The following is a 144,179-nucleotide window of genomic DNA, read 5'->3' on the forward strand; positions in this document are numbered from 1 at the left end:
GTCTACATGGCTCCGCTGTTTCCACTTTTTGCTCTACTATATGAACATACTCTTTCTTCTATAGGACTCTGCTGTTCTAAAGTGTTGTTCTCACATTTGACTCTGATGTATAAAAGTATCTGACCACATACACTACCCTTATGCATTGTGGTGCTTTTCACACTTTGGGCTCTGCTATTCCAGGTAGCCTGTCTGCATATCTAGCTCTGCTGTCTGTGTGTCATCCAACCAATCCAACTCCTCTGCCTCCGGCCCGTGCTGCTCATTCTCACCTACAGTTAAGATTACTTTCACACTAGCGTCAGAATCTCCCCGTCGCAATGCGTCTGGCAGAGATTCCGACGCTATCGTTTGACGCACTGCACAACGGCTGCAGTGGATGCATTTCTCCGGCGCATCCACTGCCCCATTGTGAGGTCCGGGAAGGTGGGGGCGAAGTTCCGCCCACGCATGCGCTGTCGGAAAAAGCGGTCCGTCACGAGCAAAAAACGTTACATTTAACGTTTTTTGCTCCCGGCGGTCCGCCACAACACGGCGCAACCGTCGCACGACGGTTGCGACGTGTGGCAAAGCGACGCTAATGTTAATCTATGGGGCAAAAACACATCCTGCAAACAACTTTGCAGGATGCGTTTTTTGCCATAAACGACGCATTGCGACGTCTGGCAAAAAACGCCAGTGTGAAAGTAGTCTTAGCTGAACCACCTCCCCAGGTGAGCCATAACCCAGATGTACCCAGAGATTCAGCTAGGATGCCCTCACAGGGTCTACCACTAAGGCTACACTCACCTTTATGCTTTTAGTTCTGCTTTTCTCTTATGTTCTACAAACAAATACAACCCAAATCGCCCTCCTAATCATCAATAGGGGCCTTCTGCTTTGGTTTGCATCAGTTATGTAGTGAATCTGTTTTTACATTAATTTTGTCTGTTCTTCTAAATAGAAGAAAAATAAAAAATATTTGTAGGACGTGAGTCCAGGCGCCACCAGAAAGAGGATGGGGATGTCAGAAGAGACGCTGTGGATGTCAGAAGAGACGCTGGGGATGTCAGAAGAGACGCTGGGGATGTCAGAAGAGACGCCGGGGATGTCAGAAGAGACGCCGGGGATGTCAGGAGAGACGCTGGGGATGTCAGAAGAGAGGCTGGGGATGTCAGAAGAGACGCCGGGGATGTCAGGAGAGACGCTGGGGATGTCAGAAGAGAGGCTGGGGATGTCAGAAGAGACGCTGGGGATGTCAGAAGAGACGCCGGGGATGTCAGAAGAGACGCTGGGGATGTCAGAAGAGACGCTGGGATGTCAGAAGAGACGCTGGGGATGTCAGAAGAGACGCTGGGGATGTCAGAAGAGACGCTGGGGATGTCAGAAGAGACGCTGGGGATGTCAGAAGAGACGCTGGGGATGTCAGAAGAGACGCTGGGGATGTCAGGAGAGACGCTGGGGATGTCAGAAGAGACGCTGGGGATGTTAGAAGAGACGCTGGGGATGTCAGAAGAGACACTGGGATGTCAGAAGAGACACTGCGATGTCAGAAGAGACGCTGGGGATGTCAGAAGAGACGCTGGGGATGTCAGAAGAGACGCTGGGGATGTCAGAAGGGACACTGGGGATGTCAGAAGGGACGCTGAGGATGTCAGAAGAGACGCTGGAGATGTCAGAAGGGACGCCGGGGATGTCAGAAGAGACACTGGGGATGTCAGAAGAGAAGCTGGGATATCAGAAGAGACGCTGGGGATGTCAGAAGAGAAGCTGGGGATATCAGAAGAGACGCTGGGGATGTCAGAAGGGACGCTGGAGATGTCAGAAGAGACACTGGAGATGTCAGAAGAGACACTGGGGATGTCAGAAGAGACGCTGGAGATGTCAGAAGAGACACTGGGGATGTCAGAGGAGACGCTGGGGATGTCAGAAGAGACGCTGGGGATGTCAGAAGAGACGCTGGGGATGTCAGAAGAGATGCTGGAGATGTCAGAAGAGACACTGGGGATGTCAGAGGAGACGCCGGGGATGTCAGAAGAGACGCTGGAGATGTCAGAAGGGACGCTGTGGGTGTCAGAAGAGACGCTGGGGATGTCAGAAGAGACGCTGGGGATGTCAGAAGAGACGCTGGGGATGTCAGAAGAGAAGCTGGGGATGTCAGAAGAGATGCTGGAGATGTCAGAAGAGACACTGGGGATGTCAGAGGAGACGCCGGGGATGTCAGAAGAGACGCTGGAGATGTCAGAAGGGACGCTGGGGATGTCAGGAGAGATGCTGGGGATGTCAGAAGAGATGCTGGGAATGTCAGAAGAGACGCTGGGGATGTCAGAGGAGACGCCGGGGATGTGAGAAGAGACGCTGGAGATGTCAGAAGGGACGCTGGGGATGTCAGGAGAGACGCTAGGGATGTCAGAAGAGAGGCTGGGGATGTCACAAGGGACGCTGGGGATGTCAGAAGAGACGCTGGGGATGTCAGAAGAGACGCTGGGGATGTCAGAAGAGAAGCTGGACCAGAAGGGATGCTGGGGATGTCAGAAGAGACGCTGTGGGTGTCAGAAGAGACGCTGGAGATGTCAGAAGAGAAGCTGGGATATCAGAAGAGACGCTGGGGATGTCAGAAGGGACGCTGGGGATGTCAGGAGAGATGCTGGGGATGTCAGAGAAGAGGCTGGGGATGTCACAAGGGACACTGGGGATGTCAGAATAGATGCTGGGAATGTCAGAAGAGACGCTGGGGATGTCAGAGGAGACGCCGGGGATGTCAGAAGAGACGCTGTGGGTGTCAGAAGAGACGCTGGGGATGTCAGAAGAGACGCTGTGGGTGTCAGAAGAGACGCTGGGGATGTCAGAAGAGACGCTGGGGATGTCAGAAGAGACGCTGGGGATGTCAGGAGAGATGCTGGGGATGTCAGAGAAGAGGCTGGGGATGTCACAAGGGACACTGGGGATGTCAGAATAGATGCTGGGAATGTCAGAAGAGACGCTGGGGATGTCAGAGGAGACGCCGGGGATGTCAGAAGAGACGCTGTGGGTGTCAGAAGAGACGCTGGGGATGTCAGAAGAGACACTGGGGATGTCAGGAGAGATGCTGGGGATGTCAGAGAAGAGGCTGGGGATGTCACAAGGGACACTGGGGATGTCAGAATAGATGCTGGGAATGTCAGAAGAGACGCTGGGGATGTCAGAGGAGACGCCGGGGATGTCAGAAGAGACGCTGTGGGTGTCAGAAGAGACGCTGGGGATGTCAGAAGAGACGCTGTGGGTGTCAGAAGAGACGCTGGGGATGTCAGAAGAGACGCTGGGGATGTCAGAAGAGACGCTGGGGATGTCAGAAGAGACGCTGGGGATGTCAGAAGAGACGCTGGGGATGTCAGAGGAGACGATGGGGATGTCAGAAGAGATGCTGGAGATGTCAGAAGAGACTCTGGGGATGTCAGAGGAGACGCTGGGGATGTCAGAAGAGACGCTGGGGATGTCAGAAGAGACGCTGGGGATGTCAGAAGAGACGCTGGGGATGTCAGAAGAGACGCTGGGGATGTCAGAAGAGACGCTGGGGATGTCAGAGGAGACGCTGGGGATGTCAGAAGAGATGCTGGAGATGTCAGAAGAGACACTGGGGATGTCAGAGGAGACGCTGGGGATGTCAGAAGAGACGCTGGGGATGTCAGAAGAGACGCTGTGGGTGTCAGAAGAGACGCTGGGGATGTCAGAAGAGACGCTGGAGATGTCAGAAGAGAAGCTGGGATATCAGAAGAGACGCTGGGAATGTCAGAAGAGACGCTGGGGATGTCAGAGGAGACGCCGGGGATGTCAGAAGAGACGCTGGAGATGTCAGAAGGGACGCTGGGGATGTCAGGAGAGATGCTGGGGATGTCAGAAGAGAGGCTGGGGATGTCACAAGGGACGCTGGGGATGTCAGAAGAGATGCTGGGGATGTCAGAAGAGACGCTGGGGGTGTCAGAAGAGACGCTGGGGATGTCAGAAGAGACGCTGGGGATGTCAGAAGAGAAGCTGGGGATCTCAGAAGAGACGCTGGGGATGTCAGAAGAGAAGCTGGGGATATCAGAAGAGACGCTGGGGATGTCAGAAGGGACGCTGGAGATGTCAGAAGGGACACTGGGAATGTCAAAAGGGACACTGGGAATGTCAGAAGGGACACTGGGAATGTCAGAAGGGACACTGGGAATGTCAGAAGAGACGCTGGGGATGTCAGAAGAGACGCTGGGGATGTCAGAAGAGACGCTGGGGATGTCAGAGGAGACGCTGGGGATGTCAGAAGAGACGCTGGAGATGTCAGAAGGGACGCTGGGGATGTCAGGAGAGATGCTGGGGATGTCAGAAGAGAGGCTGGGGATGTCACAAGGGACGCTGTGGGTGTCAGAAGAGACGCTGGGGATGTCAGAAGAGACGCTGGGGATGTCAGAAGAGAAGCTGGGGATATCAGAAGAGACGCTGGGGATGTCAGAAGAGAAGCTGGGGATATCAGAAGAGACGCTGGAGATGTCAGAAGGGACACTGGGAATGTCAGAAGAGACGCTGGGGATGTCAGAAGAGACGCTGGGGATGTCAGAGGAGACGCTGGGGATGTCAGAAGAGATGCTGGAGATGTCAGAAGAGACACTGGGGATGTCAGAGGAGACGCTGGGGATGTCAGAAGAGACGCTGGGGATGTCAGAAGAGACGCTGGGGATGTCAGAAGAGACGCTGGGGATGTCAGAAGAGACGCTGGGGATGTCAGAAGGGACACTGGGAATGTCAGAAGGGACACTGGGAATGTCAGAAGAGACGCTGGGGATGTCAGAAGAGACGCTGGGGATGTCAGAGGAGACGCTGGGGATGTCAGAAGAGATGCTGGAGATGTCAGAAGAGACACTGGGGATGTCAGAGGAGACGCTGGGGATGTCAGAAGAGACGCTGGGGATGTCAGAAGAGACGCTGGGGATGTCAGAAGAGACGCTGGGGATGTCAGAAGAGAAGCTGGACCAGAAGGGACGCTGGGGATGTCAGAAGGGACGCTGGGGATGTCAGAAGAGAAGCTGGACCAGAAGGGACGCTGGGGATGTCAGAGGAGACGCTGGGGATGTCAGAAGAGACACTGGGGATGTCAGAGGAGACGCTGGGGATGTCAGAAGAGACGCTGGAGATGTCAGAAGAGACGCTGCGGATGTCAGAAGAGACGCTGGGGATGTCAGAAGAGAAGCTGGACCAGAAGGGACGCTGGGGATGTCAGAAGGGACGCTGAGGATGTCAGAAGAGACGCTGGGGATGTCAGAAGGGACACTGGGAATGTCAGAAGAGACGCTGGGGATGTCAGAAGAGACGATGGAGATGTCAGAAGGGACGCTGGGGATGTCACAAGGGACGCTGGGGATGTCAGAAGAGACACTGGGGATGTCAGAAGGGACGCTGGAGATGTCAGAAGGGACACTGGGAATGTCAGAAGGGACACTGGGAATGTCAGAAGAGACGCTGGGAATGTCAGAAGAGACGCTGGGGATGTCAGAAGAGACGCTGGGGATGTCAGAAGAGACACTGCGATGTCAGAAGAGACGCTGGGGATGTCAGAAGAGACGCTGGGGATGTCAGAAGAGACGCTGGGGATGTCAGAAGGGACACTGGGGATGTCAGAAGGGACGCTGAGGATGTCAGAAGAGACGCTGGAGATGTCAGAAGGGACGCCGGGGATGTCAGAAGAGACACTGGGGATGTCAGAAGAGAAGCTGGGATATCAGAAGAGACGCTGGGGATGTCAGAAGAGAAGCTGGGGATATCAGAAGAGACGCTGGGGATGTCAGAAGGGACGCTGGAGATGTCAGAAGAGACACTGGAGATGTCAGAAGAGACACTGGGGATGTCAGAAGAGACGCTGGAGATGTCAGAAGAGACACTGGGGATGTCAGAGGAGACGCTGGGGATGTCAGAAGAGACGCTGGGGATGTCAGAAGAGACGCTGGGGATGTCAGAAGAGATGCTGGAGATGTCAGAAGAGACACTGGGGATGTCAGAGGAGACGCCGGGGATGTCAGAAGAGACGCTGGAGATGTCAGAAGGGACGCTGTGGGTGTCAGAAGAGACGCTGGGGATGTCAGAAGAGACGCTGGGGATGTCAGAAGAGACGCTGGGGATGTCAGAAGAGAAGCTGGGGATGTCAGAAGAGATGCTGGAGATGTCAGAAGAGACACTGGGGATGTCAGAGGAGACGCCGGGGATGTCAGAAGAGACGCTGGAGATGTCAGAAGAGACGCTGTGGGTGTCAGAAGAGACGCTGGGGATGTCAGAAGAGACGCTGGGGATGTCAGAAGAGACGCTGGGGATGTCAGAAGAGAAGCTGGGGATGTCAGAAGAGATGCTGGAGATGTCAGAAGAGACACTGGGGATGTCAGAGGAGACGCCGGGGATGTCAGAAGAGACGCTGGAGATGTCAGAAGGGACGCTGGGGATGTCAGGAGAGATGCTGGGGATGTCAGAAGAGATGCTGGGAATGTCAGAAGAGACGCTGGGGATGTCAGAGGAGACGCCGGGGATGTGAGAAGAGACGCTGGAGATGTCAGAAGGGACGCTGGGGATGTCAGGAGAGACGCTGGGGATGTCAGAAGAGAGGCTGGGGATGTCACAAGGGACGCTGGGGATGTCAGAAGAGACGCTGGGGATGTCAGAAGAGACGCTGGGGATGTCAGAAGAGAAGCTGGACCAGAAGGGATGCTGGGGATGTCAGAAGAGACGCTGTGGGTGTCAGAAGAGACGCTGGAGATGTCAGAAGAGAAGCTGGGATATCAGAAGAGACGCTGGGGATGTCAGAAGGGACGCTGGGGATGTCAGGAGAGATGCTGGGGATGTCAGAGAAGAGGCTGGGGATGTCACAAGGGACACTGGGGATGTCAGAATAGATGCTGGGAATGTCAGAAGAGACGCTGGGGATGTCAGAGGAGACGCCGGGGATGTCAGAAGAGACGCTGTGGGTGTCAGAAGAGACGCTGGGGATGTCAGAAGAGACGCTGTGGGTGTCAGAAGAGACGCTGGGGATGTCAGAAGAGACGCTGGGGATGTCAGAAGAGACGCTGGGGATGTCAGGAGAGATGCTGGGGATGTCAGAGAAGAGGCTGGGGATGTCACAAGGGACACTGGGGATGTCAGAATAGATGCTGGGAATGTCAGAAGAGACGCTGGGGATGTCAGAGGAGACGCCGGGGATGTCAGAAGAGACGCTGTGGGTGTCAGAAGAGACGCTGGGGATGTCAGAAGAGACGCTGGGGATGTCAGAGGAGACGCCGGGGATGTCAGAAGAGACGCTGTGGGTGTCAGAAGAGACGCTGGGGATGTCAGAAGAGACGCTGGGGATGTCAGAAGAGACGCTGGGGATGTCAGAAGAGACGCTGTGGGTGTCAGAAGAGACGCTGGGGATGTCAGAAGAGACGCTGGGGATGTCAGAAGAGACGCTGGGGATGTCAGAAGAGACGCTGGGGATGTCAGAAGAGACGCTGGGGATGTCAGAGGAGACGCTGGGGATGTCAGAAGAGATGCTGGAGATGTCAGAAGAGACTCTGGGGATGTCAGAGGAGACGCTGGGGATGTCAGAAGAGACGCTGGGGATGTCAGAAGAGACGCTGGGGATGTCAGAAGAGACGCTGGGGATGTCAGAAGAGACGCTGGGGATGTCAGAAGAGACGCTGGGGATGTCAGAGGAGACGCTGGGGATGTCAGAAGAGATGCTGGAGATGTCAGAAGAGACACTGGGGATGTCAGAGGAGACGCTGGGGATGTCAGAAGAGACGCTGGGGATGTCAGAAGAGACGCTGTGGGTGTCAGAAGAGACGCTGGGGATGTCAGAAGAGACGCTGGAGATGTCAGAAGAGAAGCTGGGATATCAGAAGAGACGCTGGGAATGTCAGAAGAGACGCTGGGGATGTCAGAGGAGACGCCGGGGATGTCAGAAGAGACGCTGGAGATGTCAGAAGGGACGCTGGGGATGTCAGGAGAGATGCTGGGGATGTCAGAAGAGAGGCTGGGGATGTCACAAGGGACGCTGGGGATGTCAGAAGAGATGCTGGGGATGTCAGAAGAGACGCTGGGGGTGTCAGAAGAGACGCTGGGGATGTCAGAAGAGACGCTGGGGATGTCAGAAGAGAAGCTGGGGATCTCAGAAGAGACGCTGGGGATGTCAGAAGAGAAGCTGGGGATATCAGAAGAGACGCTGGGGATGTCAGAAGGGACGCTGGAGATGTCAGAAGGGACACTGGGAATGTCAAAAGGGACACTGGGAATGTCAGAAGGGACACTGGGAATGTCAGAAGGGACACTGGGAATGTCAGAAGAGACGCTGGGGATGTCAGAAGAGAAGCTGGGGATCTCAGAAGAGACGCTGGGGATGTCAGAAGAGAAGCTGGGGATATCAGAAGAGACGCTGGGGATGTCAGAAGGGACGCTGGAGATGTCAGAAGGGACACTGGGAATGTCAAAAGGGACACTGGGAATGTCAGAAGGGACACTGGGAATGTCAGAAGAGACGCTGGGGATGTCAGAAGAGACGCTGGGGATGTCAGAAGAGACGCTGGGGATGTCAGAGGAGACGCTGGGGATGTCAGAAGAGACGCTGGAGATGTCAGAAGGGACGCTGGGGATGTCAGGAGAGATGCTGGGGATGTCAGAAGAGAGGCTGGGGATGTCACAAGGGACGCTGTGGGTGTCAGAAGAGACGCTGGGGATGTCAGAAGAGACGCTGGGGATGTCAGAAGAGAAGCTGGGGATATCAGAAGAGACGCTGGGGATGTCAGAAGAGAAGCTGGGGATATCAGAAGAGACGCTGGAGATGTCAGAAGGGACACTGGGAATGTCAGAAGAGACGCTGGGGATGTCAGAAGAGACGCTGGGGATGTCAGAGGAGACGCTGGGGATGTCAGAAGAGATGCTGGAGATGTCAGAAGAGACACTGGGGATGTCAGAGGAGACGCTGGGGATGTCAGAAGAGACGCTGGGGATGTCAGAAGAGACGCTGGGGATGTCAGAAGAGACGCTGGGGATGTCAGAAGAGACGCTGGGGATGTCAGAAGGGACACTGGGAATGTCAGAAGGGACACTGGGAATGTCAGAAGAGACGCTGGGGATGTCAGAAGAGACGCTGGGGATGTCAGAGGAGACGCTGGGGATGTCAGAAGAGATGCTGGAGATGTCAGAAGAGACACTGGGGATGTCAGAGGAGACGCTGGGGATGTCAGAAGAGACGCTGGGGATGTCAGAAGAGACGCTGGGGATGTCAGAAGAGACGCTGGGGATGTCAGAAGAGAAGCTGGACCAGAAGGGACGCTGGGGATGTCAGAAGGGACGCTGGGGATGTCAGAAGAGAAGCTGGACCAGAAGGGACGCTGGGGATGTCAGAGGAGACGCTGGGGATGTCAGAAGAGACACTGGGGATGTCAGAGGAGACGCTGGGGATGTCAGAAGAGACGCTGGAGATGTCAGAAGAGACGCTGCGGATGTCAGAAGAGACGCTGGGGATGTCAGAAGAGAAGCTGGACCAGAAGGGACGCTGGGGATGTCAGAAGGGACGCTGAGGATGTCAGAAGAGACGCTGGGGATGTCAGAAGGGACACTGGGAATGTCAGAAGAGACGCTGGGGATGTCAGAAGAGACGATGGAGATGTCAGAAGGGACGCTGGGGATGTCACAAGGGACGCTGGGGATGTCAGAAGAGACACTGGGGATGTCAGAAGGGACGCTGGAGATGTCAGAAGGGACACTGGGAATGTCAGAAGGGACACTGGGAATGTCAGAAGAGACGCTGGGAATGTCAGAAGAGACGCTGGGGATGTCAGAAGAGACGCTGGGGATGTCAGAAGAGACGCTGGGGATGTCAGAAGAGAGGCTGGGGATGTCAGAGGAGACGCTGGGGATGTCAGAAGAGACGCTGGAGATGTCAGAAGAGACGCTGGGGATGTCAGAAGAGACGCTGGGGATGTCAGAAGAGAGGCTGGGGATGTCAGAAGAGACGATGGAGATGTCAGAAGGGACGCTGGGGATGTCACAAGGGACGCTGGGGATGTCAGAAGAGACACTGGGGATGTCAGAAGGGACGCTGGAGATGTCAGAAGGGACACTGGGAATGTCAGAAGGGACACTGGGAATGTCAGAAGAGACGCTGGGAATGTCAGAAGAGACGCTGGGGATGTCAGAAGAGACGCTGGGGATGTCAGAAGAGAAGCTGGGGATGTCAGAAGAGACGCTGGGGATGTCAGAAGAGACGCTGGGGATGTCAGAGGAGACGCTGGGGATGTCAGAAGAGACGCTGGAGATGTCAGAAGAGACGCTGGGGATGTCAGAAGAGACGCTGGGGATGTCAGAAGAGACGCTGGGGATGTCAGAAGGGACGCTGAGGATGTCAGAAGGGACGCTGAGGATGTCAGAAGGGACGCTGAGGATGTCAGAAGGGACGCTGAGGATGTCAGAAGGGACGCTGGGGGTGTCAGAAGGGACGCTGGGGATGCCGCAGGTAGGTTCGCAGGGTTGTGGTCCAGCGTCCATGTGTAAGGGTATGTGCATACAATCAGTAAACACTGGAGGTTGGACGCTGCGCAGCATCCAGATGTTACAGCATAGTGTATGGGATGTGAAGAAATCCCATCCCCACTATGTGTGCAGTGCCACAGGCGCCCGCGGCTCACCTGCAGAGACGGACATGAGGTGCGTCTTTCCAGACTGCAGCAGGTCTATTTATCTTGTGGAGATGCGAGTCTCCGTAAGATTACTGTCACCGAACAAGGTATTGGGCGCGGTAAATCCTCACGGTTCAGTGGACACATGCGGATTCACCTGCGTTCAATAGACAGCAGCGCTTTGGACACAGTGAACATGCTCTGCGTAAACAAGCGCTGCCGATTCCTGACCGTCTGCACAGACCCTTAGGGTATGTGTCCACGTGCAGGAAACGCTGCGTGTCTGACGCTGCATAGAGCCGCAGCGTCAGACACGCAGCGTCCAGATGTTACAGCATAGTGGAGGGGATTTAATGAAATCCCATCTCCACTATGCGTGGTAACACGCACGCGGCGGCCCTGCGACTCCGGACATGCTGCGCGTCTTTTCAGATCGCAGCATGTCCGTATATCTTGCGGCGACGCTGCGTCGCCGCAAGATATAGCACAGGGCCCTATGGTGGGGAGCGATGATGCCGGATGTGTGCGGTGAACACATCCGGCATCATCGCGTCCCAGAAAGGGGGCGGGGTTTACCGCAGAGCGGCAAAGCCGCTCCGGCGATACCGCCGGCCATCCTGAAAGTGGACACATACCATGCTGCCTAAGGCTACGTTCACACTAGCGTTCGGCTAGTGTGCGTCGCGCTAGCGTCGGGCGACGCAGCGGCGACGCACGCGTCATGCGCCCCTATGTTTAACATGGGGGACGCATGCGTTTTTGCTTGTTGCGTTTTCCGACACGTGCATCTTTTTTGACGCTAGCGTCGGACCAAGAAAACGCAACAAGTTGCATTTTTCTTGCGTCCGATTTTCGTCAAAAAACGACGCACGCGTCGAAAAATGCAGCGTTTTTGCGTGCGTTTGCACGCGTTTTTCGGTGCGTTGTGCGTCGCCGACGCAGCGGCGCACAATGCTAGTGTGAACGTAGCCTAAAATGTATTGCTTTATTAAGTGTTTTATTACAGAAAAAATGCAAAATCTTTTCTTTTGGCACGCGACCATGCGGAACAATGTAGCTGCCATCTCCGGGGGGCACAGTAAGGGGCTCCGGACCAAACAGTTGGGAAACACCGCTCTAACGGCCGAGTCCTGTGCTGTATATGTCGGCCGTGTGACACGCCATGACGCTTCATGTTAGGGCCTCAGTACACGGTCCCAATGAGCAAAGGAGGTAAAGAACCAACCCGTATATAGCGCGCACACAGCGGCACTGACGTCACACCTCTACCGCAGACAGCACGACACCTTGCTGCAGAGCGCAGCGCGCCCTCTTTATACAAACTGCGCATGCCCCAAACACTTCCGCCCGTAGTCCTCTCATCCGTCTTCCGCCCTTAGTTTGGTTACGTCATTCACCAGGTAACAACTTCCGCTGCTTCCTGTGCGTGTGCGGTAAAGTATACGGACTGATGCACCATGGCGGCCGGCTCACTGGAGACAGGTATGTGTGAGACACGGAGGAGATACGGCAGTGCGGGGCGTGTGATCACTATAATCCATGGCTGTGGCGTTATTTACCCCCCAGTGTGACTGACGCTGCCCACCATGTAGTACAGTACAATGTCCACGTCTGTGTGGGGGCGCAGGCCTTCCACATCTCCCACCTGTGATGTCCGAGCATAGCCGGATAGTGATACGTGGGGCAGGACAGGGATACACAGGCAGAGAAACGTGGGGGCCATGGAGGGGAGGGGTGTCCTCTGCGTCCCCCGGGGAGGGGTGGTCCCTGCGTCCCCCGGGGAGGGGTGGTCCCTGCGTCCCCCGGGGAGGGGTGGTCCCTGCGTCCCCCGGGGAGGGATGGTCCCTGCGTCCCCCGGGGAGGGGTGGTCCCTGCGTCCCCTGCGTCCCCCGGGGAGGGGTGGTCCCTGCGTCCCCCGGGGAGGGGTGGTCCCTGCGTCCCCCGGGGAGGGGTGGTCCCTGCGTCCCCCGGGGAGGGGTGGTCCCTGCGTCCCCCGGGGAGGGATGGTCCCTGCGTCCCCCGGGGAGGGGTGGTCCCTGCGTCCCCTGCGTCCCCCGGGGAGGGGTGGTCCCTGCGTCCCCCGGGGAGGGGTGGTCCCTGCGTCCCCCGGGGAGGGGTGGTCCCTGCGTCCCCCGGGGAGGGGTGGTCCCTGCGTCCCCCGGGGAGGGGTGGTCCCTGCGTCCCCCATGGAGGGGTGGTCCCTGCGTCCCCCGGGGAGGGGTGGTCCCTGCGTCCCCCGGGGAGGGGTGGTCCCTGTCGCACACCGCTGTATTCCCCACACAATCCCTCTCAGGCCCCCATATACACTAACGTGGCCAGTGTTAGCAGTTGTGGCAGGAGCGGCCCCCCCTCTGATGTGCTCGGGGGTCTGTAGAGGAGGGGGCTGCATTAGCCCCAGTCCTTTCTGGTCAGGGGAGAGGAGCTGCTCCTGGAGTTGTCGGATTTGCTTTTCTCCTCTCTCCCAGCTGGCGATTCTGAACATTCGGGTCCTGTTCTGCCCTCATCTACCTGATTGGGGTACCCCTTGTCACGGTGGGATGGCTGTTACCTTTTTTTTAAATTAATGAAAACCATAGTAACAACGCACCCTGTTATTGACATGTACTCTTACTATTTATTTCCTTACTACGGGGTATTTGCTCTTTTTTTGTTTCTACCCTCCAGTCCCTTAGAAGTGAATGCGGTTGAACATGCAGACCACCTTTACAGTCACACATTAGACGGCGTCATATATGCCTGTGAGGCTGTACGTTCAGGTCAGGAGACCCCCAATTACTCTGGGGTCAATATACCGACTGTGAGATACAACAGGATGAATCTGGCTGTAAGGTTATGTTCTCACACCACAGATTGGCTGCAGACGTTCTTACCTTGTGTATCTGAATGGGGGTTGTAGAAACCTTCACATGTCGCATAAAGGACCCCATTGACTTGGGATGAATTTCTTAGTTGCTGACATTCATGCGACCAGTCTGCCACACGTCCATATCCCCGCATCTGTTCTAGGAATAAGCAAATATCACTTTTTTTTTTTTTGCTGTTTATGTGATTGCACTTTATCCAAACGTGTCTTTGTCTTTTCAGATGAGCAATCAAGAATTCGATTCCAGTTGGAGTTGGAATTTGTTCAGTGTCTGGCAAATCCTAATTACCTTAATTGTAAGTGTCCTGAAGGTTATTAAAGGCGGTGACCGTGCCCTTTAAATATTGGTTAAAGGGTTATCCAGGACTATATTAATTTTTTTTTTTTTTTTACTATGGGCTAAGAACTAGCAGGCAGGTAATTGCTAACTGCTAGTGATGAGCGAGTGTACTCGTTGCTCGGGTCTTCCAGAGCACGCTCAGGTGGTCTCCAAGTATTTTTTTTATTGCTCAGAGATTTAGTTTTTGTTGACTCGGCTGCATGATTTAGTTACTAGCCAGCCTGAGTACATGTGGGGGTTGCCTGGTTGCTAGGGAATCCCCACATGTAATCAAGCTGGCTAGTAGCTGTAAATCATTCAGCTGTAGCGATGAAAATGAACTCTGCAAACACTAAAAAAAAAACTCTTGAGATCACCCGAGCAACGAATATACTCGCTCATCACTACTAACTTCCTGCCTGTTCTGCCCTACGCCAATCTCTGCCTGCACAGATCAGTCACAGGTGATTCTGTGGCTTCTGCTGACATGGCATCAACAGAGCAGCAGCTTCTCTTCCACTCTGCCCAGTTCACTGGGCACAACTACCACTGTCATGCTGATTGACCACTGCCTAACTGCAGGGAGTCGGCTGTCAATCAGCATGACGCTGGAAGCTATTCCCCATCCACAGAGCAGCCTGGGAGAGGAAGAGCTGCCCTGCTGACAGAGCATCTGAATCACCGGCATCGGCTAGTGTGTCAGGAGATAAATCTGTCTGCCAGCTATCTCGTGAATGTGTGTGACATGGCCCAATCTTTGTATGGATGTTAAAAAAAAAAAAGTCCTTTGATTGTTATTTGATAAAATGTTACAACCGTGCAGGATGCAGTCAGGCCAGTGTGGTTTATGGTGGGTGTGAATGACGCCCCCTCACACACAAGGCTTGTATGTGGACACATCGGTGGCACTCGTGCTATCGGATCAGGCGGCCGCCCAGCACTGTAAGATCTGCTGAGGTCTATTGTAGCTCCTGGATACAACCTGCCACATTGTTCTGCCCTATAGAGGCACAACTTGTGCTCTTGTCTTATTTGTATAATGTTAGTGAATGGCCGCAGATTGCAGCTCTCCTGTGTATTATCAGATTTACTCCCACTAATGTGATTACTGCCATAACCGATATCTGAATACATCACATCCTGTGGTCAGTAGAATATATGTGTTTTTTTTTTTTTTTTTGTTCAGTCTTGGCACAAAGAGGATATTTCAAGGAGAAACCATTTGTGAGCTACCTGAAGTATCTCCTGTACTGGAAGGATGCCGAATATGCCAAATATTTAAAGTAAGTCTGAGATTTGGCTGCCGTGGAGTTACTGTGCGTTTCAATCTGATCATTACATGTGAGACATATATATGTCATATTTGTTAGGATCCAGTGCTAGTCACATTGTACGCATGCTAGAGCAAAATACATTAACACCTTCCTGTCAGAGCCAATTTTCGTGCCCCCTTCCTTTAACCCCACTAGGGACTGTGCACACCATGCAGATTTGTTGCCTTTTTATTATGCACAGATTTGTCACAAACATGAAGGGTTTCCTGATACCAGTAAAAGAATCCTGAAGTCGCATGCACACGTGGCTTATTTTTTGACTTGCAGATATAAATCTGCAGCACGTCAAAGCTTTTAGTGTTTTTGCTGCAGATTTCACTAATGCTAATGAGTGGGGAAAAATCTGCACCAAAAACGCATGTAAAAAATGTGTCAAACGCGCCTATTTTACGCAGCATTTTTTTAAAAATTATTTTTCCCTCTAAGGTAATCATGGGTTTATTTTTGTGGCATGCTGTAGTTTTTATTGGTACCATTTTTGGTTACATGCATTGTTTTGAGGGACGGAAGATGACTGGAGAAATGAAATTCAGGCATTTTTATTTAACTTTTTCTTTACGACAGCTTACTATAAAGTGTAATTAATTTCAGATTTTCAAAGAAAAGAATTTTACAGACTGATCTGTGAATTGGATTAGGAAAGTGGGGCGGGTAAAAGTTGTTTTATTAAAATATGTTTAAAAACTTTCACGGACTGGCCCCATAACATGGTAATATGTAACTGCGCCATGCCTGGACGTCCTCTAACATCTGCACCTTGCTGCCCCCAGGTACCCGCAGTGCTTGCACATGCTGGAGCTGCTGCAGTATGAACACTTCCGGAAGGAGCTGGTGAACGCTCAGTGCGCCAAGTTTATTGATGAGCAGCAAATCTTACATTGGCAGCACTACTCCCGCAAGAGGATGAGGCTACAACAAGCCCTGGCCGAGCAGCAGCCGCAGAACAACGCCATTGGGAAATGAGAGCGTATTCCCTGCCACGTCGGCCCAGGGCCCGTCTACTGTACTGTGAAATGGGCAAACTCTGCACTCCAGCACTGGGGACCTGTATTTTGGGCTCATTTTAGGTTGTACCTGGAATTACCCCTCACTCTAATGGGAATAATACAAGTGTATCTTCCTGCAGACCAACTGGGGAACAGACTACCGGCTCTGGATTAGCTGATAGTGATTATTGACCTGAACGTTTTCTCCAATGGTGTTCCCACGATACGAAAACACAGCAGATTTTCCATTACAAATTTGTAGAAAGTCCGCAGTCATTTACAGTGCGGAACGTATCCTCAGCATAAACCAGCGAGCTGCAGGTGTGAGATCAATCTGTGCTGCAGACATAGGCGCGAGCTTCACGATTTGCAATACAAAAGATGAATTCTGCGACTTCTTCACGCCATTTTCGCAGTGACGGCTACAGCAGCAAACACCACTGAGGGTATTCTTGTGGGAGACCCACAGGAACGTGAAAAAAAGGAAAACCAGTGAGTGATGGTGTTCTTACCACTTTCCGAAGTATGAGAGGTCCTTTTTTGTTTTAGGCTATGTGCACACGTTGCAGAATGGGGTGCCGAATTTTCTGCACAAAATCCCCATCAGGCAGAAACCGCAGGTGCAGATTTGCCGCGGATTTCTATAATGGAAGGGTGCAGAAACGCTGCAGATCTGCACAAAAGTGACATGCACTTCTTTTAAATCCGCAGCATTTCCGTGTGGAATTTTCCGCACCATTAGCACAGCTTTTTTTTTTTTTTTTCACTGTTGATTTACATTGTACTGTAAATCACAGTGCAGATCTGCGTGGAAAAATCTGCTGCGGATCCGCACTAAATCCGCATCGTGTGCACACAGCCTAAGAGATTCCTAAACCTTTACCAGGAGTAGTCAGTACATCCCCATATGATTTATAATCTACATATAGGTTTGGTAACGCTGAAAATATATTGCATCTGTAGTATAATGCAGAGCCGCAGCTGTTCCTGGAAACAGTCAGTAAGCTTCTCTCCTTCTTATGGCTGAGCATCTATAGTGGAGCAAGATCTCGTCTAATTTATTACTTGCCGATTGGACATACCCTTTTATAGTAGAACTCCAGTAATATTTTTCAGTGCCCCCATAGCCATAGATGTTTGCACAATGCATGTATTAGAATACTTGCTGATCGCTGCCTCCTTCCCTTCTGCGTCACACACCACAGTTCAGACTGAGCAGCTTTTTCATCGTCTGCGCTGTCGCCTGGGAGTCACATTTACTGTAAATGGATGAGAGCCATGATGTGAGCGTCTTAGACACATGTCACTTGTGGTCCACGTGTAAATCGCTGTGTAAGCCCCCCGGTCAGAAGAAGGTAGTGATCAGTAAGTAGGGAGTAGATAGGTGTACCTTCAGTCCTATAGAAAAACCATTATAGTACAGGAGGGTGCAGTTCTTATACATTGCAGTCTACCACCATGGCGCGGCCACGATCAGCGCAGCTCAGATCTGAGCACTGGGTGACAGCGGCCTGATCTGTGACTAGTAAGGAAGCCGCTGCTGCCGTGACGCCTTACGCTTCGGAAGCCTTGTGCATAGAGCCGAGCAATATTGTCCATGGTAGATACCCATTGTCCCGGCTGTGGCTCGTGCTCCTCCGCAATGTAGAGAAGTGACCATTGTGCACAGTCCTTCCTACAGAGCGGCACGGTCACCATTGGATTCCACAGCTCTGGGCTCTAATTCTTCTCTACAATCTTGGATCCTGATTCTTTTTTTTTTTTTTTTTTTCTGTTTTCCGCATTTAGTCTTCAAAAAAAAATTTCAATAAAATATTTTGCAAGAAACCTTGACATTAATTTATTTTTCTACTTCATACAAGAGTGACCAGTAGCTCCACTTTATTTCCAGACCGCTGATTATCATCTCTTACATCCGCAGTCTTGCTATGTATGGAAGGGCTGGATAAATGACAGCAGGCAAGGAGTTAACACATCTGGAATACTGCTATTATTTGGGCTGTTTGATATCAAAGTATTAATTACCAGACTTTAAAGGGACACTGTCACCTGAATTTGGAGGGAACAATCTTCAGCCATGGAGGCGGGGTTTTTGATTCACCCTTTCCTTACCCGCTGGCTGCAATATTGGATTGAAGTTCATTCGCTGTCATTCATAGTACACACCTGCACAAGGCAAGATTGCCTTGTGCGGGCATGTACTACAGAGGACAGAGAATGAACTTCAATCCAATATTGCAGCCAGCATGCAGCCAGCGGGTAAGGAAAGGGTGAATCAAAAACCCCAAAACCCCGCCTCCATGGCTGAAGATTGTTCCCTCCAAATTCAGGTGACAGTGTCCCTTTAAATATATCCAAATAAAATAAACTGGAAAATCTTCAGAATGCCCTAAAACCCAGATACTCTTTTTTTTTTTTAACCACCACTTGTCAGTGTTCTGTAAACCTCCTTTAGGCCATGTTCACATGTTCAATATTTTACATCAGTATTTGTAAGCCAAAACCAGGAAGGGTGGGGTACAGAAGTGGTGACTGGTTTCCGTTATACTTTTCCTTTGATTGTTCCACCCCTGGTTTTGGCTTATAAATACTGATAGTGAATGTTCCCTTCAAAGGAAGCCGGTCAGTAAGCGCTATAGGTATTCGCTCATCCCTAGTGGTGATAGATGGAACCCAAGCAGGAGGGAAGGAGGATATAAATGGTTAGATGCCTGGAGTTGGTCTGAACAGTCATTCTGTACTGATGGTATTAAACTACAAGTGACTGCAAACTTGTGAATCCTCACATCGTGCACACCATACACTGTGAGGATTCTCTGTCAGCAGTCATGACCGCAAATAGGCGATAAGCATACTCCTGGCCACAATCCGACTAGATGGATGTGGCCTTGTCAATGCAAGTGTATGCTGGTCTAAGGCTGTGTGCACACGTTGCAGATTTTTTTCGCTTTTTTTTTTCTAAAAAAATGCATACATCATGCATCCCATCATTTAGAATGCATTCTGCAATTTTTGTGCACATGATGCGTTTTTCCGTGAAAAAACGCATCGCGGTAAAAAATGCAGCAGGTTCATTAATTTTGTAGATTTTTTGCGGATTTCCCACTATATTATTGCATTGGGAACCTCCGGAAAAATCCACAAAAAAACGCACCAAAAACGTGGTAAAATCGAGGTAAAAATGCATGCGGATTTATTACAGAAGATGTCCGATTTTGCACAGGAAATTTCTGCAAGAAATCCTGAATGTGTGCACATAGCCTAATAGTGGCCAGGAGTATGCATATCACATAGCTGTGATTGCAGGACCTTTGCTCCTGGTGCTGGGGAATGCTCACAGTGCGCAGGGCATGCAATGTAAGGGTATGTGCACACGATGCAGATTTTGCTGTGGATCCGCAGCAGTTTCCCATGAGTTTACAGTACAATGTAAACCTATGGGAAATGAAATCCGCAGTGCACATGCTGTGGAAAAAACCGCGCGGAGACGCAGGGTTTTATTTTCCGCAGCATGTACCTGCTCCAATAGAAAACTGCAGATGTAAAACCGCAGCGGAATCCGCAATAGAAACTGCGATAAATCCGCAGGAAATACCGCAGCGGTTTTGCACTGCGGATTTATCAAATCCGCTGTGGAAAAATCCACAGAAGAGCTTTCTACGTGTGCACATACCCTAAGGATTCGCATTACATAGTGACTGCAGATTTGTAGCTCAAGGCTGAACAACCCCTTTAAAGAAGCTCTCCCATGAAACGTTATACCCTACACCTGTGGGTATATAATGTGGTGCGAGTGTTAATATACGCACTGATCGGCAACTCCCTGCATCACACTGTGGTTTACATGTGAGCAGGAAGTCCCTTTTTTTTTCTTTTTTCGGATGTGCCATAGCGTTTATATTGTAGAAAGCGACTTCCGGATCGCACACAAACCCCAGTGTGATCAGAGAGTTGGAAACCGGGGAGGACTGATCCGTAGATATAGTAAAGGTACCGTCACACATAGCGACGCTGCAGCGATACCGACAATGATCCGGATCGCTGCAGCGTCGCTGGAGAGCTGTCACACAGACAGCTCTCCAGCGACCAACGATCCCGAGGTCCCCGGTAACCAGGGTAAACATCGGGTAACTAAGCGCAGGGCCGCGCTTAGTAACCCGATGTTTACCCTGGTTACCATCCTAAAAAGTAAAAAAACAAACGCTACATACTTACCTTCTGCTGTCTGTCCTCGGCGCTCTGCTTCTCTGGTCTGGCTGTGAGCGCCGGGCAGCCAGAAAGCAGAGCGGTGACGTCACCGCTCTGCTTTCCGGCTGACCGACGCTCACAGCCAGAGCAGGAGGAGAGCAGAGCGCAGCGCTGGAGGACAGACGGCTGTAGGTAAGTATGTAGTGTTTGTTTTTTTACTTTTAGGATGGTAACCAGGGTAAACATCGGGTTACTAAGCGCGGCCCTGCGCTTAGTTACCCGATGTTTACCCTGGTTACCAGTGAAGACATCGCTGAATCGGTGTCACACACGCCGATTCAGCGATGTCTACGGGGAGTCCGGCGATGAAATAAAGTTCTGGACTTTCTTCCCCAACCAGCGACAGCACAGCAGGGGCCTGATCGCTGCTGCCTGTCACACTGGACGATATCGCTAGCCAGGACGCTGCAACGTCACGGATCGCTAGCGATATCGTCTAGTGTGACAGTACCTTTACACACTACATATACACTTACACAGAGTTAGGGCATACAATGTTTCATCTGTTTGTTTTTATTTTTTTTTAAACTCTCTAATGAAGGGCAACAAGTGTTTAAAACATGAATGTGGCACAAAGCAAGAATTCCTGCATATTTTGATTAGTAAATCTGCACTGTAGTTTTGAAAGGAGATTGGCAAATGAAGTGTCCGCTGGTCGGCGTCCCTCTTGGCTCAATAAGTCACATCCTGCACAGCTAGTGAGAGAAGGGAGCCCCCGACAGACACTTCTCCCCGGTACTTTTTGAAAAGTTTGGGGCAGATTTACTAATAGCATCCTAAATTTAGGCAGGTTTTAAAATGGATGAACTTGGCATATTTAGGCTACATGCACACGTTCAAGGATTTTTCGCATTTTTTTTGGCTGGAAAAAAAGCTAACAAGCATCCCATCATTTATAATGCATTCTGCAAGTTTTGTGCACATGCTGCGTTTTTTTTCAGCAAAAAAAACGCAGCACGTTTATTAATTTTGCTGATTTTTAGCGTTTTTGTCGCTATATTATTTCATTGGGAAGCTCTGGAAAAAAACAGATTTCTTGCAGGAAAAGGTCCGGTTTTGTTCAGGAAAATTCTGCAGACATTCCTGAACGTGTGCTCATAGCCTTTATCATCATAATGGCTCATTTTTAGTGATATACTAAAATCTAACCTCTTGGTCAGCACATCCTAAACTGCACCCCCCCTCCATTGGATGAGGTGTAAAATGTGCTGAAAATGTCAAATGGGGTGTGCACCTGATTCCTGTATGGTTTTAAATAATCTTTTATATATTTGTAAGTTAAAACCAATCAGAGGAACAATCAGAGGAAAAGTATAATAGAAACACATCACCACTTTTGTATTTATCACCCACTCCTGGTCTTGGCTTATAAATACTGAGGTAAAATACTGACCGTGACCTTAGACTGAATTCTGACGTCCAAGAACGGTCCGCAATGCACGGACTGGTCGTGTGTCTACTGACCCGAGCTCATCAGCCTCATCTGTCTGATGTCAAGTTCAGGAATGGAGACCTGCAGGAAGTCAGTGTATCATGGTCCGCACTCTGGTATTTGACTTTGACCTAAAAACTATATTTTTTGTAATAAAGGAGCCCTTATTAGCATTGCGAGTAACTCAAATATGCCATTTTCAGGTGTCGTTCCAATGACAGTGTTTTCCCCTCAAGCTTTAAACATGCCTCAATCACTCCTATCCTCAAAAAGCCCTCTCTTGACCCATCCTCTGTATCTAGCTATCGCCCTATATCACTTCTCCCCTTTGCCTCAAAACTACTGGAACAACACGTCCATTTTGAACTGTCCTCCTACCTCTCTTCTTGCTCCCTCTTTGACCGCTTACAATCAGGCTTCCGGTCACACCACTCCACTGAAACTGCCCTAACTAAGGTCACCAATGACCTATTAACTGCCAAGAGCAAGCAACACTATCCTCCTTCTCCTGGACCTGTCCTCTGCCTTTGACACAGTGGACCATTCCCTATTACTACAGACCCTCTCATCCCTTGGCATCACAGACTTGGCCCTATCCTGGATCTCGTCATACCTAACTGACCGAATATTCAGCGTCTCCCACTCACACACCACCTCCTCACCTCCTATCTGTCGAAGTCCTGCAAGGTTCAGTTCTAGGGCCCATGCTCTTCTCCATTTACACTTTTGGCCTGGGACAGCTCATAGAATCTCACGGTTTTCAGTATCATCTCTATGCTGACGACACACAGATCTACATCTCTGGACCAGATATCACCTCCCTACTAACCAGAATCCCTCAATGTCTATCCGCTATTTCATCCTTCTTCTCTGCTAGATTTCTAAAACTTAACATGGACAAAACAGAATTCATGGTCTTTCCCCATCTCACTTGACCCCCTCCAACGAACCTATCCATTACACTAAACGGCTGCCCCCTCTCCCCAGTCCCACAAGCTCGCTGCCTCGGGATAATCCTTGACACTGATCTCTCCTTCAAACCTCATATCCAAGCCCTTTCCACTTCCTGCCACCTTCAACTCAAAAATATTTCACGGATCCGTACATTCCTCAACCAAGAATCTGCAAAAACCCTAGTCCATGCCCTCATCTACCTTCTCGACTACTGTAACCTCCTGCTCTGTGGCCTCCCCTCGAACACTCTCGCACCCCTCCAATCTATTCTAAACTCAGCTGCCCGATTAATCCACCTGTCCCCCCGCTATTCCCCGGCCTCTTCCCTCTGTCAATCCCTTCACTGGCTCCCCATTACCCAGAGACTCCAGTACAAAAGCCTAACCATGACATACAAAGCCATCCACAACCTGTCTCCTCCATATATCTGTGACCTCGTCTCCCGGTACTTTCCTGTACGCAACCTCCGATCCTCACAAGATCTCCTTCTCTACTCCCCTCTTATCTCCTCTTCCCACAATCGCATACAAGATTTCTCTCACGCATCACCCCTACTCTGGAACTCTCTACCACAACATATCAGACTCTCGCCTACCATCGAAACCTTCGAAAAGAACCTGAAGACCTACCTCTTTTGGCAAGCCTACAACCTGCAGTAATCACCGGTCGACCAAACCGCTGCACGACCAGCTCTATCCTCACCTACTATATCCTTACCCATCCCTTGTAGATTGTGAGCCTTCGCGGGCAGGGTCCTCTCTCCTCCTGTACCAGTTGTGACTTGTATTGTTCAAGATTATTGTACCTGTTTTTACTATGTATACCCCTCCTCACATGTAAAGCACCATGGAATAAATGGCGCTATAATAAATAATAATAATAATGAGATTTCTTCCCATGAATCCTACAGATGGACCATGGCCATATGCCAGCACTAAACGTCCAAATAAAAGGCCTAGAAAACCAGAAGTCATATGTAGAAATCTGTTTAATTGGATCTGATAGTGTCTTGAGGACCTACAACCAGGAGCCGTCTCGGAATGTGTTGATCTTGGCGCTGTCCATCTTCAGCCCGAGCCTCGATAGATTTGGATGAATACTCATGGCCCTCCATGTGTACGGAGGATATATAGAAGGCACTATCCGAGGATGGTTTAATCTTCGCAGAACAGCATCTGGACTAGATCAGACTTCAGGCACTCGTCTTCTGTCAGTTTCTGCGGCTGTTAATAAAGTACATAAAACTAATTTTTTCATAGGCTTACCATACATTGCCCTTGCAGACACCCAGCTGGTGTAAAGGGACTTATAAGCAATGTGCCCAGGGTAAACAGAAGGGTTGTAAACTAGCTCTCATCCAGAAGGAGGAAAAAAAACAGGATTTTTGGTTGCTTACCGTAAAATCTGTTTCTCGGAGCCTTCATTGGGGGACACAGGAACCATGGGTGTATGCTGCTGCCACTAGGAGGCTGACACTATGCACAAAAAAGTTAGCTCCTCCTCTGCAGTGTACATCCCACCGACTGGCATTATGAACTTCAGTTAGTGAGAAAGCAGTAGGAGAAAAACGATAAGATTGAAATAACCATCACAAACATGAGAACTGTAAACATGAGAACAGTCATAGAACCACAGAAACTGAACAACATGGGAGGGTGCTGTGCCCCCAATGAAGGCTCTGAGAAACAGATTTTACGGTAAGCAACCAGAAATCCTGTTTTCTCTATCGCCTCATTGGGGGACACAGGAAACCATGGGACGTCCCAAAGCAGTCCCTGGAGAGAGAAAAACAGACTTCCATCAGGGCAGAGGACTCACCACTGCCGCCTGCAGGATACTTCTGCCTAGGCTGGCGTCTGCCGAAGTGTAGGTATGTAAAAAATGTGTAAAATTTGGCGAACGTGTGGATGGAAGACCAGGTCGCCGTTTTGCAAAGCTGTAGTGTGAAAGCCCTGTAGTGCACCGTCCAGGAGGCGCCGACCGCCCGGGTAGAGTGAGCCTCAATCCAAGGAGGGGGCACTCTGTTCTTGACCCGGTAAGCCTCCAGAACGCCGTTCTGATCCAGCGAGCAATAGTCGCCTTGGAAGCCGGTAAACCTCTACGCGTGCTATCTGGAATGACGAAAAGGGAATCCGTCTTCCAGAAAGAGGCCGTTCTGGCCAGGTTAAACCTTACCACCCTGAGGAGGTCCAACTTGTTCAACGATCGCTCCGGAGGATGAGCTGGACAAAAGAAAGGGAGAACGATGTTCTCGTTGAGGTGGGAGGTGGAAACCACCTTAGGAAGGCGGAGGCCTCCGGACCACCTCGTTCTGGTAGATAACTAGGAAAGGAGGTCGGCAAGAAAGGGCCACCAACACGGAAAGCGACGGACTGAGGCGATGACCATAAGAAAAGACATGTTCCAAGATAGGACTGACAGGGAGACCTCCCTGAGAGGCTCAAGGAGGGAACCCCTCAGAACCTCCAGACAAGATTAAGATCCCATGAATCCACAGGAGTCCTGTACGGAGGAATGGTATGAGCTACTTCCTGAAGGAGGGCCTTGACCTGTGGACGAGAAGATAACGTCTTCTGTAAGAGGATCGAGAGCACAGAAACCTGGCCCTTTAGAGAACTAAGGGCAAGGCCCGCATCCAGTCCTGCCTGCAGGAAGGCCAAAATGGAAGGAAGAGAAAAGGACATAAGTGAAATGCGGTTGGACTCGCACCAACGGGGGTAAGCCTTCCAGGTACGATAGTAGATCCTGGAAGATGAAAGTTTCCTAGTCTGGATCAAAATATGAATCACCTGATTCGAAAGGCTGGACGCTCTTAGAACTGCGGTCTCAACAGCCACGCCGTTAAACTGAGCAACCGAGAATTTGGGTGGCAGATCGGACCCTGAAACAGCAGATCGGGTCCGTCTGGAAGCCGCCAGGAGCATCCTCGAGAAGATTGACGATGTCTGCAAAACAAGATCTCCTGGGCCAATCCGGATTAGAAAGACCGGCACCCCTTCCGCCTTGATCTTTTCATCAGCTTGGGAAACAAAGGCAGGGGCGGAAACAGATAGGGGAGCATGAACTGCGACCAAGGAATGGCCAGAGCGTCGACGCCACTGCGAGAGTATCGCGGGCCCTCGGGATGACCCGAAGGACCTTCCTGTTCATTCAGGACGCCGTGAGGTCCACTTCTGGAATCCCCCATCGAGGAAAAATCTGATGGAAAACCTCCTGAGGCAAGGACCATTCCCCTGCCGCGAGGCCCTCGCGGCTGAGGAAAATGGCGGTCCAATTGTCCACGCTGGGGATATGCACAGCGGATATCATCAGGACCGTTGCCTCTGCCCAAAGGAGGATCTTGGAAACCTCGGCCGAGAACTCTGAGTCCCCCCCTGGTGGTTGACATATGCCACTGCTGTGGCATTGTCCGTCTGGATTCGAATTGGCAGAACCCTGAGAATCCTTACCCAGTGAAGAAGAGACAGAAAGATGGCCCGGAACTGGAGGACACTGATCGGCAGAGAGGACTCCTGCGCCGACCAACGACCCTGAACAGACAGGTGACAAAGCCCCGCACCCCAGCCGAGCAGGCTGGCGTCCGTCGTCACCACTTGCTAGGGAACTGGAAGGAAGGATCTGCCCTGGGATATGAGAGGTGACATCGGCCACCAGTTGAGGAACAGTTTGACCCGGGGAGAAAGCCGGATCGGACGATCCAGGGAGAAGACAGACCTCTCCCACTGTGATAGAATAGCCTGCTGAAGAGGTCTTGGAGAGAAATGGGCAAAGGGAATCGCTTCCAATGTTGCAACAATCCTCCCCAGGACCTTCATGGCCAATCGGAAAGGAGGGAAGCCGAGAACCCTGGAAAAAGCGAACTTCCCGACGAAGGAGGGATATCTTGTCTTCGGGAAGGAAGACTCTGGTCCGACGAGTGTCGAAGAGCATGCCCAGAAATATGAGGCGCTGAGAAGGAACAAGACAGGACTTCTTCCTGTTGACGAACCACCGGAAACGGGCTAGAGTGTCGAGGAGGATGGATAGAGTTTCGGAAGCCTGAGACAGAAATTCCTGAGCCTCCATGGAAGCGATTACTGAACGAAAGGATTCCATCCTGAAGTGTCTCAGACGAACCGTCTTATTCAGCAATTTGAGTTCCAGAGTGGGACGAATCTTGTCGTCCTTTTTCGATACCACAAAGATTCGAACAGAAGCCTATGAACCGTTCCTTTTCTGGGACGGGAACGATTACCCCAGATTTGAGGAGGGAAGCAATGGCTGTAAAGAAACCCGGGACTAGAGCGGGGTCTCTTGGAGGTCGGGATTCGAAGAAACGATCCCGAAGCTGTGAAAAGAATCTATTTTGTATCCAGAATATACAGGTTCCCTGACCCATGCGTCCTCTACTGAGGAGACCCAGACGTCCCTGAAGAAGAGGAGACATCTGCTGGGGTCCAGTCGTGAGTCATGCCGAGGTGGATCTTCCAGTCCTAGACCTGGAGGATCTAGCCTGGGAGTAGCGGGAATGCCAGAAAGGAGTGGGTCTGAAAGATACCTTCTTCTCTTAACGTGCCTGTGGCCTCTGCTGTTGGGAAAAATAATCTGATGCCGCGAAATGACGAAAAAGGCAGAAATGACCGAAGTTGCTGCCTAGAGGGAGGTCAGCGAGGTCTGGACTGGGCAAGAAGGGAACTGGTGCCCCAGTGGCGTCCTTAATTATTTGGTCCAGCTTGGAACCGAAATACGTGGTCCTTGAAAAGGCAGGCTGGTAAGGGACTTCTTTGATGACAAATCCGCCTGCCAGGCCTTGAGCCAAACGGTGGGACGGCTGGCAACAACATTACTGGATGCCTGAGTGGCACAACACGTGGTGTCCAGGGAAGCGGAAAGCAAATATTCCCCGGCGTGGGTAATCCGGGTGGCAAGTTCCGCCAGCTGTTCTGGTGGAGCTCCGGCTTGAATGCCCCAACGGATTTGTTAGCCCATTCGGATACAGACTTCGACACCCAGGTGGAAGCAAAGGCCGGGCATAGGGAAGACGCGGCCGCTTCGAAAGCTGACTTCGCGAAGGATTCAATGATCCTATCGATGGGATCTTTCAGAGACACCCCACCGGACAGCGTGAAGACTGTGTAGGTGGATGGTCTAGAAACCGGCGGATCCACAGAGGGCGTCCAGTTGGCGATGAGATCCGGAAGAAAGGGATATAAGACGCCAAGGCGCTTACCTCTTTGAAAGCGTCTGGTCTAATTCTCTCTTTCTCTGGCCAGAAACCCATCGAATTCAGGATGAGGAGCGAATACCTTGAGAGATAGTTTAGACAGTCTAAACGAAACCATCTGATCTGCGAGTTCCGTAGAGGAATCTTTGATGCCACAGGTCTGATTGATCGCTCCAATGAGGCTTTGAACCATATCCCTCATCTGGCGATTTGGTTCGAATCCGGCTCCCAATTATCCTCCGAAGGCACATCAGAGAAAGCCTCGCCTAACTTCGGGTAGGAGGACCCGGGGAAAGTCGACTACAGAGAAGGACCGTGGACTCAGACCGGCGTTCCTGCCTAGATCTTTGCGGCCTATATTGGAAGTCTCAGACGGAGCTTCCTGCGACCTGCTGGCTACTACGGAAGTTTGCAGGGGCAACTGATCGATCACGGACACAAGGGTCTGGGACACCCATGTGAGATCCGCTACCGATAGAGACAGAGAGGAGGCCCAGCCTGGGGTGGGAACTTCACTCTCAGGCGCAACGGCAGGAGGGTCCAGTGCCTAACAGAGGAGCTTGCAGTTACAAGACAAACACGCAAAGTGTATCAATAAGGCACACGAAGTAGGGGAAAAAGTAGGAGGCCGGGAGCGACCTCCCTGAGGATTAGACATGCCGAGCGGGCTCCTGAGGAGAATACCAGAAGGTTAGGGGGCAGGGGAGAGTGTCAGTCTGCAGTGCAGAGGTACTCACGGCAGACGCTGCGGTTTCCAGATGGAAGGCTGCACGGCTTGGAAGATGCTCCTCAGGAACAATAGCAGGCAGTCACATCTGGGACACTTGTCCGGGACTTGCTGCAGGCCTACAGAATAAAGAAAGGCATTCCTGACGCTGAAGTTAGTACCTGCAGCGGCACGGGGAGTGGTGGGCGGAGCTAAGAGCCGGGCCAGAAGCACCAAGATGGCGCCGGTGGGCGGAGCTCACCGATGATAGTCGGGCGGGAAAAAAGCCCACCAGAGGAAAAGGAAGTGGTGGAGGCGCGGCGCCGGAAGTAGGCCCCGGCCGGGGCCCAAATTTGAGGACGGCAGCCGCCGGGGAAAGTGCGGACGCCGGGAAAGGTGGCACGGTTGCCTGCAAGACCGCCGCACCATGTCAAAAAGGCACAGTGTGGCCGCAGGAGAAAGCAGCGCGGTTGTCTGCAAGGTCGCCGCGCCGGAACAGAAAACAGTGCGGCCGCAGGAGGGTCGCGCCGTGTCGGAAAATAATAGTGCGGCCGCAAGAGGAAAGCGACCGGAACAGAAAAAACAGTGCGGCCGCAGGAGGGAGCGACGCGCCGGGTCAGCCGGAGGAAAAAAGGCAGCGCGGTCACCTGTAAGACACCTGGCGCCGGACTCAGGAAACATTGCGGCCGCCGAAGGAAGTAGCGCGGCCACGCGAACAGAGCGACCAACCCCCGCCCCATGTATCTCCTGCGGCCAATAGGGAGCAAAACGCCGACCAGACCAAGGCAACCTGGAAGAAAATCCCAAGCGACCCTCAAATGACTACCCCGGATCTGAGGAGGGACTCTGGTCGAATTCTCTCTTAGAGGTACCTTGAGGGTAAAGTATGTGGAATACTCACCTAAACATCCCACGCCGTCCTTACTAACCTCAGTCCGGGGAAGATATCAGACGTCCAGGGAGCTGATGGACGTCCTCGTCTCCGCAACTGACAGGCTCTGGTGGGCGAGTGTGTGGGGGACGGAGCTGGGACCGAACTTCTAAGCACGCTTGTGTGCTAGGATCATGGTCCTGCTGAGGGATCTATGAGCATACAGGGCGGCAGTACACAACGTACTCATAGTCTGTATTGTGGTATTACAGGTGTGACTGTTCACCCTGTATCCCTCTGGAAAATCTGAAAAGGAACGACGCATAATGAGGTAGATAAGGGTCTAATGAAAGACCTGTGTCCACCTCCTACTGACACTAAAGGCCCCTTCATATTAAGCGACGCTGCAGCGATACCGACAACGATCCGGATCGCTGCAGCGTCGCTGTTTGGTCGCTGGAGAGCTGTCACACAGACAGCTCTCCAGCGACCAACGATGCCGGTAACCAGGGTAAACATCGGGTTACTAAGCGCAGGGCCGCGCTTAGTAACCCGATGTTTACCCTGGTTACCAGCGTAAAAGTAAAAAAAACAAACAGTACATACTTACCTACCGCTGTCTGTCCCCGGCGCTCCGCTTCTCTGCACTCCTCCTGTACTGGCTGTGAGCACAGCGGCCGGAAAGCAGAGCGGTGACGTCACCGCTCTGCTTTCCGGCTGACCGACGCTCACAGCCAGTACAGGAGGAGTGCAGAGCAGAGCGCCGGGGACAGACAGCGGTAGGTAAGTATGTACTGTTTTTTTTTTTTTTACTTTTACGCTGGTAACCAGGGTAAACATCGGGTTACTAAGCGCGGCCCTGCGCTTAGTTACCCGATGTTTACCCTGGTTACCAGTGAAGACATCGCTGGATCGGTGTCACACACGCCGATCCAGCGATGTCCACGGGAGATCCAGCGACGAAATAAAGATCTGGACTTTGTTCAGCGACCAACGATCTCCCAGCAGGGGCCTGATCGTTGGTCGCTGTCACACATAACGATTTCCTTAACGATATCGTTGCTACGTCACAAAAAGCAACAATATCGTTACCGATATCGTTATGTGTGAAGGTACCTTAAGCTAAACTGAAGTTCATAATGCCAGTCGGTAGGGTGTACACTGCAGAGGAGGAGCTAACTTTTTTTGTGCATAGTGTCAGCCTCCGAGTGGCAGCAGCATACACCCATGGTTCCTGTGTCCCCCAATGAGGCGATAGAGAAAGTCTCTTTAGTGCCAATTAAACTTTGTCAATGGCTACCCGTAGAACTGCTCTCACAATTTCCTTCCTTCTAGGGTAGAGCTAATTTGCATATCTTTTCCCAGGAAGCATTGCCTATAAAAACTTTCTTTAAACAGCAGAATTTCCCCTACTCCATTGCTGCATCGAATACCATTTACCCAGCTAACCAATAACCTGTGCTTTACTGGCACGGAGGAAAAACCCCTGAAACAGACGCCTGCCGATGGTGTTGTTGCCTTTTGAGAGCTTGGCTAAAATCGCTAGTCATATTAAAAGGGAAACTGTCATCAGGGTACTACAACTCTACCGAATGCCTCTAATCCTTATTAAACCCATACCTTGCTTGTAGAATTTACTCTGACATCTTGGTGAAATTCAGTGTTGAAGTTTTAGTTGACCAGTGGGGTGGTGGGACTCGTACAGCCTCTCTCCCTATGTCTGCACCCCTCGGTCTCTGACGGACAGGTCACTCTTCTCTCAGTGACCTGCCTACACCACTCATGATTTTGTGCAGGCACAGTCAATGCCCTATGGTCGTCTCGTTAGAGGGGGCGGCACATGCCCAGATCAATAGTCCGGCTCTCGTGACGTTACCGGGAGCTTACTGCGATTGTGCTGCCACGACTCAAGGGCAATGACAGCACCTGTACAAAATCTCAGGCAGTGCAGACAGGTCAAGACCATTTTGGGGCACATACATGTTTAATACTTTTTAGCTCTGCTAAGTGACTTGTGAAATCTCACAGCGCGCAATGTGCCTGCGAGGATTCTCCTGGTGGTGGGAAGTCTTGTGACTGCAAGTGAGCGATATGCATACTTCCGGCCACAATCCGACTAGACTTGCCCGGCTTTGCTCAATTCACTTGTACTGAGCGAAGCTGCGCATGTCTGGTAAGCACGTGACTGCACGTATGGTGTTTTTAAGATCTTGCATTCACTTCCAGGATATGTAACTATACAGCTGGCACTGGAGAAGGAAAGGTAATCTAGATATCACACAGTGAGGGGCCCCAAATTCACTTAAAGGAGTGTTTTCAAGTTTGAAAGTTCTCTCATCCATGGGAAGGGTTAACTTTTCAATCGCTGGGGGTCCAACTGTCATGGCCCCAAGTGATCCCGAGAACCAGGACACGGACGAGCTCCAGCTGAATGCAGTGGTGGATCACGCCTGAGATTACCAAGTGCAGCACTGAGCTAATCTTTGGTGGTCTCTTGAGAATGATTGGAGTGCCAGTGCTCCATGCAGCCGGGGTTCTTCACAGCCTGGGCTCTCAGGATCGTTTGGGGCCATGGCGGTCAGACCCCAGAGACTGGAAAGTTGTCTACTATCTTGTTGATAATTCAAACTTAAAAAGCCATTTAAAGGAGTGTCATCATCACACCACAACCCCTCAAAAAATCCTCACCCAATTTGTCACGAGTTTGATCGTATTCTCAGACTACCTCCATGATGGATTACAGATTTGCCGCACAGCAAACAAAAGGCGAAATCCACGATGGAATCCGACAAACAAGAGATTTTATGTATCTCTATGCAGAGTGTGATGTACATTTTAGAAAAGCTCCTCCATAATGGTGCCACTATATTTAGTCCATATATCTGCAGGATGTATGACCCCTGGGCAATTACCCCGACCTCCTGCTGTTGGGTCGTATTCAAAGTCTCATCAATTCCTGACCGACATTTCCCGGCATGTAGCTGCTCTGCACGGATTGGATTTTTCTAGCATGTACTTACTCCATGCGTATATACCCTCAATGTGTAAGCAATGTCTTGGGAAATACAGTTACATTATAGGACGGTTGACGACTGGTGATCTGGTAGGATCTTGCTCATCTACAGTCCTCAATAGTTATCATGTGAAGACTGTGCATAGGTAGAAGTCTTACCGTTCCGACCTTGAGAAGGGTGGGCACACCTTTCAGCTTTAGGATTCTTTTAAACTCATTGTTGGGGTCTTTCCAGCTGCAAAACGAAATGCAAAATCCGTAGTCAGATGAGAAAGATAAACCCAGTGCCCATCATCACCTCCTGTACAGACCTTATGCCACAGCTGCTGGTCGGAGACCACTGGACACTAGTTCTTAACAACTGAGATTGAACTGTTTCTGTATATAAAAAAAATGTACAGGCACCTGATAACGGTGGTCTGCAGTACTCGGCAGCGGCTGCCACATTGAGCGGAGCTGAACTTCACACCTCCATTCAATGCTTACATCCGGCTAATACTAGAAATAATAATAGCTGATCGCTGGGGGGAGATGGACCCCGAACTACTGATCTGGTCATACACATAATCTGACTAGACATCCCTTTTACCTAAGAAATCTATTATTTTAATATGTAAAACACTATAGAATATATCTCAATAGTTTGAGTTTTGTTCCAAGCATATTCACAGTTTTCTTCCTAAATACAGACAATTATCTAAGAACAAAGACCGCTGTACACGGACCACATTTATCTGTGGTGGGGCTTTAATTCCTTTATATCCAGAGACAGAACTACATTTTCAATAGAATTTTGTGTGTTCATCTGAAAGGGGTTGCACAGTAATATAAACCATGAACAAAAGCAGCAACCCCACTATGTGATGCCGCTGCCACAAAGGGCAGGATGGGGGACCTAAATGTCCTGAAAGGGAACGTACAGCCGGTTTATGGGCAGCAGGAATGTGACACTGCCGCTAGGAGGACTAGTCCAAGAGGCTGCTCCCCTGCGGGAACCATGCCACTCGGAGGACTAGTCCAAGAGGCTACTCACCTGCGGGAACCATGCTACTCGGATGACTAGTCCAAGAGGCTGCTCCCCTGCAGGAACCATGCTACTCGGAGGACTAGTCCAGGAGGCTGCTCCCCTGCGGGAACCATGCTACTCAGAGGACTAGTCCAGGAGGCTGCTCCCCTGCGGGAACCATGCTACTCGGAGGACTAGTCCAGGAGGCTGCTCCCCTGCGGGAACCATGCTACTCGGAGGACTAGTCCAGGAGGCTGCTCCCCTGCAGGAACCATGCTACTCGGAGGACTAGTCCAGGAGGCTGGTCCCCTGCAGGAACCATGCTACTCGGAGGACTAGTCCAAGAGGCTGCTCCCCAGCGGGAACCATTCCACTCGGATGACTAGTCCAAGAGGCTGCTCCCCAGCGGGAACCACTCCACTCGGATGACTAGTCCAAGAGGCTGCTCCCCTGTGGGAACCTGCCACTCGGAGGGCTAGTCCAGGAGGCTGCTCCCCTGCGGGAACCATGCTACTCGGAGGACTAGTCCAAGAGGCTGCTCCCCTGCGGGAACCATGCCACTCGGATGACTAGTCCAAGAGGCTGCTCCTCTGCGGGAACCATGCTACTCGGAGGACTAGTCCAGAAGGCTGCTCCCCTGCGGGAACCTGCCACTCGGAGGGCTAGTCCAGGAGGCTGCTCCCCTGCAGGAACCATGCTACTCGGATGATTAGTCCAAGAGGCTGCTCCTATGCGAGAACCATGCCAAAGTATGTAGACATTCTGTTGGGACAAGTACTTGGTTTTCTGAGGTCACAGTGATCAGGAAAATGGAAAATCTGTATTTCTTGGCAATTTTTATCTTAGGTGGCAAGTACATATCTGACAATCAATGTGGTTTCAGAGAAATGTAGATAAAGCAAATGTGTTCAATTTGTATAAATTATATCACCATTTTTCTTTAAAGGGACTCTGTCACCTGAATTTGGAGGGAACAATCTTCAGCCATGGAGGCGGGGTTTTTGGGTGTTTGATTCACCCTTTCCTTACCCGCTGGCTGCAATATTGGATTGAAGTTCATTCTCTGTCCTCCGTAGAACACGCCTGCACAAGGCAATCTTGCCGGTCATGTCATGTGCACACGCGTAGCCGGTCATGTCATGTGCACACGCGTGGCCGGTCATGTCATGTGCACACTTGTGGCTGGTCATGTCATGTGCACACGTGTGGCTGGTCATGTCATGTGCACACGCGCCGGCAGCATTCAAACAAGAAGTGCCCCAATATGCAAATGAGGAGGGGTAACCGTGCACCACACTCTTGGCCATGCCAAGGGGGCACCAAAACCACCTCATTTGCATAGAAAGTTAAATGTTATTTTCTCAGGCCCTGTACAAGTAACAGGCACAGTGCCAGTAGGGATATAGGAGGTGGGGTCCCTACAACACTGTATTCCCCATTTACAATGCACTTTTGGGGGGGTGATGGACCCTCTGTAAGCACACAGGACAAAAAACTATGGATTACATGAATCAGTGTTATGAAAGTTACTTACTATGCCCGCTCTCCAACTAGACAGTAAATAAACACGGAACCTTCAGGAAGATGCGTCAGCTCCTTGCGCACAACCGGCTCAGCTAGAAAACAAAGTATATGGCATAAATTTACCAGAGCATAGGAACACAGAGCCCAGATCTCACTGAATAATTGGTTCATCTGGGACCCAAATATCAGTTGTTTTATGGACGAGTTCGATGCATGTTGTCCACAGCCAAAATAAAAATATGGTTTCTTCACGATTTTGTGATCCAGACCAGCCCAAGCAATGATGCCTTAGATGACTGAGCACGATCCTACAGTTATCTATGGGATCAGTCCTGACATAAGATTTCAGAAGCCGATCCCAGCTCTTTCCTAGGGAAGATTCCCATCGCCCAGTATGGCTGCAGCACACAACAGGACGGCGCGCACCTTCACTTGTGACAGAAGACGGCCACAGCTCGCAATGTAACGGGCACTCATCTGACTCTCAGAAAGCCCAGACGGCATCGCACGCCAAGTCCCGATTTATCATTTGGGGTTTTTTCCTTGTGATTTTTCTTTGTCTTGTGCTAGCAGTCACTGATTTATGTATCAAATTCTTCAAATATGTGCAAGCGAGTAGATGAATATTGTGCAAATCAATAGATGCTATTTCCTTTGTCTTTAACCTTATATTAAAAAAAGTATCATAATCCTTTAAAATGATGCATGTTAGTGATGAGCGAATGTGCTTGAAAGCTATGTTCGAGTCCCCGCAGCTGCATGTTTCTTGGCTGTCGCAACACATACAGGGACTCTCTGTTTGTTAGGCAATTCCTGCATGTGTTGCGGCTGAAAAAAGAAAAAAAAAGTGTATCTAAGGATATGTGCCGACGATCCGGAACTGACAGCGCTTTGGATACAGGTGACTCCTCTGTGATCACTGAACTGTGCAGATTCACCCCATCCAATACATTGTACGGGTGACATTTTTCTTGCATCGCTGCAAGATAAATAGACATGCTGCAGTCTGGAGAGACGCGCCACATGTCCGTCTCTGCGGGTGATCTGCGGGCGTCTGTGGACGCATAGTGGGCATGGGATTTCAAGAAATCCCATCCACGATGCTGTAACATGTACAAGTATGCCGCGTCCAAACCGTGGCATTTACCGATTGTCTGAACATACCCAGTATGATACCCGCACATCCACTCATGCACTAAGAACTGGTCAAACAGTAAGCAGCAAATGGATTGACAGGGGTGTACTCTCCAACACAAATAAAGCCTGCACCACGACCTGTAGGAGACCAGAGAGAGAAACAAATCTAAAAACCTCAATATTCCCGCCTTGTGCGCTTCAGCTTTTTCCTTTTGGGTGACAGGATGCTGATCCAAAAAAGAAAAATCTGTATTCAGCGCTGACAATCCACTAATGATTAATGTTAATGACGTGAGCTCGGGCAGGCGATGGGAACTTTGACACATTCTTCAGCTGCAAAATATTATGCAATAGCTCGGAGACAAAAAAGAGTTACTTATTTTAAAGTGGTTTTCCTCTTTCCGGCACGAGCAACAATGATTGGCTGCAGCGCTGTCATGCTGTATGTACAGGTCCTTCTCAAAAAATTAGCATATAGTGTTAAATTTCATTATTTACCATAATGTAATGATTACAATTAAACTTTCATACATTATAGATTCATTATCCACCAACTGAAATTTGTCAGGTCTTTTATTGTTTTAATACTGATGATTTTGGCATACAACTCCTGATAACCCAAAAAACCTGTCTCAATAAATTAGCATATCAAGAAAAGGTTCTCTAAACGACCTATTACCCTAATCTTCTGAATCAACTAATTAACTCTAAACACATGCAAAAGATACCTGAGGCTTTTATAAACTCCCTGCCTGGTTCATTACTCAAAACCCCCATCATGGGTAAGACTAGCGACCTGACAGATGTCAAGAAGGCCATCATTGACACCCTCAAGCAAGAGGGTAAGACCCAGAAAGAAATTTCTCAACAAATAGGCTGTTCCCAGAGTGCTGTATCAAGGCACCTCAATGGTAAGTCTGTTGGAAGGAAACAATGTGGCAGAAAACGCTGTACAACGAGAAGAGGAGACCGGACCCTGAGGAAGATTGAGGAGAAGGACCGATTCCAGACCTTGGGGAACCTGAGGAAGCAGTGGACTGAGTCTGGTGTGGAAACATCCAGAGCCACCGTGCACAGGCGTGTGCAGGAAATGGGCTACAGGTGCCGCATTCCCCAGGTAAAGCCACTTTTGAACCATAAACAGCGGCAGAGGCGCCTGACCTGGGCTACAGAGAAGCAGCACTGGCTGTTTATAGATCGTGGGAACTTGCCTAGAAAGCCTGGGAGCTTTCTAGGAAATTTCCCACGCTCTATGAACATCCAGCAGAGGGCGCCTCACCGCAAATGAAGCTAAATATAGCTCATTGATCTATATTTAGACTCATTCCCCGGGGTTTTGCAGCGAGGAGCAGCCTGCATTAGCAAAGCTCCTTGCTGCAAAATGTTTTAACCCCTTCAGAAGGATTTACATCGTTGGACGTTACAGATCTGCGGAGGGTAAGTATATTGTTGGTTTATTATGTTTTTTCTTTCACAGAACGAGGGTCTTCAGTGACTGGATTGGGCGTAGAATAAAATACTCCAACAACCATTGTTTTTATTTCATTAAAATAATTTTAAATAATGTGTTTGTGTTTTATTTAACCCTTTCATTCAATTGGATTAATAATGGATAGGTGTCATAATTGACGCCTCTCCATTATTAATTAGGCTTAATGTCACCTTACAATAGCAAGGTGGCATTAACCCTTCATTACCCCATATCCCACCGCTACACGGGAATGGGAAGAGAGTGGCCAAGTGCCAGAATAGGCGCATCTTCCAGATGTGCCTGTTCTGGGGTGGCTGGGGGCAGATATTTTTAGCCAGGGGGGGGCCAATAACCGTGGACCCTCTCCAGGCTATTAATATCTGCCCTCAGTCACTGGCTTTACTACTCTGGCGGAGAAAATTGCGCGGGAGCCCACGCCAATTTTTTCCGCCATTTAACCCTTTATTTTAAGAGCTAGAACGGCCAAATTTTGCAGATACACACTACTAACATTAGTAGTGTGGAATCTGCAAAAAAAATGGAGAGAAGACATGGTTTACTGTATGTAAACCATGTCTCAAATCATGTCGGGTTTTAGGAAGGAGAAAGAAAAAGCCGGTAATTGAATTACCGGCTTTCAAGCTGTATAGCGCTGGAAAAAATATTAATATATATACATACATGTGTCTAATGACATATATATATATATATATACCTATTCTATGTGTACACATTTATTCTACCTATTCTACTGTAAGCTGTCAGTGTGATTTTACTGTACACCGCACTGAATTACCGGCTTTTCTCTCTAACAGCGCTGCGTATTTCTCGCAAGTCACACTGCTTGTCCGTGTGAAATCCGTATTTTTCACGCTTCCATAGACTTTCATTGGCGTATTTCTTGCGCAGTACGGTGACAAACGCAGCATGCTGCGATTTTGTACGGCCGTAGAAAGCCGTATAATACTGATCAGTAAAATACGGCAGATAGAAGCAGGGGCATAGAGAATAATTGTGCCGTATTTTTTGCGAGTTTTACGGACGTAGTTTCTGCGCTCTTACGTCCGTAAAACTCGCAAGTGTGAAGCCGGCCTAAGTGTTCCCTTTAGTTTTTTGAGCAGTGTATATATCTGTAATCAGCAGCAGCCTGATTCTGGTCAGCAGGAGATTATAAAGTGCAGGACAGGAGGGGGATTTGTTTTTTTTCCCTTTCTTGTAATGTTATGTGCACACAAGTTTGAGGTTTTTTTTTAAAGCAGGTTGCCTTTAAAATCCATATAAAAAAAGTATCAAATACTCTGAATTCTCTTCCTAATAATTTCAATATAAAAATCGTCTTTCCTATTCATTCACAAGTTTTTCAGAGATGTTTTTTTCCAATGAGGTTCTAAAAACCAGACGATGGGAAAAAAAGGGAAGGTGACCTGCTGGAGACAGAGAGAAACTGGGTTTTATTTTGCGTTTGTTCCATGTGTGGATTCCATGAGAAATGTTGGAATCACATGATGAATGGCTTGCAGTCCCCCGTCCGTCACCAGCGGTGGTCCTCCGTCCATCACCAGCGACGGTCCCCTGTCTGTCCGTCACCAGCGGCGGTCCCCCGTCCATCCGTCACCAGCGGCGGCCCCCCATCCATCCGTCCGTCACCAGCGGCGGTCCTCCGTCCATCCGTCCGTCACCAGCGACGGTCCCCCGTCCATCTGTCACCAGCGGCGGTCCCCGTTCCATCACCAGTGGCGGTCCCCTGTTCATCAGCGGCGCGGTCCCCCGTCCGCCTGTCACCAGCAACAGTCCCCTGTCCGTCACCAGCGGCGGTCTCCTGTCCGTCTGTCACCAGCGGCGGTCCCCCGTTCATCACCAGCGGCGGTCCCCCGTCCGTCCGTCATCCGTCTGTGAGCAGCGGAGGTCCCCCGTCTGTCCGTCATCCGTCTGTCAGCAGCGGCGGTCCCCCATCCGTCCGTCATCCGTCTGTCAGCAGCGGCGGTCCCCAGTCCATCCGTCAGTCAGCAGTGGCGGTCCCCAGTCCATCCGTCAGTCAGCGGTCCCCCGTCCATCCGTCTGTCAGCAGCGGCGGTCCCCAGTCCATCCGTCAGTCAGCAGTGGCGGTCCCCAGTCCATCCGTCAGTCAGCAGTGGCGGTCCCCAGTCCATCCGTCAGTCAGCAGTGGCGGTCCCCAGTCCATCCGTCAGTCAGCAGTGGCGGTCCCCAGTCCATCCGTCAGTCAGCAGTGGCGGTCCCCAGTCCATCCGTCAGTCAGCGGTCCCCTGTCCATCCGTCTGTCAGCAGCGGCGGTCCCCAGTCCATCCGTCAGTCAGCGGTCCCCCGTCCATCCGTCTGTCAGCAGTGGCGGTCCCCAGTCCATCTGTCAGTCAGCGGTCCCCTGTCCATCCGTCTGTCAGCAGCGGCGGTCCCCAGTCCATCTGTCAGTCAGCGGTCCCCCGTCCATCCATCTGTCAGCAGTGGCGGTCCCCAGTCCATCTGTCAGTCAGCGGTCCCCCGTCCATCCGTCTGTCAGCAGTGGCGGTCCCCAGTCCATCTGTCAGCAGCGGCGGTCCCCAGTCCATCCGTCAGTCAGCAGTGGCGGTCCCCAGTCCATCTGTCAGTCAGCGGTCCCCCGTCCATCCGTCTGTCAGCAGCGGCGGTCCCCAGTCCATCTGTCAGTCAGCGGTCCCCCGTCCATCCGTCTGTCAGCAGCAGCGGTCCCCAGTCCATCTGTCAGTCAGCGGTCCCCCGTCCATCCGTCTGTCAGCAGCGGCAGTCCCCAGTCCATCTGTCAGTCAGCGGTCCCCCGTCCATCCGTCTGTCAGCAGCGGCGGTCCCCAGTCCATCTGTCAGTCAGCGGTCCCCCGTCCATCCGTCTGTTAGCAGCGGCGGTCCCCAGTCCATCTGTCAGTCAGCGGTCCCCCGTCCATCCGTCTGTCAGCAGCGGCGGTCCCCAGTCCATCCGTCAGTCAGCAGTGGCGGTCCACAGTCCATCTGTCAGTCAGCGGTCCCCCGTCCATCCGTCTGTCAGCAGTGGCGGTCCACAGTCCATCTGTCAGTCAGCGGTCCCCCGTCCATCCGTCTGTCAGCAGCGGCGGTCCCCAGTCCATCCGTCTGTCAGCAGCGGCGGTCCCCAGTCCATCCGTCAGTCAGCGGTCCCCCATCCATCCGTCTGTCAGCAGCGGCGGTCCCCAGTCCATCCGTCTGTCAGCGGTCCCCCATCCATCCGTCTGTCAGCAGCGGCGGTCCCCAGTCCATCCGTCAGTCAGCGGTCCCCCATCCATCCGTCTGTCAGCAGTGGCGGTCCCCAGTCCATCCGTCAGTCAGTGGTCCCCCGTCCATCCGTCTGTCAGCAGTGGCGGTCCCCAGTCCATCTGTCAGTCAGCGGTCCCCCGTCCATCCGTCTGTCAGCAGTGGCGGTCCCCAGTCCATCTGTCAGTCAGCGGTCCCCCGTCCATCCGTCTGTCAGCAGCGGCGGTCCCCAGTCCATCCGTCTGTCAGCAGCGGCGGTCCCCAGTCCATCTGTCAGTCAGCGGTCCCCCGTCCATCCGTCTGTCAGCAGTGGCGGTCCCCAGCCCATCTGTCAGTCAGCGGTCCCCCGTCCATCCGTCTGTCAGTCAGCGGTCCCCCGTCCATCCGTCTGTCAGCAGCGGCGGTCCCCAGTCCATCCGTCAGTCAGCGGTCCCCCGTCCATCCATCTGTCAGTCAGCGGTCCCCCGTCCATCCGTCTGTCAGCAGCGGCGGTCCCCAGTCCATCCGTCAGTCAGCGGTCCCCCGTCCATCCGTCTGTCAGCAGTGGCGGTCCCCAGTCCATCTGTCAGTCAGCGGTCCCCCGTCCATCCGTCTGTCAGCAGCGGCGGTCCCCAGTCCGTCCGTCAGTCAGCGGTCCCCCGTCCATCAGCAGACATTACCCTATGACTATGGCTGGCAGTATGGCGGTGCTTGTACCTCTCACACAGTCCGGGCACCAGCTCACCCCCTGCTCGTCCTTGTCACCACAGAACAGGGCGAACAGCGGCCTCCCCCGGTGCTGCTCCAGCTCCCGGCTGTACTGCTCGTACCCCTGCACCTTCACCTCCGTGTACCGCTCCATGACAGCAGCCGGCTCTGCACACTGTGACCGGAGGGGGCGGTGTTCTCGCCCAGAGTGCACACACTTCCTTCCTTTACAGTCAGGTAAATGACCAGTGCTCCCAAATAACGGCCACAAGCTCAATGTTAGTTCTTATCAATGGAAAGCAGTCTAAATAAACGACCCTTAGCGATATCATGAAGACCGGTCTATAGTGGCTAGTATATAGAGCTATAATAGCCGTGAGGCGCTGGCGGCCATCTTTGGTGCAGTAAGTAATGGCAACACATAATAAGTCTTTTATAGCAATAAAACTATTCAGGAAACTTTACAGCGCTTATATTTGTAACACACGACATCAGCAGAGAGACCATATACGAGTATGTAGCAGGGCAGTGACGCCTCTGCCGCCATCTTTAATAAGGGATTGATGGGCAAGCTATTGGCATGTAGATAGCGCTGTAGACAAAACACAGCATTCATAGCAATGGCAGCTACAGACTTCACGTTCTGTTCAATCGACGAGCACGACATCTTTCTTTTATTAGTCTATTCAAACAAAAGAAACTTTATTGATAAAGCTCCCGCGCATGTAAACGTTATTACCGCCCGTAAGTGGCTTCCTATTAGGTTTGGGCCGCGCGGGCACTCGTAGTTGCTCAGCAGTTGTCATGGCGCCGGTTTCAACTGCTGTATAGAAAGGAAATGGAGGTCGGAATGAGCAGATGTACGTGTTATTCACAAGGAAGAGAAATGGAAGGGTCCAATGTGGGGAAGTAATGGGGGAGGACAGTGAGCGCGGCCCCTCACACACGAGCAGCAGTCATGGAGCGGCACAGGGGGACACAGGTGAGACTTAGCTGATGGCGGCTGACAGGGTGTGCTGGGAGTTGTAGTTGCACAACAGCTGTTCTCCTCGGTCGCTGCGGTATGCCATCACTTTATAACAGGTGGGGACCTGCCGCACCCCCAACAATGGCGGGACCCCCAACAATGGCGGGACCCCTAACAATGGCGGGACCCCCAACAATGGCGGGACCCCCAACAATGGCGGGACCCCCAACAATGGCGGGACCCCCAGCAATGGCGGGACCCCCAACAATGGCGGGACCCCCAACAATGGCGGACCCCCAACAATGGCGGGACCCCCAACAATGGCGGGACCCCCAGCAATGGCGGACCCCCAGCAATGGCGGACCCCCAACAATGGCGGGACCCCCAACAATGGCGGACCCCCAACAATGGCGGACCCCCAACAATGGCGGGACCCCCAACAATGGCGGGACCCCCAACAATGGCGGACCCCCAACAATGGCGGGACCCCCAACAATGGCGGGACCCCCAGCAATGGCGGGACCCCCAGCAATGGCGGGACCCCCAACAATGGCGGGACCCCCAACAATGGCGGACCCCCGCACTGCTCCGCTCCTAATATCTGTGTAATGTCACAATCTAATCTCTTCCAATATGCTTTAATTGAAAATCCCTCTCCCCCGTACTGTAACTGATTTTTTTAATAGTACTTTCTCTTTAACCCCTTCATGACCTTGGGATTTTCCCTTTTTCCGTGTTCGTTTTTCGCTCCCCTCCTTCCCAGCGCCATAACTTTTTTATTTTTCCGTCCATATGGCCATGTGAGGGCTTGTTTTTTGCAGGACGAGTTGTACTTTTGAACCACATCATTGGTTTTACCATGACGTGTACTAGAAAATCGGAAAAAAAATTTCAAGTGCGGTGAAATTGCAAAAAAGTGCAATCCCATGCGTGTTTTTTGTTTGGCTTTTGCCGCTATGATTCTCCAGGTCAGTACGAGTTCATAGACACCAAACACGTCTAAGGTTATTTTTTACTAAGGCTAGGTTCACATTGCGCTAGTGCAATCCGTTTAGCGGATACGCTAACGGATTGCGCTAACGCAATGTCCAAAAATGGATTGCGTTCGGCAATCCTGCTAGCGCAAATGCCCGATCTGCGCTAGTGAGGAACGGACCCTGAACGCTGCAAGCAGCATTCGAGGTCCGTCCAAAACTAACGGCACATCGCAGACGCATGCCAAAAATGGCATACGTTAGCGATGCGTTAGCACATTGCGGTCAATGGGTGCGCTAATGGATCCGTTACATGGCGTTAATTGCAACAATTGCGCCATGTAACGGAGTCCGTTAGCGGACACCCACTAACACAATGTGAGCCTAGTCTTAGTGGTGAATAAAAATTCCAAACTTTTCTAAAAAAAAAAAAAAAAATTGCGCCATTTTCCGATACTCGTAGCGTCTCCATTTTTCATGATCTGGGGTCGGGTGAGGGCTTATTTTTGCACACCGAGCTGACGTTTTTAGTGACACCATTTTGGTGCAGATAAGTTCTTTTGATCACCCATTATTGCAGCTTAATGCAATGTCGCGGCGACCAAAAAAACGTAATTTTGGCTTTTTTAATTTTTATACTTTTTTTTTATTGATAGATCGGGCGATTCTGAACACGGCGATACCAAATATGTGTACATTTGATTTTATTTTTATTGTTTTAGTTTGAATGGGGCGAAAGGGGGGTGATTTAACCCCTCTGTGACCTTAGACGTACTATCCCGTCGAGGTGCCCTGGGCTTATCTGACCCTGGACGGGATAGTACGTCATAGCCGATCGGCCGCGCTCACGGGGGGAGCGCGGCCGATCGCGGCCGGGTGTCAGCTGCTTATCGCAGCTGACATCCGGCACTATGTGCCAGGAGCGGTCACGGACCGCCCCCGGCACATTAACCCCTGGCACACCGCGATCAAAGATGATCGCGATGTGCTGGCGGTGCAGGGAAGCACCGCGCAGGGAGGGGGCTCCCTGCGGGCTTCCCTGAGCCCCCCGCAGCAACGCGATGTGATCGCGTTGCTGCGGGGGTCTTACCTCCCTCCCTGCCTGCTCGAGCCCCGGATCCAAGATGGCCGCGGATCCGGGTCCTGCAGGGAGGGAGGTGGCTTCACAGAGCCTGCTCAGAGCAGGCACTGTGAAGGCTGCAGCGCTGCATGTCAGATCAGTGATCTGACAGAGTGCTGTGCAAACTGTCAGATCACTGATCTGTGATGTCCCCCCCTGGGACAAAGTAAAAAAGTAAAAAAAAAATTTTCCAAATGTGTAAAAAAAATAAAAAAAAATATTCCAAAATAATGAAAAAAAAAAAAAATATTATTCCCATAAATACATTTCTTCATCTAAATAAAAAAAAAAAAACCAATAAAAGTACACATATTTAGTATCGCCGCGTCCGTAACGACCCGACCTATAAAACTGTCCCACTAGTTAACCCCTTCAGTAAACACCGTAAGAAAAAAAAAAAAAAACGAGGCAAAAAACAACGCTTTATTATCATACCGCCGAACAAAAAGTGGAATAACACGCGATCAAAAGGACAGATATAAATAACCATGGTACCGCTGAAAGCGTCATATTGTCCCGCAAAAAAAGAGCCGCCATACAGCATCATCAGCAAAAAAATTAAAACGTTATAGTCCTGAGAATAAAGCGATGCAAAAATAATTATTTTTTCTGTAAAATAGTTTTTATCGTATAAAAGCACCAAACCATAAAAAAATGATATAAATGAGGTATCGCTGTAATCGTACTGACTCGAAGAATAAAACTGCTTTATCAATTTTACCAAACGCGGAACGGTATAAACGCCTCCCCCAATAGAAATTCATGAATAGCTGGCTTTTGGTCATTCTTCCTCACAAAAATCGGAATAAAAAGCGATAAAAAAATGTCACGTGCCCAAAAATGTTTTCAATAAAAACGTCAACTCGTCCCGCAAAAAACAAGACCTCACATGACTCTGTGGACCAAAATATGGAAAAATTATAGCTCTCAAAATGTGGTATTGCAAAAAATATTTTTTGCAATAAAGAGGGTCTTTCAGTGTGTGACGGCTGACGGCTGCCAATCATAAAAATCAGCTAAAAAACTCGCTATAAAAGTAAATCAAACCCCCCTTCATCACCCCCTTAGTTAGGGAAAAATAAAAAAAAATGTATTTATTTCCATTTTCCCATTAGGGCTAGGGCTAGGGTTAGGGCTAGGGTTAGGGCTAGGGTTAGGGCTAGGGCTAGGGTTAGGGCTAGGGTTAGGGTTAGGGCTAGGGCTAGGGCTAGGGCTAGGGTTAGGGCTAGGGTTAGGGCTAGAGTTAGGGCTAGGGTTAGGGTTAGGGTTGGGGCTACAGTTAGGGTTGGGGCTAAAGTTAGGGTTAGGGTTTAGATTACATTTACAGTTGGGAATAGGGTTGGGATTAGGGTTAGGGGTGTGTCAGGGTTAGAGGTGTGGTTAGGGTTACCGTTGGAATTAGGGTTAGGGGTGTGTTTAGATTAGGGTTTCAGTTATAATTGGGGGGTTTCCACTGTTTCGGCACATCAGGGGCTCTCCAAACACGACATGGCGTCCGATCTCAATTCCAGCCAATTCTGCGTTGAAAAAGTAAAACAGTGCTCCTTCCCTTCCGAGCTCTCCTGTGTGCCCAAACAGGGGTTTACCCCAACATATGGGGTATCAGCGTACTCAGGACAAATTGGACAACAACTTTTGTGGACCAATTTCTCCTGTTACCCTTGGGAAAATACAAAACTGGGGGCTAAAAAATAATTTTTGTGGGAAAACAAAAAGATTTTTTATTTTCACGGCTCTGCGTTATAAACTGTAGTGAAACACTTGGGGGTTCAAAGTTCTCACAACACATCTAGATAAGTTCATTGAGGGGTCTAGTTTCCAATATGGGGTCACTTGTGGGGGGTTTCTACTGTTTAGGTACATTAGGGGCTCTGCAAACGCAATGTGACGCCTGCAGACCAATCCATCTAAGTCTGCATTCCAAATGATGCTCCTTCCCTTCCGAGCCCTCCCATGCGCCCAAACGGTGGTTCCCCCCCACATATCGGGTATCAGCGTACTCAGGACAAATTGGACAACAACATTTAGGGTCCAATTTCTCCTGCTAACCTTGGAAAAATACAAAACTGGGGGCTAAAATATAATTTTTGTGGAAAAAAAAATATTTTTTATTTGCATGGCTCTGCGTTATAAACTGTAGTGAAATACTTGGGGGTTCAAAGCTCTCACAACACATCAAGATGAGTTCCTTAGGGGGTCTACTTTCCAAAATGGTGTCACTTGTGGGGGGTTTCTACTGTTTAGGTACATTAGGGGCTCTGCAAACGCAATGTGACGCCTGCAGACCATTCCATCTAAGTCTGCATTCCAAATGGCGCTCCTTCCCTTCCGAACCCTCCCATGCGCCCAAACGGTGGTTCCCCCCCACATATGGGGTATCAGCGTACTCAGGACAAATTGGACAACAACTTTTGGGGTCCAATTTCTCCTGTTACCCTAGGGAAAATACAAAACTGGGGGCTAAAAAATAATTTTTGTGGGAAAAAAATTTTGTTTTATTTTTACGGTTCTGCATTATAAACTTCTGTGAAGCACTTGGTGGGTCAAAGTGCTCACCACACCTCTAGATAAGTTCCTTAGGGGGTCTACTTTCCAAAATGGTGTCACTTGTGGGGGGTTTCAATGTTTAGGCACATCAGTGGCTCTCCAAACGCAACATGGCGTCCCATCTCAATTTCTGTCAATTTTGCATTGAAAAGTCAAACTGCGCTCCTTCCCTTCCGAGCTCTCCCATGCGCCCAAACAGTGGTTTACTGCCACATATGGGGTATCAGCGTACTCAGGACAAATTGGACAACAACTTTTTGGGTCCAATTTCTCCTGTTACCCTTGGTAAAATAAAACAAATTGGAGCTGAAGTAAATTTTTTGTGTAAAAAAGTTAAATGTTCATTTTTATTTAAACATTCCAAAAATTCCTATTAAACACCTGAAGGGTTAATAAACTTCTTGAATGTGGTTTTGAGCACCTTGAGGGGTGCAGTTTTTAGAATGGTGTCACACTTGGGCATTTTCTATCATATAGACCCCTCAAAATGACTTCAAATGAGACGTGGTCCCTAAAAAAAAAATGGTGTTGTAAAAATGAGAAATTGCTGGTCAACTTTTAACCCTTATAACTCCCTAACAAAAAAAAAAATTGGTTCCAAAATTATGCTGATGTAAAGGAGACATGTGGGAAATGTTACTTATTAAGTATTTTGTGTGACATATCTCTGTGATTTAATTCCATAAAAATTCAAAGTTTGAAAATTGCGAAATTTTCAAAATTTTCGCCAAATTTCCGTTTTTTTCACAAATAAACGCAGGTACTATCAAAGAAATTTTACCACTATCATGAAGTACAATATGTCACGAGAAAACAGTGTCAGAATCACCAGGATCCGTTGAAGCGTTTCGGAGTTATAACCTCATAAAGGGACAGTGGTCAGAATTGTAAAAATTGGCCTGGTCATTAACGTGCAAACCACCCTTGGGGGTAAAGGGGTTAAACTTTTATATTTTTTTATTTATTTCATTTTTTTTTTTTAACTTTTTTTAAACTTTTGCCATGCTTCAATAGCCTCCATGGAAGGCTAGAAGCTGGCATAGCCTGATCGGCTCTGCTACATAGCAGCGATCATCAGATCGCTCCTATGTAGCTGAATTACTGGCTTGCTATGAGCGCCAACCACAGGGTGGCGCTCACAACAAGCCGGCATCAGTAACCATAGAGCTCTCAAGGAGACCTCTGGTTACCATGCCGACGCATCGCTGACCCCCGATCATGTGATGGGGTCGGCGATGAGCGCATTTCCGGCCGGAAGCGGTAGATAAATGCCGCTGTCAGCGTTTGACAGCGGAATTTATCTAGTTAATAGCGGCGGGTGGATCGCGATTCCACTCACCGCCATTGCGCGCACATATCAGCTGTTCAAAACAGCTGACATGTCGCGGCTTTGATGTGGCCTCACCCCCAGACCCCACATCAAAGCAGGGGATCTGACCTCGGACATACTATCACGTCCGAGATCAGAAAGGGGTTAATACTTTGAGAATCGCAGTGCATGCTGGTCATCAGGGGCAGGGGCTGCAGTCACTCACTGAGACGAGTTGTCCTTACTGCAGCCTCTGCCTGAAACGAGTTGTCAGTCATTGCCGCAGCCTCTGCCCCTGCCTGAAAGGAGTCGTCATTGCCGCAGCCTCTGCCCCTGCCTGAAAGGAGTCGTCATTGCCGCAGCCAGGCTGCCTGAAACGAGTTGTCATAGTCATTGCCGCAGCCTCTGCCCCTGCCTGTAAGGAGTCGTCATTGCCGCAGCCTCTGCCATTTCCCTGAAACGCATACCTCCCAACTTTTGAAGATGGGAAAGAGGGACAAAGTTTGCAGCAAATTTTAGGCCAGGCCTGTGACCACACCCATTCATAACTAGTCACACCCATATCCACGTCCCAACCACACCCATTTAGCACTGCTGATCACACTGTTTCATAAAGAATAATTATAAACAAAAAAAATATGGCCCCACAATGCTCCATACTGTATAATGACCGCACATGATGCTCCATACTGTATAATGACCACACATGATGCTCCATACTGTATAATGATCACACATGATGCTCCATACTGTATAATGATCACACATAGTGCTCCATACTGTATAATGGCCACACATGATGCTCCATACTGTATAATGGCCACACATGATGCTCCATACTGTATAATGGCCACACATGATGCTCCATACTATATAATGGCCACACATGATGCTCCATACTGTATAATGGCCACACATGATGCTCCATACTGTATAATGGCCACACATGATGCTCCATACTGTATAATGGCCACACATGATGCTCCATACTGTATAATGGCCACACATGATGCTCCATACTGTATAATGACCGCACATGATGCTCCATACTGTATAATGACCACACACGATGCTCCATACTGTATATTGGCCGCACATGATACTTTGTACCGTATAATGGCCACACATAGCTACTCCTACACACGCAGCTGCGCTCACACTTTGCACACACGGCTCCGCTCCGTACACACGCGCTCTGCTCCGTACACACGCGCTCTGCTCCGTACACACGCGGCTCCGCTCCGTACACCTCGTACACATTTAGCTCCGCTTCATACACCTGACCTCGTACACACATGGCTCTGCTATATCCACACTGTAAACACCTCCTGACCCCACACATAAGGCAGCTTACTTACCTCATCCAGCAGCACCATGGCAAGTTGGGTATGCAGTATTCAGTGTCAGAACACACACGACATGCAGACGCACTACGCACAGAACTTTATGCTCAGTAAGCACCTCCATGAGAAGGTATGCATTGTAATACTTGCCTTACAAAGGAAACTCCACCGACTCTTCTTCCCGCTCCATCCTTCCTAGCTGCCGCTCAGCCCTTCTCCTGATTGGTGGATGGGCCTGTCAGACAAGTCTCCAGCAATCAATCTCCGGCGGTGCATTCCCTAACAGAATTCTAAACACAAGAGTGCGCACTGTAATACCCAGGTTTGTCTCCAGATGTTCTACTGACATCACTGAGGACGGCCATTTTTCCAAAGATAAAAACCTACTTAGTTTTTATTAGGCGGCGTTTATAAAATGGCATCGGTAATGGAGTCATAAATTCTCCACACCTCCCAACCAGTGCGGGACATGCTTGTCTCGGCCGTGACAGCGGGGGAGACTGTCAAAATCGTGACAGTCCCGCTGGATCCGGGACGGTTGGGAGGTATGGAAACGAGTCGTCATCGTCATTGCCGCAGCTCTGTCCCCTCCCTCAAACAAGTCATCTACATTATATATACACCGGTTTAGGGGAAAAATAGTTTTAGACGGATTCTCAAAAGCAAAATATACTGCCTTCCCATAGCACAGTTCATGTGTGATCACAGGTGGTCTGATCGCAGGAACAGGGGTCCTACAATTCCTTATGTACCTGGATTGATGGTGCCCATGAGTAATCCCCTCTCTGGGACAGACAGAACAGCCATCAGTCCTGTGAGTGATAGATATAACGATAATTCACCTTTTGCTTATTCTGACCTCACCCCTGTCTGTAGTAGATGAAGGGATGGCCCGGACGTTGCTTCCTGTGAGAACTGTAATGGCGGCCATATTGGAAGCCCTCTCACTTTTCCAGCAAAGGTTGCATAGATGATTTTGGAGGACAATTCTATGAAATGATTTTCTTTTTTCTTTTTTTGCCCACAGCTTCGATTTAATTTGGATGTCCTAACAAACTCAAGTAATTTAGCCGCCCAGTACACGAACCCCTCCCCCATCGTAATAGAGAAGCTTTCCACACCTCAGAATCTATACTCCGACCATTTAGCAGCTGAACATATTCTCCAGAATCCCCGTTCTCCTGTGTCCTTCAGCATCGTCTCTGAGGAGCGGCTGAACCTCGCTGTCCAGCTTGCCAAGAGGGATGTCAGGCGGAAGCATTTACGGGACAAGGTGGTGTGTAAGGAGCAAACGCATCCCGAAACCAATGGGGTGTCAGACAGCCGTGAGAGGAAGAGGGCGAGCAAAGCGCGGGCCACAAGTGGTTCAGTAAAACATGAAGTGACCAGATCTGGGGCCAGAGTGTATGTGTATACCCCAGATCGGAGCAGGATAGACACGGGGGTCTCAGACTCGCCTCCGACACGGGATCCTGGTCCTGGTGAAGGACCTCGGAGAGGAATGGACCCCAGTGAGCACGAGGTGAAGCGTCTACAGAAGGAGCTGCACTCTTACATGCAGAAAATTGAAGAACTTGCTAAGAAAGGTCAGCATTGATTAAAATTTTGCTTAAATGGTGCATGTAAAGCAGTGACCTGATATACTTGCAGCTACCCCTCATATGAAGGACTGCTCTGAGTGTAGAAGGTCTGTTATGTCATGGATGCATCTTATGTCTGTAAATAAAGTGTGAAGAACCCTCTCCAAATTCTGGATGAGACCTGAATTACTACCATGGATTTAATATACAGCGCCTCACTTTCTGCTTTCTCTCATTTCCTGGCCTCTCTCAGAACGCCACAGAGACTCGTTAGATCCATTAGAAGAAGTCCGAGGCCGCATACGCCAGCAGGAGCGAGCTGCCCGGTCGGCCCGGATGCTCTACGTCTTACAGCAGCAGGTAATGACGCTTACGGGTGATAAGTAGGATAATACTGATAAATGGTGCATAGAGGACTCTCGTAAGCCACAAAAGCTGCAGGCGGGGAACGTACTCCCCTCCGAACAGTGTAACATAATGGGAATTGGGGAATAAATCAGTGATAAACCACCGCACTAAAAGCTGCCCATGCAACGCACCGATGCTTACGGGCATAAAAATAGGAAATAAGCCTGGTAATCAGATTGATCTGTAATGATCGTACTTCACTGTTATCAATAATAGCCGAAAAAAAACTGCAGGCAGCAAATAATCAGAACAATAACAAGTAGAAGCTAAGTACAAAATCCAGGGCTCTGGGGGCACAGAAGAAGCCCCCCTTTTACCTCTTTAAAAAAAGAGCTAATACATTTTAAAAAAAGAAAATGCACACCTGTGGTATCGCCCTGTTCAGAAAAGTCCAATCTATCAAAATATAAAAGTAATTAACCCGATCGGTAAACACCATTAATGAAGAAAATTAAAGAGCGCCAACATTACAGTTTTTATCGCTGCAATACCTCAATACAGTAACATGGGATCAAAACGTCGCATCTATCCCAAAATAAGCCGTCACACAGCTGAAAAATAAAACATTACGGGTCTTGGAAAATGTCGACACAACCCCCCCCTTTTTTTTTTTCAAACTTCAGATTTTTTTTTTCCACCATTAAAATACTAAAAAAAACCCTGTACGTTTGGTATAGCCATAGTCGTTCTGATGGGGAAAATCATATTGTGAAGGAATTTTTACCCCAAAATATACACCATAAAAAGAGTTTCCAAAAAAGAATTGTTTTATTTTTTTCTCTACAATTTCACTGCACTTGGAATTTGCAGGGGTTAAAGGGGTTATCCAGGTTTTCTACATTGGTGACCTATGCTTAGTATAAGGTCGTCCAATATCAGATGGCAGGGGTCCGACCTCTGGCACCCTCCACCAAAGCTGTTAGTAGGTGCAGATTTTATGCCACCGTTCACACTGCGCTTATCAGCTTCTAATGTTGTCACTTTTCTATTTAATAGGTAAAAGAAATTCAAGAAGATTTAGAGAAGCTGAGCCCCCAGAAAATCAAACCCGCAAAGAAGGTACGGGAATAAGTGACTGCCAAATGCTCTCTTGTGGTCGCCATGTAGGAAAGGGTCAAGAAAGACTAATCCTGCACAATGTACTTCTTCTGTGTCTGGCGTTTTCCTTTAACCTCTCAAGGTCACAGTCATTTCCTTTTGTGTCTCCGCAGCCATGAGTCTATTTCTGTAGCCATAAGGCGTTCATAGTTATTTTGATGTATAGTCTATCAGGCCCTGCCTATGGCATGCACAGCTAGTTCACCTGGGGCTCCTTTTTGTGCTTCCAGCTACAGTGGTAATCCATTGGCCCCTTTTGGGATTCTGCGGGGGTCAGCGGGGTCTCGCCATTTAGATGCAGTGGTAGCGTTTCACTGCAATATTGCAGCCCTGAATATCCAGAATAGAAGGGGATCATGGCCAATGCAACAATCTTCCGCTTACACCCACTGCTGACGATGTGGGCACAGCTACTGTGCTGCACATCTATGGTGCCCATATGACGCCAGCCCTACTACAAACAATGTTTTGTTTTTGCCTTCCTATCAGACTCGTGCCATGTCTCGACTGGCAGCTATCCACCGAGGAGCCATCCGCGCCCTGCAGCTGTTTATCACACAGTTGAATGAACGTGGCGAACAGCAGATTCCCTCCTTCTATAAGGAGCTCGGACACATCATCCGTCAGTTGTCGCTCTGCACGGCAAAGCTGGAAACCGGAGGTGATCCCGCGGCTTCCAATCTAATCATCTCTATTCTCCAGCGGGTGGAGGTAACTTCACATTACAGTTGTACGATGTCTGTATCATTTTATAGCCCATGTAATCATAATGTCAAACTATTGTTTAAAAGCCAAATGGCTATTGATCTTCCAATTTCCAGCCCCTCTCACACTTTTTTTCATTCACTCAGGACTTGGATGTTCTTCTTGAAACTAAAATATCTTCAGATGCAAGAAAGCCATTGTCACATACGGCTGCAAATAAATCTCCACCTGTGGTAAAGGTTTCAAGAAATGCTGCGTCACCTGTTAGAGAAGCTCGCTGTCCCCAGCCTGTCCATAAAGAAATCACGCATCGGGAGGAGAGCCGGGCACATGTGAATAGACGTCTTGTGGTTGGTAAGACATGGGTCTGTTTAGTTTTACACATTGGATAACTAATCTCTAGTTAGTCTCGAAAATATTTACTTTGGGGAAACTTTGCTGCGGATGTTCTACAAGTGGTCAGTTATGGAGGTGTGCGCCGCTCTACGTGAATGTAATATGCAGTAATGCAAAAGGTACAAATAGAAGAACCTTAAATAAGTTATGTCCTAACATTACTAGGTTATCTATCTATGAAAAAAATGAAAGCAGCATTCCATCAAGAATTTAGGATAAACTGTGATTTAATAGCCCATTGGGCAGCACACTGCAGCGCCAAAACATGCAAACTTGAAAACACGAAATTTGAACTGCATTACTGCACTAGAAATATGAAAAATGAGAGCTTTTAGCGCATAAAAATGGCCATATTTATGTGTACCTCGTAGCCACTGAATGGGTACATGTGAAACCTCTTCTTGGACTCAAATTCTCTCTTTCTGTGGAGGGGTATTGGACCTACTATAATTAAAACACCTGTGGCTAGGAGGCGGGGAATGCACGATCAGAAGGCTAAAGAATACATTTCAAAAACCTGACCTGCACATCCAAACATAGACTGAGTGTGAACAGGTGCTGAACCCAGAGTCGCCAACTCGTATATAGTTAAATAAATAGGGCAGCACACTGCAGCGCCAAAACATGCAAACTTGAAAACACGAAATTTGAACTGCATTACTGCACTAGAAATATGAAAAATGAGAGCTTTTAGCGCATAAAAATGTATTCTTTAGCCTTCTGATCGTGCACTCCCCGCCTCCTAGCCACAGGTGTTTTAATTATAGTAGGTCCAATACCCCTCCACAGAAAGAGAGAATTTGAGTCCAAGAAGAGGTTTCACATGTACCCATTCAGATGGAGACGTTTATTCTCGGTGAGGTAGGTCAAGCGTAGGACCTCGTATAAGAGAGATGCCGTAAAGTGGCTACGAGGTACACATAAATATGGCCATTTTTATGCGCTAAAAGCTCTCATTTTTCATATTTCTAGTGCAGTAATGCAGTTCAAATTTCGTGTTTTCAAGTTTGCATGTTTTGGCGCTGCAGTGTGCTGCCCTTTTTACTTAACTATATACGAGTTGGCGACTCTGGGCTCAGCACCTGTTCACACTCAGTCTATGTTTGGATGTGCAGGTCAGGTTTTTGAAATGTATTCTTTAGCCTTCTGATCGTGCACTCCCCGCCTCCTAGCCACAGGTGTTTTAATTATAGTAGGTCCAATACCCCTCCACAGAAAGAGAGAATTTGAGTCCAAGAAGAGGTTTCACATGTACCCATTCAGATGGAGACGTTTATTCTCGGTGAGGTAGGTCAAGCGTAGGACCTCGTATAAGAGAGATGCCATAAAGTGGCTACGAGGTACACATAAATATGGCCATTTTTATGTGCTAAAAGCTCTCATTTTTCATATTTCTAGTGCAGTAATGCAGTTCAAATTTCGTGTTTTCAAGTTTGCATGTTTTGGCGCTGCAGTGTGCTGCCCTTTTTACTTAACTATATACGAGTTGGCGACTCTGGGTTCAGCACCTGTTCACACTCAGTCTATGTTTGGATGTGCAGGTCAGGTTTTTGAAATGTATTAATAGCCCATTGGGGCTCAGCAACGTTTCGGTGCTGTTGAGAACCTTTCTCAGGTGTCTATCTATCGTATACATTTATTTCACATTGCGTTACTGCCGCATTTACTATATGTATGAATGTTATCTACTTGGGACTCATTCTGATCAGCTTGTGTGAGCCAATCCCCTTAGTAAGGTGCTCCTCTGCTTTTGTATGGATGACTTAAGGTACCTTCACACATAACGATTTCTTTAACGATATCGTTGCTTTTTGTGACGTAGCAACGATATCGTTAACGAAATCGGTATGTGTGACAGCGACCAACGATCAGGCCCCTGCTGGGAGATCGTTGGTCGCTGCGAATGATCAGGACCTTTTTTTTGGTCGCTGATCACCCGCTGTGATCGCTGAATCGGCGTGTGTGACGCTGAATCGGCGTGTGTGACGCCGATCCAGCGATGTGTTCACTGGTAACCAGGGTAAATATTGGTTTACTAAGCGCAGGGCTGCGCTTAGTAGCCCGATGTTTACCCTGGTTACCATTGTAAAAGTTAAAAATAATAGTACATACTCACATTCCGATGTCTGTCACGTCCCCCGGTGTCAGCTTCCTTGCACTGTGTCAGCGCCGGCCGGCCGTAAAGCAGAGCACAGCGGTGACGTCACCGCTGTGCTTTACGGCCGGCCGGCGCTGACACAGTGCAGGGAAGCTGATGCCGGGGGACGTGACAGACATCGGAATGTGAGTATGCACTATTTTTTTTTTTTTTTTTTTTTTTACTTTTACAATGGTAACCAACGGCCCTGCGCTTAGTAACCCGATATTTACCCTGGTTACCCGGGGACTTCGGCATCGTTGAAGACAGTTTCAACGATGCCAAAGTCGTTCCCCTGATCGTTGGTCGCTGGAGAGAGCCGTCTGTGTGACAGCTCCCCAGCGACCACACAACGACTTACCAACGACCACGGCCAGGTCGTATCGCTGGTCGTGATCGTTGGTAAGTCATTTAGTGTAACGGTACCTTTATTCCCAGGATAGATGATTAATATCAGATTAGTGGAGGTCTGACACCCGGCTAAGTGGATCTGCAGCACCTACAACAAATAGTTGATGGCAGAGCATTGTTCTCTGCGGCTGTCAACATTGTCTGCGCTGTTGTCCACAAGAGCAGCTGACCAGTGGGGTTGCTGGGTGTCTGACCCACAAAAACAAACAATTAGCAGGACAACCGCATTCATATCGCTCCCTACAGAAAACATATTTGCTTCTCTGTGGTTCAAATCTGCAGAGAAAACATGTGATTGGTAGGATTCTGCATTATTCTGTTTAAAAATAACAGCAATGGGCAACAAATGCCTAAAACAGAGGAAGGCACTACCACCCCCCACTGTACCATGGAAAAAAGTCAGCACCTCCTGACCAAGCAAAATGTGCAATTGTGGATATGTGATTACAATGCAAGAAATTCAGCAATACTCTGCCAGTGCTTAGATGTATCGAGCATATAAATTATTTTCAGTTGTTACTTCTGTCGTTACAATTCATTTTTGTTCAGTCCTAATTCTATCATCCCAAAGAACAATGTGAACTACAGCAACAGAACAGCAGAAAAGTGAGGCAGATTTATGTGCGATTTATGGGCTAAGCTTGCTGTTAAATCTCTATGATACTGTTATGTGTGTCATTAGTGCTGGTCACCCATTAGATCATATAGATGTCATAAAAGGGGGCTCCCAATTTAGGACCCCAGTCTGTCACTTGAAACAGAAGTTTTGCAAAAAGCGCTTCCTGGTCTGGCAGAACTTCCAGCCATCACCCATTAGTATGAGCGGCTAATATGTGTGATGCTTCATTTTCCCCAGCAGTCGCTGGTCATTGTGGATAGGGAAGCAGGACCTGCAATCACCGGGGTTACATCTTTTGTCACCACTTTCATCTGCTAGATGTGATGTTCCTCCCACATATAATAATGATGAAAACCCGCTGTTTTCCCATTTCCTTTATGCAGATGACCCTCCCGAATCCATGCACGCTGCAGTGCAAACAGAACCCACCCCACCGCATCAGCCATCTACTCCAGAGAGACGATCGGCTCTACGATCAGGTCTAGAAGCCTTAATTCAATCCGGACACCTGAAAGGACTGCACAGAAGTTCCATGGGGCAGAACAAGAGCAGAGGAGTGCTGATTCCCCAGAGGCCAAAGGTACAAAGTGCACGGACATGCCAGCGATCATGGCAGGTCTGATTTATTAAGTGCGAGTATACTCCATGAATAATTCTGGAGCATCTCTTTGTCAAACGGGACTGATTGGACAAGGTTAGGGCGCAATCAGACTGCTGTATTAATTAGACCGAGATCAAAACCCAGTGCACGGACTCGCTGGTGGCTGTCCTGACCCAAGCGTGACCGCTTCATGTATTTCTATGCAGCTGTCACCATCTGGTCAAGAGATCCGCCGGCCAGTCTGTGCACTGCATTCTGATTTATTCAACTGTTTGATTGCACCCATTAAGGGGTATGCCCTTCACCAAGATCCGATCCCAATACCAAAGAGGTGCGAAACCGGCTAAATAAGATTAAAATAGATAAATCTCCGGGTCCGGATGGCATACACCCACGAGTACTAAGGGAACTAAGTAATGTAATAGATAAACCATTATTTCTTATTTTTAGGGACTTTATAGCGACCGGATCTGTTCCGCAGGACTGGCGCATAGCAAATGTGGTGCCAATATTCAAAAAGGGCTCTAAAAGTGAATCTGGAAATTATAGGCCAGTAAGTCTAACCTCTATTGTTGGTAAAATATTTGAAGGGTTTCTGAGGGATGTTATTCTGGATTATCTCAATGAGAATAACTGTTTAACTCCATATCAGCATGGGTTTATGAGAAATCGCTCCTGTCAAACCAATCTAATCAGTTTTTATGAAGAGGTAAGCTATAGGCTGGACCACGGTGAGTCATTGGACGTGGTATATCTCGATTTTTCCAAAGCGTTTGATACCGTGCCGCACAAGAGGTTGGTACACAAAATGAGAATGCTTGGTCTGGGGGAAAATGTGTGTAAATGGGTTAGTAACTGGCTTAGTGATAGAAAGCAGAGGGTGGTTATAAATGGTATAGTCTCTAACTGGGTCGCTGTGAACAGTGGGGTACCGCAGGGGTCAGTATTGGGACCTGTTCTCTTCAACATATTCATTAATGATCTGGTAGAAGGTTTACACAGTAAAATATCGATATTTGCAGATGATACAAAACTATGTAAAGCAGTTAATACAAGAGAACATAGTATTCTGCTACAGATGGATCTGGATAAGTTGGAAACTTGGGCTGAAAGGTGGCAGATGAGGTTTAACAATGATAAATGTAAGGTTATACACATGGGAAGAAGGAATCAATGTCACCATTACACACTGAATGGGAAACCACTGGGTAAATCTGACAGGGAGAAGGACTTGGGGATCCTAGTTAATGATAAACTTACCTGGAGCAGCCAGTGCCAGGCAGCAGCTGCCAAGGAAAACAGGATCATGGGGTGCATTAAAAGAGGTCTGGATACACATGATGAGAGCATTATACTGCCTCTGTACAAATCCCTAGTTAGACCGCACATGGAGTACTGTGTCCAGTTTTGGGCACCGGTGCTCATGAAGGATATAATGGAACTAGAGAGAGTACAAAGGAGGGCAACAAAATTAATAAAGGGGATGGGAGAACTACAATACCCAGATAGATTAGCGAAATTAGGATTATTTAGTCTAGAAAAAAGACGACTGAGGGGCGATCTAATAACCATGTATAAGTATATAAGGGGACAATACAAATATCTCGCTGAGGATCTGTTTATACCAAGGAAGGTGACGGGCACAAGGGGGCATTCTTTGCGTCTGGAGGAGAGAAGGTTTTTCCACCAACATAGAAGAGGATTCTTTACTGTTAGGGCAGTGAGAATCTGGAATTGCTTGCCTGAGGAGGTGGTGATGGCGAACTCAGTCGAGGGGTTCAAGAGAGGCCTGGATGTCTTCCTGGAGCAGAACAATATTGTATCATACAATTATTAGGTTCTGTAGAAGGACGTAGATCTGGGGATTTATTATGATGGAATACAGGCTGAACTGGGTGGACAAATGTCTTTTTTCGGCCTTACTAACTATGTTACTATGTTACTAATATGGAGTAGGTGTAGTAATTTTAGCAAATGCCTCCAGTTAGAAATGTAGCATAGTTTTTCTGATTTGCTATTAGTGATGAGCGAATGTACTCAGAATAAGATGTTGTCTGAGATTCTTGGGCGTGCTCGATATGTTCGAGTGCCTGCGGCTGCATGTGTTGCAGCTGTTAGAACAAATAGGCAATGAATCATGGAGCCGCGGGGACTCAAACACGTTATTTAGGCATGGCCTTATAACACCTTATCTGAGCACCTTCGCTCATCACATTTCTAATTGGAGGTATTTGCTAATATTAATGCTAATTATTATTATTACATCTACGACATATTAGGGTAGGATCTTGGAGATAGGAATACCCCTTTTAAGGCTTCCTACACACATCTGAATAAAAGATGCACATGAAAAATGGTACTGGTGTCATCAGTATTGTCCATCTGTGTGTCTGTTTTTACCATCAGTGTCATCAGTATTTCACCCGTATGGATAAAAGAAAAAGATAAATTACAAAGCTTCTGCTATACTTTGCAATGTTAAACACAGACTGTACGCTGACGCCATCCCTCTGCTGTCTTCATGGACCCATAGATGTGTATTGGCCCTCGTGATCTGTGCTACTAGAAAAAAACACATGTGCATAGCACCATAGGTTATACTGGGTACGTGTGGTATCTGAAAAAAAAACCAGATACTACCTGTACTGGAGAAACACAGAAGTGTAAAGGAGGCCTAAGACTATATATGGACACCCCCCTATCTGGTAATCCCCTATAAAAACAAGTCTGGGAGGAATTACAGACACATAGGCCAATTTAGGGTCCTAAGATCAGATGCTCCAGGATTGTTATTTTATGAGAAATGCAAGTATTCACCAAACCAATCTGAGGGGTGACGTGTCCTCTATAATGATGGGCACAGGTAGGGTGTGTCCACAATCAGTAAACACTGCGGGTTGGATGCTGCGTACTTCCGCAACATCCAACCCGTAGTGCCCAGATATTTCAGCATAGTGGCTGTATTTCAAGAAATCCCATCTCCACCATGCATCCACAGACGCCTTCTGCTCACCCGTGGAGACCGACATGCGGTGCATCTCTTCAGACCGCAGCATGGCAATTTTTCTTGTGGATACTGGAGTCTCTGCAAGATAAATCTCACCCATACAATGAATGGGACGCATTGAATCTGCACGGGTCAGTGGACACATGCGGATTCACCTGCGTTCAGTAGATTGCAGCACTGTGTATGTAGTGAACATACACTGCTTCCAAAGCGATGCCACTTCCGGATTGTTGGCACATACCCTTAGTAGTGTTTAAAGGGAACCTGTCACCTGAAAAAAATGCTATTACCGTGCAGATATGGGGTTAATCGACAGGTTAATAGCTTTACTAACCTGCCCGGTGCCCGCACTTAACCGAACCACTTTGTAGAACCACTTTGCTGTTCCTATTCTTAGTCTTTGGAGCATTTGTCTTAAGCTTCAGTCTTTGGAAACACCTGAGGACACATCACTTCTTTGAAGCATTTTCTGGAGGAATCTGCTCCAAATTAAGCACTATCCAATCAAAAGGCTTCAGAAAACATCCTAGGAAAACGCTTCAGGAATCAAACAATAACCTATAAAAGTTCCACAAATAAGGAGAGATTTTTTTTTAATGATTTCCACAACAAAACTCAGAATTTTTCACCACCTCATACAAAAAAAATTTATGACTCCGATTCATGAAGACCAGTGTTCATGCCGATCTTAATGAGGAGAGAGGGCTGGAATCCGATGACCCCGATTCATTAAGAGGCACATGCTGCTTAATGAATCGGGAGCATATGACCGGTGGCGTGCACCTCGTTGTGCGACTCGCCACCAATCTTCATCCAGTCCCTGGTGGTGGAAGATTTGTGGAGTTGTGAACGCCGTCCCTCATGAATTTGCCAAGCGATGGTCGCTACACCCCCGTCACCCCCAGGTCCACCCACTTTGTCAGACCTTGGCGAGGATGGCGTAAGAACGCCAAAAATTGCTAAATTTTAGTAAAGTCTTGAGGTACACCAAAATATTTTTATGTTGACTGACTGGGGTAAATGCTTTGATGAATCGTGCCGTGTATACAAACCTGTTACCACAACACCTACTCGAAGTGACATGTCCAGCACTGTCGACGCGTTTCTTTTGCCACTTGGCAAACATTGTGGTTAGAAAATGTATTTGGGACCCTGATGGTTTTGACTATAAGAAAATTACTTTGTTAGATTTTGAGCACTTTATTATAAATGCCTGGAATGTAGGAATCGACCTCTGATATCACAGCCTCAGTAGCATACATTTGTTTAGTACAGTTTTTATAGGAAAGTATTCTAGACATTTCACATTTTTTGATGTTTCATTTTTGCTATGTTTTATATCGTAATTATTTGACGCGGTCTTCTCTTAGGGCTTCCAGCAGCCTCGACAGACTGAGCCGTCCCAGCGGTCACGTTTCCAGGAGAAAACGGTGTCGTTCAAACTGAAGGAGAATCGTCCAGTTCTCAAAGAGAAGAAAACTCCTTGGATACCCCCCAATCCGACCTCTCCTTCGCCATCCCCCAAAAGGTTCAGAATTACAATGCTTTATGAACATGCGGCTGACGACCGGTATGACAGTGTAACGGGCCAATAGACGAGCAAAGCCACAAAAAGGAAAAGTGCAAAATATTTTAGAAAAGCTTTGCTCCAAATACTAAGGTATTCTGACTGCTGCCTGGAGAAAAATCCAAGTGAGGACAGTAACGTTTGTCAGAAATGGATCACACGCACAGAAACTGGATGAGAGGTGGAAAATGGCCGTCGTGGTCGACATTTATGCCGCATCTTTGGCCTCTTTATAGATGGTTTCCACAGATAAATCAGTGGCGGCAAAGATTGGACCAGGCATAAATTCTGGCCAAATCTACCCTTCGTGTATAAAAATGTTAACCCCCCTTCATTACTAGGCTATTTTTTTTTCTTCTCCCCTATTTGCAAGAGCCATAACTTTTTATTTTTCTGTTCGTATAACCTTATGAGGGCTCGATTATAGCAGGCACGTTGTACTTCTGAATGACGCCATTTATTTTATCATGTGATGCAGTGAAACACAGGGATAAAAATTGCGTTGAAATTACAAAAAAAAAGTGCAATTCCACAATTGTCTTTGGGTTATTTTCTTTACCAGGTTCACTATATGGTAAAACTGACAGTATGCAGATGCCAAATTTTATAGCTTATTTTTTTTTTTTTTTTAGGGGGCTGCACTACATTCCAACCATTGCTGTTAGAGGCAGATGATGGCGTTATACTTAAGCAATCATCTGCTGGGAAAGATGCAGGCTCGGCTTGCAAGCCTGATTCGAAGTCAGGGACCCAACATATGATGTAACTGTTTATGTCGGGAAGGGATTCAAGGGAACCTTTCACTAAATTCTAGACACAGTGGCATTTTAGAGAAAAGATAGTTTAAAATATCCGGCTGGCGTCTATAGCATGAGACTTGACCTGACTCGTCCACTTGTGTCCTCAGCCATGTTCTCCCTGCACCGCTCCATTATGATTGATAAGCCTCTCGCTATACCCTCACGTGATTGGGACCTGTAATCAGCTCTAGCAGGGGGCAGAAGCCGGCCTGGGATGTCATCGGACTAGTCAAGTATGTCCACTTAGTCCTTGCAAGCTATGTGTCCCCTGTAGCACCGCAGCTTTTCAGAAAGAACTTACCTGGCTGCAGTCACGCAGCTCGGCTCTGATTCACGCAGCAGGAATCTAGTGACCGGTTCCCTTTCATTTACTGATTTCTTTGTTTTGTAGAAGTAGCTGCTCATTTATAATTATTTGGACAACATTTTGTGCTTTTATTCTATTTTCCATCTCTAAAGCCAAGTAACCTGTATAGAGACTTTATTTCGGCCAGACCTTAATTGTGTCGCATTTTCAATACAGGGTAAGCTGGAACACCGAAACCAAAAGTTTTAATGTTTCTCCATCTAAAAAATTGGATCAGATCAACTCTCCACTTAGAAGAGAAGCTGAAAAAGACAAAGAAAACGAGATCTCCCGGTAACAATAAAATATATATAATATATTCTACTGCATATTATCTGTATTGTTGAAGGGTTTTCTGGTGGCAAACTTTGCTTTACTCAATGTCCCTGGGCCCGGTTCTGAGTCTCTACCCTGACTTCCGATGCCTGTTTTTATACAGTACTGACGTCATGCCACAACGGTGCAGCCAATCGGTGAGCTCTGCAGCCAATCGGTGAGCTCTGCAGCCAATCGGTGAGCTCTGCAGCCAATCGGTGAGCTCTGCAGCCAATCGGTGAGCTCTGCAGCTCTTGCTTTTGACTGAGGCAAAGCTCCATAGCTCAGCTATCGGGTACAGCGCTGTCGACGTTGCGTCAGTATTGCAGACCAGCGCAGACCCCAAGAGCAGTGGTGAAAGGCGAGTAAAGAAGATTGTTTTATAATCCAGCTATGCTTAGAGATGGGATTTCTGAAACCGGATAAACCTTTAAGCTCTGTTTTGTTCTGTGGGGTTTCTTAATAAAACCATGGATTTCAGTGGTGTTTTTTGCTGATGAAATCCGTCAGCCACTTTGCCTGAAAACAAAACTTTTCTCGTCTCCTGTTTGAAGGCTATTTATTATACTGCAGAATAGTTTTCTACACTATTGTCCCTGGTAAAAAAAAATAAAAATAATATAAAGCTTTTTTTATTTCATTCTTCTATTTTTACTATTAAAAAGGGAGAATTAGAGAAAGGAAAGATATCTATTGTGCTCTTTGTATTGGAACTGTGACCAGATATTGGGTTATATTCTCAAAAGAGCAAAACTAAAAATGTTTTTTCTTTTTTGCAATGTATTTTTGCCCCTTCATGACCTTGCGATTGTTCCATTTATTTTTATTTTGTGCTTTTGGTTTTTCCTGCCCTTATTCTAAGAGCCATAACTTCATTATTTTCCTGTCCACATAGCCATATGAGGGCTTGTTTTTTAAAGAAAAGAAGGTGCAATTTCACAATTGTTTTTTATGCCTATCTGGGAATATGATTCACCAGGTCAGTACGAGTACGTAGATACCAAACATGTACACCGTATTTTTCGGACTATTAGACGCACTTTTTTCCTCCAAAAATGTGGAGGAGAATGAGGTGTGTCTTACAGTCTGTATGTACCTGCTTTGGTTGTAGATGAGGAGGTGAATGAGCAGCGGGTCACAGGAGGCACTCATTTCTCTTTAATAGTCGACAAGCCGTTACCCGCAGCTGACGGGCGTTCGAATGTGCCCGCTACTTAAGGAGTAGAATGCAGTGAATATTCATTCCCTTTAGTAGTGCCCACACGTGAATACCTGGCAGCTGCAGGAAGCCGGCGGCTTTTCATAACGCTGTACCCGCTATTAAAGAGCAACGATTATTCACTGCTTTCCACGCACATAGTCACAGCGTGGGGAGCAGTGAGTATTCTGGCAGCTGTCCTCGGCATGTAAGCAGCGCATGACGTCCCTACCATGTGCTGCTTACAAGTATAAATCAGCTGCTGGCACCAGAACAAGACGCTGTGAAGGAGCGCAGGACGGCAAGTGTAATGGTTTGGTTTTTTTTAATTTTTTTTCTGATGGGAGCCATGCATACCAGGGTAGGGATAAGGGGGCCAGATATAGCAGGATGGGGATGAGGGGATGAGATATAGCAGGATGGGGATGAAGGGACGAGATATACAGGATGGGGATGAGGGGACGAGATATAGCAGGATGGTGATGAGGGGACGAGATATACAGGATGGGGATGAGGGGATGAGATATAGCAGGATGGTGATGAGGGGATGAGATATACAGGATGGGGATGAGGGGATGAGATATAGCAGGATGGTGATGAGGGGATGAGATATACAGGATGGGGATGAGGGGATGAGATATAGCAGGATGGGGATGAGGGGATGAGATATAGCAGGATGGGGATGAGGGGACGAGATATACAGGATAGGGATGAGGGGATGAGATATAGCAGGATGGTGATGAGGGGACGAGATATACAGGATGGGGATGAGGGGACGAGATATACAGGATAGGGATGAGGGGACGAGATATACAGGATGGGGATGAGGGGATGAGATATAGCAGGATGGGGATGAGGGGACGAGATATAGCAGGATGGTGATGAGGGGACGAGATATACAGGATGGGGATGAGGGGACGAGATATACAGGATGGGGATGAGGGGACGAGATATAGCAGGATGGGGATGAGGGGATGAGATATAGCAGGATGGGGATGAGGGGACGAGATATACAGGATGGGGATGAGGGGATGAGATATAGCAGGATGGTGATGAGGGGACGAGATATAGCAGGATGGGGATGAGGGGATGAAATATAGCAGGATGGGGATGAGGGGATGAGATATAGCAGGATGGGGATGAGGGGACGAGATATACAGGATAGGGATGAGGGGATGAGATATAGCAGGATGGTGATGAGGGGACGAGATATAGCAGGATGGGGATGAGGGGATGAGATATAGCAGGATGAGGGGATGAGATATAGCAGGATGAGGGGATGAGATATAGCAGGATGGTGATGAAGGGACGTGATATACAGGATGGGGATGAGGGGATGAGATATAGCAGGATGGGGATGAGGGGACGAGATATACAGGATAGGGATGAGGGGATGAGATATAGCAGGATGGGGATGAGGGGATGAGATATAGCAGGATGGTGATGAGGGGATGAGATATACAGGATGGGGATGATGGGACGAGATATAGCAGGATGGTGATGAAGGGACGAGATATAGCAGGATGGGGATGAGGGGACGAGATATAGCAGGATGGGGATGAGGGGACGAGATATAGCAGGATGGGGATGAGGGGATGAGATATAGCAGGATGGTGATGAAGGGACGAGATATACAGGATGGGGATGAGGGGATGAGATATAGCAGGATGGTGATGAAGGGACGAGATATACAGGATAGGGATGAGGGGATGAGATATAGCAGGATGGGGATGAAGGGACGAGATATACAGGATGGGGATGAGGGGACGAGATATAGCAGGATAGGGATGAGGGGATGAGATATAGCAGGATGGGGATGAAGGGACGAGATATACAGGATGGGGATGAGGGGATGAGATATAGCAGGATGGTGATGAGGGGACGAGATATACAGGATAGGGATGAGGGGACGGGATATAGCAGGATGGGGATGAGGAAATGAGATATAGCAGGATGGGGATGAAGGGACGAGATATACAGGATGGGGATGAGGGGATGAGATATATCAGGATGGTGATGAGGGGACGAGATATACAGGATAGGGATGAGGGGATGGGATATAGCAGGATGGGGATGAGATATAGCAGGATGGGGATGAAGGGACGAGATATACAGGATGGGGATGAGGGGATGAGATATAGCAGGATGGTGATGAGGGGACGAGATATACAGGATAGGGATGAGGGGATGGGATATAGCAGGATGGGGATGAGGGGACGAGATATACAGGATAGGGATGAGGGGATGGGATATAGCAGGATGGGGATGAGGGGATGAGATATACAGGATAGGGATGAGGGGACGAGATATACAGGATAGGGATGAGGGGATGGGATATAGCAGGATGGGGATGAGGGGATGAGACATAGCAGGATGGGGATGAGGGGACGAGATATACAGGATAGGGATGAGGGGATGAGATATAGCAGGATGGTGATGAGGGGACGAGATATACAGGATAGGGATGAGGGGATGGGATATAGCAGGATGGTGATGAGGGGATGAGACATAGCAGGATGGGGATGAGGGGACGAGATATACAGGATAGGGATGAGGGGATGAGATATAGCAGGATGGTGATGAGGGGACGAGATATACAGGATAGGGATGAGGGGATGGGATATAGCAGGATGGGGATGAGGGGACGAGATATACAGGATAGGGATGAGGGGATGAGATATAGCAGGATGGTGATGAGGGGATGAGATATACAGGATGGGGATGAGGGGATGAGATATAGCAGGATGGTGATGAGGGGATGAGATATACAGGATGGGGATGAGGGGATGAGATATAGCAGGATGGGGATGAGGGGATGAGATATACAGGATAGGGATGAGGGGACGAGATATACAGGATAGGGATGAGGGGATGGGATATAGCAGGATGGGGATGAGGGGATGAGACATAGCAGGATGGGGATGAGGGGACGAGATATACAGGATGGGGATGAGGGGATGAGATATAGCAGGATGGGGATGAGGGGATGAGATATACAGGATAGGGATGAGGGGATGAGATATAGCAGGATGGTGATGAGGGGATGAGATATAGCAGGATGGGGATGAGGGGACGAGATATAGCAGGATGGTGATGAGGGGACGAGATATACAGGATAGGGATGAGGGGATGAGATATAGCAGGATGGTGATGAGGGGATGAGATATACAGGATGGGGATGATGGGACGAGATATAGCAGGATGGTGATGAAGGGACGAGATATAGCAGGATGGGGATGAGGGGATGAGATATAGCAGGATGGGGATGAGGGGACGAGATATAGCAGGATGGGGATGAGGGGACGAGATATAGCAGGATGGGGATGAGGGGATGAGATATAGCAGGATGGTGATGAGGGGATGAGATATAGCAGGATAGGGATGAGGGGATGAGATATAGCAGGATGGTGATGAGGGGACGAGATGTACAGGATAGGGACGAGATATACAGGATAGGAATGAGGGGACGAGATATAGCAGGATGGGGATGAGGGGATGAGATATAGCAGGATGGTGATGAGGGGATGAGATATAGCAGGATGGTGCTGAGGGGGCCAGATATAGCAGGATGGGGATGAGGGGACGAGATATAGCAGGATGGTGATGAGGGGACGAGATATACAGGATAGGGATGAGGGGACGAGATATAGCAGGATGGTGATGAGGGGACGAGATATACAGGATAGGGATGAGGGGATGAGATATAGCAGGATGGGGATGAGGGGATGAGATATAGCAGGATGGTGATGAAGGGACGAGATATAGCAGGATGGGGATGAGGGGATGAGATATAGCAGGATGGGGATGAGGGGATGAGATATAGCAGGATGGTGATGAAGGGATGAGATATACAGGATGGGGATGAGGGGACGAGATATAGCAGGATGGGGATGAGGGGATGAGATATAGCAGGATGGTGATGAGGGGATGAGATATAGCAGTATAGGGATGAGGGGATGAGATATAGCAGGATGGGGATGAGGGGATGAGATATAGCAGGATGGGGATGAGGGGATGAGATATAGCAGGATGGGGATGAGGGGATGAGATATAGCAGGATGGGGATGAGGGGATGAGATATAGCAGGATGGTGATGAGGGGATGAGATATAGCAGTATAGGGATGAGGGGATGAGATATAGCAGGATGGGGATGAGGGGATGAGATATAGCAGGATGGGGATGAGGGGGCTCGATATAGCAGGATGGGGATGAGATATAGCAGGATGGGGATGTTGGTGTCTTGATTTTTTCCACGTGCTGTTTACTGATCGGATTATATTATTTTTTATTTTGGTAGATCGGACTATTATGAATGCAGCAAAACCAAATTTGTGTTTTGTTTTTTTTTGGTTTTTTGTTTTTTAATTTTTTACTTAATATATTAAAAAAGGGGTGATGTGAATAATAAATATCAAAAGTTTGGACACACCTTCTCATGTAAAGATTTTTCTGTATTTTCATGACTATGAAAATTGTACATTTACACTGAAGACGTCAAAACTATGAATTAACACATGTGGAATTATATTCTTAACAAAAAGTGTGAAACTACTGAAATTATGTCTTATATTCTAGGTTCTTCAAAGTAGCCACCTTTTGCTTTGATGACTGCTTTGCACACTCTTGGCATTCTCTTGATGAGCTTCAAGAGGTAGTCACCGGGAATGGTCTTTCAACAATCTTGAAGGAGTTCCCAGTGATACTTAGCACTTGTTGGCCCTTGTTTGGGCTAAAGAACACAAGGAATGGATATTAGACCAGTGGAAATCTGTGCTTTGGTCTGATGAGTCCAAATTTGAGGTCTTTGGTTCCAACCACCGTGTCTTTGTACGACGCAGAAAAGGTGAACGGATGGACTCTACATGCCTGGTTCCCACCGTGAAGCATGGAGGAGGAGGTGTGATGTGTGGGGGTGCTTTGCTGGTGACACTGTTGGGGATTTATTCAAAATTGAAGGCATACTGAACCAGCTTGGCTACCACAGCATCTTGCAGCGGCATGCTATTCTATCCGGTTTGCGTTTAGTTGGACCAACATTTATTTTTCAACAGGACAATGACCCCAAACACACCTCCAGGCTGTGTAAGGGCTGTTTGACCAAGAAGGAGAGTGATGGGGTGCTACGCCAGATGACCTGGCCTCCACAGTCACCAGACCTGAACCCAATCGAGATGGTTTGGGGTGAGCTGGACCGCAGAGTGAAGGCAAATGGGCCAACAAGTGCTAAGCATCTCTGGGAACTCCTTCAAGATTGTTGGAAGACCATTCCCGGTGACTACCTCTTGAAGCTCATCAAGAGAATGCCAAGAGTGCGCAAAGCAGTCATCAAAGCAAAAGGTGGCTACTTTGAAGAACCTAGAATATAAGACATATTTTCAGTTGTTTCACACTTTTTTGTTAAGTATATAATTCCACATGTGTTAATTCATAGTTTTGATGCCTTCAGTGTGAATTTACAATTTTCATATCAATGAAAATACAAAAAATGTTTAAATGAGAAGGTGTGTCCAAACTTTTGGTCTGTACTGTATATATAATATATATATATTGTAATATAATATATTTAATTTTCCCTTTAGGAGACTTGAAGCTGCGATAGTCAGATCACCTGTGCTATACATAGAAAGGATTTAGCACTGGCCACGAGCCAGAGTTCACGGTGGATAGTAATGACAGGCACAGGGGTCTTCAGCAGACTAACGGCTGTCATGACAACCCATCAGCACCCCTCGATCACATGACAGGGGCACCAATGGGCGGGATGAATGATGCGCACCCGTCTGGCCCGTGTCCAATCCAATTGTGAGTGATTGTGATTAACAGCGGGATTTATATCCAACATAAGGATAGAGAATCTTTAGAATGATAACTCCTAAAAATTCATTACTATAAGGCCGGGATCACACATACGCGAGATATGGCCGAGTCTCGCAGGTGAAATCCTTCCTCTGGCGCCGGCACTTGGGAGCGGAGCGTGCAGCTCCATGTATTGCTGTGCGGCTGCACACTCCGCTCCGGAGGGCCGGCGCCAGAGGATGGATTTCACCTGCGAGACTCGGCCGTATCTCGCATATGTGTGATCCCGGACTAAGGCTGAATTCAGATTTCAGTGATTTTTTTTTTTTTCCCTCAAACATGAAAAAATGAAGAGATTTTTATCAGTGTGCTGAATCTGATTTTCCTGAGTGTTTGGTCGGTGAGTCTCTGTAACCTCTAAAAGTAACTAAAGGAAAAGGAGCAACACCAGCAAGTTGTAGGAGATGGGTGCGTGCCGAATCCATTCCATAGTCACCACCAAATATGGAGAGTCATGGCTTGGGTTGATAAACTGTCCCCAAAAACGCGGACATGTGAACAGCTCCCTAGATTATAATGGGCAGATGTTCTATCCGTAAAAAAACGGATGAATCTTATAGTACGTCCAGATGTAGAAAAAGAAATCCTCAGCAATTTTCAGATGTTTGTTTTCCTGTATATAATCCCACAACAAACCAGCAGCGCAATTGATCTGCTGTTAACGTGAGAGCGCGCGGATGCACCCCTTCCATCTTTAATACCTGAACCCCATCCAAATGTTTTGTCCCACAGACTGTGGTGGAGGATGCAAGAGGCAAATCTGTAATGTCTGAATTTTCACACTTTCAGAGACATTGACAACATATGAAGCTGTTGAGTTCTGTTCAGGAGACTCATGGGCCGTCAGGGCAGCGTGTTCTGTGCCTAAATGGTGAATGTTGGACGTGTGGAACTGACCAACTGTTGTTGTAAAATTGCCACTAGAATTCATGACAGCACTTCAGTAACAAGTGATTACCGCAATATTACGTTTATTGGAAAATGGGTTCAAATAATTTTACGCCAATTTTAAGCACCTAAAAGTTGTTTGAGGTTTTCTTGTGCCGTTCCTTGATAGGTTGGATTGGCTGGAGTCTGAAACTGCAAAGCGATTGCAACAACTTGACAGTCTCTACAGGGAGGAAATAGCTCATTTACGGGATCTTAGGTGAGCGGTAAAAACAGTAAGTCCAGGCAGATGTTATATCAAATGGATCTGTACATTGCCCCCTGACTGCATGCATATGATGCCACGACGGGCCCCCTGACAGCTGCTTATGATGCCACAACGGGCCCCCTGACAGCTGCCTATGATGCCACGACGGTCCCCCTGACAGCTGCCTATGATGCCACTACGGGCCCCCTGATCGCATGCCTATGATGCCACGACGGGCCCCCTGACAGCTGCCTATGATGCCACGACGGGCCCCCTGACAGCTGCCTTTGATGCCACGACGGGCCCCCTGACCGCATGCCTATGATGCCACGACGGGCCCCCCCAACAGCTGCCTATAATGCCACGACGGGCCCCCCGACAGCTGCCTATAATGCCACGACGGGCCCCCCGACAGCTGCTTATAATGCCACGACGGGCCCCCCGACAGCTGCCTATAATGCCACGACGGGCCCCCCGACAGCTGCCTATAATGCCACGACGGGCCCCCCGACAGCTGCCTATGATGCCACGACGGGCCCCCCGACAGCTGCCTATGATGCCACGACGGGCCCCCCGACAGCTGTCTATGATGCCACGACGGGCCCCCCGACAGCTGTCTATGATGCCACGACAGGCCCCCTGGCAGCTGCCTATAATACCACGACGGGCCCCCTGACAGCTGCTTATGATGCCACAACGGGCCCCCTGACAGCTGCCTATGATGCCACGACGGTCCCCCTGACAGCTGCCTATGATGCCACGACGGGCCCCCTGATCGCATGCCTATGATGCCACGACGGGCCCCCTGACAGCTGCCTATGATGCCACGACGGGCCCCCTGACAGCTGCCTATGATGCCACGACGGGCCCCCTGACAGCTGCCTATGATGCCACGACGGGCCCCCTGACCACATGCCTATGATGCCACGACGGGCCCCCCCAACAGCTGCCTATAATGCCTCGACGGGCCCCCCGACAGCTGCCTATAATGCCACGACGGGCCCCCCGACAGCTGCCTATAATGCCACGACGGGCCCCCCGACAGCTGCCTATAATGCCACGACGGGCCCCCCGACAGCTGCCTACCATGCCACGACGGGCCCCCCGACAGCTGCCTACCATGCCATGACGGGCCCCCCGACAGCTGCCTACCATGCCATGACGGGCCCCCCGACAGCTGTCTATGATGCCACGACGGGCCCCCCGACAGCTGCCTACCATGCCACGACGGGCCCCCCGACAGCTGTCTATGATGCCACGACGGGCCCCCCGACAGCTGCCTATGATGCCACGACGGGCCCCCCGACAGCTGCCGTGACGGGCGGTTGATTTTAGCCAATGACTCTCATTTATACAAGATCATCTTGACACAAATTTCCTATGTTCTCCGTCTCTCTTATTTCTGTTCTGTAGGAGGGAAGCCCATGCTGCAAAAAGTCTGCCATATGCCCACAGTATGGGCAGTAATGTCACAGGATATCAGGTAGAACATGACTTTTCTTGAATCGCTTCATATAACCTCTGATGACCACAGATAGCTGAGCTCACCATAAAGTAATGTTTGTTTTCAATCAGGTGGAGGAGGACATGTCTTCAGCAACAGAAAAAGATGAGAGCCTGCAGGATCCAAGTCTGGCCAGTAGGGTGGAATATTCACCTAGTTTTCAACAACCTGATGAATTGGAGGCTATATTCCAAAAAATGGAGGAAATGGAGGTAAAGCATCAATAATGATGCACCAATTTGGTAACCAGGAGTCCAATCAAGTGGCCATGATTTCATGCATACTGCTATACTACACTGTGCGCACTCTCATTAGGCAGCGTGTATTTCTGATGATTACTTTTATTGAATACAAGGCTGTTTGTCAATCTAAATAATTATCCTGAAACCTGAATATTCAAAGGGGTTGTCCACTACTAGGACAAGCCCTTCTTAAACTAAAAGTTTTGCCCCGATAAAATAATAAAGCCTATACTCGCCTCCCAGCTCCATTCCCGTGGTGGCGACACTCACTTGCCCTGAGGCTCTTGTGCAGTGTTGTGACACATGATGCTCGGCACCCAATCAGCACTGGCATCACTGTCTCCGCCTTTGGATAAACTGATCATAAAGAGGAAGTCAGGAATCGGTTGCAGCCCGAACTTCCTGTTCATGTTCACTTTGTCCGAAGGCGGAGACAGTGATGCCAGTGCTGATTGGGTGTCGAGCATCATGCGTCATTCCACCACATCACAGCCTCGGGAACGGAGTCGGCACAGGAGATGAGTATAGGCTCTATTGTTTTATCAGGGCTGAACATTTAGTTTAAGAAGGGGTTGTCCTAGTGGTGAACAAACCCTTTAAAAAAGTAAAAGTGAGGTTTTGTCTTGGAATAAAATCTGAGTGCAGAATTATTGGGCAGCTAAATGAAAAATGTTAATTTCCCACCTCAATTGTTTATTTTCTTCGAATAATGACCAAACAACTCCATGTACAAAAATACATTTCTGACATATAAAGATATCAGTGACCAATATATCTTTTCAGTAAAGGCCCCTTCACATTAAGCGACGCTGCAGCGATACCGACAACGATCCGGATCGCTGCAGCGTCGCTGTTTGGTCGCTGGAGAGCTGTCACACAGACCGCTCTCCAGCGACCAACGATGCCGGTAACCAGGGTAAACATCGGGTAACTAAGCGCAGGGCCGCGCTTAGTAACCCGATGTTTACCCTGGTTACCATGCTAAAAGTAAAAAAAAACAAACACTAGATACTTACCTACAGCTGTCTGTCCTCCAGCGCTGCGCTCTGCTTCTCTGCTCTCCTCCTGTACTGTCTGTGAGCCGGAAAGCAGAGCGGTGACGTCACCGCTCTGCTTTCCGGCTCACAGACAGTACAGGAGGAGTGCAGAGCACAGCGCTGGAGGACAGACAGCGGTAGGTAAGTATCTAGTGTTTGTTTTTTTTTACTTTTAGCATGGTAACCAGGGTAAACATCGGGTTACTAAGCGCGGCCCTGCGCTTAGTTACCCGATGTTTACCCTGGTTACCAGTGAAGACATCGCTGGATCGGTGTCACACACGCCGATCCAGCGATGTCAGCAGGAGTCCAGCGACGAAATAAAGTTCTGGACTTTATTCAGCGACCAACGATCTCCCAGCAGGGGCCTGATCGTTGGTCGCTGTAACACATAACGATTTCATTAACGATATCGTTGCTACGTCACAAATAGCAACGATATCGTTAACAATATCGTTATGTGTGAAGGTACCTTAAGAATAATAATCCCTCCATCCATGGAGTCCGTCAGTTTATTAATCTGTTGACTGTCAGCTTTTTGGGCATCACCAACCACAACCTTCCAGACACTGATCAGAGAGGGGACCGTTTTCTTTCGCTGTAATTCTGTTTGAGTAAGACCCAAAAGTTCTCAATAGGGTTTACAGTCATGGCCAAAAGTATTGACACCCCTGCAATTCTGTCAGATAATACTCAGTTTCTTACTGAAAATGATTGCAAACACAAATTATTTGGTATTATCTTCATTTAATTTGTCTTGAATGAAAAAAACGCAAAAAGAATTGTCCTAAAGCCAAATTGGATATAATTCCACACCAAACATAAAAAAGGGGGTGGACAAAAGTATTGGCACTGTTCGAAAAATCATGTGATGCTTCTCTAATTTGTGTAATTAACAGCACCTGTAACTTACCTGTGGCACCTAACAGGTGTTGGCAATAACTAAATCACACTTGCAGCCAGTTGACATGGATTAAAGTTGACTCAACCTCTGCCCTGTGTCCTTGTGTGTACCACATTGAGCATGGAGAAAAGAAAGAAGACCAAAGAACTGTCTGAGGACTTGAGAAACCAAATTCTGAGGAATCATGAGCAATCTCAAGGCTACAAATCCATCTCCAAAGACCTGAATGTTCCTGTGTCTACCGTGCGCAGTGTCATCAAGAAGTTTAAAGCCCATGGCACTGTGGCTAACCTCCCTAGATGTGGACGGAAAAGAAAAATTGACAAGAGATTTCAACGCAAGATTGTGCGGATGTTGGATAAAGAACCTCGACTAACATCCAAACAAATTCAAGCTGCCCTGCAGTCCGAGGGTACAACAGTGTCAACCCGTACTATCCGTCAGCATCTGAATGAAAAGGGACTGTATGGTAGGAGACCCAGGAAGACCCCACTTCTTACCCCGAGACCTAAAAAAGCCAGGCTGGAGTTTGCCAAAACTTACCTGAAAAAGCCTAAAACGTTTTGGAAGAATGTTCTCTGGTCAGATGAGACAAAAGTAGAGCTTTTTGGGCAAAGGCATCAACATAGAATTTACAGGGGAAAAAAAGAGGCATTCAAAGAAAAGAACACGGTCCCTACAATCAAACATGGCGGAGGTTCCCTGATGTTTTGGGGTTGCTTTGCTGCCTCTGGCACTGGACTGCTTGACCGTGTGCATGGCATTATGAAGTCTGAAGACTACCAGCAAATTTTGCAGCATAATGTAGGGCCCAGTGTGAGAAAGCTGGGTCTCCCTCAGAGGTCATGGGTCTTCCAGCAGGACAAGGACCCAAAACACACTTCAAAGAGCACTAGAAAATGGTTTGAGAGAAAGCAGTGGAGGCTTCTAAGGTGGCCAGCAATGAGTCCAGGCCTGAATCCCATAGATCACCTGTGGAAAGATCTAAAAATGGCAGTTTGGAGAAGGCAGCCTTCAAATATCAGGGACCTGGAGCAGTTTGCCAAAGAAGAATGGTCTAAAATTCCAGCAGAGCATTGTAGGAAACTCATTGATGGTTACCGGAAGCGGTTGGTCGCAGTTATTTTGGCTAAAGGTTGTGCAACCAAGTATTAGGCTGAGGGTGCCGATACTTTTGTCTGGCCCATCTTTGGAGTTTTGTGTGAAATGATCAATGTTTTGCTTTTTGCTTCATTCTCTTTTGTGTTTTTTCATTTAAAGGGAACCTGTCACCCCGTTTTTTGAGATTGAGCTATAAATACTGTTAAATAGGGCCTGCGCTGTGTGTTCCTATAGTGTATGTAGTGTACCCCGATTCCCCATGTATGCTGAGAAATAACTTACCAAAGTCGCCGTTTTCGCCTGTCAATCAGGCTGGTCAGGTCGGGAGGGCGTGGTGACATCGCTGGTTCTTCCTCAGCTTTACGTTGGTGGCGTAGTGGCGTGGTGGTGAAGACACAGCGCGCGATCTGCGCTGTCATCCCTTTCGTCGGTGGGGGCGGCCATCTTCCTGGGGCCGCGCGTGCGCAGATCGAGTGCTCTGCTGCACGGGGCTTCAGGAAAATGGCCGCGGGATGCCGCGCGTGCGCATTAGAGATCGCGGCGGCCATTTTCCCAAAGCCGAGTTTGCATCTCGGCTTTGGGAAAATGGCCGCCGCGATCTCTAATGCGCACGCGCGGCATCCCGCGGCCATTTTCCTGAAGCCCCGTGCAGCAGAGCACTCGATCTGCGCACGCGCGGCCCCAGGAAGATGGCCGCCCCCACCGACGAAAGGGATGACAGCGCAGATCGCGCGCTGTGTCTTCACCACTACGCCACCAACGTAAAGCTGAGGAAGAACCAGCGATGTCACCACGCCCTCCCGACCTGACCAGCCTGATTGACAGGCGAAAACGGCGACTTTGGTAAGTTATTTCTCAGCATACATGGGGAATCGGGGTACACTACATACACTATAGGAACACACAGCGCAGGCCCTATTTAACAGTATTTATAGCTCAATCTCAAAAAACGGGCTGACAGGTTCCCTTTAAGGCAAATTAAATGAAGATAATAATACCAAAGAATTTGTGATTGCAATCATTTTCAGGAAGAAACTGAGTATTATCTGACAGAATTGCAGGGGTGTCAATAATTTTGGCCATGACTGTAGGTTGGGTGAGGAATGGCCGGGTCCTTATTCTTTTCTCTGTAAGGCCTTTACTGGCAGCCGAGCTGTGGAGACTTCAATGCTGTGATGGAGCACTGTCCTGCATAAAAATCATGGTTTTCTTGAGAGATGCAGACTTTTTCCTGTACTGTTTGAAGAAAGTATCTTCTAAAAACGTTAATAATCACAGCCCATGGCAGTGCCCACCTCCACCTCGCTGGTGTCTGTGGAAGTGGAGGTCTGCGCCCATTACTGATCCAGTGATCGGTCTGTCCATCTGGTCCATCAGGAGTCACTCTCATCAGTAGTGATGAACGCAAGTGCTCGTTACTCGAGTTTGCTGTGGGTGCTCGAGTGAGATGTTCGCATCCCCACGGCCACATATTTTGCAGCTGTTAAACAGCCGCACAACATGCGGTGATTGAATGACCAACACAGGCAACACACAGGTATATGAACGTCTAACTCGAGCACCCGCAATACTCCTCAGTCCATACAACCTTAGAAAAATCTATCTTCAGATATTTCTTGCCCCCCAGTATTGACGTTTCACCTTCTGTCTTTTTACCTTGGCCATGTCTGACCACTGAACACCTTGAACTTCTGCGCCTCCAGGAGGTTACAGTTCTGGAATTTGGCAACACTGGAGGATAATCGGTTTATGGTTGTTTCATGTTTGATTCTACTCAAATCTTTAGCAGCTAATGAGCGGCTTTGTTTCTAATGACGTTTTTGTAACCCTGTTGACTGTTTTCAACCACATTTTTGCTGGTTCTGCAATCTCGACCCAACTTCTTAGCAGTTTCAAGAGCGCTGCATCCCTCTGTAGGACTTCAAAAAATTTCTGACTTTTCCTAGTCATTTACGATAGATATCTTTTTTTTTTTCCTTTGGCCGTTTTGCCTGAGGATAACCAGCTACCTAGTAATTCTGTAAACGTTGATAAAGGCCGTTGTATCCTTAGGCCTCACCCTCCTCATTACACAAATGCACATCCCCCTGCTTCATCCATTAAGTATTCAAGTTGGAAAAGGTGGAAATCTGCATAAAAATGATGTGGTCAAAATATTCTTATGTCCAATAATTCTGCACATAGTGTACTTTTTGGCATTTTTATAGCCAACTGTATAAAATTTAGTAACCAAATTTTAGTAATTTTGGTAACCAAATAGAGTAAAAACAACTCATGTAATGGTCAGGTGACATCAGCGGAGGTAAGAGCGTAGAAATAAGAACTTAACCCAGTGGCCAAAAATATATGTACACATGATCTTGGTGTATAAATTACTATACATAAATTGTAATAAATGTAAAACACAACAATAAAATGGCCAGTGCTTAAGCATGGAAATAGTACTTACTGTATAGGCAAAATATATTGCCAAGGACAAGTTAATGTATAGGAAGGCATAGATCAAGGCAAGGTGGCATAATATCGCTTATACGTCGTAGATTAAGAGAGTATCTCCACATACGGTATATTGCAACATGCCCAAGATAATGTGCTATAAACTGTGTGGAAACTCAACCGGGCAGCTAATCCGTACATTGGTCAGTGGACGGTCTTTTTAAATCCATGGAATTTCAGCCTTTCATTTATTAAATGTGTCTAAGGTATAATTTATGTATGTTATGGCCTTAACAAAAAATGCATTTAACCCACTAATAAATGCTGTAAATGGTTTTAAAATAAGTGTGATTCTAATAAGTAACAGTTTTACCTTTAGAAATACCAAGAAGTGGTTCGGCAGAGGTTAACTCAAATAGTTTATTCAGACCCTGAATTCTGGGCACAAGAAGAAAAGGGTTAGTTAACCGATCCTCATAGTTTTTTATTTTTAATTTATTTTTACTTTTCTACTTTTGCCCTTTTGATATGTCCTAGTTTTTTTTTTCTTTTTGACTCTAATTGTGAGATACTTTTATTACAGAAAGATGCAATGCAGTCATTGTCCAGAGACCTCATTCTCCTCACCCCATTAGGATCACCAAACCCATAGGACAGCGGGAGCCGGTGGTGGATATTCTACTAGAGGAGCCTTATGAAGGAGAGTAAGTAGAGAGGCATCATTAAAATATTCTGATGGCGGACAACCTCATCTGTCAATATATTGTGCATTGTTACCATCCAGCCTTATGTAGTATCTGTCGCCGCGCGCCTTATCTGTCGTCGCGCTCCTTCTCTCTCTGTCGCCGCGCTCCTTCTCTCTCTGTCGCCGCGCTCCTTCTCTCTCTCTGTCGCCGCGCTCCTTCTCTCTCTGTCGCCGCGCTCCTTCTCTCTCTGTCGCCGCGCTCCTTCTCTCTCTGTCGCCGCGCTCCTTCTCTCTCTGTCGCCGCGCTCCTTCTCTCTCTGTCACCGCCCGCCTTCTCTCTCTGTGGCCTCACGCCTTCTCTCTCTGTGGCCGCGCTCCTTCTCTCTCTGTCACTGCGCTCCTTCTCTCTCTGTCACTGCGCTCCTTCTCTCTCTGTCACTGCGCTCCTTCTCTCTCTGTCACTGCGCTCCTTCTCTCTCTGTCACTGCGCTCCTTCTCTCTCTGTCACTGCGCTCCTTCTCTCTCTGTCACTGCGCTCCTCTCTCTGTCACTGCGCTCCTTCTCTCTCTGTCGCCGCGCTCCTTCTCTCTATCGCCGAGCTCCTTCTCTGTCGCCGCGCTCCTTCTCTCTCTGTCAATTCAATTCAAATGAGCTTTATTGGCAGGACTAAGTACATGTTAGCATTGCCAAAGCATATGGTAAAAATATAGGGGTGGGGGAGGGAGGCATATAGAGGTCCAGGATATATCAAATTCCTTTTAGAGGATAGGGGATGTTTCCAGGGTGGGGTATAGGAGTCCATGACATATCGGGCTCTTTAGTCGGGGGATAGGGACGTGTCCAGTGTTGGGGTATGGGAGTCCATGACATATCAGGCTCCTCTTAGTCTGTGGCAGGCACTGACATATTCCGCTGCTACGGCCACTGCACTTTCCTCTTCCCCCAGTATTATCGGTAGTTTCTCTTCCTCCTCCTTGGAGGTGAAGTCTGGGAGGAGATCAGACAGTCTCTTGAAGTGAGTGTCCCTCACTGCGGAGTATTTGGGGCACCTCAGCAGGAAGTGGGCCTCATCCTCCACGGCCTCCTGGGGGCACTGCTGGCAGAGTCTGCTCTCTCGGGGCTTGTAGTTCTGTCGGTGCCGCCCGGATTCGATGAGTAGGCTGTGGGCGCTCAGTCTGTACCGGCTCAGGATCTGTCGATCTTTGGGGTTTTCTAGTTTATATAGTAACATAGTTAGTAAGGCCGAAAAAAGACATTTGTCCATCCAGTTCAGCCTATATTCCATCATAATAAATCCCCAGATCTACGTCCTTCTACAGAACCTAATAATTGTATATAGTAACATAATAGTTTCTCTAGATATGGGGCCAGTTTGTACTCCCTCTGTAGATTCCGGTATATTGTCAGTTTCTGGGATTTGTTTGTCGTTCCTCCAGATGCTGAGATATTCCTCTTTGACTTTGTGTACCATTTTCTGGATTTCACCTTTTGTCAGGCCATGGAGGTTGATGGCTTGGTCAGACTGGCTTTGGGTACTTTTTCTTGGGAGGCTTCCTGAGGCTTCCTGGTGTAGGAAGGCTTTGTGATGGTAGGAGCTGGGACTGCTACTTTGTAGATGAGCCTTGAATGACAGTGCCTTCTTCTTTATTGCGATGTGTAGTGGGAATCTGCCCAGCTCTGCTCGGCAGGCGCTGTTTGATGTGCTCCGATGGACTTGGAGAAGATGCTTGCAGAACTCTAGATGGAATATTTCTGTCGGCCCAGCGTCCCACTTTGACCAGTTTGGGTATGAGACTGGGCCCCAGACCTCACTACCGTATAGAAGGATTGGGGCAATGATGGAGTCAAACATTTTTAGCCATACGGTTACTGGTGCCTTGAGGTGGTACAGACGCCTTCTGATGGCATAGAAGGCTTTGGATGCCTTGTCTTTTAGTGACTCTATGGCTTGCTTGAAGCTCCCTGACTGGCTGAGTTCTAGGCCCAGGTAGGTGTACCTGTTGGTTTCAGTAAGTGGACGGTTGTCTATCATAAAGGTAGGATTGCCAGTGGGTTTCTGCTTTCTTTTCTGGAACACCATGATATTAGTTTTTTTCTCGATTGGCAGTGCCCATGTGCTGCTGAAGGTCTCTAGGATTTTCAGATGATCTTGGAGGCCTTTCGTTGGTGATAACAGCACGAGGTCATCTGCATACAGCAGAAATTTCACCTGGGTGTCATGGAGGGCGAGTCCTGGTGCTGAGGAGGACTCTAGGGCCACTGCCAGCTCATTGATGTAGATGTTAAAGAGCGTTGGACTGAGGCTGCAGCCCTGTCTCACTCCTCGACTCTGTTGGAAATAGGCCGTCCTCCTTCTGTTGACCTTCACAGTGCAACTGTTCTCAGTGTAGGAGCTTCGGATGACGTCATATGTTTTGCCTCCTATTCCCCTCCCCAGCAATTTTAGGAACAGTCCTGGGTGCCACACTGAGTCGAAGGCCTTCTTGAAGTCCACAAAACAAGCGTATATCTTCCTATTCTTTGTATTGTGGACGTGGCTCTTGATGAGGCTGTGCAGAGTGTAGATGTGGTCAGTGGTGCGGTGGTTTGGCATGAACCCTGCTTGGCTCTTTCTGAGGACGTTGTGCTCGGTGAGGATCCTCTTGTTCAGGATGCAGTTGAAGAGTTTACCCAGGTTGCTGCTGACACATATCCCTCGGTAGTTTGCTGGGACGTACTTGTCCCCATTTTTGTGTATAGGGGTTATGAGGCCTTGGTTCCAGTTTTTGGGGAAGCAGCCGGCCTGCAGTACGATATTAAATAGTTTTGTTATCGCAGCCTGGATGTCTGGAGGGCTGTATTTCAGCATTTCTGGGAGGATCCCATCTGGACCACTGGCTTTTTTACCTTTTATCTGTGTGATCCTTTCTGTTATTTCTGTCAGTGTGATTGGTGTATCCAGAGGATTTTGGAAATCTTTGAACTTTTCCTCCATATCTTTCAGTTTTTTCACAAGCTCTTTTTGTGCCAGGTTCAGGTCTTTACTTGGGATATCATTGTAGAGGTCCTTGAAGTACTGGAGCCAGATGTTGCCGCTCTGGATGTGGAGGCTGTTGCTTTTCTGGTGGGATCCAAGGTGATTCCATAGTTCCCAAAATTTGTTGTCTTCAAGGGCATCTTGGAGTTGGAGGAGTTTGGTAGAGATGTTGTTTTGCTTTTTCTTTCTGAGGGTGGCTTTGTAATTTCGTTGTACGGTGAGGTAGGCTTCTCTGAGTGGGGTTGTTGGGGTCTCTGTTTTTTATTTGAGGCCATTCTTAGGGCCTTCCGTATGGTCTTGCATTCTTTGTCAAACCAGTTGTTGGGATTTTGTTTACTCGGTCTCTTGTTGATGCTTCTTTTCAGGTCAGACATTTCTGCCATGGCATATAGAATGTCGTTAAGGTCACTGCGCTCCTTCTCTCTCTGTCGCCGTGCTCCTTCTCTCTCTGTCGCCGTGCTCCTTCTCTCTCTGTCACTGCGCTCCTTCTCTCTCTGTCACTGCGCTCCTTCTCTCTCTGTCGCCGTGCTCCTTCTCTCTCTGTGGCCGCGCTCCTTCTCTCTCTGTCACTGCGCTCCTTCTCTCTCTGTCACTGCGCTCCTTCTCTCTCTGTCACTGCGCTCCTTCTCTCTCTGTCACTACGCTTCTTCTCTCTCTGTCGCCGCGCTCCTTCTCTCTCTGTCGCCGCGCTCCTTCTCTCTCTGTCACTGCGCTCCTTCTCTCTCTGTCACTGCGCTCCTTCTCTCTCTGTCACTGCGCTCCTTCTCTCTCTGTCACTGCGCTCCTTCTCTCTCTGTCGCCGCTCTCCTTCTCTCTCTGTCACTGCGCTCCTTCTCTCTCTGTCACTGCGCTCCTTCTCTCTGTCACTGCGCTCCTTCTCTCTCTGTCACTGCGCTCCTTCTCTCTCTGTCACTGCGCTCCTCTCTGTCACTGCGCTCCTCTCTGTCGCCGCGCTCCTTCTCTCTCTGTCGCCGCGCTCCTTCTCTCTCTGTCACTGCGCTCCTTCTCTCTGTCACTGCGCTCCTTCTCTCTCTGTCGCCGCGCTCCTTCTCTCTCTGTCGCCGCGCTCCTTCTCTCTCTGTCGCCGCGCTCCTTCTCTCTCTGTCGCTGCGCTCCTTCTCTCTCTGTCACTGCGCTCCTTCTCTCTCTGTCACTGCGCTCCTTCTCTCTCTGTCACTGCGCTCCTTCTCTCTCTGTCGCCGCGCTCCTTCTCTCTCTGTCGCCGCGCTCCTTCTCTCTCTGTGGCCGCGCTCCTTCTCTCTCTGTGGCCGCGCTCCTTCTCTCTCTGTCGCTGCGCTCCTTCTCTCTCTGTCGCCGCGCTCCTTCTCTCTCTGTCGCCGCGCTCCTTCTCTCTCTGTCGCCGCGCTCCTTCTCTCTCTGTCGCCGCGCTCCTTCTCTCTCTGTCGCCGCGCTCCTTCTCTCTCTGTGGCCGCGCTCCTTCTCTCTCTGTGGCCGCGCTCCTTCTCTCTCTGTGGCCGCGCTCCTTCTCTCTCTGTCGCCGCGCTCCTTCTCTCTCTGTCGCCGCGCTCCTTCTCTCTCTGTCGCCGCGCTCCTTCTCTCTCTGTCGCCGCGCTCCTTCTCTCTCTGTCGCCGCGCTCCTTCTCTCTCTGTGGCCGCGCTCCTTCTCTCTCTGTGGCCGCGCTCCTTCTCTCTCTGTGGCCGCGCTCCTTCTCTCTCTGTGGCCGCGCGCCTTCTCTCTCTGTGGCCGCGCGCCTTCTCTCTCTGTTTCAATATAAAGATGAATAAAATAACTGTTATTTTATGACTTATCATACAAGGTTTGTAATTATTCTGTACAGAAAGGAAGACAGTATTTAATGGGTTAGAGCCCTGGGCTTCATGGTCGTATTAGAGATGTTATCACTGGCTTCTCTATGGTTTTCCGCAGCTCACTACAAATACATAAAGAAGAGTTGGCTCGTCATTCTCCTCACCACTTTGCCCAGCATCCTATAGACTGCACTAGGGGTTTCTTGAGGCTTTCTGTCCCCACACAAATGCTGAAGAATATCCACAACTACACGGCAAATTTTGATCGACACCTTCGACTGACTTCCCATGAGGAAGTGGGAGACTTTAACCCATGGCACATCACAGAGAGGTAAATGATACATTAACATGTGTTAGTAATTAATGCCACAAGTGTCACTGTGATTCTGTGTGTTATGAATAGATCTCTGATATTATGAGTATGTGTGAAACAGTCTTCAAAAGGTTGTTCACTACCTGGACAGCCCCCTTTCAAAATAACATATACTCCCTCCCTGCACCGCTGCTACACCTTTCAGAACATTGGGCCTGTAGGTACTTGCACTCAGTAACATTTTCCAAGGCTTTTTGCAGGGGTTATCCCAATTAGAGCGGGGTCCTCCACTTTCTCCATGCATTGCAGTCTATTAAGCCTATTGGTCAGATACTGTGTTGGCAGCTCTAAGGGCCACGGTAAGCCATCGGGACATGTACCAATGGCGAGATAGTGGAGTTCGCTCACATAATTATAAACCCAACGAGTGGAATAAATGGATCCTACACTCCCTCATAAGTAACCATTTCTATCTTTTTTGCAGCCTGGCAGAGGAACTCCTCGATGACGCCTTAGACGAGGTAGCAGCAGAACTACATGGCCTCTGTGGAGGCTACGCAGAAGCCGTCTTCACATCAGAGTTTATGGAGCCTACAGAAAACAACTAGTCTATCAAACCCTAAACAAAGTTTTTTATCTGGAAGATTGTAAAATCAAAACTTTGTTTCTATGGGCATTCTTTGTATTGTCTGTTTTATAGGGGTTGTCTGGGTGTCTAATATCATCTACCTCTTCTTCGAAGACCTCAATAACTGATCGTGGTGGGGTGGGTCCAACATCTAGGACCTCCGTTTATCAGATCTCGGCAGCCCCAGGTGTGCCGGATCTAAACATTGCCCATCACTGAACATCTCAGCTGCGTTCAGTATGTGGGTCCTACAAATAGCTCGTAACGAGCAAACAAACATATATTATACACTTACATGATGTGCTAAAATATTTCATCAGTGTTGAGAACAAATAATGTTATATGTGGCTTTTAAATAGGAACTCTAAAATTGTGTGAATACGGCTCTATTACTACTTATTTTTTTGTGTGTATGGGTTTTTTCTTTCTAGGTTTGAATTTTATACAGGTTTCATCATTGATTTAAATTTCAAGTGGTTTCTGCTTTCCAAAGAATGATAACGTCTCCTCAGTAATGGCCATCAACGGGGCAGTGCCGATCCTGTGAGGATCATTTACCCATTTATTGTGGACACCGCTATTTATACAGCACGGCTCCACACTTTTAAGTAGTGGCTCTGTCTGGTATTGCAGCTCAGTTCCATTCACTTGAATGGGAGGAACGTCTGTAGAGCAGTAATATTAGGCACCGCCACTATTTAACCCCTTCCCTCTAATGGCCATACATGTACATCCTAATGGGGTGTAATGTACATGATCACAGGGTGCTGTGGATTTCTATGACAAACCTCAAGGGCTCCTGCCTGTCATCTACCTCTGCCTTTTGCATCCATCCATTGGCAGGGACTCATAGCCTTCCTGACAGTATAATCCTGCACTGCACTCCGTAACTAGTCCAGTATATTATATAAGCGATCAAAAAAATCACATACATATTCAAGTCCTCTGGTGCAACTAACGAATATTGTCAAACAAAATGGCAAAAAATGATTAATTGGTCTAAAAAAAACAAAACCAAAATCCCAGATTTCCTAATAGAAATTATTTATTTTATAAACGAACGCTCTAGACGTATATTGATCCGAAATGATAAACGCCGTAAAAATAAAGGCGAATGTCAGAATTGCTTTAATGTTTATTTTTTTATGAATAAAAAGTTGTGTATGACAAAATGTTACCATTTAAAAACCACAATTTGTTCCACCAAAAGTAATTTCTCACACAACTCAACAGAAAAATTAAAAAGGTTATGGGTCTCAGAATGTAGCAAATATAGCAGTGGTCGGCCGCTTCCTAAATAGTTGGCACAGCAAAAAAACAAAAACGTGCACGGCCCTTAAACGGAGCGTCGGACAGTCTTCACCATAAAAGCTCTTCATGCTACATAGAACGCAGGTTTCTCATGGCTTACTCCTTGTTAGCGTATGTGCACATAGAGTTTTTTGATGAGTTTTTGAAGCAGAAACTTAGGAAATGATCCGCATCCTCCTCAAAAACACAAAACTCCTCAAACTTTGAGTTTCTGCTCATTTTCCACTGCAAAATTTTACCGAAGTGCTCCACATTTTGTCTGTAGGCTTTACTGTTCAGGACAACGGATTTTCCACGATTGATTTGGCCAGAATAGAAATCAAAATCCTCTTCTCTAATTTAGCAGCAGGATCCGAATGCGTCCATGTGCCAGTGCTTCTGCTCCAAAAGTCTCCACTACCCCAGAAGCGATGACGTCCCAACCACCAGTCAGCAGACCCTTCAGCTAACCAGTAGTTGTGACACCAGTGGAGGCCATTTGTGAGGCAGCGCTGGAGCAAGGGGTGGATTCAGATTCCCAAGTATGGATACTTTTATAATTAAGGCTTCACTATATTAAGTTGAATAACAGCAGGAAAAACCCCTTAACCCATTACTTGCCAAATTAAAATTTTTACAAGTACGGATTTTTCAGAAAAGGGCGTCCCAATATTCATTCAAAAATGACAATGACATGATTTCCTATTTTGAAAACATTCATTTTACAAACACAACACCAAAAATTGGACCTAATTATAAAAATTCTAAAATCTTAGTTGCTAGAAGCTAAAGATTAGGCGTCCCAAAAAAAGGACATTGGTAGATAATGGGTTAACATCAGTTTTGGATAATGACGATTCTTTAGACATTGTTCACGTTAAATCATGAAAATTTTAGTGAAAGACTTTTTTTGATAAATTATTTTGTATTTATTCTTTTCATAAAATATTTTCTTCAAGCAGATGTGTTCTTGTTCTTTATTACTTCTCAGGGACCCATTAGAATGATCATAATTTAATGTCTATGAAAATGCTTTCCTTAGGCCTCCTTCACACTTTAGTGTCTCCGGTGCATGTGGTTAGGCCAGTCTCACACGTCCAGATAATTCCGGTATTGGAAAAATCGGTACCGGAATTATCCGTGTCCGTGAGCTCACGTAGGCCATCCGTGTGGCACACGTGCGGCAGCCGTGTGCCGCCCGTGTGCCAACTGGGTACCACACGGAGCGTGCAGGAGACAGAACTAGAGATAAGCGCAGTCCCCTGCATCTGGTGCTGAAGCCGCCATTCATATTTTCTCTGCAGCAGCGTTTGCTGGAGAGAAGATATGAAAAATCCTTTTTTTTTTCGTGTTTAAAATAAAGATCCCTGTCCCCTCCCACCCCCTGTGCGCCCGCCCGCTGTTACTAAAATACTCACCCGGCTCCCTCGAAGCATCCTCTCCGCGCCGCACCTTCTCCTGTATGAGCGGTCACGTGGTTCTGCCCATTACAGTCATGAATATGCGGCTCCACCACTATGGGAGGTGGAGCCGCATATTCATGACTAATCGGCGGCACCACGTGACCGCTCATACAGGAGAAGCTGGCGCTGAGAGGATGCTGCGAGGGAGCCGGGTGAGTATTTTATTAACAGCGGGCGGGCGCACGGGAGGGGGGAGGGGACAGGGATCTTTATTTTAAACACAAAAAGAGTTTTTTTAATATCTTCTCTCCAGCAAACGCTGCTGCAGAGAAGACATGAATGGCGGCTTCAGCACCAGGCTGGGGGGACAGCGCTTACTGTAGCGCTGTCTCCTGCACGGCACATGGACTGCACACGGACAGCGTCCGTGTGCAGTACGTGTTTTACACGGGCCCATTGACTCTAATGGGTCCGTCTAATCCGTGCGCTCCCACGAACACTGACATGTCTCCGTGTTTTGCACACGGACACACGGTCCGTGAAAACACGCTGACATGTGCAGAGACACATTGATTTCAATGTGTCTACGTGAGTCAGTGTCTCCGGTACGTAAGGAAACTGTCACGTCACGTACCCGAGCCACTGACGTGTGAAACCGGCCTTACAGTGTGTGTGTGTTTTATTTATTTTTTTTTTTTTAATTCTGTGGAAGCATAGTTGAAAAGCAATGTCTGACTTTCATTTGTTCAGTTTCATAGATCTTTTATTTATTATTACTTTCGTCAGATTCAAGTTTTCTGTGACTATTGTGGGTTTTTCTGTCATTAAACGAGGGGTACCAACAATTTTGACCACTTGTGTAAGTACCATTGCGGGAAATAGTAGGATGGGCAAACAGAAAGGGAAGGGGAGCACGAATACAGCCAAAACATGCTAACATTCTTAAATATTGACTACATTTTCAAACAGGCCCTTAAAACTGTCCTCCATGCTAACCACTTTCAGGAGCTCTTGACATTGTTGTCTTACCAGACATTGCTTGTGTTATTTGAATGATCTGTTCACACAATGTTTTTGCCTATTTCACACTTCAGATGAAGACCCTCCAGGTCCTCTAGGGTCTTGGGCCCAACTTCTGCTACCTCATCTGAAATAATCCACTTGATAAATTAGATTTATACTACTTAAATTCAAGGGCTTCCATCTATGCCTTTTAATGGACTCTAAAGAGAGGGGGATTGACAATGACAGATGAAGTTTTGTGCCACCACGCTCTCGGAATCCCACAGAACACAATATAGCTAGCTGGCTTTTCCGGGCATTGGGCATGCAAAGAAGAACTCTGCCACTGAACCTTCACTCATGGCTGAAACTGGTCCTATTGAATGCTTTCTATCACTTACTACTCCAATATCTGAGATGGCTATGATACAGGAGACCATGGCTTCTCTCTTTTCCTCTTCGTTGCCTCTGAAACCGATATCTTTCCCTGCTTAAGCATCTGACCTAGTGAATAATATGGGCCCCACTACGTCAACACCTGATATGCCCAACCAAATTCATCATCCAATTCCTATAAAAAATGACACAGGGCCTCTTTAACATTTAGCAATGGAAGACAGGGACTGGAAAGATATGCCTAGTAAACGGGACATAAAAGGAGGATTGAATCATCTCACAAAAAAGACTTGGAAACCCTAAAGATAGAAATATAAAAGTGGGTGAAAGAGTCTGTGTTATAGAAGAGACACGACCACTTGTTAAAGATACTGGAGTTACACAAGACAGTCATTCAGGAGCGTCCTTCACAAATTGCAGATAACAAAAATAGGGCTGAACAATCTTCGAATTAGAGGGCTGTCATCTTGGATACCAATGCAATTGAAAACAATGATGGAAGAGGAAGCCATCCATTAATTCTCTCCTATCATTCCCCTTCTGCGTCTGAGCTCTGTGATGTCTCAGCGATGTCGTCAGTACAGCGTGCCCTCTGTCAAGCAGTGCAGAGGGTCAGAAGATGCGCTGCAGAGACCGAAGCAGGGGGAGTGGGGATAGGTGAGTATTTAATTATTTTTAATGTATGGGGCCCGTTATACTGAATGGAGCAATACATGAGGCCCATTATACTGAATGGAGCAATACATGGGGCCCATTTTACTGAATTGAGCAATATATGGAGCCCATTATACTGAATGGAGCAATACATGGGGCCCATTATACTAAACGAGGCAATAAATCGGGCCTGCTATACTTAATGGACAATATAGGGGGCCCATTATACTGAATGGAGCAATATATGGGATCCATAATACTGTAGGTAGTACATTATAGGCATCATGAATCATGGTATGTGTTAAAGTGGCCCACTGAGACTCTCCTGGGGCCCATGAAAACCTGGTCCTCTACCAAAAAATATCTGTACTGTACTAAAATAGGGACCTTATCAGATGGTGTAGCTGGATTTTGCAAAGTGCTGAGCAAGGTTTTACACATTTCTGCTATGCTAACCATCCCACGGTGGTGACTGTGCCCCCGCTGCTTTGGAGACTTCATCCTCCTCTGTCTTGTGCTTTCGCTGAGCCCCTGCTATAAGGTGAGGATGCTGTCAGTAGTGCTTCTACCAGCGTGCGCTTGTATTCTCACATTTTCCAATCTCACTCTAATGGAAGTGAGTATGGCACATTGTGCTTGTAGCAGGCATCCAGCAGGGCGGCCACCCAGTAATCAGCACTTGTAACAATCCTGGAAAATTCAGCAGTCGTTGCACAGGCACAGCAGCATGTATTTTCTTACGTGTGCCAGGCTGCCCAGAGGCAATGACAAGCTGTCGTCGGTGGGAGGTGTATCGTCTGAGTCCTCTGTATCGTCTATATCCTGTGTATCCCCCCAGCCATGCTCTATTGATGCCTGTGAGCTGGTTTGAGTGCCTCCTTGCTGTAAGCATGGTTGTTCCTGATCCTCATACTCCTCATCATGCAAAACTGTCCCCTGGCTGGACATTTGTGCACCTAGCCTGTTTTGGTGCAGGAACCCAATCTCCAAGATGTATGTGGATTCCTGGCTGTCACGGGTTTACCATGACAGAGAGGAGCCAGAAGATCGCAGCGTGTGATTTATCCTACTCCTGCACTGATTAGAAGCACTTCACCTTCATATTAAGTTACGATGTAAATTTCTTTTAGCAGTGCAAGCTTTAATCTGTTTAGTTGAGAGCTCCTGGAAGATTTCCTGTGTTAAGGCTCCCAGCTGTGTGCTGCTAGCCAGTCTCATCTCCTATATAATTTGGGTCCTGGCTAGCACTCATTGTCAGAGTAGCTTATGCTGTATGGCTGGAGGTTATTGGTGGTTATTATTGCTGGAGAAGGCGTTTGGTGGATTTATGTATGACTGTTGGTAGGTTTTGAGTGTGTGATAATTTCCTTTCTTCTCCTACAGTTATATGAAAAAGTTTGGGCACCCCTATTAATCTTAAGCTTAATGTTTTATAAAAATTGTTTTTTCTTAAACAGCTATTTCAGTTTCATATATCTACTAACTGTTGGACACAGTAATGTTTCTGCCTCGAAATGAGGTTTATTGTACTAACAGAAAATGTGCAATCTGAATTCAAACAAAATTTGAGAGGTGCATAAGTATGAGAAACCAGAAAAGTGACATTAATATATAGTAGATCCTCATTTTGCAAAAATAACAGCCTCTAGTCGCTTCCTGTAGCTTTTAATGAGTTCCTGGATCCTGGATGAAGGTATTTTTGACCATTCCTTTTTACAAAAAAATTCCAGTTCAGTTAAGTTTGATGGTCGACGAGCATGGACAGCCCTCTTCAAATGATCCCACAGATGTTCAATGATATTCAGGTCTGGGGACTGGGATGGCCAATCCAGAACAGTGTAATTGTTCCTCTGCATGAATGCCTGAGTAGATTTGGAGCTGTGTTGTGGATCATTGTCTTGCTGAAAGATCCATCCCCTGCGTAACTTCAACTTTGTCACTGATTCATGAACATTATTGTCAAGAATCTGCTGATACTGAGAGGAATCCATGCGTCCCTCAACTTTAACAAGATTCCCGGTGCCGGCATTGGCCACACAGCCCCAAAGCATGATGGAACCTCCACCAAATTTTACTGTGGGTAGCAAGTGTTTTTCTTGGAATGCTGTGTTTTTTGGCCGCCATGCATAACGCCTTTTTGTATGACCAAACAACTCAATCTTGGTTTCATCAGTCCACAGGACCTTCTTCCAAAAAGAAATTGGCTTCTTCAAATGTGCTTTTGCATACCTCAGACGACTCTGTTTGTGGCATGCTTGCAGAAACGGCTTCTTTCGCATCACTCTCCCATACAGCTTCTCATTGCGCAAAGTGCGTTGTATAGTTGACCGATGCACAGTGTCACCATCTGCAGCAAGTTGATGCTGCAGCTCTCTGGAGGTGGTCTGAGGATTGTCCTTGACTGATCTCACCATTCTTCTCTGTCTTTCTGATGTTTTTCTTGGCCTGCCACTTCTGGCCTTAACAAGAACTGTACCTGTGTTCTTCTATTTCCTTACTATGTTCCTCACAGTGGAAATTGACAGGTTAAATCTCTGAGACAGCTTTTTGTATCCTTCCCCTGAACAACTATGTTGAATAATCTTTGTTTTCTATTCGCCACGACAGCACCCACGAGAGAGGGGATCTGCCCCTAGGAACAGTAAACCTACAGAGAGAGAAAAGGGGCGGTCCCCCTTCGCTCCTCAGTTGGTTTCCTGTTCCTAGATGGGAACCCACAGAGAAGACTCTATGGAGCTAAGAAGAGGAAGACCCGCCTGGACTGCCGCCTGTACGACTCTGCTGAGCGGCAGGGGCCCCAGAGCGGGTAGACAGTGTCGGGGGAATGATCCTGCTGGCTCCCCCCTCATCTGCTGCGGCTGATGTGAAGCCTGGAGGTTACCAACGGTCTCCCTGCTGGGACACCGTTGTGTGAAGCGCTGACAGTACGACAAGTACCTTGTCCGGCCCGGACCTGGAGCAGATAGATGGTGCCCTCCTGAGGTATGTGGGGCTGTGTGGCGACTCCCCGGTCTGGGTTTCCCTCCTGGTCCCTCCAAGGTAGAGGCGACATGGTTGTGGGTGTAGCACTTACGGTGGCGTCTTCCGGTGTGCAGCAGAGACGTGGGCGCATGCACAGTAGCGTCGGCGTCCCGGAAACAGAGGCTTGAACTTCCGGGGTCGCGGGGTTGGAGTACCATTTCGGGGGAACCGCCATATTGAATTCCTCTATGCGGTTCCATCCACCCTGGCGCTGTTCTGGAGGAGACACAGGTAAAAGGGGTGTGGATTGTAAAGGATCTGCATTATAAAATGCATCTCAGCAGAAATCAGTGTGCGCTATCATGTCGTCCCAAGAGGAAGTCACTGAGCGCCCTATGGAGGAGTTAATATTACTCGGTGGTGATATTGTCGGGGTCGTCACGACAATACCCTTCATCCACCAGTCATTCCAAATCAGATTAGGAGCATGTTGGTACCGGATAAGAATGAGTCAGACACAATGCTGGTTCAAACTCCTTGCACGCTCGTGTGTAACGTCACAGCAGCAACTGAACTTTATTTCCTAAAACACAATATTACATGGTCCATTGGGGGAAGGTGTGCAGAGGGCGGGGTTAGGCGGGGGTTAAGCAATGTATCTAGTATTCAGTCCTTCTGATTGGCTCTGACATCATCTGATGAATCTTTCTTTGTCCACATCTTGTTAAGTTTCGAATTCCAGAAAAATGTTACTTGTCCTTCTGGAATGTGCAACTTGTTCTTTCAGCCTGAAAGTGGGGCAAAGGTGAATACTGGCAGCCATCTTAAATACAGTCAAATTTGCATCAGCAAGCATGAAAAAGAAAAACTTATTGTTTCACAGCATAAGAATATATTAAAGTACAAAAAGTATAAAGATAAATATATTTTCACCTTGACAATCCCCCCTAAACACTAAGTTTTTCCCTAAAAAGAAAGATCCTTCGAGACTGTCCATGTGATGGGGAAAAGGGAGGTGGATTTCTTCATCCAGACACCTCAGAAGCTCTCCCCTTGTGAGAGGCCTCCAGGCAGCTGAACCCTTCACTAGCTTCACATGGAGTTCTCCTGCTGTCCCTAAACTAAATCTCTTAACATCATCTGAGAGTAAAGGGTATTGTCTATCTTCTTGAGGGGGACGTACTTAGGGATCTCCCCTGGATCAGTACCATCGTACTCAGGTGAGTCTACTTCTTGGTTGAGAAAGGTGCCAGTCGGAGTTGCCTTAGTGATAATCTTTTTATACAGGGGAATAACACAACAGAGAATTATCGATCCAACTACAAGAAGGGCAATCAGTACCAGACAAGCTTGTTGAAGGAATCCTTTGAGCCCACCCAACCAACCGGAAAAGAAAGATGTGTCTACTCCAGCATTAGTTTTTAATTCTGCTGCTAACCCATTTATCTTTTTGAGAGCTATCATGGTCTTTCCATTTACCCCAGAGTTCTGAGGGATATAGGTGCAACATTCCTCTCCCACCATCCCACAGACTCCTCCTTTCTCAGCTAAGATCATGTCAAGGGCTAGTCGGTTTTGGAGGGTCATTCTAGTGTTTGGGCCCAATTCCTCAACTATACCTTGGAAAGCATCACAGGTAAAATTGACAAACCTTTGTTCACTGTAATATATGTAATTGATCCAATCAACATTCTTATTAATCTGCACCTGTGGGATTATGGAAGCAAAGCCAGCATAGATTTGGTTCTGGGCTTTTAATTGGTCAGGCACCCCCCTTGGCACTCCAATGCCATCGACATATACCAATGGATCTTCTTCATAACTCATGTGGAGCTGATCGAGACTTCTCCTCTTTCTGGTATATTCATCAGGTGTCTCTGGATCCCAAGGTAAAATCTTAAACTGCACAGCTAGTTTAACAAGGGTGCATTGACCTGTCCAGGCATTAGGCAACCTAGGACGGAGCTTACCATCTCCACATAACCAATAAATATCGTACATATACTGAGTATGATTAGCTAGCAAGTCAGTATCTAGGGAATTGTTCTCTTTGCAGAAACCTGTCTCGAAGACCCCTACTGGTGTACCTGTAGTGTCGTGGGTATTTTAGCAGGTATAATTATCGGCTAATACGGTTATCCCTCCTGGGACCTTTAGTTTGGGTTCTTCATGAATTAGTGGGACATAATCTGAGCAATCAGTGGGCTTTAGACCCTTCAACAGTTTCATAACACAGGCAGTAGTATTGTCATCAGGAAAAAAAACAATGCATATGTGTATAGATGTGTATTCGCTGCAGCACAAGCAATACATCCTACAGAGATACTCTGGACTCGTACATTGTATCTTACCCATTCTAACCATAAATTTTTCCTTGGGGCTGTTTGTGTTTCTATGGAGAAAACTTCTTGCCAACTAAGACCTGGAATGGGGATTACTTTGTTAACTATATTTTGCAAACGTTCACCTGGGCCTGTTTTAGCTGTACTGGTAACGGGGGCCTTGGTTGGTCTGAAACTAATATCCTGGAGCTGCATATGGCCTAAATTCCCATAGTATCCGATACTATTAAACACATTATGAAAATTTCTTCCCAGCCCAATTGTTATCTCTGGTAACGCATATATAAAACTGGATAATTCCCTCTACCACCCGCTGAGTCTCGGGGCACTTGACTACATCGCAAAAATCAGATCTCCAGATATTTACTGGGGCCGTTAGGTTTACCCAGAGAATAGTGGCACCGGGATTCTTATTTACAATAGGGGCCGGAAAGGTAGGGTCGAGGATGGCCCCCTGTCCCAGGACCAAAAACAACAACAACATTTTCCTTCGATCATCACTGTAAGCGCTGGTTCGGTCTCTTTTGCAGTGTGAAGCGTAGATCCAGGTGCTCTTTCCTTCAAGTTTTACTGACATAGCTTTTCACGACCATAAAACCACCAGGCTTCAAGTTATGACAAATATCGGTTTCTGCTGAATCTGGAAGGGAAAAAGAAACTAAAACATGGGTGTTAGCAACATTTTTTACTAAGCTGAATAACATATTGAACAGCACGGTCAGTTTCTTCTGACAACTACTGAGACTGAAAATTTACAACTGAGAACCTAGCACCAAACAATATCTCCTATGGGGACAGGCCATATTTTGCAATAGGGGTAGTACGAACGTGTAAGAGCCCTGGCCATGGAGCCGTAGTCTCCTGCATCACTTTGGTCAATTGTCCCTTCAGTGTGCCGTTCAGCCTCTTAACTTTCCCACTAGATTGTGGATAGTACGGAGTATGGAGGGCTACAGTGGATTCAAGCATTGTCAGAACCTCCTGATACACATGAGAAGAAAAGTCCGGGCCTTGGTCACTTTTAGCAACTTCTGGAACACCATATCTGTATTCGACTTCCATCACCAGTTTCTTCGCTGTGGTCTTTGCAGTCATGTTGGTAACAGGGAATGCTTCTGGCCAACTGGAGAATATGTCGACAACCACCAGACAATATTCATACCTTCAGACTTAGGCAACGTGATGAGGTCCACCTGGAGCCTTTGGAAAGGATAATCGGGCTTAGCAAGATGCCTCGGGGGTACACATTGAAGTTGACCAGGATTGCAGGTCTGACAGATACCTCGATGTGTGGGCCCATGCGCCCACGTGACAATAGCAGGGTACATCCGCTTAGGGAGACACACAAGTTGGTCCTTTTTCCAGCGACCATTGTCCATAAGTGCTCCATCAGCTTTCCACTGCTTCACTTCTTCCTTTGGAGACATTCTCTGCATCGTCATTAAGCGGTCTCGCGGGGTCTGACAGAAAACCTCAGTCTGGCATAGATCATCAGGTTCCTGTAGAGTCAGTGTTTCTTGTAACTGTTTACGCTGAGGGCGTGTGGTCACCATAGCTGGTATGGTCAGTTCAACGGGTAGAAGAGCAGCGGCTTTTGCTTGCATATTCGCAAAGGCGTTACCACCAGTCTGTGGTCTGTTCCATAGTACCGTGCTCCTTAACTTTGATAATGGCCACCTGGGTAGGTAATTCGATTGAGTCCATGAGGGCTTTAACAGCTTCAGCATTCTTCACTGAGTCCCGGCGGTAGTAACAAATCCTCGATTGGTCCATAGAGCTCCGAAATCATGAGCAATACCAAATGCTTACAGTGAGTCCGTGTATATATTAGCCCGTCTGTCTTTGGCCAAAGTACATGTAGTAGACAGATCCTGACGTTCTGCTTCTTGTGCTGACAGGGAGAGAGGGAGTGAGTGCAGCTCCGTGCACTACAGTGTCTTCCATAGTAACAGCGTATCCAGTGTGGAGTCTGCCAAAATCATCAGCATATCTTGAACAGTCTTTCAGGGCCTTGTAGAGAGGCTGCATTATGCGGGATGCGTCCGGTATCCACTGACAACAATAAGTACATAGTCCAAGAAAACGTTGGAGTTCAGTCTCATCCTTTGTAGCTGACGGCTATTTCTCTTCTTTCTTCTGTGAGGTGTCTGGCACCCTGAAGGAGACAGTGACCCAAAAATATCACTTGACCAAGGCAGAACCGAAGTTTCAAGGCCGAAACCCGACAGTTCAGATCTGCCAGATACTTGCGAAAACTAACAGTGGCAACAATGGCTTCCTGCTCTGTCCGTGCACACAACAAAAAACAAAAAAATTACCCACATACTGAAGCAGCATAACATAAGGATATTCTAACTGCCAGGGTTAGAGACACTATCCCCCCTTTTTTTTTTTTTTATAACACATCTCATTATACTCATCTACATAGGGGTTATATAACATAAATACCATCTGACCATCATCTTGGCTCACCAACTCTAGGTCTGCTCAGGTGCACTTATACATCCATCATATTGTCTTTGTATAATAGGAAAGGTTTGTTCTCAGGGTCAGCCAATTATTTTAGCGTAGCTAGCTAGTCAGAGGGCTTTCAGGGATAATACTCCTGTATCTGTCTTACACTACCTGATGTGGTTAGTTCTCTGGTGGTGGGGGTGACTAGATGACCGGTTGGGGGTGACATGACATGCTGGTCTACAGCTCCTTCCCAAAAGGATTACTGTCAGCTTACTCCCAAAGTTAATGTCCCCACTACCCACAATCCTGTGTCAGCTTCTTATATCACTACATCACTACATGTGATCTTATCTGGACAGGAATCAGTGTAATTCACTTAGGTCGAGTTGCAGCACAGATTATACAAGCATTTCTCCAGTCTGGGTTTGTCTGACCGCAATATTTACAAATCCATCTGTCCTATCTTGGTCTGAGAAGTAACATGGCGAGGGAGATTTCCAGACACAGGGTTAAAATGAATATTGGAGCGTAAGACTGGATTTGTGTAAGGGAGGGGGAGCTGGAGCTGAAGTCTTCTGCTTCTTGGGCCACTGATAAGGAAGCGAGCTGCGAGTTGTGTCCTTGAAGCTGCGAGGGGAGGAGGACTAGAGAGCGAGTGAGGATCGCTGCAGCTGCTGATACAGACTGGGTTAAGTTCTTCTGGAAACTTTGGCCCCCCTTTCTCTGGCCGGCAGCACAAAGAGGAGAAGTAAAAAAAAAAAAAACAATTCGCGCAGGGGTTCATCCCTCCCATTGGGTGTCTCGGAAAACCACACAGAGTGACGAAATACAGCAGTTCTCAGACTCAATTAATTTCTACAAAACCTTCACACAATTCCTATGCCAGAACACCTCAGAAAAACTAATAATTGAGGTATTTTATAACCAAACATGGGCTCTGCATCTTCTGAGCCTCCCTCTCCATCAACCTCTTTCCATCCCTCGTTCTTTAAAGCTCGCGCAACTCGCAGATGAGCTTGTGCTTGTTCTAACAATCCTTTATCTTTCAACATGCCCTTTTTGTTCTCTATGAGATTGTGCCATGTAGACGGCTGCAATCTCCCTGATGAGGGCAGTCCTACATGCTTGTACTATCTCTCAACATTCTTGACTGCCTTCTTCCCCTCCCGTGACTCTACTATTGTCTTGACTTCCACAGCATCCTCATCTAACTCGTGGGGCACGGACTTCTTCTGCCATAAGAGACGCAACATGACTCACAGAATACTATGCCCTGCTGCAGCCCAGGATCACTGACAGCGGTAACAACACAGGTTTCCCTTCAAAAAACAACACGGAGCCTCGCGCTCGACGTGTTATGAATAAAGAGCCTCGCGCTCGATATCCTGTCCCTAACCCCATGAACACCAGTGATTAACAGTCTACCCTGTCACGATATTCTAAACGTTGGGAGGCGGTCTCCTAGTGAGAGCCCTCCACAGAAAAACAGGTGGTCCCCTCTCGGGACGTCTTAATTACCTATCTGGACAATATCACAGAGGCTGTGTCTCCTATCCCTTTCTCAAAGCCGCCCCCAATCCACAAACTTCCTCAATCTTTCACTCTATCACTACTAGGCAACAGTCACGGGTAGGGTGGTTGAATGGAGTACAATGACCGGTGGAGGAGGTGTGGTGTACACGAGGACGTGCAGAGTGCGATGTCTCTCAGTTGCTGGTTCGAAGCGTGGCACGGGATCGCGCTCGGTCTCACCACTCGACCGGTCACACCCCAGACCCAAGGAGACCACAGACTAACCAATAACGGCTGAAACACTAGCAAGTGTGACACATACATAGTATGTAATCTCCACTTACCGTGTTTGGAGGGTGATCAGTCCTCGAGGTCAGCCACTACGGGTGTCGTCCACGGACGTCCAGGCATGGGTCCAGGGGGTCTCGGATCGCGGGCCACGCCCCACGTTGGTTGCGCCAAATTGTTGGGGTCGTCACGACAATACCCTTCATCCACCAGTCATTCCAAATCAGATTAGGAGCATGTTGGTACCGGATAAGAATGAGTCAGACACAATGCTGGTTCAAACTCATTGCACGCTCGTGTGTAACGTCACAGCAGCAACTGAACTTTATTTCCTAAAACACAATATTACATGGTCCATTGGGGGAAGGTGTGCAGAGGGCGGGGTTAGGCGGGGGTTAAGCAATGTATCTAGTATTCAGTCCTTCTGATTGGCTCTTACATCATCTGATGAATCTTTCTTTGTCCACATCTTGTTAAGTTTCGAATTCCAGAAAAATGTTACTTGTCCTTCTGGAATGTGCAACTTGTTCTTTCAGCCTGAAAGTGGGGCAAAGGTGAATACTGGCAGCCATCTTAAATACAGTCAAATTTGCATCAGCAAGCATGAAAAAGAAAAACTTATTGTTTCACAGCATAAGAATATATTAAAGTACAAAAAGTATAAAGATAAATATATTTTCACCTTGACAATATTAGGAAAAAGAGTAGTGGACACTCGAAAGTGAGTGACTCCACTGACAAATCAGAAAAGAAAGCGTCCCGTTCCACACCCCAGGCCGAGCAAAGATCCCAGCAGCCGGTATATGAATATACTTCTGGGTGAGTGTATACAGGCTTCATGGAAGCGTATGGTAGTCTCTTCTGCTTATATTTCTTAAGCAAAGAGGATGGGGAAGTCTAAGCACAAGCAGTGTGCAATATGTACAGCGCCCCTGCCTAATTTTTATATTAAAAAACCATGTCAGAGTTGTATAAATAACACCTTGCAGCAGGAAGGGTCCGTCAAAATGAACGAGATACGTCTAATGATTCGGGAAGAACTTCAGTCCTTAAGTGGTGGTCCATCTATGAGGAGAAGGAGTAGGAGAGTATCCTCACCTAGTGCTAATACATCGGCAGAAAGTGGGGAAGTTGAGTCAGACATCTCTCAGATTTCCTCAGGTGAAGAGGATTATGTCTGTGTTCCTACGAATCAGTAAGGAGTACAATGGGGTTGTCAGAATCAAAGGAACCTCAGACTCCACAAGAGGTTATGTTCGCAGGTCTCTCTCAGCGGAAAGGACATGTATTTCCGGTAAATCAGGCCATCAAAGACCTTGTCAAAAAAACAAAAAAAAAAAAAAAAATGGTGTAAAGGACAAAAGAGTTTTGTGCCAATATCTTGTAAGAGGCGTTACCCCTTTGACGATGAGGACCTGGCCAACTGGGCTAAAGTGCCTAAAGTGGATGCGGCTGTAGAATCCACCTCTCGCCGTTCCTCTTTACCTGTGGAGGATGCAGGTTCCTTGTCTGATCCTATGGACAGAAAATCGGACGTACTTCTTAAGAAATCATGGGAGGCCTGTGTCACTGCATTTAAACCGGCAATCTCAGCCACATGTACTAGCAGGTCTATGCTGGTTTGGCTGGAGCAGCTGGATCAAAGAATCAAGAGTGGTGTATTCAGGGAGAAATTGCATGCCTCTATTCCTCTAATTAAGGGAGCTGCGGCATTTATATCCGATGCCTCAAAAGACTCGATCCGTTTAGCAGCCAGAACAGCTAGCCTTACTAATACAGCTCGTCGAACGTTGTGGTTAAAAAACTGGAAGGGGGATCCCCAATGCAGGTCTAAGTTGTGCGCCATGCCCTGTCAGGAAGGGCGTTCAGGAAGCCACCATTCAACAAGAAGAGAGACTTTAAGGACCGCTGGAGTAACAAAGAGTTCAGGCAAAAGGGAAATTTGTTTAATAAACGCCCCTTCAAACCAGCGGATAAATTCCATTAATCCTAGTCTACCAGTGGGAGGTAGATTACTAATGTTTATTAAACAATGGAGAAGGATAACTTATAACCCATGGGCCATAAATTTAAGATCTTCGGGCTTCACCTTAGACTTTATCCGGACACCTCCGGATTCTTTTCTTCTAACTACCTTAAAGTCCAGGCCACAGCAAGAGGCACTTGCAACTGAAATTAAATCCCTCTTAGCCAAACAGGTTTTAATAGACATCCCGTCATCTCAAGTTGGGAGAGGATTTTACTCTCCCTTGTTTCTTATTACTAAACCTGATGGCTCCTTCAGGATTATAATTAATTTGAGGAAACTGAACACCTTCATAACACCAAAAACATTTAAAATGGAATCCATTCGTTCAGCCATAAAAAATTAAAAATATTCCCAAACTGTTACATGGTAGTACTGGATCTTAAAGATGCTTATTACCATCTTCCCATACACCAACAGTTTCTTCAGGTAGCAGTTTTTATAGATGGTCAGGTTCGTCATCTACAATACAGAGCAATGCCCTTTGGGTTGTCTATGGCTCCGAGGGTTTTTACTAAATTGTTATTAGAAGTAATGTCCTATTTACGATTAAAGGACACACTGGTCATTCCGTATCTAGATGACCTGTTGATTGTAGGCAGGACCCCCCTCCAGTATGAACAAAGGTTGGAGGAAATTGTGGTTTCTTTACAAACGCTTGGCTGGATTGTCAATTGGGAAAAGTCCAGACTCCAGCCCGTAACTTGTCAAAAATTCCTGGGGCTCCTTTTAGATTCAGTTGACCAGATATGTTGGCTTCCTGAGGATAAGAAGGCCTCCATAATTGATAGAGTGGGCTTAGCGATTAAAAAACGCAGTATTTCATTAAGAAGTGCCGTGTCCTTGCTAGGTTCACTGACTTCATGTATTCCTGCAGTTCAGTGGGCACAATTTCACACAAGACAACTTCAGAAATTTGTGTTAGATGAAAACATTAATAAAGGTGGACGTTTGAATCAGACAGTTATGTTAACTTTAGAGGTGGTACACTCCCTTACATGGTGGTTGGATTGGGAAAATCTTTCGAGAGGAGTTCTTTGGGTGATCACTCCTTCTAGTATAGTGACCACAGATGCTAGTCCTGAAGGTTGGGGAGCACATTTCCAGGATCAGATGGTTCAGGGTCTTTGGTCCAGATCGGAATCTAATAATTCCTCAAATGTTAAAGAATTAGGAGCTATATATTATTCCCTACTCCACTTTCTTCCCCAGCTGCGAGGCTCTCACACAAGGGTTCTCTCCGACAACACCACTGCGGTGGCCTATCTAAACCGTCAAGGCGGTACTCGGTCGGACACTCTCATGAAAGTTGCATCCGACATCATGAAAATTGCCGAAGTTCATCTGTTGTCCCTGTCAACGGTTCACATCTGAGGCATAGACAATTTTCGTGCCGATTTCCTCAGCTGTCACACCCTTCAAGGGGAATGGATGCTCAACAGGAGGATTTTCGGACTAATAACAGCCTGATGGGGTATACCCCAGATAGACTTGTTTTCAACAAGATCCAACCGTCAGGTCAAAGTATTTACCTCTCTATGCAGACAGGACAATCCGGACATATTCGATGCCCTTCAGGTGCCATGGACGTTCAGCCTGGCTTATGCTTTTCCCCCATGGAATCTACTGCCCATAGTTATAAGAAAAATAAGGGAGGAAGGAGCAAGAGTGCTGTTGATAGCCCCATTCTGGCCCAAGAGGCCATGGTTTTCATGGCTCAGGGCGATGTCAATTATAGACCCTTGGATTCTGCCTCAGACCAAGGACCTGCTCTCTCATGGTCCATTCCTCCACCCTCAGGTGAAAGGCATGAACTTGACTGCCTGGAATTTGAGAGGCAGTTATTAAATCTTAGAGGATTTTCTAGAGGGCTAATAGATACCCTCATGAATAGTAGATAGCCTTCTACTACCAAAATTTACGTTAAAATCTGGGAAAAAATTTTTTGGAATTCCATAATACACAACTTTCTGCTGAGATTCCTATATTCTCAATACTAGTTTCTTCAGAGAGGTCGAGAGTTAGGGCTCTCTGTAAGCACTCTGAAGGTTCAAATTTCAGCTCTAGGAGCTCTCTTTAGTTATGACGTTGCAGGCGATAGGTGGATATCCCGTTTTGTGTCAGCTTGTGAGAGGTCCAAACCAGTTCATGTACCGCAGGTCCTTCAGTGGGATCTAACGCTAGTCCTAGATGCATTGACACAGTGCCCCTTTGAGCCTCTTCATACAGCCTCATTGAGGGTTATTTCATTAAAGACGGTGTTGTTGGTAGCGTTAGGGTCTGCTAGGAGAGTGAACGATCTCCAAGCCTTATCAATAGATCCTTAATTTCTGTCCGTTACATCTGACAGAATAATTTTGAAAACTGACCCGTCTTATCTTCCTAAGGTAGCCACTAGTTTTCATAGATCCCAGGGATCTTTTTACCTACCTTTTATGGAAACCACTCAACTCCAGAAGAAATGAGGCTTCATACCCTAGATGTTAAAAGGACTGTTCTGACTTATTTAGAGAGAACTAGGGACTGGAGGAAGAGTAGGGTTCTCTTTGTGTCTTTCCAGGGAAAGAACAAAGGATCCAGAGTCACAAAGAACACGTTGTCACGCTGGATCAGAGATCCCATTGTCTTGCCATATAAAGCTAGAGGAAGAGATCCACCACTGCATGTAGGAGCACACTCTACAAGAGCCTTGTTGACTTCCTGGGCAGAGAAGGTGAACGTGCCAATAGACCTTATATGTAAGGCTGCAACTTGGTCTTCGCCTAGTACCTTCTATAAGCACTATAGATTAGACCTATCTTCTGCTTCTGATCTAGCCTTTGGGATATCGGTCCTTGACTCAGTAAACCCACCCAATCTATAGTCTCTGTAAATCTCTCGTGGGTGCTGTCGTGGCGAATAGAAAATACCGGATTACTCACCGGTAATGCTCTTTTATAGAGCCCACGACAGCACCCATTCACATCCCTCCCTTTTTATAGTAGCACGTGGTGCCGTTGTGGTGAGGTGTAAATAATAGAATATTATAGTAGAAGGTTGTAAATATGTATATATACCTGATCCTATTAACTAAAACCTGGCGGCGGTTCCTCCTATTCTCAGCTCCATAGAGTCTTCTCTGTGGGTTCCCATCTAGGAACAGGAAACCAACTGAGGAACAAAGGGGGACCGCCCCTTTTATCTCTCTGTAGGTTTCCTGTTCCTAGGGGCGGATCCCCTCTCTCGTGGGTGCTGTCGTGGGCTCTATAAAAGAGCATTACCGGTGAATAATCCGGTATTTTCAGATCATTAGACAGTTGTTTTGAGGAGCCCATGATACCACTCATCAGAGGAGATTCAAACAGGAAAACAACTTGCAAGTGGCCTCTTTAAGTAGCTTTTCTCATGATTGCATACACCTAACTATGAAGTTCAAAGCTCAATGAGGTTAGAAAACCAAAAACGTGCTTTAGTAAGTCAGTAAAAAGTAGGTAGGAGTATTTAAAACAAGAAAATAAGGGTGCCCATACTTATGCACCTGTCAAATTTAGTTTTAATGCAGATTGCACATTTTCTGTTAGTACAATAAACCTCATTTCAAGGCAGAAACATTACTGTGTCCAACAGTTATTAGATATATGAAACTGAAATAGCTGTTGCAAAAAAAAACTATTTTTATAAAACATTAAGCTTAAGATTAATAGGGGTGCCCAAACTTTTTTATGTAACTGTACTTTAGTTTAAACCCATCCTCCACTATCCGGTGTTTACCTCTGTTGTTTATGTGTGTACATTTGTATGATTGGGATTTTCCTTTATCCATGTTCGTATTCCTGTTATGTTTGCTAATGACAGGTGTTATGAAGGCAATCCAGAAACACAGTGTGCTTAGCGATCAGAGCGCACACAGTGATCTGACAAATACCCAAAAATACAAGAATGAGCTCTGAGACGTGGAAACTCTGTAGACTGCACACCTGATCCTATCCTAAACACAACTAAAAGCGGCTGTGGATTGCGCCTAACAACTACCTAGGCAACTCGGCACAGCCTAAGAAACTAGCTAGCCTGAAGATAGAAAAATAGGCCTGACTTGCCCCAGAGAAATTCCCCAAAGGAAAAGGCAGCCCCCCACATATAATGACTGTGAGTAAGATGAAAAGACAAAACGTAGGGATGAAATAGATTCAGCAAAGTGGGGCCCGATATTCTAGGACAGAGCGAGGACAGTAAAGCGAACTTTGCAGTCTACAAAAAACCCTAAAGAAAAACCACGCAAAGGGGGCAAAAAAAAAACCCACCGTGCCGAACTAACGGCACGGCGGTACACCCTTTGCGTCTCAGAGCTTCCAGCAAAACAAAAGACAAGCTGGACAGAAAAAAAGCAACAAAAAAGCAAAAAGCACTTAGCTATACAGAGCAGCAGGTCCAGGAACAATCAGGAGAAGCTCAGATCCAACACTGAAACATTGACAAGGAGCAAGGATAGCAGCATCAGGCGGAGTTAAGTAATGAAGCAGTTAACGAGCTCACCAGAACACCTGAGGGAGGAAGCTCAGAAGCTGCAGTACCACTTGTGACCACAGGAGTGAATTCAGCCACAGAATTCACAACAGTAGCTATACAGAGCAGCAGGTCCAGGAACAATCAGGAGAAGCTCAGATCCAACACTGAAACATTGACAAGGAGCAAGGATAGCAGCATCAGGCGGAGTTAAGTATTGAAGCAGTTAACGAGCTCACCAGAACACCTGAGGGAGGAAGCTCAGAAGCTGCAGTACCACTTGTGACCACAGGAGTGAATTCAGCCACAGAATTCACAACATATTCCCTTGTTAGTCTGATTGGTGTATTACAGTATACTATTACTCCCCTCTTCCCTGGGTGGGGAAAGGGTACAGACTGAGGGCTGATTCAGGAGCTAAGGCAAGGTACGTGGCCCCAGCATCTTCACCATCACAAGTAATCCGGGGAACAGGGCAGGCTAGGGCTCCACTAGCATTAGTGGGGCCCACTCAGTGTTGGTGAAGTGGTGTTCTACAGAGCTGAAGCTGAAACTCTATTTTGTGCTGCAGCTGAAACTCCACTATTGCCTGCTGATGCTCGCACTGTCTCTACAGCATATGCAAAGTGAAATTCCACCTTGTGGGTAGATTGCATATGAGGCAGGGAGCAGGAGGGTAGAAATGAGGCTGCACCACAGACAGGCCAGCAGCAGGGTGAGAACACCATAAATGCACACACACTGCCCGCAGTTTGTGACCAGATGAAGAAATGGTGGAGGAAGCGGAGCAGGAGGAGAAGGCAACATGTAGATCATAGATTATAAGCTTGCAAGCAGGGCCCTCACTCCTCCTGTAACTGTTTTAAACTGCCTTACTTTGTATTGATTTTTTTTGTCGGTATACAGTATGTCACCGCTCAATTGTAAAGTGCTGCGGAATATATTGGTCTATAGAAATAAAACGTCACTGCTCTGCTTTACGGCCGGCGCTTACACAGGATGCAGGAGGAGTGCAGGGAAGTGGACGCCAGGGACGTGACAGGCACCGGAATGTAAGTATGTAGTGTTTTTTTTTTTTTTTTACATTTACAATGGTAACCAGGGTAAACATCGGGTTACTAAGCACGGCCCTGCGCTTAGTAACCCGATGTTTACCCTGGTTACCTGGGGACTTCGGCATCGTTGGTTGCTGGAGAGCTGTCTGTGTGACAGCTCTCCAGCGACCACACAAGGACTTTCCAACGATCACAGCCAGGTCGTATCGCTGGTCGTGGTCGTTGGAAAGTTGCTGAGTGTGACGGTACCTTAACTCTTTTGCCCTACTAATCCACTGTCCATGCTACTCCTCTCCTGTGCAAAACCCTTCATTGTCTCCCACCTCCACTAAAAACAAAGATAACTAAGACACAAAGCTGTCCATAATCTGTCTCCTCCATATATATCTGAACTAATCTACCACCATGTAATCTCTGTTCCTCCAAAGACCTTCCTCTGTCCTCCACAATTGTACGTTCCTCATTCAAATTGCCTTAAAGATTTCTCCCAAGTATCCCCCATCCTGTAGAATTCTGTGGCCCCACACATCCGATTATCCCCTGCATTTGGAACTTTCAAGCAAAACTTGAAAACCCCTGTCTTCAGAACAGCTAACAACCTGCAATGACCCCGAGTCATCAAAAAGCAGAAGTGACTGCTGCATGACTTGGGGCTCAGACTGCCTGATTTGCAAGGGGGCGAGGTAGAAGGCAGATGCCCACAGTCCGCAGGTGCCAAATCTACACTTTCAGCAGGAAACCGGGCGGAAGACAAAGCAAAGGGACTGAGGCACTCTCAGCTAACCAATCTAGACCCAACTCTACTTGTTTTGGCCTGACCATTCATCCAACGGTACTTGGTCCTATGAAATTACACAGAACATCCTGTCGTCTGCTTGCAAAAGAGGGAGGTGTCTAATTTGGTCGAGTAGCTGACACAGATCAACAACGCCCTCTCTCTCCGTGCAGTGACATCACCCCCACCAGGAACAAGGTCATATAACATATCTCCTATTTCATGCGCTCATTGTTTTCAACCCCAAAAATTGCAGAGTATTGCACAGCCTGTTTACAGATAGAGAGTGGCAAGCAGATTATTACACTGCCTATTTTCAGAGTACCTCCCCTCCCTAAAAAAACATAAACAGTGTTGGCTACCTCCTCTGCCTCTTCCACCTCCACCGCCACCTTCACCACCTCCTCAACTTCCTACTCCTCATGGACCTCGGCCTCCTGGTTCAAGATTATAATTTTTATTCTGTGCTACTTTAAGTCATTTCCTATACAAATTTGTTTGCAGGGCAATTGTCCTTCTGTTACCCCCACGTAGTTAATTTTTGCAGCCCCCTAGCTCTTACTGTGGCCATTTTTACGCACTAAAGTTCGGGTTCCCATTGATCTTTCACTGTATTTTCATTGAACCCACTGGACCTAAACATCCACGGGTCCACTCATCCCCTACTATTGATGCTACTTTATCCTGTGCAATATGCTATTATACTGTGATATTGAGTATATCGTTCGAAGATATATCACTACCCTTCGCATTTTTTAATGAATGCAGCATCTATTCATTATACTACTAACACCAATATTTGATATTTACCTATGCGCTTTAACCCCTTTACCCCCAAGGGTGGTTTGCACGTTAATGACCGGGCCAATTTTTACAATTCTGACCACTGTCCCTTTATGAGGTTATAACTCTGGAACGCTTCAATGGATCCCAATGATTTTGACATTGTTTTCTCGAGACATATTGTACTTCATGATAGTGGTAAAATTTCTTTGATATTACCTGCGTTTATTTGTGAAAAAAACGGAAATTTGGCGAAAATTTTGAAAATTTCGCAATTTTCCAACTTTGAATTTTTATGCAATTAAATCACAGAGATATGTCACACAAAATACTTAATAAGTCACATTTCCCACATGTCTACTTTACATCAGCACAATTTTGGAACCAAAAATTTTTTTTGTTAGGGAGTTATAAGGGTTAAAAGTTGACCAGCAATTTCTCATTTTTACAACACCATTTTTTTTTTAGGGACCACATCTCATTTGAAGTCATTTTGAGGGGTCTATACCCAAGTGTGACACCATTCTAAAAACTGCACCCCTCAAGGTGCTCAAAACCACATTCAAGAAGTTTATTAACCCTTCAGATGTTTCACAGGAATTTTTGGAATGTTTAAATAAAAATGAACATTTAACTTTTTTTCACAAAAAATTTACTTCAGCTCCAATTTGTTTTATTTTACCAAGGGTAACAGGAGAAAATGGACCCCAAACGTTGTTGTACAATTTGTCTGAGTACGCCGATACCCGACATGTGGGGGTAAACCACTGTTTGGGCGCATGTCAGAGCTCGGAAGCGAAGGAGCGCCATTTGACTTTTCAATGCAAAATTGACTGGAATTGAGATGGGACGCCATGTTGCGTTTGGAGAGCCACTGATGTGCCTAAACATTGAAACCCCCCACAAGTGACACCATTTTGGAAAGTAGACCCACTAAGGAACTTATCTAGATGTGTGGTGAGCACTTTGACCCACAAAGGGCTTCACAGAAGTTTATAATGCAGAGCCGTAAAAATAAAACAAAATTTTTTTTCTCACAAAAATTATATTTTAGCCCCCAGTTTTGTATTTTCCCGAGGGTAACAGGAGAAATTGGACCCAAAAAGTTGTCCAATTTGTCCTGAGTGCGCTGATACTCCATATGTGGGGGGAACCACCGTTTGGGCACATGGGAGGGCTCGGAAGGGAATGAGCGCCATTTGGAATGCAGACTTAGATGGAATGGTCTGCAGGCATCACATTGCGTTTGCAGAGCCCCTAATGTACCTAAACAGTAGAAACCCCCCACAAGTGACACCATTTTGGAAAGTAGACCCCCTAAGGAACTCATCTAGATATCATGTGAGAGCTTTGAACCCCCAAGTGTTTCACTACAATTTATAACGCAGAGCCGCGCAAATAAAAAATATTTTTTTTCCACAAAAATTATTTTTTAGCCCTCAGTTTTGTATTTTTCCAAGGGTAACAGGAGAAATTGGACCCCAAAAGTTGTTGTCCAATTTGTCCTGAGTACGCTGATACCCTATATGTTGGGGTAAACCCCTGTTTGGGCACACGGGAGAGCTCGGAAGGGAAGGAGCACTGTTTTACTTTTTCAACGCAGAATTGGCTGGAATTGAGATCGGACGCCATGTCGCGTTTGGAGAGCCCCTGATGTGCCTAAACAGTGGAAACCCCGATTATAACTGAAACCCTAATCCAAACACACCCCTAACCCTAATTCCAACTGTAACCCTAACCACACCTCTAAACCTGACACACCCCTAACCCTAATCCCAACCCTATTCCCAACCGTAAATGTAATCCAAACCCTAACCCTAACTTTAGCCCCAACCCTAACTGTAGCCTTAACCCTAGCCCCAACCCTAGCCCCAACCCTAGCCCCAACCCTAGCCCTAACCCTAGCCCTAACCCTAGCCCTAACCCTAACCCTAGCCCTAACCCTAACCCTAGCCCTAACCCTAGCCCTAATGGGAGAATGGAAATAAATACATTTTTAAAAATTTTTAATTTTTCCCTAACTAAGGGGGTGATGAAGGGGGGTTTGATTTACTTTTATAGCGGGTTTTTTAGTGGATTTTTATGATTGGCAGCCGTCACACACTAAAAGACGCTTTTCATTGCAAAAACTATTTTTTGCATTACCACATTTTGAGAGCTATAATTTTTCAATATTTTGGTCCACAGAGTCATGTGAGGTCTTGTTTTTTGCGGGAGGAGTTGATATTTTTATTGGTAACATTTTCGAGCACGTGACATTTTTTGATCGCTTTTTATTCCGATTTTTGTGTGGCCGAATGACCAAAAACCAGCTATTTGTGAATTTCTTTTGGGGGAGGTGTTTATACCGTTCCGCGTTTGGTAAAATGGATAAAGCAGTTTTATTCTTTGGGTCAGTACGATTACAGCGATACCTCATTTATATCTTTTTTTATGTTTTGGCGCTTTTATACGATAAAAAGTATTTTATAGAAAAAATAATTATTTTTGCATCGCATTATTCTAAGGACTATAACTTTTTTATTTTTTTGCTGATGATGCTGTATGGTGGCTCGTTTTTTGCGGGACAAGATGACGCTTTCAGCGGTACCATGGTTATTTATATCTGTATTTTTGATCGTGTGTTATTCCACTTTTTGTTCGGCGGTATGATAATAAAGCGTTGTTTTTTGCCTCGTTTTTTTTTTTTTTTTTTTTACGGTGTTTACTGAAGGGGTTAACTAGTGATATAGTTTTATAGGTGGGGTCGTTACGGACGCGGCGATACTAAATATTTGCACTTTTATTGTTTATGTTTTTATTTAGATAAAGAAATGAATTTATGGGAATAATATATATTTTCTTTTTTTCATTATTTAGGATTTTTTTTTTATTATTTTTTTTACACGTGTGGAAATTTTTTTTTTTACTTTTTAACTTTGTCCCAGGTGGGGACATCACAGATCGGTGATCTGACAGTGTGCACAGCACTCTGTCAGATCACCGATCTGCCTTGCAGCACAGCAGGCTTCACAGTGCCTGCTCTGAGCAGGCTCTGTGAAGCCACCTCCCTCCCTGCAGGACCCGGATGCCGCGGCCATATTGGATCTCGAGCAGGGAGGGAGGAGAGGAGACCCTTGCAGCAACGCGATCACATAGCGTTGCTGCGGGGGGCTCAGGGAAGCCCGCAGGGAGCCCCCTCCCTGCGCGATGCTTCCCTGTGCCGCCGGCACACCGTGATCATGTTTGATCGCGGTGTGCCGGGGGTTAATGTGTCGGAGGCGGTCCGTGACCGCTCCTGGCACATAGTGCCAGATGTCAGCTGTGATAGGCAGCTGACGCCCGGCCGCGATCGTGCTGGACGTACTAGTCCGTCCTTGGGAAGTAGAGCCCACCCCACATGGACGGAATAGTACGTCCATTGGCAGAACGGGGTTAATATGACTCCTTGTACTATATGAATCTGTCAGCAGGTTTTTGCTATGTAATCTGAAGACAGCATGATGTAAGGGTTAAAGGGAACCTGTCACCTGATTTTAGAGGGACCGGTTTTTGGTCATATGGGCAGAGTTTTCAGGTGTTTGATTCACTCTTTCCTTACCCGCTGGCTGCATGCTGGCCGCAATATTGGATTGAAGTTTATTCTCTGTCCTCCGTAGTACACGCCTGCGCAAGGCAATCTTGCCTTGCGCAGGCGTGTAATACGGAGGACAGAGAATGAACTTCAATCCAATATTGCGGTCTGCATGCAGCCAGCGGGTAAGGAAAGGGTGAATCAAACACCTGAAAACTCCACCCATATGACCGAAAACCGGTCCCGCCAAATTCAGGTGACAGGTTCCCTTTAACACACAGGTTTCAGCGATGTCTCTCTTATCAAGCTCTGTGGTTTTGTTTGCTTGCAATGACTGTTTTAGTACCAGGAGCTTATCATTGCTGTGACTAACTGTTGCCCCTGACCCGACAATGCCCCTTCCTGTGATAGGCAGCTCACTGTCTATGAACATTGTATATACAGAGCCTGGTGTGGGCGGGGTTCGTTTTCTTAGCTCTGCTTCAAGCGAAATCTAAAAGTTCTCAGATGAGGCAGCAAAAAGCTGCTGACAGATTCCCTTTAAATGCAGTTGTCTTTAGGCTACTGCTACCAATAGCTTTTCCCTATATCAATCTGGATTATTTCCGGTGCCTTTCCTCTTTGAGTAACTTTCCTTTATACTTACTCTTTGTTATTTTAAATATACTTCAATAAAACAATTCTTTTAATATAAACGGGGGTTCTGATTGTCTCACTTTTTATCCTGGGTTGATATACTTAAGATTTTACTTTATTATGCAACCTTGGAGTGTGATCCCTGTCACTCTTGAGTGGATCGGCATTAATGACTTGTTTCCTTATATATGGCTAATGTTTAATAAGGATCCTCTGATCCTCTATATTGTTTCAGAGAAAACATATTTCCTTGTCACCCACCGTATTAACTTTGGACAGGGGCTGCGTTATTGGAATTGTACTGACCTACATAATTGCATCCCAGAGCGACTGGAGATGGCAGAAAGTGGCACAGCAGCTACCATCACAGGGTCACTGCTTTACACAGAACACTGTAAGTTGTATCCATTTTAGTTTTGTAAATGTTAATTCTGTTTTATAGGATACGGCTGCAGAAAAAACGATATGGCTGGTTCCAGTTTTCACCACTAGAAGGCAGAAGCATGTTACAACGTGCACACGCTTGAACTAATAATATAATTTTACACATTTTGCTGACAATCAATGTAAACTTACAGTAAAATTAATAGTTTAAATGTAACTGCTATTTCAGGATGGGCATTGATAGATATAAATGATAGCATACACCATTTAATAATACTAGTGATATTATATTTATATACAGCACTTTATAATTCACAGGGTACATGTACAAAATCAGACATGATAGACAAACAAAGTAATTAACAAACTGAGGGTGTGAGGGTCGTTCCCACAAGAGCTTACATTCCAGGAGGAAATATCGACTGAGACAAAAGGTAAAAAGCTCTTATTGTCAGGAGACAGATTTACATTTTTAACAGCAGGTTCCCTACCTGGAGTCAGAATGTCTGCAGTATTAGCGCGCCATAAAAAAATATTTCTGCTCTTATAAAATATAACAATTGTGGATTCAGGGTAACGCTTGCTATAGACCAGGGATCTCAAACACAGCAGGGTAAATGGGCCGCACAGAAAAAAATTGAATATGAAGGGCCGCGTTCTTTGCATGAGAAGATGACATTTTCCGTGATGCCATTATTTTTCTATATCACTTTTTGATCATTATCTATTTTATTTGGCATGTTTTTATTCTTTTTTAGGGTGTTTATCATATGAATTATGGTACAGGTCTTCTTTTTTTACTTCAGTTTTTACATAAAACAGCATTTTAATTTTGAATATTTTCCTTTTTTTGTCCCCCAATCAGCCCCATACAGTATTATTTTTTTTTTACAATTAGCCCCTTATAGTAATTCGGGCGCCCGTTCTGTAATAATGTCTCCTGTCCTATAATATGTCACCTGTTCAGTAATAATATCCCCAATCCCGTAATAATGCCCCCTGTCCTGCAATAATGTCCACTGTCCTGGAATAATTTCCCCTGTCCTGTAATAATATCCTCAATCCCGTAATAATTCCCCCTATCCTGTAATAATTTCCACTGTCCTGTAATAATGTCTCCAATCATGTAATAATGCCCCCTGTTCTTTACTAATAGTCCCCCATCCTGTAATAATGTCCTTTGTCCTGTAATAATTATCCCCATCTTGTAGTATTGCCCCCATTCTGGTACGGGATGTAGTATTGCCCCCATTCTGGTCCCCATCTCGTACTAGTAAATGTCCCGCATTCTGTTGCTCTTTACACACACATAAAAAAACATTCTTCTCACGTGACCTCGCTCTTTCGGCAAACAGTATCCTCTTCCTCCTACATAGCCGGGGCACCCCATGGCAGTGACGTCATGCGCGGCTGCAACGGAGATGCCAAAGTCAGTGGGTGGCCTCTCATTGGCCAGTGGCTGGTACCGGTATTGCTGTGCGGACAGCCAGTCTCTGCGCCGCAATACATATTCAATTGAATGTGTGTCCAAAGATGCACATTCAGTTGAAAACCAACACTGACATCGGCGACCCATGGACTGGGCCGCAATTGTTACAGGGGCCCAAGGCCACACAATGGTGCCTTGGGGTCCTCAAGTGCCATGAGTTTGAGACCCCTGCTATACATGTGCATCGCACAAAATTAGAATAGCATCAAAAAGTTAATTTATTTCAGTTCTTCAATACAAAAAGTGAATCTCATATATTATATAGTCATTACAGAGTGATAAATGCAAGTGTTTATTTCTATTAATGTTGATGATTATGGCTTACAGCCACTCAAAAGTCATTATCTCAATAAATTAGAATACTCCTAGTCAGTACCTTCATCCCAGTCCCTTGGGGTCAGCTGCTGCGGTTCTGAGGTCTGTCCATGAGTGGTGCCTGGTGACCACCTGCGGCTCAAGTCTAACCACAACCTCTGGGGCTATAGTGAAGAATGATGTAAAGTAGGATGATGTAAGTAGGATGTAAACAATATATGGAGCTAAAAAAAAAAAGGAAAGACTAGTACAAAAGATCGTCTGTACTTAAATTTGAACAATGTAAATATTTATTAAGTAACAAACACAAAAGCCTAGACAATACAAATAAAAACATTTAAAATAGCTCTCTGTGATGACACAGCATTTGTTCTTGATTAGGCCAGACGTGGTTCTTCGGTGGGACAAGAGACATAAGGCCCCTTCACATTAAGCGACGCTGCAGCGATACCGACAACTATCCGGATCGCTGCAGCGTCGCTGTTTGGTCGCTGGAGAGCTGTCACACAGACCGCTCTCCAGCGACCAACGATGCCGGTAACCAGGGTAAACATCGGGTAACTAAGCGCAGGGCCGCGCTTAGTAACCCGATGTTTACCCTGGTTACCATGCTAAAAGTAATAAAAATCAAACACTAGATACTTACCTACAGCCGTCTGTCCTCCAGCGCTGCGCTCTGCTTCTCTGCTCTCCTCCTGTACTGTCTGTGAGCCGGAAAGCAGAGCGGTGACGTCACCGCTCTGCTTTCCGGCTCACAGACAGTACAGGAGGAGAGCAGAGCACAGCGCTGGAGGACAGACAGCGGTAGGTAAGTATGTAGTGTTTGTTTTTTTTTACTTTTACGCTGGTAACCAGGGTAAACATCGGGTTACTAAGCGCGGCCCTGCGCTTAGTTACCCGATGTTTACCCTGGTTACCAGTGAAGACATCGCTGGATCGGTGTCACACAAGCCGATCCAGCGATGTCAGCAGGAGTCCAGCGACGAAATAAAGTTCTGGACTTTCTTCAGCGACCAACGATCTCCCAGCAGGGGCCTGATCGTTGGTCGCTGTCACACAACGATTTCATTAACGATATCGTTGCTACGTCACAAATAGCAACGATATCGTTAACGATATCGTTATGTGTGAAGGTACCTATAGGCTGTTGTTTTATGAACCTTAACATTGACTCTTGAGTTGACATTTGTTGCAGCATATTGTGTTGCTATGGTTGGATGACAGGAATGTTAGGGTCATTGAACAATTAATGTTTGCTAATATGTTGATCACCATTGTGTAAGCCCATGCAACTTGTTGGCCTGCAAGCAGGGAAGGATAAACTATGCAGATAGATTAAATACTCGAACAGTGAGAGTTGACCCCATCTCACCTTCCCCCTGAGCTGTGCAAGATGGCCTGAAAGATAGCTGTGAACTATAAAAGAGGGATCTGCCTCTGTTCCCTAAACAGAAACTCTACAGGATACCAGCTTAAAGGCCCCTTCACATTAAGCGACGCTGCAGCGATACCGACAACGATCCGGATCGCTGCAGCGTCGCTGTTTGGTCGCTGGAGAGCTGTCACACAGACCGCTCTCCAGCGACCAACGATGCCGGTAGCCAGGGTAAACATCGGGTAACTAAGCGCAGGGCCGCGCTTAGTAACCCGATGTTTACCCTGGTTACCATCCTAAAAGTAAAAAAAACAAACACTACATACTTACCTACAGCCGTCTGTCCTCCAGCGCTGTGCTCTGCTCTCCTCCTGTACTGTCTGTGAGCGTCGGTCAGCCAGAAAGCAGAGCGGTGACGTCACCGCTCTGCTTTCCGGCCGCTGTGCTCACACAGCCAGTACAGGAGGAGTGCAGAGCACAGCGCTGGAGGACAGACGGCTGTAGGTAAGTACGTACTGTTTGTTTTTTTTTACTTTTAGGATGGTAACCAGGGTAAACATCGGGTTACTAAGCGCGGCCCTGCGCTTAGTTACCCGATGTTTACCCTGGTTACCAGTGAAGACATCGCTGGATCGGTGTCACACGCCGATCCAGCGATGTCAGCAGGAGTCCAGCGACGAAATAAAGTTCTGGACTTTATTCAGCGACCAACGATCTCCCAGCGTTGGTCGCTATCACACAACGATTTTATTAACGATATCGTTGCTACGTCACAAAAAGCAACGATATCGTTAACAATATCGTTATGTGTGAAGGTACCTTTAGGGAACAGAAACCTAGCTAGAAGAATACAAATCTGCTCCATTGACCATCACTGAACCCCAAAAACACTCTGAAAAATCCAGTTTAGGACAGTCAGGTCACCTGGTCACATACTTCACTGCACTTAGTTAGTTTCCTAAACTTACCATTACCTCCTCTCTGTGGGTGCCAACCAAAAGCGCGTTGCTACTGGTTGGGGTAGCAGGACCTGGATGTCCCGAGTTGCAGCTACTCTAATCCCAGGAGAAGGGCGAGACTCTGTCTTTTGCACCATCTAGGGTATTTACTGAGACTGTTCTATATGTTATTGTCTGTTAGTGGCTCAATAAATTATTACCACACTGTTTTACCTTCAGCCTATGTTGTCTGATTAGTATTCTGCTCAAGAGAGAGGCGTGCGGGCGTTCAGTGGAATGTGCCTCAGTCCATTCGGTCATTCTAAAGACAACTGGGCAAGCGGACGAGAGCAAACATTGACCCTAGAGTCTCTGCACGCACATTGCACCAGAACCTGTTTAATAGGCCAGAAATTGGTACTGGAATACAATCCGTATAACCGGCATGATAACCAATAGATTCCGGAAAATATGGTGGATATCTGAAGTAGGTAAGAATGGACAATACAGCTAAAAGATGTCAAATAGTATTTAGTAAAGAGGAAAGGTGTGATGCATATGTATGGACAATAAATAATGTAGTATTGAAAGAATATATGAAAGAAAATCACCAATAGCTATGTGCAATAAAATGACATATGCATAGTCGCCACGCGATTTTGCCCATAGAAAAAGCATCACATGGGAAAGGGGACCCCATGCACATTGCCACAGAGGAAAATATATAGCTAGGGCAACACAGCATCGTATACTTGGAAGCAGCTGCACCTCAGTTCATATTGAAGTAAATGAGAGCTCAGTTGAAGTACCCGAAAATGGGAACTATGCAGTGTACAGAGCTGTGGTGTCCTGGATTTGTACACGGAGTCCATGAGACCACTATAGAAGCTAGAAACATCTGATCAGAGGGGGGTGCCAGGTGTGGGACCTCTACTGATCTAATCTGGATGACCTATCCTAATGATAGGCCGTCAATATCAAATTTCTGGAAAACTCCATTACATTTTTGGAATGTAAAGAATGCCTCAGGTACGGCCTCAGGAGTAGAAGCCTATTTTCTCACATTAACAAGTAAAACAGTAAGACACAATTTAAAGTAGACTGGTCACTTGCCATTATTATGGAACTTTTTTACATCCTGGTCTCAATGCTGCTGTTCTCCTTCTGTTGTTGCTTTATTTGATCCTGCAACTCACTGTTCCTGAGATATGGCCTCTTCTCCCTTGTAAGTAATACTAGTCTTGGTAACCCAGTGGGCCTGATCTTCATAAAGACACTTAAAAAAGAAGAATTGAGAGTCAGCTACGCCTCACGCCTCCTTGGCTAACAATTAGCAACCATAAAAGGTCTGTCTGTGATCTATTAGTATACCTAAGTCTTTTTCACACATGCTGTTACTCAGTTCTATTCCTCCCATTCTGTAGATGTAGTTTTTGTTTTTCTTGCCCAGATGTAGAATCTTGGATATTAAATACCATTCTATTAGTCACTGCCCATTCTTAAAACTTATCTAGATCCTTCCGAATTCTTTCTCTGTCTTCTGTACTGTTAGCTATCCCTTCTAGCTTTGCAGCGTCTGCAAATTTGATTAGTTTACCTTCAATTTCCTTATTTAGATAATGTAAAACAATGTTGAACGACACTGGGGACAAGGACAGATCCTTGTGGTACCCCACTTGAAATGCTCTTCCAATTGGATGTGCACCCATTTATTAACACTCTTTGAGTACAATCACTGAGCCAGTTATGAACCCACCTAACCGTAGTCTTGTCAATTCCATATATAAGGATAGAATAAGGATAGATTGAGATACTTTATCAGATGCTTTGTTGAAGTCAAGATATATTCTATCTACCCCATATAACGTACATATCAAGCGTCCATTTAAGGTTTAAAACCAACCCCAGGGTAATCATAATAAACAAAATCTCATACATATATAATAAGGTAGCTAGAAGGAATACAGAGCGCACATAGGGTCTTATCCGAGATAAAGGGAATATTCGTGAGAGATAGTATAAACTCACTCACCTATTATGGTTGTGTAAGACACAACCACTGCATTTAGCATTGGCGGCTGCTGCAAGCCCCAATGTGATGATCCTTGGCTAGATGAAGAGAATGGGGCATCAGACTGCGCTGCTCGCCTGTCAGGATAATGTACCAGAGAAGTCCAAATAGAAGTAGTAGAGAATAGACTTTATTTCTACGCGTTTCGTGGTGATCACACCACTTCCTCAGGACAGTCTATACACATACACATACAGGGTCTTGTATTTATAGCAAAAGAAGGCACATGGAGACGCCTTTCAAAGGAAGAAAAAAAAAAAAAAAAAACACAAACAAAAAACACCACACCCAGTGGGTGGGGAATCTGACTTAAAACACATATTCAAACATATGTGTACATCATAAAACACACGAAACAATCATAAAATATCATTGAGTAAAGCACTTAAAACCATTGCTCATACATGTAGAAATCTAAATACAAAAAAACACATTAAAAAGAATAACTTTTACAAGCTGGGCGAGTGCTAGAACCTACAGTGTTAAAACATTTATTCTTTGTCAGGACCCTGCCACTGATGTTTTGAACCATTGAGCCATGAGTGGATTTGATTGGATTGTTTTGTTTGGTGGTAATTTCACAAGAGTCTGTGAAATCAAAGAGATAACAGTGGAAAGAAAAAAAAAAAAAAGAATCCCTGAGAATTATTCTTTATTTTTATTCTTTTCTCTTTCAGTTGAACAAATCAGTTGTTTCGTTGAGTCCATGGGGATTTATGGTGTTCAGCTTGTGAATCCAGAAGATCTCTTTTCTGTTGAGAGTCTGGACTCGATTAGAATTATCAAGGGGGACATGGTCAATAGGGATCACCCTGAAGGATATCCTTTTGTTGTGATACATTGCATAATGCCTGGAAAGGCCATGCTGTAAAAATCCTTCTTTTATATTATACCTGTGCGAGTTTATTCTTTTATGCAGCTGTTGCGTTGTCCTGCCCACATATAATTTCTTACATTCGCATATAATGACAAAACTGGATTGGCAAGTCAAATGGTATTTGATTTGAAACTCATCTGAATTTCCACTGTCTGATGAAAAAGTTTTTGCATCATGAATAATGCTGGAGCAACACAGGCATCTCGAGACGCCACATCTATAGGAGCCTTGTCTGGGCTTTTTTGTAGAGGGATTGAGATCCTCTTTTTTCTTAAGCCGGCTGGGGGCCAACATGTTTTTCAATGTTGGGGCCCTTCGAAACGTTATCAGGGGATTGCTAGGAAGAAGCTTCCCCAATATGGGATCATTAAGAAGTATGCCCCAATGTTTTTCCAGAACCAGGCGAATTCTCTTGTTCTGGGCTGAAAAAGTGGTAATAAAATTGAAGCTGAACTTAGTATCAGATGCAGATTTTTTTGCTTTTATATTAGAGATTAAGTCTATCTGTTCTATTTTTTTGCTTTCAGAGAAGGCTCTATGGATCAATTTTTTGGGGTAACTTCTCTCAAGAAATCTATGTGATAAAACTTTTGATCGGTTAATGAAATCTATATCCATACTGCAGTTCCTCTTGATTCTTTTATATTGGTTGAGTGGAATATTCCTCAACCATTTGGTGTAGTGTCCACTTTGATAATGGACATAACTGTTCGCATCCACAGGTTTGAAGTAGGTTCTTGTATGAATTTTTATATGGTCATGAAAAAAAGTTAGGTCAAGGAAGTCAACTGTGTCAGGGTTTACTACAGGGGTGAAACCCAAACCCCAGGTGTTGTCTTGAATGCTCCTGAGGAATGACCCCACATCATTGTTTGAATTATCATAAATAAAGAATAAATCATCTATGTAACGTTTGTAAATGATGATGTTGGGTGCATGTATACTGCTGTATATGAAAATGGACTCGAAGATGGCCATAAACAAATTTGCATAAGTTGGCGCCACCTTCGAGCCCATTGCGGTCCCAAGTATCTGATGGTATAGAGTATCTTGAAAGGTAAAAAAATTATTATGGAGTATGAAGTGCATGCTTTCATATAAAAAATCTTTTTGTCTAGGTGTCAAACGTGGATCAATGTCTATGAAGGTTTTAAAACACACCATTCCCAAATCATGTGGGATACTGGAATCTTCATCTAGCCATACGTATATAATAGGGATAGAGAGGCATATTAAAAAATATATTTTTTATTTAGAGAATATTAAAATGTAAAACAAAGGGAAATTCTCAAAAGAAGTTAGCTGAGAGTGTACAATGACCAGGGATAATAACTAGGAGCAGCAGATAAATCACAGACAATGTTGCCTAATGAATCTTAAAGAGTAATAGACTGTTTTAAACATTGTTCACAATAATGGATAAAGTGCATAGTGCCAATCTATTGCAAAACACTGTCACATCCGGAAATATAACCATAATCCTGGCACATTGTGAGTGGATAAATAAGGTCATAAAGTGCATAGGTGCATAGTAGAAAAAAACAAAACCTGCCACATAGGTGAAGGACTAGGTTACTTACATTAGTGTCTTTCTTGGCACCCCTCAGCTATACCTGGCAGCGCCGTTTCGCTTGACTGGCTTCCTCAATTGGGGGGGTCATGTGATATTTCAGTTTTTGTTTTTTATTAAATTTGCAAAATATTCTACATTTCTGTTTTTTTCAGTCAAGATGTGCTGCAGAGCAGGGGTGTCAAACTGCATTCCTCGAGGGCTGCAAACAGGTCATGTTTTCAGGATTTCCTTGTACTGCACAGGTGATAATTTAATCACCAACTCAATATTTGTGTAGGTGATTAAATTATCACCTGTGCAGTTCAAGGAAATCCTGAAAACATGACCTGTTTGCAGCCCTCGAGGAATGCAGTTTGACACCCCTGCTGCAGAATGAACATTAATGTGAAAAAAAATGAACTTTTTTGAATTTACCAAATGGCTGCAATGAAACAAAGAAGGAAAAATTTAAAGGGGTCTGAATACTTTTCGTACCCACTGTACGTATATCTACCTTCATCCTAAAAACTATGACATTATAGAACCATGCTTGCTCTTTAAGTATAAGCATCGCCACCTGGACATATGTCCAAAAACTATTGGGGTTTAGGGACAAACCAAAGCAAGCCCTTTGTTTTGGATTACATCCCAATTAACATTATTCCTCACCCATAAAATTGCAGTTAAGATAAGCAAAATTAAAGGCACATTACCATGAGACGTGCAGTCCAGTAAAACACCAGACAACACACTGTGAGAAATCTCTGAGTATAAAATAATGTAGTAGATGTTACTAAGAGTCCTAACACTAATGTTTCCATCATAAAATGCCCATAACAGTGGATACAAGTTGTGTATAACGTACAGATAAATCCTGTGACTCACCAGTGACCTTCTCTAAGATCTGTGATGTTCATGTTTAGTTTTTCTTTTCCATCCAGTCCTGTCTGCTAATTAAGATGTCTTCCATGTATGACTTGTCTTTGGTCAGTCTCAGTCCCTTTTCCTGCTCACAATACAAACCATATAGTGTTTTAACTAGGCAGTAATAATTTCTCCTCGTGCCGTCAGAGTAATAGTGGCCCAAACAGTAACAGTGCACGTTTTGGGGCCACAAATGGTAATAATGCACCTTTTGTTCCTCAACGCAATAATAGAGCCCATCTCTCTGCCTACTCTGCCTACAAATAATATTTCATCAGGTGTGTATGCTATCTTTTGTTTTGGTCTTTTTCTCTTCCAGTTCATATTGCCTTCCAACTTGTGGCACCCTGATATTTATTTGTATGAACCATTGTTAGTGCACCCTACTTTCCTCAGAGTACAAATGATAATAGTGCACCCTTTTTGGCTCCATACATGAATATTGTCCCTCTTAACATCGTAATACTGCCCCCTCTGTGCCCCAACATGGTAATAATGACCCCTCTGTGCCCCAACATAGTAATTGTGACCCCTCTTTGCCTGCACATAGTGATGATACCCCTCTCTGGGCCTCTACACAGTGTTAGTGCCCTCCTCCTAGCATTAATGCCTCCTCTGTACCTCCACACTGCAATAGTGCCCATTCCAACTGAAATAGTGTCCCCACATATTGAAAAAATGCTTTGTGCCCTATGCATAATAATGTCCTGAATTTGTGCCGTCATACAATTAGTGTTCCCCTTACAGTTTGTCCATGCCTCATTTGTACCAATAACATAAAGGTAAACTCACCTTACTTCTCTATCATTTCTGGACCCATAGTAGGCCACTAGTCTAATGCTGCCTAAGATTAACGAGAGTAACTGGTGGAGTAGGGAGCCAGTAGCTTTGTATGGACCTACATCCTGAGGACAAGGATACAGCTGAGAACGTGCGCTGGCTGGGATACTTGCCAAACTCCTCCGGAAGTCCAGGAGGTCTCCCTTATTTCCGGAAGCCTCCTGGACAATCCAGGAGACTTGGCAAGTGCAAACAGCACAAAACATATGAGAGGCAAACCATGCAAAATATAGAATATATTGGGGTCTTCCACATCCCTCTTTCTGAAGCGTAGTGCACAAATGAAGATGAACATTTCCACCATTATAGCTGTAGATGCCTCAGGACATGCTCTGCTCTGTTTTTCATTTACTTTCACACAATTTAAAAAGTAATTCAAGAATAACACTTCTCAGTAAAATAATCCTGTAACTGTAACTCTTCTGATCACTTTGTTAATGGCCTTCAGAGACAGCCACATAAGATGTTTCACAAGTCTGAGCGTGATCCACACCACCCAAACACAGGGGGACGCTTACAGTCCATGTTAGGTTGACTAAAGGTACCGTCACACTAGACGATATCGCTAGCGATCCGTGACGTTGCAGCGTCCTCGCTAGCGATATCGTCCAGTGTGACAGGCAGCAGCGATCAGGCCCCTGCTGTGATATCGCTGGTCGGGGAAGAAAGTCCAGAACTTTGTTTCATCGCTGGATCTCCCGCTGACATCGCTGAATTGGCGTGTGTGACGCCGATTCAGCGATGTCTTCGCTGCTAACCAGGGTAAACATCGGGTTACTAAGCGCAGGGCCGCGCTTAGTAACCCGATGTTTACCCTGGTTACCATCGTTAAAGTAAAAAAAACAACCACTACATACTTACCTACCGCTGTCTGTCCCCGGCGCTCTGCTTCTCTGCTGTGGCTGTGTGCACAGCGGCCAGAAAGCCGCTGTGCTCACAGCCAGTACAGAGAAGCACAGCGCCGAGGACAGACAGCGGTAGGTAAGTATGTAGTGGTTGTTTTTTTTACTTTAACGATGGTAACCAGGGTAAACATCGGGTTACTAAGCGCGGCCCTGCGCTTAGTAACCCGATGTTTACCCTGGTTACCGGCATCGTTGGTCGCTGGAGAGCTGTCTGTGTGACAGCTCTCCAGCGACCAAACAGTGACGCTGCAGCGATCCGGATCGTTGTCGGTATCGCTGCAGCTTCGCTTAGTGTGACGGTACCTTAAGTCCTGCTTCGCAGATTTGCAAAAGAATAAGATAAAGTACAAAATCATTTCCCATAAAAGGATAGTAACTTAACTTTTATCATCCATTCTTGATCCAATCAGGGAAACATTTGTAACAACTTTGGTAAGAAATCTCTATTTCTACATCTGCAGTTTAGTTTGAGGAAAAAAGGCATTTTGTACAGTATAACTGTATTAGGCCATGTTCACACGATCCTTTTTTTCATGCGGAATTGCCGCGATTTTCCCGCTGCGGGTCCGCAGCTGTTTTCCATGCAGGGTACATTACATTGTACCCTATGGAAAACAGGAACTGCTGTGCCCACAATGCGGAAAATAAAAAAAAAAGCCGCGCTGAATAGCTGCGGGAAAAAAGAAGTACCATGTCACTTCTTTTTTCGGAGCCGCAGCGGTTCTGCACCCATTGACCTCCATTGTGAGGTCAAACCCGCAGTAAAACCCGCAGATGAAAAAAATATCTGCGGGTTTTACTGCGGTTTGTGGTGCAGAACCGCTGCAGCAGGAAGTGCGGGGAAGCGGGCGGAAGTGCGTGGGCGGAGTGTGGCTGCCCCCCCGTGCTCCGATCCCGCCCCCCCGTGCTCCAATCCCACCGCCCCGTGCTCCGATGCCCCCCCCAGTGCTCCGATGCCCCCCCAGTGCCCTAATCTCCCCCCCTTATACTTACCCAGCGTCCCGGTGTCCGTCCGGCCGTCTTCTCCCTGGGCGCCGCCATCTTGCAAAATGGCGGGCGCATGCGCAGTGCGCCCGCCGAATCTGCCGGCCGGCAGATTCGTTCCAAAGTGCATTTTGTTCACTGAGATATAATCTATCTCAGTGATCAAAATAAAAAAAAATAGTAAATGACACCCCCCCCTTTGTCACCCCCATAAGTAGGGACAATAAGAAAAAATTAAGAAATTTTTTTTTCCACTAAGGTTAGAATAGGGTTAGGGGTAGGGTTAGGGGTAGGGTTAGGGTTAGGGGTAGGGTTAGGGTTAGGGGTAGGGTTAGGGGTAGGGTTAGGGGTAGGGTTAGGGTTAGGGGTAGGGTTAGGGTTAGGGGTAGGGTTAGGGTTAGGGGTAGGGTTAGGGTATTTTCAGCCATTTTAACCCTAAAAAACTTCCTAGAAAACACACAGACTCTGCATAGAAAACTGCATAAAAAAGGATCAAAAAAAGGATCAAAAAATGCATCAAAAAACGGATCAAAAAAGGACAAAAAAAGGACCAAAAAAAGGACCTGCGTTTTCTGCCAAGAGCTGCAGTTTTTAAAAAAAACAGTCCTGAAAAAAAAAGGATGGAAATCAGGAACGTGTGAACATACCCTTAGAACGAAAACACTGCACAGCAGACAGCCAAAGGAAGCCAAGTGTGTGATAACAAATAAATTATTTAGATTGACTGCTGTTTTTCATGGGTGATGACAATCTGTAAAATGATCCCATTTCCAAAGGTCCTATAAAGAAAACTGTAGTGAATTACCTCAAGTCAAGATGAGCAGACAGAGCTGAGAGTACCTTTGCTTTGACCCCTAACTAGTGACATCAGATATTTTGACTATTAGGCCACGTTTGGACATTGAGTATTTGGTCAGTATTTTACCTCAGTATTTGTAAGCCAAAATCACGAATGGGTGATAAATACAGAAGTGGTGACGTGTTTCTATTATACTTTTCCTCTGATTTTGGCTTACAAATACTGAGGTAAAATACTGACCAAATACTGAATGGCCTGAATGTGGCCTTAGGCTGGAGTCACACCAGCCTATCACATCCGAATTGGATAGCTCCTGCTCTGCTGCGAGTGGGAGCCGAGTGTCATGCTACTGTGTTCCGATCCTCTCGCACAGAGGATCAAAGCACAGCTGCGGAGGAGGTGGAGAAATTAATTTTTCCATCTCCTCTGCTGCTGGCGTAATCGTATATATCACACCGCACTCAGACCCATAGACTTATCATATATTGGTGTGTGAGAGCCGAGTCTCGGTGACAATGACAGCATGCTGTGATTGTTCTCGCATGCCGATTCGGCATGAGAAAATAATCGCAGATGTGAGCTGCCCCATAGAGTAACACTGGACTGAGTGCTATGCGATGTTTTACGGTCGTGTGACTCCGGGCTTACACAGACACAGATGCGGAAAGTTATCGTGGAATGGCAAGCTGGGCCATTGGACAGGACACCCAGTGGGAAACTTAACCGCTTTCCAACATGGCCAAATTCCGTTTTTGCATTTCCATTTCTTCTCCTCTTCTTCCAAGAGCCATAACTTTTTTAGTTTTCTGTCTATATAGAAGTATGAGGGCTTGTATTTGTTGTATGAGTTGTACTTTTGAATAACACCATTGATTTTACGGCATAGTTTACTGGAAAATGGGAAAAAAATTCTAAGTGCCGGGAAATTGTGAAAAAAAGCGATTCTGACAATGTTTTTGGGAACATTTTTTATGGCATACTTTATCTGGTAAAAATGACCTTACAGTATGATTCTTCTCATCTATATGATTATGGCGATACCAAACTTTTTTTTTATTACTTTAGTGGTGAAAATAAAAATCAGAAATTTGTAAAAAAAGATTTTATTGATTGTTTGCCATTTTCTGATACCCGTAATGTTTTCTGTTTTAAGTTTATAGAGCTGTGTGAGGGCTTATTTTTTGCAAGGCAAGACAGTATTTTTAATGATACCATTTTGGGATAGATGTGATATTTACCGTATATTGCTTCCTGCAAATTTTTTTGCTGTATTACAGCGACCAAAAATACAGAATTTTGGCATTTCAAGCTTTTATTCTGTTTACGATGTTCACCGATTGTGTAAATTGTTCTTATATTTTGATAGATTAGACTTTTCTGGATTCTGCGATACCACATACGGTATGTGTATTTCTAAGAAAATTTTATTAGAGAAATAAGGTGTGATTTGAACTTTTATGGGGTTTTTTTAAAATATTTTTTAAAGCTATTTTTTTTTAGTCTTTATTGTGTTTGTTAGTCTCCTTAGTGGATTTGAATCTTTGCATCTTCAACAGACCCCCGGCTGTCATAATAACCCACTGGCACCTGCAATCTAGGCACAAGAGCGCCGATGGGTGCATAAAATTATGTCATTGCACTTTTAATGCTGCTGTTAAGAGTTTGACAGCGGTATTTAACAACTTTAGTTGCGGACAGAGCTCCGTTGCACCAGCAGCTGTTAGAGGTAGGATCTGGCTGTGGCACACAGCCATTACCTTCTGGCTATGGGGCGAGCTTGCACCATACACCTGCTGCCAACTTGCGCCGTACAGGTTTGGTGGATGTCGGTAAGGCGTTAAGGGAAGACAAAAACTGCCGATATACACAGTGGATAGTTTGGCTGACAGTTATCTCTCCCAACTGCCCCATACCCAGGAATGCTCAACTCGGCCAAGCCCTCCCATGTTCTCTATGAGAGAACTTCCACATAAATCATCTGGCAGCCACTTAGCTCTTTGAGAAAAAGAGGATCTGGTGGTTGAATTCCAAAGCTGCGTCTTTTCAGAGAAAAACATACTTTAATGGCCACCGAAAACCGAGCCATGCGGTAGACTAGTCGGACAGGCAGGACCTTGGTGGCTGCCCTGGAGTGACAGGTCTCTGCCTATGGCGGCTATGAGTTTCAGATACATGCTGTCTATGGATTGGGCAGCATGTATCAGGTGTCAGGTTCACTTTAAACCTAGGAGCTAAAGATAAAGGCCCAGAGTTGCACATACTGTTGGTTTCCTGTTGATCTCTTCCATTTTCAGCTACCGAATATCTGAGAGGTCTGATCTTAACCTCTTCCCGATATATAATTGAGTCACCCGCCAGGGCTTGTGGGGTACTCGGTACCTGGTCCGGTACTTAAAGGGGATGTCATGGTGGCTGCGACCCGGTCCATCGCCCTGGGCGCCCAATTAAAGGAAAAGTCTTTAGGCTTTTGATGAATAAAGTTTGTGACACCACCTATGGTATTCGGTCAGTAGGGACCAACGCTGCTTTAGGGCGTCCTCTGGGGTGATGTTATGGCAGCTAGATGGTATAACTTCCCACAGGTGAAGTAGGTCCCCAGGGTTCCCAGTGTATGGTGAAGATGGTGGGTTGTGCGATGAAGAATGAGGACACAGGTTTGCAATGTCTTTACCTGGTTTACTGTAGGCTTCAGGCAACCGCAGTCCAGGGCACCAGACAACAGGTGCAGGCAGGGTCCGGCCGGCTTGGAAGCAAATCCAGAGTCTCCCTTACCAGGTGGAGATCAAAGCCTTCCTCCAAGTGTGGTGGTGTTGTAGTCCCTTACTGCCTAAGGCTTCCAATAAGGTCCTCACAGTTGCTCTCTGTCCCCCATAAAGGTTAGGACACAACCCGTATGACAGGTGAACTGGGCCTTTTAACAAGGTCTCTCTCATGACCCAGGCCCTATAGATATCACTGTGTCTCCTGGGTCTCAATGTGGACAGGTGGTGTACAATCCAGGTGTCCTGGTGGTTTCAGTTATGCCACTATAGAGTACAGCACGGCCATGGTCTTCCGGCTACTGGAATCTGCACTAACCAGGGAGGTAGCCACTTCTCAGCATTGTTCCACTGATGTTATTCTCCTGCGCTTTCTCCCTCCTGCACTCTTCTTACAAGCTGTTCGTTCTTTCTAGTTCTCTAAATCCTGGAGCTGCAGCACATCGGTCTGCACGGCTCCAAACACGTATCTCTACCTCAGACTGCTCCAGTCTGCTGTCAGGCACTCACTGCTCACTAACTTCCCCTCCAGCCAGAATATATCAGGGCCGCTCCACTTAATCCGGGTTCAGAGCTCCCCTTTCTGGTCTGAAGTGTGAACGTGTTGTATGTAGTGTTTACCTGGTGAAAGATATCCTACATCGCTTCCAAGCGTGACATCACTCTCCCCGTGGGGAAAGCAATGCCACTGTGACGGCCAGGACCCTGGGGCGTCACATAATGTTCTGGTACATTATATGTCTAGTATGTTATATGTTGGGTCCCCTTCTTTGATATGGGCTCAGAAATTAAGTCCACATATTTCCTGGCAGATGATGACTGCATTATTCAGTTATGATCTGCTCCTACCGATGCGGAGTGGAGCTGAGCTCAGCCCATGGCCTATTAAATGCCGCTGTTAATCTAACCTTCCATTGGCACGTGATATTGAACACGTTAAAACAAAACCTTTCAAATAATTACAGCGATACATGTGTTTTTTTTCACAATGCGGTCATAACCATATTCCATATTCCCATACATCACATGATAAAATGAATATTGTCATTCAAGAGCTGCAAAAAAAACAAGCCATCATATGGCTATATTGACTGGAAAATAAAAATGTTGTGACTCTTGGAATAAGGGGAGCAAAAGACAAAAGCACAAAAAAAAGGAAAATCACCATGTGTAATCCTGAGTGGGGTTAATCAGGGAAATGTGATTTGAATCTTTAGTCACCAGAGGGAGGAGTGTTATGACCTGGTGGTTAGGAGCACCCGGCACGACCTGATAGTTAAACTCACACAGGACGAGCTCTGGGATGTGGGAGCTCTGCTGACCGCAAGCCCTAATCCTATCACACACACTAGAAATAGCCATGGAGCGTTCCTGACTCTCCCTAGACGCCTCTTCACAGCCTCAGAGCTAGCTAGCCCTAGAGATAGAAAATAAAGCCTACCTAGCCTCAGAGAAATTCCCCAAAGGAAAAGACAGCCCCCCACATATATTGACTGTGAGTAAAGATGAAAGTCACAAACGCAGAAATGAAACAGGTTTCAGCAAAGGGAGGCCAGACTTACTAAACAGACAGAGGATAGGAAAGGTATCTTGCGGTCAGCACAAAAAACTACAAAAGACCACGCAGAGTGTGCAAAAAGACCTCCGCACCGACTCACGGTGCAGAGGTGCCACTCTGCATCCCAGAGCTTCCAGCTAGCAAGACAAAATCATGATAACCAGCTGGACAAGGAAACAATGAACAAATAATAACTATCAGGAACTTAGCTTCTGCTGGAGAAGACAGGTCACCAGAAAGATCCAAGAGCGAACTGAACCAATGCAGGAACATTGACAGCTGGCATGGAGTAACGATCTGAGTGGAGTTAAATAGAGCAGCCAACCAAAGGATAAACCACGTCACCTGTGTAAGGAACCTCAGAATCAGCAGCTTCACTCACAGCCACCAGAGGGATCCCATAGACAGAACTCGCCGAAGTACCATTCACGACCACAGGAGGGAGTTCGACAACAGAATTCACAACAGAGGAGGAGGTATCGGCTGCTGCAGACAGTTGTCTCACAGCCAGGCACAGGATTGTAGGGAGGAGGATGGAGAAATGGATTAATCTGTAGTAACTCAGAAAAGAATTCTTCCTATATTTCCCAGTTTTAATTACAATATGACACAGAAAATAAGGTCAACTGGGAACTTTTTTTTAAAAAATTTTTTGGTGTAATTTTCAGTTTAGTGTTGTTTTTTAATAATTTATCATTGAGTCTGACCTTTTCACTGCCAGACCAGATAATGTAATATAAGCCGATACCAACATGGAATTTACAAAAAAAAAACAACCTTTAACTAGCATAGACTGTCAGCGACTTAGACATTATGGAAAAACCTGTCAAAAAAACGGTGTGAAATGTGTGCCGGTCTCCCAGGGACTTATTTATCTATATAACTGTCCCTGTTTTCCAAAACCAAATAAGCGCATCACTCACTGTGGGATGAGACTCGCACCCCTGGGGATGATGAAATATGTGTAGGCATGTGTTTTTGTCACATAAATAGGACTGTTTAATACGTGTTTGACGCTTTACCTGTCACTGTCGGTCTAGTTATCTGGTGTGATTGTTCTGTGGAAACATTCATTGTTACTGCCGTATTGTGGGAAAGAAAGCGAGCAGAAATTATCCCCACTGAAGTCTAATAATTAAACCTGAGCTTACATTGTGTAACATAACATGCGAAATAATAAAGTTGAAAGCCTGACAGCTGCAATCCAGAACACTGCTGCCGCCTGCTTAGTGCCGGGATCTGCCAGCCCCTAATTGTGTAATTGTCTCTGTCGCGCACAGATTTGTCCGGCATTGCGGCACTGCGCATATCGATGTGTAATTAGGACAAGCACATCTATGAATGGTCATTTGCAGAACTGAGCGTTCTTTGGGTGTTTTTTTTTTCTTCTAGACTCAATGGTTTAAATTGCTTTTAATTTCGTTATCTCTCCATAAGAATGCAGCTCACATCCTCCCCATCTGCATCATGAATGAATTGTAGGTCCCAATGGAACGTCGAGATTAAAGGAGCCGAGAGGAAATTGGGCAGTAATAACTGGAGTGACGCTGTAGCGGTGTCTGAAAAGCAGATTTTTCAAGATCTAAGGGGAATATAAAATATAGATTTTGAGTTCTAAGTGAAGCCCGCAGTGTCTCAGCTGTGCAAAATTCTTATGTTTCTCAGTCTGTACGAAGTTAATGAAACTGCTCTGCTTCAATCTCGGCGTCATTCCACGTACTTGGCCGCCACCCCACCCTCTGCGGCATCGCTTGCTGCATGCTGAATATTTAGGGATCTAAAAATAGAAGCAGGCATTTCAGGAGAATGCCAGGCTCTATCCCCGAACAGTCTGACAAGCCCGTGCCTGCGAGTCTTAGTGATCGCTGGCTTATTCCAGCAGTGATCCCCAATATTCTATAATATCAGGAGTATATATTGTCCACCTCATTGTGTCTTATCTGTTACAAATCCCAGTTTATGAGCTTACAAGTCATGTTCATTTTCCATCCTGACTGTGGTCACATAGTTGACAACATTTTTGAGGACATTTCGGTTCTTGCAACCCTATCCCTCCCAACCACTCTTTTCGAATCTGCCCCCGAAACACCCACTTTTGGGCATGGTTTATGTAAAACCAGACCCTTTTGGCCAGGGTTGCCAACTTCACCTTTTTTTTTTTTTTTTTAAATAAAAAGCATTATTTTCTACAGACACAATGGAAAACCATAATAAATCAATATGAATATACGTGATACGTGTCTCCAGCCCATAGTTATGACAGCTGCATTCACTGTAAACTGTAAAATGATGACAAGTAAAAATTTTCTCTACAAGTTTCATCAACATCAAAAAAATCATGGATGCCTCTTTTTTTTTTTTAATGAACAAGGCAAAAAAAAGTGCTCTAATTTTTCAGGAATTTCTGCATGATTGGTAAAACCTACTTATAGTCGTTCCACTAATGAAATTATCACTTATTCACGGGATAGGTGACAAACGTCTGATCTTTAGAGGTCCAACTAGTAGGACCCACTGTTGATCAGTAGAATAGGAACCCCCATCCCTAATATTTTTTCACTGCATTGGGATTAAATTAAACACTTTCATCACAAATGACTGTTGCCAAGCCATTGATGTTTACGGGATTTAGGAACATGGCCAGATCCTGTATTTCCGCCAGTCCTGTAGACATTGAATTGGGCGGTAGCAGAGTAGTCATATGCGGCCATGCCTTTCCTTTCAATCATGACGTGAAGGATAAACATGGGATCAGAATCCCTCCTCTAGTTATTCTTTGAGGTCCTCACAGTGGTGGACACCTTGTTTAATCCAAGATTATGGCAGTAACGATTACGGTGATATAAGCAAATGATGCGTTTATCATATCATTTTAAATGAATGTCTTCTCTTGATCAGAAAGCACTTTCCCATAGTGATAGCTGCAAGTAGTCAGGATATTATCAGTTACCACTATGACGATTCAGGAGATGAAGCTGCGATAAATGCAGTTCCAATTGCTATCAAAATATATCGAAATTACTCAGCACAGAGTGTGGGAAGGTGTTACAGCTTCTTCTAGCTAGAAGGCTAGATAATCGCTTTAATTGGGATATTTCATTTTCAGTCTTCCATTCATTTTTTTTTTTTTATAGCAATGTATTTTAAAAAGCAATTCTGTTTCATTCTTATAGAATGGTTAGGTCTCGTATAATGCGGTGATTTATGGATGCATTGTAGAGATTAGCGATTCCACTTTGTATTTTGCAGATCTTGAACAGATTTACAAACCATTAGTCACCACTAGAGATGAGCAAATTGATTTGCCAACCTTAAAAAATGAAGTGGGCAAACTAAATCTCGAAATCTGTAAATCAATGTGCCCCTATGTAGCAACGGCTAAGTAAAGAGTTGTGAGATTCTGTTCTTAAAGGGAACCTGTCACCTGAATTTGGCAGGAGAGGTTTGTGGTCATATGGGCGGGGTTTTCGGGTGTTTGATTCACCCTTTCCTTACCCGCTGGCTGCATGCTGGCCGCAAAATTGGGTTGAAGTTCATGCTGTGTCCTCTGTAGTACACGCCTGCGCAAGGCAATCTTGCCGTGCGCAGGCGTGTACTACGGAGGACACAGCATGAACTTCAACCCAATATTGCAGCCAGCATGCAGCCAGTGGGTAAGGAAAGGGTGAATCAAACACCCGAAAACCCCGCCCATATGACCACAAACCTGTCCCGCCAAATTCAGGTGACAGGTTCCCTTTAAAGGGTTTTTTGAAAGAATAACATTTACCACCTATCCAATTGCCCTAAATCCATGGGAGCTAGATGAATAATGACCGTGCACACCAGTAGGAATTCTGAAAATTATAATTTCATTATGCCTCGAATACAAAGCACAAAGAAACTGCAGAAATAACAAAACTAAAAAAGCAACATTGTGCCAAACACCAAACTTGAACTGGCTCACGATAATAGCTGGCACAAAGTTCCATATACCTCCAATAAACAAAGATCTTTGCCAAGTACCAAAAATAAGTACCATACCTCATAAAAAACAATGACGGTATGTAGTGTAACAAGCAGATCCATATCTTATACACAACAACATGCCAAACCCAAGATCAAGCAATAAAGTGTATTAGTGCAAAACATAAATGCAATGTAAGGCCAAAAAGATGCTAGGAGGTAGGGGCTGTGTGCCTTCACGTGTATCGCCATGCCACACGTAGCTACCTCAGGGGATTCTGGTGGAAGCCACGTGTGGAATGGCAATATACAAGCTCCCCTTAGCAAGCCACATGTGGTTTGGTGATATGTCATGCTGTATTGCCTGAAATCTGATTTTATATTATTCCAGGTTTTGACGGTTTTGATAAAATCACTGTTTTATCTGATGCAGATTTACCTATTCGTGTCACAGTTTTATCAGCAGGAGATTATCACTACAGGACCAGTAATCCTGCTGCCAGGTAGTCCTCCATATTCATGAGCTCTGTATAACCCCGCCCCCACCACTGATTGGCAGCTATCTGTGTACACTGTGCATAAGCAGAAAGCTGCCAATCAGTGGTGGGCCGGGGTTATACAGAGCTCATGAATATGGAGGACTACCTGGCAGCAGGATTACTGGTCCTGTAGTGATAATCTCCTGCTGATAAAACTGTGAATTTATCAAAACTGCAGAAAGCAGCCCAGTAAGTGACATATTGCTGGAATCAAAGTCTCTGTCCCTACATTATGTCGCTCTAAGGTTAGGTTATAAAAATCTGCTGACAGATTCCCTTTTATAAAAAAAATAGTTTTCATTATACCTACTTGTGTGTGCGACCATTATATGCAGAGTGCTATGGTCTTTTCCTTCTTTATTTTCAGAGTTTATATGTTGGTTGTGGCTGTTGGTTTCCTATATATACTATATTCAGGACTGGTGATAAATGTCTGAACTTTGGGGAACTGACTCCTGGGACTCTTACAGACCTTAAAGCCCCCGTCACACACAGCGAGATCGCTAGCGAGATCGCTGCTGAGTCACAAGTTTTGTGACGCAACAGCGATCTCAGTAGCGATCTCGCTATGTGTGACACGTAGCAGTGACCAGGCCCCTGCTGTGAGATCACTGGTCGTGTCGGAATGGCCTGGACCGTTTTTTGATCGTTGAGGTCCCGCTGGGTAGCACACATCGCTGTGTTTGACACCTTACCAACGACCTCGCTGACAGGACGTCCCATTGAATCATCATGAAATAGCATCGTTCTACAGGTCGCTACAGGTCGCCGCATCGCTGCTGCGTCGTTGGTGAGATCGCACTGTGTGACATCTCACCAGCGACCACATAGTGACGCTTGAGCGATCCCTGACAGGTCGTATCGTTGTCGGAATCGCTCAAGCGTCGCCATGTGTGACGGGGCCTTTAGAATGGAGACCCAAGCTCCCATACCTCCTCATTGTGGTCAGGATTAAATGGCATGATGGGAAAAATGAAGCAGTAGTGTGCCCGTGCCATCATTCAATTCCGTCTGCAGCAAGGAGCAACGTAGGTTCAGGACCCTTATTCTACTGACTGTGGGGGGGCCCTTCCTGTGAGTACAGGTGTAAATGTCATTCGCAGAAAAGCCATGTATTACGGTATATTACATGGATGTTTGCGTTGCTTTTTGTAAGTGTGGTATTAGCTTTTTTATAGTTCTAAAGATTTGTATTGCAACATAACCGGGGGATTTATCATTTAGGAGTAGGACAAATATAACATGGCTAACACATGGCCAATGCAGAACGTTATGTAACCCCTGGAAATAATCAATAAAGGTTCTATTAAATGACTGTAATGAGAAATCCTGAATCAGAACATAAAGCGGCACTTATACAGAAAGGAGGTCATGGTATAATTAAAAGAGACAGTATTCTATAGAACTTGCTTCTGGACGAGAATACTGTGTACGTTAGGGAGACATATGGGGTGCATGTGACTTTGGATCCATAGGACAGCACAGTGGCTCAGTGGTTAGCATTACCGCCTTGCAGCACTGGGATCCTGGGTTCAAATCCCACCAAGGACAACGTCTGTACGGAGTTTGTATGATCTCTCTGTGTTTCTGTGGGTTTCCTCCTGGTTCTCCGACACTCCAAAGACAAACTGATAGGGAATAGAGATTGTGAGCCCCAAGGGGGATGACAATGATGATGATGATGTCTGTGAAGCGCTACGGAATATGATAATGAGTCGCCTGCCAGGGCTTGGGGTACTGACGAAGCCACTGCTGTGGCGACACGCGTAGGGTCTCTGCTCCTCCTGTTGATACCCCCCTTGGCTATGTACAGAGCTTGAACAGCTCCTGGGTTTGCATACTGGTTTTTTGTTATTGGTGATCTGAATCCTCACTCCTCAGCAGATCTTTTATTTCCCTTACTATGGGAGCTTTTGCAATTTAATGGCACGGGTTATATACCACGTTAGACTAGACCAGTGGAATCGCTACACAACTAACTCTGCATTATATATAACTCTATACCTTAATGGAGTAGACCTACATGCCATATGTGTGGTTTGGGGTCAATCTGATTCACTGTGTATGCTTTATTAAGCTTTTGTCTATGTCTTACGTTATTGCAAAAAGGTTTTTTTTTTTTTTTTTTGCATATCTGCTTATTTGTGTTATATAGGTAATCCTGCTGGTGTGAGGTATTCACAGACTGGTGCATTATATATCATGGTCACAACTATACTCCTTAGGTTGTGTTGCTTTACCCTATATTCCAATAGTGCTGTTCATGCAGACATCTTACACTGTACTATATATTATTATTAGCCGTTACAGTGCGTTTGGGGAGGGATCGCATCTAGGAGGAGGGTTCTATTATGGGCCATTTGTTCATGTTTCTAGGTCCTATGTGTGACCAATTTTAAATGCTTTTAATTGTGTGCTCCATGTGGTTGTTTCCTATGTCCATGAGTGTTATTCTAATAAAATTTGTAATTTTCATATTTAATCCATTGCCTTGGGTGATCCCCTTTTATGGTCTATTTCTTGTGTTGTTTTTTCATGGCTTAGTATAGCATAGACCAGGTTGGATCCCCGTTTCCTATGTGGTGCCCCCGCTCTAGTTATTAGGCTTGGGGTACTCGGTACCAGGTCCGGTAGCAATTAAACGGGTGGTCACGGTGGCAGCGACCCGGTCCATGGCCCTGGGCACTCAAGTAAAAGGGGAAAGATCTTTAAAAGGTTTAATAAAGTATGTATTCGTGATGCCACCTGTGGTTCTCAGTCAGGGGGGGACCGACGCTGCTTAAAGGGGTCCTCTGGGGCGATGTTACTGCAGCAAAGATGGTGACGCTTCCCACAGGTGAAGCGGGATCACCAGGACTCCCTGTGTGTTTGGCAGGGATGGTGAATGTCGGCAAATAAATGGAGGACACAGGGTTGCCGTCTTTACCTGGTTTACTGATGTTGTAGTCAGCCTCAGTCCAGGGTACCGGCAACAGGTGTCAATGGAGTCCAGGCAGCTGGAAAACAAGTAGGAATCTCTTTGACAGGCCAGTTTGGGAGCCTTCCCCTATATGCTGGTTTCTGGTTCCTTGCTACCTGTGGTTGTCTGACAAGGTACCCTTTTTCACCTTTCCTGGGACAGTACCTGCATGGTGGGCAACTTGAGCCGTCTCTTTGGAGTCTCTTTACACGGTGACTCCAGGCTCTAACTGCTGCTGTACCTCAGTTGTTGTGTGGGCAAGTCACTGTTAGCTTCTTGTCCTCCGGTTCTGCTGTGGGACTTATAGTTCCCCACGACCTCAGGCTCCCAGTGCCCGGTTTCTGCGCTCTAGCTTAGAGGAGGCCCAATCGCAGCCCTCTTCTAGCTCATCACTCCTCTGCTCCTTCCCTGTCTCTTGTCTGCACCAGACTGTTTAACTCCTCCTCCAGACCAGGATGTATATAGGGAAGTTCCCCTTAAACCAGGTTTAGAGCTCCCCCTTCTGGCCTGGAGTCAGATTGTGTTGAATGTGAAATTACCTGCCAAAGGGATCCCTCCTGTCTCCAGTCATGGCATTACCCTCCCCGAGAGGAAGGCAACACTACTGTGGTACCCAAACTCCTTGGGTGCCACAATAACGCTAGATAAGCAAAGCATAATAAATAAATAGGAACTTTGTCTTCCTCCATACTGGCTCTTGGCAGGGTTTAGTTTTTTTTTTATATTTTATTTAAGGGGAAAATGCTCTTCAAGAAGTCTGTGATTGGATATGTGTGTATGTCTATATGCTTCAATACATGGAATCCTTAGATCAGTTAAATCTATCATGAAGCATGTTAACATGCCAGAGGCTAAAGGCAGATGATGGCACAAGCTAAAACACAATCTGACGTTTGGTTAAAGGGAGAGGTCAGGCTGAACAGAGTTTAATAGATTGTCTGTGTGTTGTAAAGGGCTGGGGGTTTCAGCAGGCTCTGGCTCAAATTGCTGCCATAGATATAATGTGCTTGTCTGTCTTCGGTGGCACTGAAGAGAATGAACCTGGGAAAATGAGTGAAATTCCAGAATGGAGCTGTCGCTCTACCAGATGCTCTGCAGAAATTCTTGATAGCAATGTATAAATGATAAGACAGATACAGTATTTATCTACATCTTCTAAACTGCACTAGGGAAAAGAAGGAGCCTGTACAGTTGCTGCAAGATATTAATATTTAGCTCCACAATGGATAAATCTACTGCTTGGATCATACATGGAAATAACTTTTAGAAGGGAAAAAAACATGGAAAAATTAGTGTTTGAGGAAGATTAGAGGAATATATTACTAATACTTTCAGGCTACTTACAAGTAACTATGGTTTGGGTTTTTGATATAAAACTGGCCAAACAAGTATTAAGAGCTAAGCTAACAACAATCCTTATACAAACCTATCAATGTTGTTACTTATGACTTTTGTGTTTCAAACTGTTAAACTGTAAAGCGCTGCGGAATATGTTGGCGCTATATAAATAAAGATTATTATTATTATTATTATCAACAAAGTGTAGGAATGCACCCTATTGAGATTATCACACAAAATCCCACAGGTGAAGACCCAGATGGATAGAAAAAGTGCAACGACAATCCACTATGTATAAAATAATTGGGGTTACCCATGGGACACAACTAGATCAAGCAAAATTCAAGCCCCCTGAGGAAGCAGGGTGAAACGCACTAATGATGTCCCCTGAGGTAACCTTGAATTTTAATTATTCATGAATGTTTTAAAGATGTTTAAACAAATAATTAATAATTTTGTCCACAGTGGATTGTCATTGCACTTTTTAATGTTCTCTCCTAACCCTTTTATTATGGCAAGATCAGATGAAAATATTATGTGTATGGGGCCTACCATCTCTCCTGCTGATAAACAATGTTGGGATAAAAAAGAATCAGGCATGTTGGATTTGAACATGCCCAATCCTTTGTTTTTTTCATAAGAAGCATGCTGCCAGTCAGTAACATATTACTTTCTGCTCATTAAATAAACATGCATACTTGGCCAAGCCAATAATACATGTGTTTTGCAGCAGTTGCTGTTGTTTTAGCAGAGCAGCAGTTCTATAATAATAATAATAATAATAATAATTTTTATTTATATAGCGCCAACATATTCCGCAACACTTTACAATTAAGCGGGGACATGTACAGACAATAAATTCAGTACAAGTTAAGACAATTTAAACAGTGACATTAGGGGTGAGGTCCCTGCTCGCAAGCTTACAATCTGCAAGGAAATGGGGAGACACAACAGGTGAAAAGTGCTTGTTATTTTAGGTCTGGCAATTATAATAAATAGGGATTTTCATATAAAACTGCAGGATCCGGTCATCAGCCCGTGTGTGTAAGTGCAAGAGTCAAGTATCAAGTGCAGTTATCATGTGCATGGAGGGTCTGGAGACAGATGAATAGTAGGGTGCAGATTCAGAATAATATTTGGAAGGAGGGAACAGGACAAAGTTAGTTTACTGAGTAGTTGATGTGGTAGGCTTGTTTGAAGAGATTGGTTTTTAAAGCGCACTTGAATAGGTCGGGGCTAGGTATCAGACTGATCGTCTGGGGAAGTGCATTCCAGAGAGCTGACGCAGCAGGAGAGAAGTCTTGGAGACGGAGGTGCGAGGTACAGATTACGGGAGATGCTAGTCTTAGGTAATTTGTAGAACGGAGGGCACGTGTACGGCGAAAGACAGAGATGAGAGAGGAGATATAAGGCGGTGCAGAACTGTGGAGAGCTTTGTGGGTGAGAGAGATGAGTTTATACTGGACCCTGTAGAGAATGGGTAGCCAGTGTAATGACTGGCACAAGATGGAGGCATCGGTGAAGCGGCTGGACAGAAATATGACCCTGGCTCCGCACTCAAGATGGATTGGAGAGGAGAAAGTTTGGTATGAGGGAGACCGATCAGAAGAGAGTTGCAGTAGTCCAGACGAGAATGAATAAGAGCGACAGTAAGAGTCTTAGCAGTTTCAAAGGTGAGAAAAGGTCGGATTCTGGAGATGTTTTTAAGATGCAGGAGACAAGAGCGAGTGAGTGATCGGATATAGGGAGTAAAAGAAAGTTCAGTGTCGAATGTGACCCCAAGACAGTGGGCATGCTGCTTGGGAGTTATAGTTGATCCCTCCAGGGTAATTTCGATGTTGGGTAGAGTGAGGTTAGCAGAAGGGAGAAACACAAGAAGTTCCGTTTTGGAGAGATTTACTTTCAGATAGAGGGAGAACATGATGTTAAAGGCAGCAGACAGACAATCCTTGGTATTTGGAATTAGGGTAGGGGTGATGTCAGGGGAAGAAGTGTAGAGATGGTACTGGAACCCAAATCTGCTGATTGTTTGTCCAATAGGGGCAGTGTATAGAGAGAAGAGGAGGGGGCCTAGGACTGAGCCCTGCGGAACCCCGATAGTAAGGGGACGAGGAGAGGAAGAGGAGTCAGCAAAAGATACAGTGAAGGAGCGGTCAGAGAGGTAGGAGGAGAACCAGGAGAGGGCTGTGTCCTTGAGACCTATAGAGCGGAGCATAGAGAGGAGGAGCTGATGATCCACAGTGTCGAATGCTGCGGAGAGATTCCGGAGAATCAGCAGGGAACCATGACCTTTGGTTTTAGCTGTTATTAGAACATTAGAGACTTTAGTGAGGGCAGTTTCAGTGGAGTGTAAAGAGCGGAAACCAGATTGTAAGGGGTCAAGAAGAGAGTTATCCGAGAGATAGCGGATTAGATGGGAGTGGACCAAGCATTCCAGAAGTTTAGAGATGAAGGAAAGGTTAGAGACAGGTCTGTAGTTAGCCGTGCAGTTCTGGTCCAGGGAGGGCTTTTTAAGTAAAGGGGTTATGATGGCATGTTTAAATGAGGAGGGAAAGATACCTGAAGAAAGAGAGAGGTTAAATATTTTAGTCAGGTGAGTGGTGACCACTGGTGAGAGAAACTGCAGGAGATGTGAAGGAATGGGGTCACTGTTGCAGATGGTAGGCTGAGCAGAAGCGAGGAGCTTGGAAACTTCTTCTTATGAAGCAGGCTCAAAGATGTCTAGTGAGCTTGAACTACGGCAGGGCAGGGGCTCCAGGCACTGAGGAGATTGGGCTGAGATATCCTGATGGATGTGGTTGATTTTTTCTAGGGAATAAGTGGCCAGATCCTCACCACTGAGATTGGTGATGGGGCCCGTACTTTAGGTTTCAGGAGTGAGTTTAAGGTTTCAAAAAGTCGTTTTGGGTTGTTGGATAGTGAGGTGATGAGGGTGGTGAAGTAGGATTGTTTGGCCAGAGGAAGGGCAGAGTTATAGGTTTTGAGCATGAACTTAAAGTGGAAGAAGTCTTCTCTTAAGAGAGATTTTCTCCTCTGCCGCGCTGCACACCTTGAGCAATGCTGAAGAAAGCGTGTTTGCATAGTGTGCCAGGGCTGCCGTTGTCTGTGTTGGGTCTTTCTGCATGTAGAAGGTGTTGCTTCATCTAGGGCATTCTTCAGTGTATTATTGAAGTGTGACAATGCTAAGTATGGACAGGAGAGGAAGGTGATGGGGGCTAAAGATGTGTGGAGATTGTCCATAAGCTGCTGGGTATTAATGGTACGTGTATTCCGATAAGTGTGGTAAGTGGGGGTGTCCTGGGTGAGCAGACAATTCTAGACAGAGAAGGAAAGAAGGTTGTGGTCCGAGAGCAGGAGAGGGGAGTTAGTAAAGTTGCGCAGCGAGCCAGGATGGGAGAAAACCAGGTCCAGAGTATTCCCGTCATCATGCGTAGGAGAATTAGTAAACTGTGAGAGGCCGAATGAAGAAGTTAGGGAAAGAAGATGAGAGGCAGATTGGGAGAGGGGATCATTGATGGGGATGTTAAAGTCTCCCATGATGAGGACGGGGATGTCACAGGATAGGAAGTGAGTAATCCAGGTGGCAAAGTGGTCTAGAAACTGGCGGAAGGAGCCTGGAGGGCGATAAACAACCGCCACTCGCAAGGAGAAGGGCTTAAAGAGTCTGACGACGTGGACTTCGAAGGAAGGAAATGTAAGTGAGGGAACCGGGGGGATGACCTGGAAAGCACATTGTGATGAAAGGAGCAAACCAACACCTCCACCCTGTCTGTTCTCAGCTCTGGTGGTATGTGAAAATTTCAGCCCACCAAACGAGAGAGCGGCAGCGGCTGTGGTGTCTGAATGCTGGATCCAGGTTTCTGTAAAGCTACGTTCACACTAGCGTTGTGCGCCGCTGCGTCGGCGACGCGACGCACAACGCACCGAAAAACGCCGCGTTTTTCGACGCGTGCGTCGTTTTTTGACGAAAATCGGACGCAAGAAAAATGCAACTTGTTGCGTTTTCTTGGTCCGACGCTAGCGTCAAAAAAGACGCACGTGTCGGAAAACGCAACAAGCAAAAACGCATGCGTCCCCCATGTTAAACATAGGGGCGCATGACGCGTGCGTCGCCGCTGCGTCGCCCGACGCTAGCGCGACGCACACTAGCCGAATGCTAGTGTGAACGTAGCCTAATAGCCAGAAGGTTAAGGGAATTAAAATCGCAATAATTTGCATTCTGACACCATATGCTGTATTGGAGATTTGTGAGATGTTGCTGCACAAGCCAGGATCCCACAACTTAGAAGTCCAAACCCGAGTTCTGCTGGAGAAGTGGGTCCTT

The 144,179-nt window shown here is 46.8% G+C and overlaps 3 protein-coding genes across 3 annotated transcripts; 2 read left to right on the forward strand and 1 right to left on the reverse strand.

Annotated features, from left to right (window-relative positions):
* Window positions 1-12,015: 12,015 nt before the first annotated feature.
* Window positions 12,016-17,954, forward strand: MED31 (mediator complex subunit 31). Its single transcript, XM_069761255.1, has 4 exons — window positions 12,016-12,107; window positions 13,710-13,784; window positions 14,994-15,090; window positions 15,912-17,954. The coding sequence occupies exons 1-4, from the start codon at window positions 12,083-12,085 to the stop codon at window positions 16,102-16,104; spliced, it is 390 nt and encodes a 129-aa protein (XP_069617356.1). The 5' UTR covers window positions 12,016-12,082; the 3' UTR covers window positions 16,105-17,954.
* Window positions 17,955-23,731: 5,777 nt separating this feature from the next.
* On the reverse strand, window positions 23,732-41,835 carry TXNDC17 (thioredoxin domain containing 17). Its single transcript, XM_069761258.1, has 4 exons — window positions 41,623-41,835; window positions 35,095-35,176; window positions 32,714-32,789; window positions 23,732-23,984 (listed from the first exon to the last, which is right to left on the reverse strand). Exons 1-4 carry the CDS (start codon window positions 41,765-41,767, stop codon window positions 23,916-23,918), a joined length of 372 nt encoding a protein of 123 aa, XP_069617359.1. The 5' UTR covers window positions 41,768-41,835; the 3' UTR covers window positions 23,732-23,915.
* Window positions 41,836-42,363: 528 nt separating this feature from the next.
* On the forward strand, window positions 42,364-87,013 carry KIAA0753 (KIAA0753 ortholog). Its single transcript, XM_069761257.1, has 16 exons — window positions 42,364-42,595; window positions 50,901-51,459; window positions 51,707-51,813; window positions 52,858-52,920; window positions 53,449-53,670; window positions 53,811-54,018; window positions 57,611-57,807; window positions 62,206-62,363; window positions 63,726-63,842; window positions 71,976-72,065; window positions 73,467-73,536; window positions 73,629-73,769; window positions 79,657-79,735; window positions 79,861-79,981; window positions 84,867-85,079; window positions 85,546-87,013. The coding sequence occupies exons 1-16, from the start codon at window positions 42,572-42,574 to the stop codon at window positions 85,667-85,669; spliced, it is 2,493 nt and encodes an 830-aa protein (XP_069617358.1). The 5' UTR covers window positions 42,364-42,571; the 3' UTR covers window positions 85,670-87,013.
* Window positions 87,014-144,179: the final 57,166 nt, after the last annotated feature.

This window comes from Ranitomeya imitator, chromosome 3, assembly GCF_032444005.1.
Source record: "Ranitomeya imitator isolate aRanImi1 chromosome 3, aRanImi1.pri, whole genome shotgun sequence".
Classification (NCBI taxonomy): Eukaryota; Metazoa; Chordata; class Amphibia; order Anura; family Dendrobatidae; genus Ranitomeya; species Ranitomeya imitator.

Excerpts from the sequence above, each read along its gene's own strand:
- MED31 (XM_069761255.1), top strand. The coding sequence starts at position 12,083 with ATGGCGGCCGGCTCACTGGAGACAG. Across the intron at positions 13,785-14,993 it reads AAATCCTAATTACCTTAATT|TCTTGGCACAAAGAGGATAT; the intron begins GTAAGTGTCCTG and ends TTTTTTGTTCAG. Across the intron at positions 15,091-15,911 it reads GAATATGCCAAATATTTAAA|GTACCCGCAGTGCTTGCACA; the intron begins GTAAGTCTGAGA and ends TGCTGCCCCCAG.
- TXNDC17 (XM_069761258.1), bottom strand. The coding sequence starts at position 41,767 with ATGGAGCGGTACACGGAGGTGAAGGTGCAGGGGTACGAGCAGTACAGC. Across the intron at positions 32,790-35,094 it reads CTAGTTGGAGAGCGGGCATA|CTGGAAAGACCCCAACAATG; the intron begins GTAAGTAACTTT and ends TTCGTTTTGCAG. Across the intron at positions 23,985-32,713 it reads CCCTTCTCAAGGTCGGAACG|CCGCAGAAACTGACAGAAGA; the intron begins GTAAGACTTCTA and ends CTTTATTAACAG.
- KIAA0753 (XM_069761257.1), top strand. The coding sequence starts at position 42,572 with ATGGAGCGGCACAGGGGGACACAG. Across the intron at positions 52,921-53,448 it reads AAATCAAACCCGCAAAGAAG|ACTCGTGCCATGTCTCGACT; the intron begins GTACGGGAATAA and ends CCTTCCTATCAG. Across the intron at positions 79,982-84,866 it reads GAGGAGCCTTATGAAGGAGA|CTCACTACAAATACATAAAG; the intron begins GTAAGTAGAGAG and ends GGTTTTCCGCAG.